Genomic DNA, 144,179 nt, shown 5'->3' with positions numbered 1-144,179 from the left:
AAAGCCCAGCGAATGGAAATGGTCCAGGAATAGTGTTCTTCTCACTTGTTGGGGTGCTTGAATTTTCCACTGTGTGTGTCTTAGGGGTAGACCCTTTGGAGCTTTCAGTTTAGTTATTATGTTAAGTGTGGGGTGGGTTTTGAGGATAGCCTTTAAAAAACCTTTTTAAGTTTATTTATTTACTTTGAGAGAGAGAGAGAGCACAGGCTAGGGAGGGACAGAGAGAAGGAGAGACAGAATCCCAAGCAGGCCCTGCGCCATGAGTGCAAACTGTGAGATCATGACCGGATCCGAGATCAGGAATTGGACGCTTACCCAACTGGTCCACCCAGGTGCCCGCTGACAGTAGACTTTTAATGCCTGTCCTAAAAGAGTTTGTCAACTCAACTGGTCTGTTGCTTGATTGCAGAGTTAAGTTGCTAGTCATCAAAGAACTGTGCATAGAAGCTGTGGGATATTTATTTTATTTTTATCGCCAGATTAGCGACATTATTAAAAAAAAGTCAGCAATGGCAAGGACGTGATAAAATGGACACCCTGGGTCATATGCTCATAGTAAGAATGTGTGCAGGGTAGCTGCATGGATCAGTGGCTTCAAATGAATTCACTTTAATTTTGTATTCTGTCTTTGGGAATCTATTCTGAAGGAAAATTCTGAAGTTCAAAAAAGGTTTTAAGTATAAAATAGGGTATTTTAAAATTTTACTTGTTTGTTTAAAATTTATTTGAGAGAGAGAGAGGGAGAGAGAATGCGAGCAGGCGAGGGGCAGAGAGAGAGAATCCCAAGCAGACTCCACACTGTCAGTGCAGAGCCAGACACGGGGTTTGATCACACAGTCTGTGAGATCATGCCCAGAGTCAGATGCTTAACCGACTGAGCCACCCAGGTGCCTCTAAATTGGGTATTAAAACCTGTAAAAAACCCAAAAAACACCTAACTGTCCAACAAAGGAAAATGGTTAAATTATGGAGTATCCACCCAATTAGTATGTCTACTCCATGGTATGAATACATATAGTATTCATATAGCCACTTAAAGCGATGTTTCTGCACGGATCTTCAGAAGAAGCAGGATCTTCTTAGAATATACCATTTTTATTTTTTAGTCCAGGAGGTTAGCAAACTGTGGCCCATGGGCCACGTCCAGGCCGTGGCTGATTTTTTGAAAGTTTTATGGGACCACAGCCATGATCATTAATTTACCTACTGTTTATGGCTGCCTTTGTATAGCATTTAAGCAGTTGTGATCAAGACCATATGGTCTGCAAAGCCTACCTGGCCCTTTATAGAAAATGTTTGCTGACCTCTTTTAGAGGTCTCTCCCCTCTAAATTTGGGACCACCAGCTTCTGATGTGACTCTTCATGGGAGGTCCTGCCCTTGAGAGCACCCACACCTGGGATGTCCTTGTGCCCAGCTTCTCCCAGAAGTTTCTCCTGCTGTAAAATTGGAGTGAGAGCATTATTCTCCTTGGAGCTCTGTACGGTGGGGCTCAGGGCAGATCCGGTGGGGCTCAGGGCAGGTCCGGTGGGCAGTCCAGCGGGAGCTTAACCCTTGTCAGTTGCCTAATTTTGGTCCCCCTCAGAAGGGGCTGCTCATTGTCCCCACTTTGCTGGCAGCCCTGTGTGGCCTTTCTCAGCTTAATCATCTGACACTCCAGGCTTCCTGCTATTCGAGGCCCTCTCATGGACAGGTCAGGGCTATCCACTGTGGGAGCATTCTCTGGCCCTGGATCTAATTACAGAGTGTCTGCTTACTCCTGGCTACAGAGGCGTCATTAGCCCCACTCAGGGAGGGAATCCTCGCTGCTGAGAATTCTGATAGTTCCTTTTATGCACAATCCCAAGTGGCCCTGATGCATTTACGTGAGGAAGTGCACGGGTGATGGTGTCTCGCTTTGCCTCAGTCCCTTTCCTCACCCTCTAGAATGGAGTATGAATCAGGGATGGTCCTGGGACATTCCTGAGGGTGCGGAAAGCTGTACATCAGGAGCCAATCTAGGCTGCCTTCTGCAGTGAATGAATGAGTGAGTGAGGCAGAGAAGTAATTTTCTGTGTAGACATGGGGGAGATGATGGATCCTACCACATAAACGCACACTCCCACGTGGCCCCGTCTGTAACTCCTAACGGTCGAATCCCCTGTGAATAAGCAGCCATCGCTCGTATTTGCCAGTTGGCTGACTTTGGACACCTCACCTTATATGGATCTTGTCTTTCTCGTTAAAATGGAGATGGGAATATAGCATCCATACCATTGGGTTGTTATGATTAAATGAGCATTTACATATGTAAAATGTTAGAAATACGATAAATGCAACGGAAGTGTCTGCTATTATTGTTGTTTGTAACAGCAGTAGTATTAACACTGGCTCCTCCTCCTGTTACTAGATTCAGTTCCTAGACACTCAGCCCTGAGAAAGTCATGCTGCTCAGGATACTTGGGGCCTGTTGGCCCTGGGTTCAAATCCTGGCTCTAGAGGTCGTTGAGGCACTGGAATGAACTAGCCCTAACAGATGGCCCGTCCAGATGCCCTCCCCGCCGCAGCTCTGGCCCCCTTGCTGAGAACTGTCATTGCCAAATGAGCTGTCCCTGTCTGACCACCTCCTCTCCTCCATGCGTCTCCAGGAACCTCTGGCAGGAGGTGACCAGATACCTGCGGCTGGGGGACATTGATGCTGCCACTGAGCAGAAGCGGCTCCTGGAGGAGAAGCAGCGGGTAGAGGAGCGGAAGCGGGAGAACCTGCACACACCATGGCGGCCCAAGTATTTTATCCAGGAGGTAACTCGGCCACCTGTCTTTGGGGACTTGTCCCAGGTGAGGGGCGGATGGGTCGGTCTTGCTGATGCAGCAGTTTGTATGAATGAGGATGGTCCTGGGAAGGTTTGGGGCAGCTTGGCTCTGGCTTTGGGCCAGGCTGTCCTGTGACACTTCCCTCTGACATCTTCCATCAGAATAGCCTGTCAGCCCGACAGGGGGGCAAGGAATGAATGGGATTGCAGATCTGGATGCTGTCCTATTAAAAAAAACAGAAACAAAAAACACAGCCCCTGCTACTTTATCATCAGTGACAAATTAGCCGTGAAGCATCTCACAGCCTGTCTGCACAGCTGGGGGACTGGAACCTTCATGACTGAGAACAAGCGCCCTCTCGGAGCCCTGCCTCCCGTGGGCCAAGTGGGACGGGTGTGCTCAGAAAGGCTGGTGTGAACCGCCACTGTCACCCGGAGAAGTGACACCGCAAGGCAGTCATCTCCACCAGTCTGCCCACCCAGTGGGCAAGAGGGCAAGGCACCATGTGCCCGGTTGAGGCTCTTATGCTTTTAAAGTTGTTTGTGGAGCAGTTGAGGAGCATTCTGAGAACAGAGTTGCAAACGATGGAAATGTAAGGAGCCACAGCTTTTAACGCAGGCCCTCCGGAGCCTGGCAGCATCGTTGAGGGACACCCCCGTGAGGACTGGCGCAGACACAAGAGTCTGTGAAGGGCCCGGATACCATTTAACCTCCAGGTGGTCATCGATGGTCTAATTCTTCACAGGAAGCCACAAATGTGAATTTTTATGACAAATCTGATATTCACATGATATCAAGGCATCTTCAGTTTAAACACAGAGCCAGTAGAGATATGTCTAAGCTTTCTTTGGCCCCAGGACTGCTACTGTCCGACTTGTGCTGCAAGGAAGGGTTATCCTGTGTAGCAGGAGGGCTGATGGGGGTGTTCATGACTTTGAGGTGCCCTTACGCTCAGGAGCAGAAGCAGCTGCTGCTCTCCCCCAGGCAGCAACTGGGGCTGTGGGTGAACAGAGACTTCGAGGTTGGCTTCCGATTCAGACAGGAAGCCTGCTTGAGCAGACTGCCTTTATGAGACTCTGAGTGGGAACCACGTCTGGAAGCCTTGCCTCGGTGAGGTGACTCTGTTCTCCAGAGAAACAACAGAGCTGAATGAAGACCCTGGGAAAGCCAGTGGGTATAGTTCAGTCCCAGCCCAAAGGCCTGGGAACCCAGGAGGGGAGCCAGTGGTGTAAATGCGGGTGCAAAGGCAGAAGAGATGAGCAATCCCAACTAAAGAAGGGAGGCAGAACAGAAAGAGGAGGGTCAGTCCCTCCTGCCTCTACCTTGTTTGTTTTCAGGCCCTCAAAGGCTTGCATAATGCTTATCCACTGTAGGGAGGGAAATCAACTTTACTGAGTGCTTATCTCGTCTGGAAACCTTCATGGACACACTCAGAATGTTTCATCTGGGCACCACGGTGAATCAGGTTAACACATAAAATTAACCATTACAAAATCCTTCAAGGACCCTTCTGTGTGGTGGATCTAGTTTGCCTGGCTTCTGTGAAAAGTTGGCCATAAAACAAAAACAAAAACACACACAAAAAAACCCTAAAAGGCAACAACAACAAAAGCACAGTTCTTCTTCCTGGGTTTAAGGAAAACCAGTATGTTGGTAACAGAAAACTTGAGGATATGTAAAGAATAAAAATCATCCCAATACCAGAATTGTTACTATTTGGCACATTCCCTTCTAGTCAAGCCCCAGATTGTGTACAACATTTTGACTCTCGCCTTTTTCTGATGGTTGGCGTCATTACTCACGTGTGCGGATTCCTGGCCACCTCCTGCTGCAGGGAGCCGTGGTTGGGCACTTCCCTCCAGGCCGGTGGGCTGTACATCACTGATCAGGAAAAATTCCTCAGAGGCAGGCCTTGCCTTTCCTCTCGTGTCCGTTCATTGGACCACCCTCTTTTTCTTTCTTGTCCCACTGTTTCAAAGGTGTTTTTTTTGGCCAACTAATCTTATATGATGTAACCCGACAAAGCCCCCCTTCTTTGGTTAATTTTAGTTATTTTTTGGGTTTTCCTCCTGACATGCCAAAATGTGAAACTCTTGTCTCACAAAGCAGCCGGGCTGAGGAGGGGTGGCGAGACCACCGGCATGGTGTGGTGGTGAGCTCCCAGAACAAGACGCACACACGTTTTAGTGGCAGTCCCGAACAGATGCTAATGAGCACTGCTCTGTGTGGGACTTGGCTTGTAACATAGCAGAGGCTGCAAGCTACCTCTGATTCTCCCCTTGCCCAGCAGAGAGGTCTTCATAAAATGTCTCCTTCTTTCTCTTACAGGGTGACGGCTGGGTATACTTCAATCCTCTTTGGAAGGCACACTGATGGGGTGGAGGTGCAGCTTTCAGAAATAGCCCTGTTTTTTGTAGGAATTAAAGTGGTTCAGTACCAAGGTTCTGCTGGTATTCACGGAGACCTCTTGTTATCATTCAAGAAATGGTACCTGAGAGAGAACTTACATACTGTGAAAAATGCACCACCAAACTACTAGTGGATTGGATTTATTCGAGAGCCATTTGGGGCATGTGTGTATACACAGTTTGTGTGTGAGCTCCCAGTACACTGTAGGTTCACATACACACATGCACTATATGCACATGTCTGCTGGGTATCGTTACACATGTAAATACTGCACTTAACCAAGATTTAAGTGGGTAATTATGAGCTCCTTTTTATCAACGAGGTTTGAAGTTTTCTATTTTTCACTTTGCCAAAAATGTTTTGCACTCACAAAAATACTCTCGGGTAGTCAACTCCTGTCAAAACAAAGGTGAGTTGGCATGGCCCAGTTGATGTCCATATGGTAGAAGGTGGCTCATTCCTGGTGGAAGTGTAGGTGGCTGTCACTTCACAATTCTTGTTGTGATTCCCACCTCCCTGTCCACTTCAGCATTTCGTTTGTCCTTAAGAAAGAAAAACTGCTATTTCCTGTTGAATGGTGAGTGGGCAAGAAGCTGTTAAAGGTTTATGCCAGAGCCTTCCAAGATGGAGCACCTTTGGGAGGACCGAGCCCACCTTGGAATATTCCTCCTACCTACTTGCCCCAAAATCTGACAATTTCTCATGCTCAAAGTATTAAGTTACACATTTTCCAGAAGCTGCTTCTTTTACAGTAGAAACCAAGTCATACAGAGACTTCACTACTTTTGTGATGAAAAAGGGCTTTAGAAGTTAAATACACGCATCCATATCCAGAACTGCACAACCACAGCCTCAATTTTGTATTTAGTTTGGGGAAAGAGAAAAGAATGTCCTGTGGATTTTTTAAGTGCTCCTCTCTTGTTTGACCCAAACTCTGCAGGAAAACCACTGTGATTAAATAACACACACAGAAAGACTATGTAAGTGTTCCATGGTTTCAGCTGAATTTCAGTCCTCTGCCTTTACAAATGAGGTCAAGACATGACGAGAATATACAGCAAGGAAAATGAAGTATTTGATTATTGCTCAGTGCTTAATTTATTTTTTACTGTGCCACTCAGAATATTTATAAAACCCAGTAGCATGAATGCTTCTCTGTAGTAATACTAATTTTGTGCCTTTTTGTCTGCTTTCTTAAGACCAATTGTTCACTTTGTAGATATTAGACAAATATATTTCGATTAAGTACTGTACCTGCCTGTGTGTGTGTATCTTATTTTTAGGGATCCAAAATGTCAGTTGGAATTGGTGGCTCCGACTGAGCTCAAATTTTATTCGTTGGATATTGCCAATTTGGTGTGAACAGCAATCGTATTTCTATCAAAACAGTGTTTTAAATACATTTTTAAAATCTACCAGATAAACATTATTTATGGAAATGTTCTGAAAGTTCATAAGAACATTTAACTCCTATCTAGTGAATGTTATATTTTGTGAGCAGTTAGTACCAGCCGAAGTCCTAATGACAGGCCTGTTCAGGTTCAGAGTCTTAAATCTGGAACCACTTTATTTGTGAGAAGGAAAGCAGAATAGATGGTATTTTAAGGGGAAAAAAATCCTCAATGAGAAGACTGAAAAATAATCACTGTGGTGTGTTTTAGATTTTTCCAGTCTTCCATTACACCAAAGTATAAACCATCTGGGAAGTAAATATGGACAAAGTTCACTTTTCTGGTTTTGGTTGGAGAGGGTTCAGTTTGCAGGGGTTTTTTTGTTAGTTTTTAATTTTTTTTGAAGTTCATTTATTTTGAGAGAGACAGACACAGTGCAAGTTGGGGAGGCACAGAAAGAGCAAGAGAATACCAAGCAGTTCCCATGCTGCAAGCACAGAGCCTGATGCAGGGCTTGAACTCACAAAACTGCAAGATCGTGACCTGATCTGGAACTAAGAATTGGACGCTTAACCAACTGAGTGACCCAGATGCCCCTCGGTTTGCAGTTTTTAAAAATTTTGAAATATAGGGGCACCTGGGTCACTCAGTCGGTTAAGTATCTTTCTTTGACTCAGGTCATGATCTCACAACCTGTGAGTTTGACCCCTGCATTGGTCTCTGTGCTAACAGTGCAGAGCCTAGAGCCTGCTTTGTATTCTGTGGCTCCCTCTTTCTCTTCGCCTTCCCCACTCACACTCTCTCTATCTCAAAAATAAATAAACATTAAAAAAATTTTAAATAAAAATATAAAATATTGTGAGATATATACAGAAGATTTATATAAAGTGTGTTAGAGTTCCAAGAGTAAACACTCATATACCTACTGCTTACCTTAAATGACACATTTCGTGTCCCTAAAAAATTGTATCCCCCTCCTTGACCATAGAGGCAATAGCACTGTCCTGATTCTTGGAGTAATTGTGGTTTTTATTATTATTATTATTATTATCATCGATATGTTTGTGCATTTTTTAAACCACCACACATTCTATGTGTAGTTATAAAGAGCACGCTTGGTTTTGTCTATTTGCGCTAACGTTTCGTTTATGGGCCAATCTATGTTACGAGTTGCTCTATTTGTTCACTTTCCTATTCTTTTTTTGCTGAATTTACACTTTATATTAATTCTTTTATTGTGGTAAATATATATGTAACAAAATTTACCATTTTAGTAGTTTTTAAGTATGCAGTTCGATGGCATTAAATACATTCACATTATTGTGTAACTAGCACGGCCATCTATCTCCAGTTTCCATCTTCCCAAGTTGAAACTCTGTATGTCTTAAACAATGACTCTGCACTCCTACCCTCCATCTCTGCAACCCCTAGCAACCAACCATTCTATTTTGTTTTTATGAATTTGACTACTCTAAGCACCTCATATGAGTGGAATCATTATATACATGTCCTCGTGTCTAGCTTATTTTACTTGGCATAATGTGTTCCAAGTTCATCAGAATTTCCTTTCTTTTTAAGGCTGAACAATATTCCATTGTATGTATATATAGCATACTTTGTTAATCTGTTTACCTATCCATGAACATTTGGGCTGTTTACATCTTTTGGCTGTTGTGAATAATGCTACTATGAACATGGGGGTGCAGGTATCTGAGAACCTGCTTTTCTTTTGGGGATATACACACCCAGAAGTAGAAGTACTGTATCCTATGAAAATTCCATGTTTAATTTTTGAGTACCTGCCATACTGCTTGCCACAGTGACTGCACCGTTTTGGAATCCTACCAGCAATGCGTAAGGGTTTGAATTTCCCCACATCCTCCCCAACACTTTTTTTCTGTTTTATAATCATCATCATAATGGGTGTAAAGTGCCATCTCCTTGTGGTTTTGATTTGCAGTTCCCTAATGATTAGTGATGTTTTTGAGCATCTTCCCGTGTATATCGGCCATTTGTGTATCTTCTTTGGAGAAATGTCTTTTCAAGTCCTTTGCCCATTTTCTAATTGGGTTTTATGTGTTGAGTTGTAGGAGTTTCTTAATATATTCTGGATATTATCAGATATATGCTCCTTCCATTCTGTAGGTTGCCTTTTCACCCTGTCAGCAGAGTCCATGATGTATAAAAGTACTTAATTTTGATGAAGTCAATTTATCTTTTTCTTTTGTAGCTTGTACTTTTATTGTCCTATGCAAGAAATCATTGACAACTCTATTCATAGAGCTTTTCCTCTAAGCTTTCTTTCCCCTAACAATTTTATAGTTTTAGCTGTTCTGTTTAGGGTTTTGATCCATTTTAAGTTAATTTTTGTATACAGTGTTAAGTAAGGGTCCACCTTCATTATTTAGCATATGGATATCCTATTTTTCTAGGACCATTCATTAGAAAGACTCTCCTTTTTCCATCGAGTGGTATTGGTACCCTTTTTTTATTTTAAATTTACACCCAAGTTAGTTAGCATACAGTGCAATAATGATTTCAGGAATAGAATCCAGTGATTGATTCATCCCCTACATGTAACACCCAGTGCTCATCCCAACAAGTGTCCCCCCCCCCCCAGTGTCCCTTGCCTATTTAGCCCATCCCCCTTCCACAACCTCTCCAGCAACCCTCAGTTCTCTATATTTAAGAGTCTCTCATGTTTTATCCTCCTGCCTATTTTTATATTATTTTTGCTTCCCTTCTCTTCTGTTCATTTGTTTTGTATCTTAAATTCCACATGAGTGAAGTCACATACTTGTCTTCCTCTTACTAATTTCACTTAGCATAATACACTCTAGTTCCATCCATGTTATTGCAAATGGCAGGATTTCATTCTTTTTGACCGCCCAGTAATACTCCATTGTATGTATATACCACATCTTCTTTATCCATTCATCTGTCGATGAACATTTGGGCTCTTTCCATACTTTGGATATTGTCAATAAACATTGGGGTTCATGTGCCCATTTGAAACAACACACCTGTATCCTTTGGAAAAATACCTAGTAGGGCAATTGCCGAATTGTAGGGTAGTTCTGTTTTTGTTTGAGGAAACTCCACACTGTTTTCCAGAGTGGCTGCACCAGTTTGCATTCCCACCAGCAGTGCAAAAGGGTTCCTCTTTCTCCACATCTTCGCCAGCCTCTGTTGCTGCCTGAGTTGTTAATTATAGCCGTCCTGACAGGTGTGAGGTGGTATCTCATTGTGGTTTTGATTTCTATTTCTCTGATGATGAGTGATATTGAGGATTTTTTCATGTGTCAGTCATCTGGGTGTCTTCGTTAGAAAAGTGTCTATTCATATCTTTTGGCCATTTCTTCATTGGATTATTTGTCTTTTGGGTGTAGAGTTCGGTAACTTCTTTATAGATTTGGGATACTAGCCCTTTATCTGATACATCATTTGCAAATATCTTCTCCCATTCCATCAGTTGCCTTTAGTTTTGCTGAATGTCCCTCTGCTGTGCAGAAGCTTTTTATTTTGATGAGATCCCAACAGTTCATTTTTGCTTTTGTTTCCCTTAACTCTGGAGATATGTTGAGTAAAAAGTTGCTGCAGCCGAGGTCAAAGAGGTTTTTGTCTGCTTTCTCCTTGATGATTTTGATGGCTTACTGTCTTACATTTAGGTCGTTCATCCATTTTGAGTTTATGGCATAAGAAAGTGATCCAGGTTCATTCTTCTGCATATTGGTGTCCAGTTTTCCCAACACCATTTGCTGAAGACACTTTATTCCATTGGACATTCTTTCCTGCTTTGTCAAAGATTAGTTGGCCATATGTTTGTGGGTCCATTTCTGTTCTATTGATCTAAGTGTCTGTTTTTGTGCCAGTACCATACTGTCTTCATAATTACAGCTTTGTAGTACATCTTGAAGTACGGAATTGTGATGCCTCCAGCTTTGGTTTTCTTTTTCAGGATTGCTTTGGCTATTTGCGGTCTTTTCTGGTTTTAGGATTGTTTGTTCTAGCTCTGTGAAGAATGCTGGTGTTATTTTGATAGGAATTGCATTGAATATATAGATTGCTTTGGGTAGTATCAACATTTTAACAATATTCCAATCCATAAGCATGAAATATTTTCCCATTTTTTTGTGTCTTCAGTTTCTTTCATAAGCTTTCTATAGTTTTCAGTGTGAAAGTTTTTTACCTCCTTGGTTAGGTATATTCCTAGGTATTTATGGGCTTTGGTGCAATTGTAAATGGGGTTGATTCCTTGATTTCTCTTCCTGCTGCTTCATTATTGGTATATAGAAATGCAACCAATTTCTGGGCATTGATTTTATATCCTGGGACTTTGCTGAATTCATGAATCAGTTCTAGCAGTTTTTTGATGGAATCTTTTGGATTTTCCATATAGAGTATCCTGTCGTCTGTGAAGAGTGAAAGTTTTACTTCCTTCTGGCCGATCTGGATGCCTTTTCTTTGTGTTGTCTGATTTCTGAGGCTAGGACTTCTAGTACTATGTTGAATAACCGTGGGGAGAGTAGTGTCCTGTTCCTGACCTTAGGGTGAAAGCTCTCAGTTTTCTCCCACTGAGGATGGTACTAGCGGTGGGTCTTCCATATACATTCGAAACATTAAGAACATTTCCTCCTAAAGCAGAATACGCATTCTTCTCGAGTACACATGCAACATTCTCTAGAACAGATCACATACTGGGTCACAAATTAGCCCTCAACAAGTTCAAAAAGAACTTGTTTTATGATCTTGAGGTATGATCTTTCTATCCCTACTTTCTTGAGGGTTTTATCAAGAAACGATACTGTATTTTGTCAAATGCTTTCTCTGTGTCTGAGAAGATCATATGGTTCTTGTCCTTTATTAATGTGATGTATCACACTAATTTACAAATATTGAACTAGCCCTGCATCCTAGGTATAAATCCCACTTGGTCATGGTAATTCTTTTAATGCACTGTTGGATCCTGTTGGCTAGTATCTTGTTGAGAATTTTTGCTTCCATGTTTATCAGGGATATTGGTCTATAGTTCTTTTTTAGTGGGGTCTTTGGTTTTGGGATCAAGGTAATGCTGGCCTCACAGAATGAGATTGGAAGTTTTCATTTCTATTTTTTGAACAGCTTCAAAAGAATAGGAGTTAACTCTTTAAATGCTTGGTAGAATTCCCTCGGAAAGCCATCCAGCCATGGACTCTTGTTTTTTGGGAGGCTTTAGATTATTGATTCTATTTCTTTTTTTTTTTTTTAATTTTTTTTTTTTAACGTTTATTTATTTTTGAGACAGAGAGAGACAGAGCATGAACGGGGGAGGGGCAGAGAGAGAGGGAGACACAGAATCGGAAGCAGGCTCCAGGCTCTGAGCCATCAGCCCAGAGCCCGACACGGGGCTCGAACTCACGGACCGTGAGATCGTGACCTGAGCTGAAGTCGGACGCTTAACCGACTGAGCCACCCAGGCGCCCCTATTGATCCTATTTCTTTACTGGTTACGGGTCTGTCCAAATTCTCTATTTCTTCCTGTTTCAGTTTTGAGCTCTTCATTCTGTTACCTTAGTCTACATCTGCATTTATGCCAGTATCACACCGTTTTGAAGTAGTGTATCTTTCTGGTATCTTTGTACTATCTTTGTAGTAAATTTGGAAGGAAGTAAATTTTGCAAACAGGAAGTGAGACTTTCAATATTTTTCTTTTTCTAGATTATTTTGGCTACTTGGGGTCCCTTGAGATTCCATAGGAAGTTTCCTATATACGTTAATTTATAGATTAACAGCTATATATGTTAACTTATAGATGGAATTTCCTATATTTGTTAAAAGCATCACTGGAATTTTGATAGGCATTGCATTGACTCTGTAGATTACTTTGCATAGTATTGACAAATTTCGTTTTTCAATCCATTTAACCCTGTTGATCTATTTACTTATTTCATCTTCCATTTCTTTCAGAGATATTTTGTAGTTTTCAGTTTTTATTTTATTGCATTTAGCTTTATTGTGCTTTACAGATACAGTATTTTTTTATAGCTGAAGGTTTATGGCAGACTTGCTTAAGGTAGGGTTTTCAGCACCAGTTTTCCAATAGCATTTGCTCACTTTGTGTCTCTGTATCACATTTTGGTAATTCTTGGCAATGTTTTAATTTTTCATTATTATACTTATGATCTGTAATCAAAGATCTTTGATCTTACTATTGTAACTGTTTGGGGGCACCATGAACTGCACCCAGTAAGGTGACAATCTTAATGGATAAATGTTGGGTGTGTTTTGATTGCTACACCAACCATCTGTGTCCCCACCTCCCATCTCCTTCTCTCTCGTTGGACCTCCTTATTCTGAGACAGAACAATGTTGAAATTAATAACCTCACAATGGCCTCTGAGCGTTCAAGTGGAAGGAAGAGTCACACATCTCTCACTTTAAGTCAGAAGCTAGAAACGATTAAGCTTAGTGAGGAAGGCATATTGAAAACCAAGATAGGCCAAAAAGCTCGGCCTTTTGTGCCAGTTAGCCAAATTACGAATGCAAAGGAATGTTCTTGAAGGAAATTAACAGTGCTACTCCAGAGAAAAATGATAATAAATCCTTGTTGCTGATGTGGAGAAAGTGTTAGTGGTCTGGGCAGAAGATCAAATCAGCCACAATGTCCCTTAAGCCTAATCCAGAGAAAGACCCTAACTCTCCTCAATTCTAGGAAGGCTGAGAGAGGTGAGGAAGCTATAGAAGAAAAGCTTGAAGCTAGCAAAGAGTGGTTCATGAGGTTAAAAGAAAGAAACCAAGGCCACAATGTAAAAGTGCAAGGTGAAGCAGCAAGTGCTGATGTAGAAGCTGCAGCAAATTATCCAGAAGACTAAGACAATGAAGGTGCCTACATTAAACAAAAGATTTCAATGTAGATGAAACAGACTTCTCTATTGGAAGAAGATGCCATCTAGGACTTTGAAAGCTAGAGGAGAGAAGTCAGTGCCTGGCTTCAAAGCTTCAAAGGATAGGATGAAACCCTTGCTAGGGGCTAATGTAGCTGGTGACCTAAGTTGATGTTAATGCTTATTTACCATTCTAAAAATCCTAGGGCCATTAAGAATTATGCTAAATCTACTCTGCCTGTTCTCTAGAAATGGAACAACAAAGCCTAGATGACAACACATCTGTTTACAGTATGGTTTACTGAATATTTGAAACCCATTATTGAGAACTGCTCAAAAAAAAGATTCCTTCCAAAATATTACTGCTCATTGACAATACACCTAGTTATCCAAGAGCTCTGATGGAGATGTACAAGATGTTTTCATGCCTACTAACAAAACATCTGTTCTGCAGCCCATAGATCAAGAGTAATGTTAATTTTGAAGTCTTATTATTTGAGAAATACATTTTGTAAGGCTATAGCTGCTACAGATAGCAATTCCTCTGATGGATCTGGGCAAAGTACATTGAAAACCTTCTTGAAAAGGATTCACCATTCTAGACGTCATTAAGAACATCCATGATTCATAGGAAGAGGTCAAAATATCAACACCAACAGCAGTTTGAAAGTTGATTCCAATCCTAATGGATGATATTGAGGGGTTCAAGACTTCACTAGAAGTAACTCCAGATGTGGTGAAATAGCAAGAGAACTAGAATTAGAAGTGAGGCCTGAATATGTGACTGGATTGCTGCAATCTCATGAAAAAAATTTAATGGATGAAAAGCTGCTTCTTACAGATGAGCAAACAATTGTGTGGATGGTTTCATGAGGTAGAATCTACTTCTAGTGCAGACGCTGTGAAAATTGTTGAAATGACAAAGGATTTAGAATATCGCATAAACTTAGATGATAAAGCAATGGAAAGGTTTAAGAAGATTGACTCCCAATTTTGAAGTGTTCTATGGGTAAAATCAAACAGCAGTAAATGCTACAGAGAAATTGTTCGTGAACGAATCAATGCAGCCAACTTCACTGTCTTAAATTGCCACAGCCACTCCAATCTTCAAGACCTTCTGCCAGCAAAATAAATTAGTACTTTCTGAAAGCTCAGATGGTTAGCATTTCCTTAGCAAGAAGTATTTTTTAGTTAAGGTATGTAGCTTGTTTTTTAGACACAACGCTATTTTACACTTGGTAAAACTACAGCATAGTGTAACTTTCATCTGTACTGAGAAACCAGGATGTTCATTTGATTTGCTTTATTGAGCTATTTGCTTTGTTGCGGTGGTCTGGAGCTAAAACTGTAGCATCTCTGAAGTATGCCTAGACAAGACTTTAATGTGTTGATTTTGCATCCTGCAGTTTTGCTCTATTTATTCTAACAATTTTGTGCAGAACCTATTTAGAGTTTTCCAGATATAAAATATTTTTTTTTGTGAACAATTTTACTACTTCCTTTCCAGTTTGGATGACCTTTATTTTTTCTTGCCTAATAGCTCTGGACAGAACTCCCAATACATAAATGGAAGTGGCAAAGCTGGTATCCTGATATTTAAGAGGAAAATTTTCCAATCTTTCATTGTAATGTTTGCTGTGGTTTCATATATGGCCTTTACTATGTTGAGATAGCTTCCTTCTATTCCTAGTTGAGCGTTTTTATCATGAAAGGTTTGTTGAATTTTGTCAAATGGTCTTTCTGCGTCTTACTGAGATGTGTTTTCCCCCTTTGTTCTGTTAATGTGTGGTTTATTATATTGACTTCATATTTTGAACCATCCTTGCATTCTAAGGATCCCACCACTTTGTCATGATATGTAGTCTTTTTAATATGTTACTGAATTTGCAATTACTGAGGATTTTTTTGCATCAATATTCATAAGGGACATTCTATAACTTTTTTGTTGTAGTACCCTTTTCTAGCTTAGGTATCAGGATGCTAGCCTCCTATAATGAGTTAGAAAGTGTTCCCTCTTCAGTTTTCTGGAAGAGTTTGAGGATTGGTGCTAATTCTTTAAATGTTTGGTAGAATTCACCAGTGAAGTCATATGGTCCTGGGCTTTTCACAAGAGGTTTTTAATTTCTGATCCAGTCTCTCTCTGGACATAGGTCGCCTTCATATTTTGTTTCTTTGTGATTCAGTCTTGGGTAGGTAATGTTTCTAGGAATTTGTCCAATTTATTGATGTATAATTCATCTAGGTTAGACCATTTATTGATGTACAGTTGCTCATAGTATTCTCTTATAATCCTTTTACTTCTACAAAATTGGTTGTAATGGCCCCACTTTCATTTGATTTTTTTCTTAGTCTTGTTAATGGTTCTTCAATTTTGTTGATCTTCTCAAAGAACCAATTTTTTATTTCATTTTTCTGTTCTTATTTTTGCTCTAATCTTTTAATACTTCCTGCTAATTGTGGATTTAGTAGTTTTATTATTTTGTTAGTTCCTTAAGTCTCAAAGTTGGATTGTTGGTATTTGATCTTTACAAATGTGTGTACAGTTTATATATTTCCTTTTAGCACTGTTTTCACAGCATCCCATTTTGCTGTTTTTATTTCCATGTCTTGAGACATGAAATTTCTAATTTCTCTTGTGATTTCTTCTTTGACCCACTATTTAAGAGTTACCCAGTTTTCCTTCTGATTTCTAGTTTCATTGCATTGTGACTGGGAAAGATACTTTGTATGGCTCATCTTAAAATTTATTGACTTGTTTTATGAGCTTGCACATGGTCTGTCTTGGAGAATGTGCCATGCACATTTGAGAAGAATGAATTTTCTGCTCTTATTGTGTAGAATGATCTGTATGCTAGGTCCAGTTGGCCTAACAGTGTTGCTCAAGACTTTTATTCCTTTACTGATCTGGCATAGTTGTTTTATTAATAGTGGGGTACTGAAGTCTCTTACTGTAGGACTATTTCTACCTTCCAACACTGTAAATGTTTGCTTCGTATATTTTGGAACTCTCATATTTGGTGCTTGCATGTTTTGTAAGTTATATCTTATTAGCAAATTAATTTTATCAATTTTTGATATCCTTGTGTCTTGCAAATTTTTGACTTAGTTTGTCAGATATTATAGCCAATCCTGTTGTTTGCATGAACTGTTTTTCCCATCCTTTCATGCTGAATGCATATGTCCATAGATCTAAAGTGAGTCTCCTGCAGACAGCATATAGTTGGATCCTGTTTTAAAAATTCATTCTGCCAGCGTTTGCCTTTGATTGGGAATGTCATCTATTTAAAGTAATCATAGATAAGGACTTACTTTGCCATTTTGTTATGTTTTCTGTATCTTAACAGCTTCACTGTTTCTCATTTATCTTCCTTTGTATTTAATTTTTTGTACTGCTACATTTTTCTTCTCATTTTCTTTTATTTTTGTTCCCTAGTTTTCTTTGTTATAATTTTAAGATGTTCTCTGTAATCTCTCTGGTAACCACAATCTATTTTAAATTAGTACCAACTTAACTTCTGTCACATAAAAAATTCTATTTTACAGTTTTACCCTTCTGTTACTAATTTCACAAATTACATATTATATGTATATCCATTAACATGGATTTATAATTATGCATTTTAAATCCTTTAGAAGAGAACCAAAATTGTAATACTGGTTTTCATATTGTGTTTACCTGTGTGTTTTGGTATATGTTTGAGTTATTAAAGCCTTTTGTTTCTACTTAAAAGACTTCATTTCTTGGAGGGCAAATGTAGTGGTAATGGAGTCCATCAGCTTTTGTTATGTGGAAATCTTGTAATTTCTTCATTTTTGAAGGACAGTGTTGACAATGTTTCTTGGTTTACTTTCATTCAGCACTACTGCTTCTGACCTCCTAAACTTCTGCTAAAAATCCACTGATAATCCAGTCGCTTTTATGTTACAAATCACTGTTCTCTTGCTACTTTCAAAATGCTCTTTTTGCTTTCAACAGTTTGATTATAATGTGTCTTTTGGTGTGGTCTGTGGGTTCCTTTGGGTTAACATACTTGGGGAGTTCACTGAGCTGCTTGAATTTGTACCTTCATCTCTCTCCTCAAATTTGGGACGTTTTCTGCCACTATTTCTTAAATCTTGGTGCAGCTCTCTTTTGCTTCTGGGGCTCCCACGAGGGAAGCTTCATCCTTCTAATGGCGGCCCATACGCGCTTTTCAGATTTCCAAAATTTTTTGTTCTCCTGAGACCAAATAACTTGAGTTGACTGGTTTTCCTGATTCTTCTCTTGAAGTATTGTTAAGCCCGAGGCAACTTTTCATTTTTCAGCCACAGAATTTGATTTTTTCTAAAAAGATAATTCCTTAGTTGATACTAATTTTGTTCATGTTTTCAGTTTAGTATTTTAGCATATTGATGACAGTTTGAAGTGTTTAATACGTCTAATGCCCGTTTGTTAAATAAAGGAGGTTTCTTGCCACATTATTTTCTTCCTTTGAATAGGTAGGCCATGTTTTTCTGTTTCTTTATATGCTTTGTGATCTTTTTCTGAAAATGAGGCATCTGGAAAAATAACCATCTCTTCCAGCCTTTCCATGCTGGCCCTGTGCCAGGGAGACCTTCACTAACTTGCAGTGTCCCAGCTCTCAAGTCTTCTCTGGGCATGTCTCCCCCGTGGCTGTGTACTGTTTTTTATCCCCACTTCAGACGCGACTTTTATATGTCTTAGTTTTCTAGTTTTCTCCCTGCTTCTCAGGACCTTACATGTTCTCATTCCTGTATCCATAATTTCTTGCCCCATCATCATCGGGTCTGTGGCATCCCTGCAGCTTTTATGAGCAGTGCCTTCCTCTTTCTGCAGCTTTCCCCAGCCTTTGATCTACATTATACCACTTTTCCCTGAGCCAAGTTAGAAGAAAAGGAGACCAGTTCTTTAGGCAGCTGTAGACACATTGGAATGTTGCAAATAAGCTCTGCCCCGTTCCCTATTTGAGAAGGATCACTGGGAGCTGGAAGCTTTCTCCTCACCATGCCACACTGTGGAGGGGTTCGAGAAAGGGTGAATAAAAACATCAGGAAACTTTGCAAGTGACCTTGTCTTGACTGGGCATTTGTTCAGTTGCTGTACCAGTGCCTATTTTCTGGAAGCCCTATCAAGTTTTTTGTTTCCATGTAGGAATGAGGGCCTGGAGCTTCCTAGTCTGCAACCTTGTTCTCATTTTCTTTGTACATGGTATGTAACACAATCACCATGCAAAAATCAAATGTATGGTGTAATGAGTTATTTTAAAGCAGTCAGGCTTAACAATCCAATGCAAGAAACAGAACATGATCATCACTCCAGAACCACTCTACTTACCCATCTGTAATCAAAGCACCCATATTGTCCCCCACCACTTCCACAAAGGTGACCATTCCAACTTTGTGGGTAATCACATCCTGCATTGCCTTTGAGCTTTAACACTATACGTTCCTAAATACTATGTATTAGTTTTAACTGTGTATAAATGAAATATTATGTAATCCTTTTAAAGAATAAAGTCTTCTGGGGTGCCTGGGTGGCTAAGTAGGTTGTATCTGACTTCAGCTAAGGTCATGATCTCACGGTTCACCCACATCGAGCTTTGCACTCACAGTGCAGAGTTGCTTCAGGTTCTTTGGTCTCTCAATCTCTGCCCCTCCCCTGCTCACATGCTCTCTTGAACATTAAAAAAATTTCAAGACTAAAGTCTTTTAAAATCATTGTTTTTAAGATACTACTCTTTATAAATGTAGTTCACTCTTTTCCGTTGTATACTATTCCATTACATGAACATACCACTATTGATTTAAACTGTTTTTGACAGAGTTAGGAGTAGAATTACTGGGACTTGGGGAATGTGTATCTTCAGAGTGGTTTTTAACAGTTTTAAGCTCCTACCAGCACATAGGACACTGTTTTTATACATCCTAACACTGATTTTACACATTTTAGCTAACCTGATAGTACATTCCTTTTCATATATTGCCATTTGGATTTCTTCTAGTCTTGAGAATTAGTCAAATTCTTTTGTTACTTACATATTCTAGCTATGTCCACTGCAGGTTAGGTGATGAAACATAACTCATTTGCCCAAAATACCCAGTATGTTCTTGTGGTCCCAGGGTAAATAAATAAAGCCCACTGAAGTGTAGGACTCACATTACCTGATTTCAAGACTTACTGAAAAGTTACTCAAGACAGTGTGGTACTGCTGTGAGGCTAAACACAAATCAACAGGACAGAATAAAGAATTCAGAAGTAGACTGACACATTTTTGGTCAGTTTTCTACAAAAGTGCCAAATAACTGGGAGAAATAAGTCTTTTGTAAAACAAATGGTGTAGACTCAAGTGAATAAAAAAAAGAACTCCTACCTCAGGTCATATGCAAAATGTAACAGATGACAGACCTAAAAGTTAATTCTATCTAGCTGAAAGATAAGAAATGGAAGGTAGGCTTGCCTTCTATAATGTTTGCTAGTGTAGTTATTTTGTCAATAGGGCCATAAGAACATCTTAAAAATATGCATTTCCTTCAGTAGGATACAGACCTGAGCTCTGACCCATGTTAATCTAATTCTGTCAAAGAACAGATGATGTTTTATCTGTCTAGCTTGTTTGAATGATTAAGATAGTGTGCTGAGGTTATAAGAGAATGCACTGTTATCATAGTCACTCTGGTTCCAATTGATCTCCAGCTTTCACTGAAGCCAATTTCAAAGAAGCAGACACTTGATACTCTAATCAACATTCCTCCAGGTTCTTCTTAAGATTTAAAAATAGTGTTCCAAGAAAATTCCCTAATTTTCTAAGTAAATAAAATATTTCTGCTTGTCACAGTGGTGGATTAGAAGTTTGAGCCAATTCCCTGGGTAAGGTCAAGTAGAAAAACTACACAAGAAATAACACCTACTTTAAGACTTCATAGAACCAAGATGGTATCATCAGCTCTAGAAGATGGAAATCCTGAGCGAGAATCTTGGTATTTAGGGCATTTTCACCCGGAAATTGGGAGACCAAACAGCAATTTCAGTAAGTTTGTAGAACTAGGAGGATAAATGTGGATATTGAATCTGCATGGGTGGAATCCTTGAAGAGTTTCAGTCTAGGAATAATGAGCTGGCCCCACCCAGGGGTAGCAGGCTAGCTTTGTGTATCCTCCCTTAAATTGGATCAAGGTGATTCTGGCTTGCTAGTTTCCTAGGCAGCTAGAAGAAACAAAATCCTCTACAGAAAGGAAAAGTTCCTATGCCTGAACTTCCTCATACAATTTCTTACATATGTCTAGAACACATAACCCCTGCACATTAGGAAATTAAGATCACATGAACAACTGGCAGGGAAAAAAAATCCCACACACAAGAGAAACAAGACCCACAGAGCTCATAGACAGTGGATTTATTAGTGACAGCTGAAAAGAACTATGGCACTACAGGAGTTTGAAAATGTCAATGGGTCAGCTGTAAACCATAAAAAGAAATATAACAGATGGGATAAATTCTAGAATTGAAAAATTAAGTGAAATGAAATCAATGAACGAGTTTAGCATCAGATTATAGCCATAAGTGAGGAGAGAATGTAAGGAGAAAATACACAGAATGGAGAAGCAAGAGGAGAGTGTGAGCCACATAAAGAGGGTTTGAGTCTCAGAAGGTGAATAAAGAGAATGGAGGAGAAGCAATATTTAAAGAGGTGACTGAGAACTTAAAAAATATTTTTGAGAGAGAGAGAGACGGCACATAAGTGGGGGAGGGGCAGACAGAGATGGAGACAGAATCTGAAGCAGGCTCCAGGCTCTGAGCTGCCAGAGGGGCTCGAACTCTCAAGCTGTGAGCTCATGACCTGAGCTGAAGTCAGAGGCTCAACTGACTGGGCCAGTCAAGCACCCCACAGAACTTTAAAAGTAGCTGCTGAAAACCAACAAGGTCAGCCAATCCAAACTAGGATACATTAGGATGAAAAAGACACATGATGCAAACATCTTAAGAAAGCTGATACAACACTATTATTAATCAGACAAAATAGGCTTTTAACAAGAAGTGTTACTGGAAATGTGATCTTTGCAAAAAACTGAAGGTTCAATATACCAGTAAAAGTTCCAGCTGTATTTAACATCTAGTAATATGGGTTCAAAACAAAAAATTGACAGTTCGATGACTATTAAGCAAATCTGTTAGGAGCCTACAATTTAAAAAAATGTTTTCACTTATTTAAGGGTGGGGGGGGCAGGGCAGAGAGAGAGGGAGACAGAATCCCAAGCAGGATCTGCACTGTTGGGGCAGAGCTCAATGTGGGGCTTGAACCCATGGACTGTGAGATCATGACCTGAGCTGAAACCAAGGAGTCGGACGCTTAGCCAACTGAGCCACCCAGGCGCCCCAAAAGCCTACAATTTTAACACGTCATCCTCAGCAAATAAGTTTCAGATATATGTATACACACACACACACACACACACACACACACACACACACACACGTTGACCATATGTTGGACTACAGAGCAAATTTCAACCACTTTCAAAGGGTTAAAGTCAGAGTATCTAACTACAATGTAATTAAGGTAGAAACTGATAATAAAAGGATAATAGCAAATTACATTTGAACATCAAGAAATGTATATCTAACCCATCGTTCAAAGAAAGTGCAACGGAAATTATACATTAAACTGAATGACAGTTCAAATCAAAACTTGTGAGAATGGAACTTGAGCTATATTTGGAGTAAATGTATCCCTATATTAGGAATTAAATTTCTATATTAGGAAAAGAAATCAACACATTAAAAGAACACCTCCTGTCCAAGGAAAGAGAAAAAAAAATGACACAAATTAATGAAACAAACATACTGTAGAAAATGTCAGCAAAGCCATAAATCAGTCTCTTTGAAAGGGAAAAAAAAAAAAAAGCTAACAAAATTGACTGAAAACTGAAGAAAATGAGCAAGGTAATGAGGGAGAGAAGAGACAGACACCCATTAAGGATACAAGACAAAAAAAGAAAATCAATGTTAGGAACATTAAAAAAAAAGTGATATGAGCAACAGTTTTACATTAATCTATTTGAAAATTTAGATGAAATGGGCAAATTCCTTGTGAACCACAACTGAACAAAACGGACTTAAGGAAGTATAACACCAAATATTGCTAGGTCCGTAAAATGAATCCGTAATTAAAAACCTTTGCACAAAGCAAAGTCTAGGCCCAAACGGTTTTACCAGCAAATTCCATCCAACACTGTTATTTCAAGCATGTAAATTTAGTTGAACACTGAGCAAAAAGTCTCTAATTCACTATATTAAAAGAATAAAGGAGAAAAATCAGAATCATCACAGTAAATGAAGAAAAAAAAATCCACTTGATAAAATTCATTCATGGTAAAAACTCAGCAAGCATGTGGAGAGGAGTATCAATAACTTCCCATGGGAGACTGGGGGAGAGACACCAATGGTACCTTTTCTATGCAGTACTGTACTGGATATCCTAACCAGTGCAGAATAAGAAAATATGTAACCACCAGAAAGGGAGAGAGAAAACTGCCATTATTCCTCAACTATGACAGCACATTTATAATAAACAATACATTTAACAGGTTGTTGAGTGTAGTTTCAACATAAAAAAACCAAATTTTTTATATGCTGACAACTGAAAAAGTTTTCTGACATCAAAAATATACATTGTAATAAACTTACAAAATATACAAGGCCTATTTAAAAACTTATGTAAAACAGAAATTAAAGATGACCCAGACCTAAATAAATAGCCCATGTTCATAGAACAATGCAGTATTTTAAAGGTGTCTATTTTCTCCAAATTATTCTACAGTTTCAATGCCCAATCAAAAGCCTGACAAGGTTTCTTTTTCTTTCCTTTCCTTCCTTCCTTCCCTTCCCCTCCCTCCCTCCCTTCCTTCATTTATTTTTTGTTTTTGGTGTTACTTAACAACCTGGTTCCAAAATTTATATAAAAAAGCAAAAGGCCATAAACAGCTAAGAGAAGATTAAAGAACAAGGTTGAGAAGGGAGGGGGACTTGCTTTACTGTATCTTAATGATCTTAAGGCTACATTAAGACAACAAACAAAGGTTAAGAACTCTAATATAACGTAGAGTCCGGAAACAGACTCAAATGGACACCTGACTTACTGCACAGGAGTACTGCAGAGGTGTAGGAAAAGGATGTTTTTCCCCAATAAATGGTAGAAAACTAGGTGTACGTATGCAAAACAAAAAGCATCTCAAAACAATCCTCACTGTACGTGACAAATGAATTCCAGACAGACTACAAAGTTAAATATAAAACAAACTTTCTGGAAAAGAACACAAGAGACTATCTCAGAAGATTTTTTAAACAGGGCATAGAAAGCTACAGGCACCCAAAACACTGAAAAATAAGACTACGTTAAAATAATGAATTCCTAGGTGGTCTGCAACACAAATGAAGGGTCTATATACAAGATATATAAAGAACTACTACTGATACTACATGAGAAGAAACACCAAGAGAAAAATGGACTAGAACCAAAACCTACATAAAAAGATTTCCAAATGGCCAACCTCCTCCTACAAAGGCAAATTAAACAAAATGAGAAACCGTTATTCATCCACCAGAAAGGGATAATTAAAAAGACTGACGGATTAGGATGTAAGAATTACAAGAATTTTCGTATCCTCTTTAGCAATTCTACTTCATTAGGTAAAATACTCACCAAATATATATGTATGGAAGGTCTAAGAAAGATGTAAAAGGATATTCCTATAGCATTATTTGTAATCTCCTTAAATTGGAAACAACATAAATACCCACCAATAAGATGTGAGGTGGTGTGAAGGTAAAGGCACGGACACACACACACAATACTATTTTGTCAATGAAAGCAATGCAGTTGCATGCATGCAACATTCTGGATAAATTTCATACCAACTGAGGAAAAGACGAATATTAAAAAAAAATGATTCCATCTACATTGTTCAAACTGTAGGTGCGGTTTGAGAAATACTTAAGTATTAGAACCCGAAATCAGTAATTACCGTGAAAGCTAGGAGAGTGTTTACCTTTTGGAGGCTAAGTGGGACAGGCCAGTGTCTGGCTAAGGGCATGAGGAAACTTCTGCTCTGGAGTTCTGGCATCGTTCTGTTCTCTTAACCTGGGTTGTAGTTACACAGTTGCTTGTTCTGTGGTAATTCACTAAAGGATACAGTTTCGTGTTCTTCTCTGTTACATTTCACCATTACCAAAAAATTTACTTTACAAGAAACTTTGACGATTTCTTTAGGGACGCTCTGTCTCCGTTTCCTACCATGTCAATTGCAGGCTACTGTTGAGCTCTCCATTTATCCACTACTCCACCTACCTTAATTGAGGATTACACGCCGCAAGGTGGATGTCTGACAAAACCCACATCAAGAAGCAGCAGTTCCAGCAAGATGAAGACAATTCTGGAGAGTGGTTGCACAACAATGTACTCAAAGTACTGAACTGTACATTTAAAAATGTACAGATGTAAGATGGTAAATTTAGTTAAGTTTTTTTTTTGCCACAAATAAACAAAAAAAGGCATCTTTCATCTTATGGTCCTGTAAGATGAGAAAGCACTAATGCTCTGGAAGATGCTTTTATACTCTCTGGTCCTCTGGCCTCTGGCTCATGGCTTAGGGACTCAAATGAAGTAAAACTACAAATGCACACTTGGGTAGGTAATAATGTTATGTCTGAAAACTGAATTATCTTTGGATTTGCTGCCCCACTGCCTTATTTATAACCGAAAGCACTCAGCTTTGTTCGATTCTAAAATGTGGAACAAACACTGTTTTATGGCCTAAAACTTCAAGGCTATGATCTTTAATACCTCCCTCTGTGATATCTGGTGTTAGTGATCACACATGAATTCAGAGATCTAAAGACTGTTTTGAGCCAATTATCGAATATTCCAATGTATTTAAACTACTATAATTTCACTTAGTGCTGTAATAAAACCACAAATGGGGTTACAGTATGGTGTTTTACTGAACCACTAAGCCAAAATGGTGTTCCCTAAAAGTGAGACGGGTAGAAGATCATCATTCTTGCTCTTACTGAGAAAATTCTACAACGAAGACTGTGTAAGTAAGATCTAGACTCCTTTAAATGGAGATGAAGTTCCTACTTGGCTAGGTATGTTCCCCCCTTCACTCGTAAAAAGTCAAAATCTGATTTGAATTCTGAAGCAGAAAGAAGGAAAAATATAATAGTAGGTCTAGACCCAACTAATCTAGGACTTTTTTTTCTACAACGCCCTCCCCCCGCCATCTGTGGGGGAATACGTTCCAAGACCCCCCAGTGAATGCCTAACCATGCGGACAGTACCCGACCCTCTAGAATTGTTTTCTCCTACACATACATACCTATAATGAAGTTTCGTTTATAAATTAGGCACAGCGACTATCAATAAAATTATAAATTACGTAATAAAAATTTATGTGAATGTGGTCTCTCTCTCTCTCTCTCCCCCTCTCAAAACATCTTATTGTACCGTACTCACCCTTCTTGTGCTGATGTGAGAGAATAAAATACTTATGTGAGATGAAGTGAGGTGAATGACGCAGGTATTGTGAGGCATGTTAGGCTACTAGTGACCTTCTGAAGACGCATCATAAGGAGGATCATCTGCTTCTGGATCACAGTTGGCCTCGGGAAACAAACTGAGGAAAGCAAAACCACAAACAAGGAGGGAGGACTACTGTACGCATATTCTCTGAAACCTTTGTAAAAGTGAACAAGGAAGGAATTATATGTTCGGAACTCTGTAACTCCTTTCAAAAAGAAAATTTTTGTAAAAGACAACACTTAACACAAAATTTGAATTAACTTTATTTCCCCTACAGTCAACAACTTCTCTGCATTGAATTTTAAAGCAACAAAGTAAAATAAAATCCCCCAAATGACAAGGTATCAGAAATCCAGATTTAGTTACACTTTGTGAAAATGTTCAGCCATTTTATTGGTCTGTAAAAGAACCATCATCTGGGTCAAAAATGAATTCTATAAATCAAAGTATATTCTACACTTTGGAAAAGAAAATCAGCAGTAACATTCTCACTGGATATTGTAAATTACACTTTTCTTCATAAAAGGTACATACTATTCTGCACTTTTCCACCAAAAGCAGTGGTAAGTTATGCTTGTTTATATAAAAAAAAGTTATATCCTGTGGCAGGAAAAACCCTTTCTCTTTCACTTTTACTAAACAACTGGAGAAAATTTTCAAGTCTATATAAAGTTGCCTATAAGCTGGAAAATGAACATATTCAATCTCCATTTATACTTTAGTGCATTTTTTGACAATTGTCACATTTTTAATAAAAGTAAGAAAATGCATACAGCATTAAAGAGTGTTTCATCAAATGCTTCAGGAATTAAAAAAAAAAAAAGAAAACATGGAGCAGAAGATAAAATCATTGTGAAAGGTGAAACTATTAGAAAATAAGAGAAATCCAGGCAAAGTTTACAAATCCTTTGTCATTTTGAAGAGTCACAGAAAAGGAACTCTGGATACCTGTCCACTTTAAGGGTTTTTTCCCCCTTAATCTTTTGCATGTAAACATAGTGCTCATCTCAGTGATACCAAACCCGATCCCGGTAGGAAACCTCCTGTGCGGTTGCCATGCCTTCCGAAGGATATAAATCTAGCCCTTGAATGAACAATGCATGAGATCTGTTCTGTAAGTACCTGGTGAAAACAACTGCTAACAGCAGCAATAATGTGTCAACATAAAAAACTATTTGCATCAATTAGTTACTCAGAGGTCCATCTTTGAAACAGCAGCTTCTTAGAGCAAATAGTAAGCAACAGAAAATGTACATTTGATGAAACATTCTTTGCACTGGAGAAACATGAAAATAAATATAGCTCAAGGAAGTATAATTACTTTTCTAATACCTCTTTCTCAGACCTGTACTAGTTTACTGGTTCAAGAGAATCACATCACATTTTGTCATTTGTATTTTACATATTGCTATTTGGGTAATTCAGAGAAAATGTAGGTCTCGTAAAAAATAAAAACATTGACAAGTATGCATGTGCCAGGGACCAAATTAGAGGGTTCTTTGGTGCAATTAGTCCAAATTCTCAGATTTGAAGGATAATATGTACCAATAAAAAAAACCTGCTGTTAGACATTTACAGCAGTGCTCTGTCTTGCTTCACATTACAAATAGAAAATAGCTGTTCTCAATAAGCCAATTTTAGTTTTTAAATCAGGCATCGCCAGAAAATTTTGTACATTAATCTGGACCAGTGATGGTTCTGTACCCTCTGTTGTGAAACATGACATGAGCTAAAGGCAAAGACCGGTTCTCACAAGGACAACTGCTTCAAGTTAGGAACCCGAACAGTGCATTTAAACAGTCTTCTTAGATAGTTTCTTGCCTTTCTTAAAAACTAGTTTATTTTTAATGTAGCCACGCTTCCTTTTCGTAGTCTAAAAAAGAAAACAGAACATGTGGTATTAGTGCAGGTTTCTCCCAGAATAATATATACACACATGCTTGACAGCACTGTGACAAAGACTGTCTTAATAAGCCCTTAAGAGTTCTTCTCTTGGCTGCCTCCTTGAACAATCGATGAACACTAATAACAGTTCTATGCTAAGGATGCAGAGAGATCCAAGATAAGTTGGACTAGGTTCCTAGCTTTCAGATGAAAGCACCACCCAGAACATTCCTCAAATGCACAGCATACATTCCTCACCACCAGGTAAATGAGCCCCTCCCTCTCCTCTCAACACACCAAATGCCTAGCTGTAAGAATTACTCACATTTCCAGGCATGACAGAATATAACACTAGACTAAGGCATCAGGAAATGTTAATGCTACTCCTGGTGTAGCCTCCAAGAATTAGCTGTGTGTCAGAAATCAAATTAACTTAGTTTTGGTATGTGTAAAATGAGAGTGATTGTACCCATCTACAAAGATGAAAGAGAAATAGAATTACTTGGCACATCCTCCCAATTCAGGCGGAAAAATAATTTAAAAAGTGAAAACCAAACACCAAGGGGAAAAAAAAGCTCTAACACTCCTTGAGTTTCACAGATCTTTAAAAAATAACGTTTTTCTAAACACCTCAGGATCCCACTAAAATACTTTCAGCAGATGTTTTCTGGTGTAAGAAACAAATCGCTACACAAATGTGGTGGTAGAACTTATTGCAAAAAATTTAGAAGATAAATCATGAAGACACATGGGTCTCCACTCTGACATATCCACTGATACTGAAAAAAAGTGCTAATTTTTTCAAACAGGTAATTTAAAGCACTGGGTTAGAAGAGGCTGGAGACTTAAGAGAGGAAAGCAAATATTCCTCTAGCGCAGTATAAAACAGAACATAAAGCCATGGCAACCCAAAATTCAAAATCCATGTTGTTGGCTACTAGAATATATGTTTTGGGCACACAAGGCAGACAATTTTTATTGATCCATTCATTTGCTGATTTGGGGGAAATGATGGGAAGAGAAGGAAGGTCAGATTCAGAAAACCCACCATCATCAGCTACACAGCAATTTCAGTGGCCTTGTTTCTCAGAAAGGGTAGGCCTTAACTGGGCTTAGAGGTCTCGGGAGTAACTGCCTTGAGACGAGCACCATTTGCTTTGACTTCTGCACTGATGTGACTCACCAGTTTCTCCTGCCACATGACTATAAAAAACCAGATCATTTGTCATGTGATGTACAAAAAGACTGTTGAGTGAATGTGGTATGACTAACACATTGCATGTCAGCTCCACATTTAAATATATCAGTCTAGATATAGTTATCTATATCTGACAGAAAGTACTAATTTAAAAAGCTCTTATTTATATATCATACAGCTAATATTCAGCACTTTCATAGCACACACTGAAATAATCGACTCTGAATACATTTTAAGTAATGCAAAGGGAAAGACAACTGTTTTAATGATTTAAAAAAAAATTCTGAACAATGTAAACTGAACCTAAGCATCTTTCAAGACTTACGACTGAAATGGGTCCAATAATTACTATTATAAGCGTAGTCCCTTAAAATGCAACCTTAATATTTTACTTGACCGGCTCATTATTTCCCATCTCCCATAGAGAGCAACCTATGTAAATAATCATTTTTAGTGCCTTTTAGAGCTAAGATTAGATCTATTTGGCTTAAGTGAGCAATAATGACCTTCAATAAAATACTTCATATATTACTAAATATTGCTTACAAAGGGACTATAATAGTCTCATCATCGTAATTCCAGTCTACAATTTTGTCATGATCATTACATTTAAAAATAATTATCTTAAGAGAAATGATTTTTTCAAAAATTCAGCACTTGACCAATTCAAACTTAGTTTTTAGTCAATGAACAACAACGTATGAAGAATGGAACATGAAAATGCAATATAAATTAGCTTTGACCAAAAGATAAACCAATTGCAACGGTACTTGGGTATTTGGCATTTTTACTTTCATAAAAGCTTAGAAAGTGATGGCCACAGACCTATCTTACTTTCAAATAAGTCTTACTAACTGGAATCACCCAAACTAAAAGCCAGAATGCCTCTGGAAAACCTCACCTCAGTTTACTAATAACCACTATGCTATCCAAAAGAGGCTGCTGCTTGAGATATCTCAAGTGCTCAGTTTGAAAGGAATGGCCTTAGGAGGCTAGCTTGATACTTGATACTTACTTTGTAGATAAGCCATAGTCTACAGAGATCTAGCAAATTAAACTTTCCCAGGAATTTTTAGTAATTGTTTTTCAGTAATGACTTCCCTCGGCACCCACCTTCTTTGACAAATACTTCTGTTTTGGGAAAATGTTGGTGACTCGAGGTTTGTGGTCTAGTGTCTCCCTGTTATCAGGTGCTTTCACTTTATATATCCTCACAAGCCAGTGTTCTGATGTAAAGGCTTCCTCCAAATGTTTGAATTTAATGTCCTTGTTTCCAATCTCAGCATTACGTGTTCGATCAAAACCTGGGGGTGTACGAAAATCCAGCTGCAAAAGTGACATTAGTATGGGATGTTAACCATATTAGAAAACATTCAGATGTAAATGTTCTAATGAGTGAAACTCTCTCCCTTTAAACTAGGAAACCAGAATCAGAGTAGTATCTTGTAACATTTCTCATATGTTGCTAACTAGATAGGAAGAACTCAGGAAGAGAGAAATTAAGTACAGCAGAATTAGAATTGCACTGCACCCTTAGAGTAGATGAGCAGCCTGCGGGCATTAAAAAACCCAAAACAGCCAAATGAGATCCGTCAAAGCCCTTTTTATAGGTTTACAGAGAAACACACAGAAGGGACTTCTTTTGTTTCAGGGCCTTGCACGAGTCGATTCTCTCAGCCTGCAAGTTCTTCATTCAGCTCTTCCGCTAGGCTGATTCCTTTCTATCATTTGGTCTCAGCCCAACACCATCTATTCAGGGAAATATTTTCTTGAAATTGGTGGTTGAGAAGTCTCCTCCATTATTTCCTTATCTTTTACTCTACTAGCATTCACTGCTAAAATGTTTGATTTATTTTTAAAGTTACCTGTATCCTCCACCAGGATGTAAGCTGCATGATGACTTTATCTTATTCAGAGGGTGGCTTTATCTCCCCAGTGTTATTTGTTAAATAAATGCACAAGTAAGCAGCGATACTACATCCAGAAAGTGGGAACTATAAAGGAAGTTAGAAAAGCCAAACCACGGGAGGATTTATGAGGAATGAAAAGAGGAAAAAATGGGGGGAGGGGAGAAGATTTTAAGAAATTCTCAGACTAAGTTTATGTTCACACAGAGCATGCGCAAATTCAACTTTAAAACAAAACAAACTCTAATAAGGGAATAACTTGTTCTTGCAGATCTACACGATAGAAAAGTTATCCTCCTATCTTAAGCACTTACTCTTCTTGACTATGGAACGCATCAGAACGAGCACATGGTAGAAACATGGCTTAAAACTGCTAATAATTTAAAGGATAGCCCCCAAAAACGAAAGAAAAGTCCTTTAGTGCTATCCTTAATGACCAGAGAAACTAATCTTTGACCCATTTTCTAAAGGAGCCAGTTATCATGACTTAAGTGGTTCGTTCTTATGTGAGTGTAGAGACCAAGCAGTTGCCTTCAATAAAAAAAAATCAAAACATAAACAAAGCCCTAAATCCAGTAGTAAAACTGTCTGTTTTCTCAAAGCCACCTACAGAATATAGAGAATATCCTCACTGGTGCTGTGTAATAGCCCTGTATGCAGACGGCAGCTATACCTGGTGGGTGTAACAACTAAACTCGTGGAATCACTACGTTGTACCCCTGAAACGAACGTAACACTGTGTTGCCAACTGTACTTCAAAAAACAAAAAAACAACCAGGAGAATGGAAAAACAAAAGCCACCTATAGAATAATTCTAATAATTCTAATAATTATCTTGACTCCTGGTATTTGGATAAAGTTCGACAAGCAATTTTTCCTCTGCCTTCTAGCATCAGCTTATCAGAAAGCAATATGAAATTGGGCAGTATTCACTGAAATCTCAGTATGAAGATGTAACTTGGCATTGCAGTCATGCAATCTAAGAGCTATAAAAGACCTCAGAAATCAAGTCATCAGTCCAACTCCCATTATACAGACGAGGAAAAAAAATGAGTCCAGGGAATGTGACTTGTCCAGCCAGAGTGGAATCTGAAACTGAGGTACTATGGCAGGAGGTCCAGTGTTTTCTTTTTGCCACCATGTTTCTTTGCACATTCACTCATTTTATGGACCCTTAAGCCTTTGTACCCACATCATTCTAATATCCTAGGAAACTCTCACCCAGATAGTCCTAACTAGCTATGATAACAGAACAGGGATAGAACTAGTATCTGAAGTGACTATGTAACTAAACTCTTTAATTTCAGGCTATTCCCCACCCAGCAGCAAAGTAACCTACTCAAGATCACACTGTTTCCTACCTAGAAGACTTCTCTGTAGAACAACGTCTTCCAAAGGCACGAGGTCAAAAGGTGAGATGGCAAGCAAAGGTGGGATCTGAGCCTAGTGTTAATATGTTGGAAAGAAATCTTTGTTCTAAAAAATTCTCTCCCTAACTTTTCATAGTTTCAGAAATCTAAATTTAAGGGGTGGGGAGATGGAATCTATAGATAAGCACATTTTTCTTCACAGCACAATTGTAACATTCATTATCCTGTTTTCTAGAGACAAACAAGACTACTTTAAAACTATTCCTTTGAAGAAGATTATGTAAGAACTGATATAACCAACCTGCATTTCTCCAAATCTGTAGTACGACATTTTATACATAAGACAATTCAACAGCGTGGGGGATCCTGCTTTGTCTACACGGAATTCTCCTTGTGGGGTAAAATAGTCACTTTCCTAGAAGAAAGAAATTAAATTTCTGTCAGTTCAGTATAACAGATTCAAAGCTACCAGTTTCCCCCTTTATTTCCCCTTATAGAGGCAGCTTTTGAAATATCTTCAAAAAGCTGTATTTAGTTACATCTGAAAAAAACATGGTATTAGAAGATTAATTTATAAATTTAACATAACCTGGAAAAAACCTAAATGTCCACCAGTAGGGAAAAGGTTAAAGGAATCATGGTGCGCACACACAACAAAGCACACTGTGCAAATATGCAATAAAGGAATAGAGAAGGCTCTCCATATTCTAATATGGGAAGATCTCCAAGATACACTACGAAGTGAAAAAAGCAAAACCAAGATATGTATTTTGGTACTGCTTACCTGCTTGAATAAGAATCATAAGAAAATAATAAGTGATTACCATGGACTTTTGCTTTTCTTGGAGGAGGGGTTAAGTTTTTACTGTGTATCTCTTTATATTTTATTTTTTGAACAATGTGAATGTATTAACTATTCTCAAATTTCAAAAACACTAAATTTAAAAAGCATGGAAACTGGAGCTATCATATGTCACAATTTTAACACTGTTAAAAAGCAAATCCACATGTGAAAATCATGTACCGGGAAAATTAAGATTAATACAATGAAGTAATGTTTTAAAATCATATTGAAGGGAAAACATCATAGCATTTACATTTGAACAGAAAATCGAGCACTTTACTTTGTCCCTGTCATTTGACACACATACATACATTTTCCCGAAAGGTTCTTTTATTCTGGGTCACTGGTGAATCTTACTCTCATCTTTTGTCCCTTCATCATGTAAACCACAATGATGGGTGCCAATCCTCTATGAGCTCACAACTGAGAGGGAGATATAGCTTAAACCTACTAAAAGAACAGGCTGCATGTGATTTGATGATGAATAAATACCCAGATGCACCAGAGAAGGGCTTCTGGAAAGTGGACACAAATGTGGTGGGGAAAGTATTCAAGAAAGAGAAGAGTATGTAAGTACAGGTATAACATAAGTCAAAGAAAGAAACCACAAGGCAAATTTCATGAGCTAGAGTAGATTGAGAGATGGAAAAAAGTCGGCAGAGGGATAAGAGGCCAGCACAGGAAACTGAAGTATTAAGGGGTTTACATTCCCAGCTAAGGAGTTTGGATCTTATACCACTGCTTCATTACAGAGATTATTTCATACCAACCACTAGGCTGAGCTTCATCCACGTTACCACAAAATTTTCTTAAGGGCACCACAAATTAACTATTCCCGGTCTCCCCATCAGTGATAATCTTAGGCTACCTTAATCAGCATTATAACACCAGAACCGAGAATGAGACCTAGCGCTTCAAGCATGTAATGCTGACTGGCCAAAAACAAGCTGTCCATAGCACCAAGCTGACAGTGCAGGGTTTTCGTTGCAACTCATGTCTCTCTGATTTCAAGGCCCTTAATCTACTGAAGGCTTTTAAGCTGGAAAGTGACATGATCAATGTCATGTTAGATAGGGAGACGAAGCAAGATTAAGGCAAAGACAGCAATTTCAAGGTTACCATCCTATTTCAGGTTTACAATCATAAGGGTTAGTATCAGAGTGGAAGCAATGGAAGTGGAAAAAAGGGGCAGAAGTGAGAGGCTGTGACAGAGTAAAAAGCAAGAGTTTTAAGAAAGGACTGTTTTGTAGGGGAGAACAGAAGTACCAGGGGTGAATTTCAAAAGTTTTAAACCTGGAAAAATGCTCATAGTACATTTTTAATAAATAGTAAAGTAAGAGTGAGGGACGAATTTGGGGCATAAGATGACAAAAACAAATATTATACAATTAGCATGATAAGAAAATTACTTGGGACACTGGAAGCTGTCTTTCACACATAGGCAATGATCTAGTTTCTTACCCGAATGTCTTTTGGATGTTCCCCTTCAGCTATCCTAACCATCCAGAGAAACTTGTTGATGTCATCACCAGAATAGCCAATAACTCCTCCAAAAATAACCAAAACATAATCTACATCCAGACTCCTCATGATTTTGTAGGCTGCTGTTTCGTTTGAAGACATAGCTTTTCCTACCTATAGAATAAAAAATGAGAATGTATATATTTAGTCCCACAATACACTTAAAAATAAAAATGTACATTGGATGGAATGTACATTGATTTACATGGAATTCTTTTTAAAGAAATGATCTGCTATGAATTCAACAAATTTACCAAGATTTATAAGCACCTCACTTAACCAATTACAGCAGTAATGTCAAAATCTGAATACATGTTCTAATAGTTAAGTTTCATGAAATTAATATTTTAATATAAAAGCAGGCAAGCTTAATAGAAATACAGTTTCTCAGAAGTGCGAGGCCAGGGAGGACCGGCGATCTAGCTGGTACAAATATATCCTTCTCAGTCTACCGGATGTCCAATGATTAGCTACAATGCTAATACAAATAGAACTCATTTGGTTAACATCCATTATCTATTTAAAATCTTTAGAGAACCGAGAGGGGATTACCTTAATTTATGCAAATCACCTATTTGAATGGACATAACTTACATGCCCATAAAATGCAGTACCTTTGGCTTTACATCCTTGCAAATAATTCAGCCTACAATTCTGAATGAAACTTAGATAAATAACATTTCGTTTTCATTTTTTAAAAAATTTTTAAGTAGGCTCCATGCCCAACGTGGGGCTTGACCTCATGACCCTGAGATCAAGAGTCGCTTGCTCTATAGACTGAGGCAGCCAGGCACCCCAAGTAAATACCATTCTTAAAAACAAAATATATAAGCATACCTGGAATTCGCTTTGTTCAATAAATGTGTGAAGAGTTATTTTGAGAATTCAGGAAAGAATACTTTTACCCACATTCTCCACTTAATCACAAGTGAAGCCTGACTGCTAAGGATTTGGAATTTTTGATCTTTTATCAAATTCTTACCAGTGCTATGTGGCTGTTATTCCAGGTGTTGTTATCCACCAAAGTAGTTCTATTAGCCATTCCAGCTATCTGATAGCCATAATCCCACCAAGACATCACTCGGGCATGTTCATCTGTATTTTGCCTTAGCCAAAAATAAGCTTCTCTAAAATCATCTAAGATATTCCTCGTGCTGAAAAGAATCACAATATTCTTGTAAATAAGATCTTAAATGCGAAGAGGGTAATCTAAAATCTTGAGGCGCTGAACCATTAAACAATCTCATATTTTAAAAGCCTCAACAAGAGGACGGGAAATGGCCATGAAGAGCTAGATATGCACACAAATCACCTGGCTATCTTAAAAAAAAAGAGCAGATTCTGGTTTAGTAGGGGCCTGGTACTCTGTAAGTCTAAGTACCCAAGTGAAGCAGAAGCTGGGGTGGAAGGGTGTACGGGGCTGCAGGGGGGGCGGGGGTGGGGTTTGAAAGAAAAACGTGGTAGATTCAAATGCAGAGCCTCACAAACATCATTCTATCTTTTGAGACAGAAAAAAAAAAAAAAAAAAAAGAGTAGGTGTAAAATCCTTTTGTAGCCAAGTTACTTTCTTACCCATCATGATTATAAGAGGCAAGGACCACACTGGGACTGGAGTAGGCATTGCTTGTGACCCAAGTACAGTGGACTGCAAACATCATCAATAGCATCAGCATCAACATGGTGACAATGCTTTTTATATTAGGACCTAATCCCTCTTCAGTTTTTTCTTGTTCAGTTACATGTTTCCTCACTTTACCTGCCTGAAGATAGAAGATACTGGTTAGACTAGTTCATCATTTGCCTTGCTTCATTAAAACACTCAGGGAAAATGTTGGGAGAATGTTAAACCAATTTAATTCTTTGAGAACGAAAATGTACAATCCTCAGGTATTCTTGTGTGGGTGATGCAAGGTTTTCTAAAAATTATCAAGGTAAATTCTAAAGTTAAATGTGAATGAGAAGGCTACCCATTCCTGGAGCTGATTACAGGGCAAAATATCTCCAGTAAGAAGCTTTCAAATCCAGGTGCCCTTCTGTTTTACTTAAATACAAATGAAACGAAACGAAACGAAACGAAACAAAACAAAAAACAAAGGAGATAACCAAAAGGCCTCATTCTGGCAACCTTTTCTTAGAAAATGTGAATTTCTTGCCCTGAAAATGACAATGTCCACTTACAATTCAGATCTACAGGACTTCAGTATAAGACAAGCCTGCATTATCAGAATCCATCTTCTAATTACCAAAACCCCAAAATAACAGACTTATGAAGATTACATTTTTGAAAACAACCAAAAAATCCCACCCAAAACTGAAAGAACAGACTCATACGTTCTCAATTGCAAGGCTAGTTAAAAAAACACAAAACCACCACCACAAAAGAATGTGCTTTATTAACACAAATCTGTATGAGTTATAATTGGACTTATAATAATGAAAAGAAGACTTTTAAAGTTAATATTTACACGAGGAAGTTTCACTGGTTATTGGTATTTAAAAACCTAGTTAATATTCAAACAGTAAAGTTTAATATGTCATCCAAGTGCTTGCTTCGGCAGCACATGTACTAAAACTGGAACAACACGGAGAAGATTAGGATAACTCCTGTGCGAATGACACGCATATTCCTGAAGCATTCCGTATTTTTTCATGAAAGGTTCTTTCCCCCCACCCTCGTGAAAATAAGTAACAACTTGGGATAAAAACCAAAAAAACCAAAAAAACCAAAAACAGTCATCCAAAGCAAGTGCTCTAATTCTTACAAGTCTTTTCTATTCCTGAATCAAATATACTCCTGCTGTTATGTGAGAGGTTAAAAGTGAATTACACCATATTGGCCAACCGCTTGTTGCTAACAAACTAGAGGCTTTCTTCCCTTCATTTTACTTTTCAATCAACCAAATATTTAAAAAGTTTACACTGAATAAGGATCTGAAGGAGAAGCACTTGTGCACATACTTTCAGAAATGCAAAATTTTATGTAACTAAATAGAGCACAAGGTTTTTCCTCTTAAAAGTGGAGGAGTTTTAGAGAAAACCTGACAATAAGAAATGAGAATTCCTTCTGTGATTGCATCATATATTCTTCAAGCTAAAAGACCAAACAGGATTCAAATTCTGAGGCAAACAGTCAAGACCAACTAGAAATGTCACAGGCCGTCTAAATCCTTTTTCTTAATGTGTATAGTTTTTACCATGGTAGAAAATACAAAATACTTAAAAATTTTAAAGGCCTTACTTAGATTCCCACCTTATCATACAAATTTCCTGGGTTTCTTTTATCATCCTCATCACTGCTGTCTTCCACAGGTGGGTTTTCCCTTTTCATGTCATCCCCCAAATAGTGCTCAAAAACATTTGAGAAGGCAATTGCAGATAGCATACAGACGACCGGAGTCAAAGTCAACATCAGCCGCACCATCACTCCAGCAAAATAGACAGCACTGATTGCATACAGAGCAACTGCAAAGACAAGTTCTCTTATGACACTTCAGAAGATGCTCACAGGAAACTCAACTCAATATTTAATGCTACCAAAGCTAAAAATAAGCCAAAGTTAAAAAGAGACAAACATCTCATAAAAGAGCTAATTGTTTTTAAACTGATTAATACTGACTGACTGTTTCAATAGTCATATTTAGAAATTGTAAATCAAATGGACTAAACATTACATATCAGCAGTTTTAGGCAAATGTATCATGATTTAAATTTAATTATGGGAAAGAAGACAATTCATTATTCGTCAATAGCATCACATATTAGGAAATCCACAGCTGACAGATGAAAACATATTGGGTGAATTATATTATTAGGCTCAATAAGTTTACAGAAGCAAATAGTCAATGAAAAGCCAGTACAAGTATCTGGTATACAGCCTGCTTTAAAGTAAGAATAGGATGAGGGGCCTGGGTGGCTCAGTTGGTTAAGCATCTGACTTCAGCCCAGGTCATGATCCTGTTGTGATCTCAAGCCCTGCTTCAGGTGAGCTCTGCTTCTCTCTCTTTCTCTCTCTCTCTCCCCCTCATGGGATCTCTTTGCCCCTCTCATTTTTGGCCTCTCACACACACACACACACACACACACACACACAAAAAAAAAAAAAGAATGGGATGAGAAGAATATAACTTATTAACCAAAGGAGGAACTTGTAAAGTTACTGTCAAGAGATTTAAGAACTCGTATCTCATTTGAAACTAATTTTTTGACTAAAAAATAGATTCATTATACCATATCCTTAAATGTATAGCTCAATGAATTTTTACATACCCACACATCTATGTAATTACCACCAATACCAAAATATAGGACTCCTGTATATATCTCCCTCAGAAGGAACCCTCATGCCTCTTCCCACTTCATAGCTGCTATCGCACCTCCCCCCCACCCCAAATAGGGTAATCACTATTTGGATTTGGACTTCTAAAACATCAATTCAGATTTTATTCTTAAAAACTTCTTAAAAATGAAATTATATAAAAAAAGTTCTCTTCTGTATTGTTTATTTACCCACGCTATTCTTTTGTTTTTGTTTTGAGAGAAAGAGAGTGCGCACGAAGGTGGGGGGATGGAAGGGGGGAGAGGGAGAGAAAGAGAGGAAAAGAGAGAGAGAGAATGAACTGAATGAATCTTAAGCAGGCTCTACGCCCAGCGCAAAGCCCAATGGGGGACTGGATCCCATGACCTTGGGATCATGACCTGAGCCGAAATCAAGAGTTGGTTGTTCAACTGATTGAACTGCCCATCAGGTGTCTCTACCCATGCTATTCTTTGATTAATTGCGTGTTATACTACATTGTACAAACAAGTAAGAATTTATTAATCTATTCTACTGCTGATAATCTTTGGAATGTTTCTAATTAGGGGCTACTATGGACAAAGTTGCTATGTACATTCTTAAACATGTCCTTTGTTGGCCATAGCACTCACTCCTCTTGGGTATGTATATACCTGGGATTGGGATTGCTGAGTAATGAGGTGGGCAAATGTTTAAGCTAAATCCTTCTTAATGACGGGATATTAATACGGCCTTATCCAGAGTCCACTGATCTATATAAACAGGGCAAGAAGGAATACCATCCTTCGTTATATAACTTGCACAAGTGCTATTTTTCTCTCCTGACTTTACTCTGGAAGAGTAACTTGAGTGTCACTCATGGTTCATGTATCATACTTGTACAGGTTCAAGTCCTGGTACTACAAATTATTTGCTTGTGTGACCCTGTGCATGTTAAAAACCTTTTTAAAGTTTCACGTTTTAACATGTGCAAAACAGCCACAATATACTTCTTGCGATGACTGAATCCTGTAAAGGTCTCTGGTATCTGCTTATTTTGCCTACTTATATTTCAAATGTCATTAAAATAGTTTGTATTACTGTCTTTTTTAGTTGGAAATATATACAAATCTATCAGTGAAGAGGCTATTTACTTAAAGATGAAATTTTACATCTTTTTACACTGAAATTCGAGCAATGGATGCCCCTGCAAACTTCTTCCTATGTAATCAGATCTAATATAGAAAATAAAGACTATATTGTCAACAAAGTTATAATTTCCAATTCTCAGCCATGGTCTATAAATAACATTACTCTCTCAGAAAACATCATCAATTGAATGAAAAATTTATATACTAGTTCTCAATTAACACAGTTAATGAGTATATACATAATGCAAATTCACAGAATTTTTCTTGGCTAAACACTTACACAAGATAAGAGAAGAAATTTATCTAGAATATGCATAGCCCCAGCAAAGAGAAATAAAACTTTAAAGTGATAATCTCAATAAAGAAAAGAAACAATTGTTCCAAATCAAAGTATTGATTAAAAATCTCTTACCAAATACTCTTTCATCGTTGATATTTTTAATGCAGAACCATAGGCCTGCTGGGAAGGTACACACAAGAATATGTAGATCAAAGAAGAAAGACACCCAAGTCGTAGGTTGATGTTCAGACACTGATGCAATAATTGGAATGTGTATTTTTGCATACCTGGTATTTAAAAAGTTAATATTGTTTAAAATTAAAATAGGAAGGAGTTCCTTTTAGATGAAGAAATTTCCTTTGACTGTAAATATGGTTCCTATTCCCCACCTGTTCTTGCTTAAAAGTATGTTCCAATGTAACCTGCTAACTGGAAATAAATCTAGTCTACATGGGTAAAACTAAAAACCAATATGCCACCCCTAATACTGGAAGAGTTCTCTAAAACCAGTTATAAAAGTGTTGGTTTTGACTTTTAATACAAAAATCTTTGCTCAAATAGGAATTTCCTGCAGTTTTGCCTACCATCTCCTACGTTTGTACCAGCAAGTTTCATTCTTTTGGACTTATTACTAGCAGAAATACCTTATCCATTAAGGTACCATATTGCCATAATATGTTTCCTAACAAAATGATGCAAATGTAGGTGAGGGAAACGAAGAGGACAAATTACTCCTGAAATACCCTGAGATCCCAAAATAGTCAAATAAATTACTTACAAAAATTTGACCTTGTAATTTGACCTATTCAGAGTAACTGTCTACAACCAGGGATTTCCCCCAAACTTTCTGGTGATCCACGATCTCTTGAAATATGTGTCTAAATGTCAGCTTCAGTCATTTATAAGTAATTTGCTTACACTTTTAATTAGACCTGGGCATGAACCCTTTTGGTATCACATCAAAGGGCAGGCCCAGTCAATAAATTTTTTATTAATAGATTTATTAGGCCACATAGGGAATAACAAAGAAGACAGAAAAGTGGAAAGAGGAAACAAAGATAAATTACCATCAGCAGCGTATACTCTTATCCTTAGGAAAACATTTGAGAGACAGGTTTTATTGAACTAGATGTCTAACTTAAAACCAAAATTTTTATTAATTCATTTTATAATAGCACTCTTCAAAAATGCAAAAAGTATCCTCAAGTGTATTCGATAGATTAAAACTATCAAGGAATTTAGGATAACGTGGTATTAGGAGAAACTTAAATTCTTCCTTTGTATCTATGGCATATGGGCTTATAACACAGCACCTTAAGAGTTAAAAATTAAATATTATTAGAAGATGGAAACAATATAATGGTTAAAAACAAAAATCAATCATTAAAAGGGCACAAATGTTACCCTAAATGTTCTGACAAACAAAACTAAAATAAGGAGTTGACTCTGTAGAAAAGAAATGCATGACTTACATGTATCATACTAAAGGTGTATTCTAAACAGGAATTTCAAACAAAGATAAATTACGAGGGAGTCAACATTTACTGAACTAGTATATGTTAGGTACACTTAAGAAACGCTGCCCAAGTACTGACATGTAACAGAGGAAAAAAGGTATTTTAAAGTAGTATGAGGGCAAATAACTTATCTGCACTTACCCAGTGTCCCATAATGAGTAAAACCTGCCACTCCATGGTGCAATGTAACCTTGGAAGGAAAAAATGTAGAGGAAATCAATCTGCCTTTTAATTGTTTATGTTTATTGATTGCTATGGGTTAAATTAATATTAAAAGAATTTCAGTTTTCTTTTATAGGTGACAACATATTTCATACAGCTGGCAGTCAGGCAAAATAAGGTTAGTAATCACATAAAAACAAATATCCATGGCGATCACATTTCCAGAGATATACAAAAAGTCAACAGATAAAACTGTATAATGTTTTCCCATTCTCCTTTAAACTTCTAGTTGACTAGTAAATAAAGCTAAGACATTAAGATAGCATTTGATAACTTAAAAAGGGGGAAGATGTCTAAATTATTTAATGCAGTGTGCCAAATTTAGATAAAGTTCAAAGATGATTTTAAACATTCTTGCCTTTACTCTTGTCAATTAATCCTTCTTGGTTTTGAGCTATGCCAGGAACAGATGGAAACTGATTTGGTTGAGTGTTTAAAAGTTGGAAAGAGACAGAAAGAGTATAATACACACAAGAAAGGGCAAGTTTGCAGTAAGTAACACTGGAAACTTTGAATTTTATACAGTTTGGGCCTGTTCATCTATCAAGAGAAGGGTGTTTGGAAGCATATTTATCAGAGCCTGAAGCACCAAAATTAGGTACAGTTAAAAAAAACACAAAATTTATAGTGCTATTCAGATTTTAGAACCTTTGACTATTATTTTCATATTGTTTGTAAATACAACCACAGTATTTGAATTACTAGGATAAATGAAAAGTGCACAAAATTTGTAGAAGAATTACCTTTTCGAATAATCTAGAGACAAGATTTGCAGTCTATAGGTTATGACACCTACCTGTATAAGTCAAATAGATGACGCTAAGGAACACAGCACCTGCAGCTAGTGATACACCCAAAAAGAAAAGGGTCTGGAACTCTTGTTTTGTTAATCGGTCTCTCAGATACTGCAAGAAAGCATAAGCTTGCAGCAATGCAAAGACACCTGATTAAAGAAAAGGGTGATATAAATAATCAACAAAGCACTTTCCCAAAGGTATTTTAAGATGTTAATTTGATGAGCTTCTTAGAATACCCTGTACTTTACATATCAAAGACTAGTCATTTCATCTAACCAACATTTCCTTTGTCAAAAGACAGTTAACCAATTAAAAAAAATTATATATATATATTTTTTTTACATGATCAGACTCCCCATACACAAACCAGGTAAGAAAAATCTCACTTCAATAACTAGAGCCTATTTATCACATTAAACTCCTCTCTTGTCCCATATTTTAGTGACATGTTTTCTAGGGAGAAAAAAATAGAGAATTGCCATTAAAAAATAGCTCTAAGATTTACTGAAGGATACAAACGACTTGGATCAGAAGAATCCTAATAGTCACTGCTTATAGCTGAGTGACAGGACGTGACCTCAATTACACACTTATGTAAGATTCTAAATTACTAAACATAAGGGCGAGTGCTAAGATAAAACTAAAGTAGGAATAGCAAAAAGTATTTCATTGTCAAAATGGACAAAACATAATACAAAAGCACTAGGTGTAAAACTAAAAGACACAAAAACTCTAAAAATCCAACATGGCATATTGATTTTTCTTCTAAAAAATTTAGTAATGAAAGTTATTTCTCACAATTTTAACCATTTTAGAATGGTTAGGTAAGGTATAATCAAAGACTCAGATTTTAGGAAATAATAACCCAAATACATAAAAAGTAAGATAACTGCTATAAATGATATATACTCAAAACTGGATATGCATTTCTCTATCAAACTAGTTGGTAATTTCCTAATATCAAATTAGAAATGTAAGTAGGGTGCCTAGGTGGCTCAGCTGGCTAATCGTCCAACTCTTGATTCTGGCTCAGGTCATGATCTCATGGTTCATAGGTTCAAGCCCAGCGACAGGCTCTGTGCTGACAGAGCGGATCCTGCTTGGGATTCTAACTCTCTGCCCCTTACCCCACTCGCTCCCTCTCAAAAATAAATAAATATATTTTAAAAATTAGAAATGTAAGTAAAAGTATTCATAAAGTGCTATGTAACAGTAAGGTGTGGGTTCTTAACCTATTTGGAGGGGATGGGTTTCAAGATTCTAACTTAGAATCTGATAAAAGCTATGGAACATCCCCTCAGAGAGTTAAACATTCTGATACTTATAAAATGTTGCAAATAAAATAACTACCCACAGACTTCCTATGGGTGTCATGGACCTTGTGTTGAGAATCTGTTGAAGTTTTATTCAAAGACCTCCCATTATCTTGTTAATTGTAACCTAGATTAATAATGGCAAAGTAGTCTGTTTATATGGAGGAATATTGTATTAAAGCCATTAATTTCAGTTAGTGGATAAAATATTTTAGGGAGATGTAAGGGACATAAACATTTATACCATGTTCTTTCTAAATGTGCTAAAATGCAAACCCAGTGGTACAGTAAACTCGGTGTACAGATATGCTACTTAATATCTGTTTAAACAAAACATATGTTATTTAGCGTCTGCAAATAACATGGATTATGCAAAAAGGGATAGTCTCCCTTTTCAAAACAACAGTAGTTAGGAAAATAGACACATTTGGGAACATAGTATCAGAATAGTCTCAAGAACAGACATTCACATTTTATAGTGGCAATGTTTCAGAACCAGTATGATGAAAATTAAAAACAACAAACACCAAAAAAACTTCATTCCCTTGAAGACTGGTCAGTCATGCATTCATGTATTCAGAAAAGGGAAAATAAATATTTTTGCATACCAGCAGCGGCCATGTGTTCACTTGTCCTGATTGGCTGGAATCCCACAAAGGGTATCTGCATGGATAATATTAAACCCACAATGTAGAAAGTGCTATATGCTATAAAGACAAAATAGGAAATAAGGATAATTTACTACTACCATTAAGTACTTCAAACATAACTCATATATTTTTAACAAACTTTAACTTTATTTTAAGAACAGAATCTTGAAATGACTGCTCTATTCGATAGATATTTGATGGTTAATCACATAAATCATGAGAATTCTTTCTGCCAATCTTTAAAAAAATGTTAAGTACTTAATTTTGCAAAATATCATTTAGAACAGTTTAGGAGACTGGTGCTGCTTTCCTTTTCCATTTTAAAATGGAATCAAGTTTTCAATATATCATTAATAACTGACATGACCCAGAAGCTAAGTAATACATAAATAAGTAAACACTATTCCTACTGGCATTACTCTGAAGCATGACCTAAAGATAAAGAATACTTATCCTCATCATACATGAATAGCTGCTATTGTCTCAAAAGCTCTCAAGTATTCCACATCCTTTTTATAGTCTAACATTCTAACAGTACATCTAAGAAACCAAAAACAAAAACCCTGTCCACGAAGTTTTCTGTCATAAAAGAAAAGGACTAAGTATACAGAAGTTAAGCCATAAAATAGACTAGTTAATGAATTTTTTAGGGTCTAATAAAGGAAAATTATTTGCTTTTGGCACTGAGTACATTATAGTATTCTTGGCTTACATATCAACATAAATGTATAGGGAAATGGGGGAGGGGTTAGAATTTGTGTAACAGACTTGTTTTGCATTTAGATGTTCACAGGTCATTATTAAATTAAGTTCATTACAGAGAAAGTTAGAATTTAGAATCACTGTAATTGAAAATTATTTAGAAATGAAGATAAACCCATCTGAAATAAGTTAATACGAAAACTTCCGTTTATAAAGCTTATTCACAACATTTTATGAAGCATAGTCAACAGTTGTTGGCAAATAAAGTATTTGATTAGGAAAAGACTGGGGTGTATTTAGGAAGGGAACTGTTAGAAGTATATATATCCATATTCTACACTGTATGTAGCATAGCATTCAGCAGCATACATTTCTCTTCCCCCACATTTAGTTGAGTTTATTTGCCTTCAAAGGAAACCCATCCGTAGAAGGTAAATCATGGGCTAATGGTTCAAACGTTAAGTTGTCTCTCAAGCTGCATTAGAGATGACTACAGTGTTAGGAAAAGGATAAGAAGCTCAAGTAAATTTAATAGGAAGGACCAGTGTATGTGAATAAAGTTTCCAATATCCTCAAGCTAATGGAGAACTGGTTGTCTAGATGAGACTACAGAAGTAATTCACCTAATAATATACCTTCCAGACATATTAATGTTGGAATGGAATTATCCTCAGTGAGGTACTTGAACACAAATGCAATAAAAGCTAAGGAAATAGAATTTCTATATTATGGGACTTAAACTGTGGCTCAGTTTATTGGATGAGATTTCTAGTTATGTCAGTATATTTCTATCAGTCTTGTGTAGATCACCTGGCACAGAGTCATAAAGGAAGAATCAGAAAAAAAAATGGGAATGAGTGATCTTGATTTTGAACTACCTAATAAAAAATTCAGTTTCCTCACTACAGAATGAGGGGTTTGGCCAAAAAGATTTGTAGATTAACCGCCCCCCCCCCCCGCCCTGAACAATAACCTAAGATTCTTTTATTAGGCACCTAGAGCTGCAAAATCAAACCCTAGACAGTAACTGAACAGAGAGAGGCATATCTAGAAAGGCCAGGCATGGGAAAACCTTGTATTTTAATTATAGTTAAGTCTACTTATGTCCAAACAGCACCATCACCTCTTAGGCTAAGTTTTCTCTTTCTTATAAATACTAATGAACACTGAATGTTATAACACTGTCACAGAATTTGGATTAAGTATGATAAATGGCACATGCTGAACAAAAAAGTAAAGTCTTTAAAAAAAAAAACAACCTGAAGTGAAATTTATATATAATCATTTAAAAGTGAACAATTTAGAGGCATGTAGTACATTCACAATGTTAAGCAACTACCACCACTCTAGCCCCAAAACAGTTTCATCACCCCAAAAGAAAACTCCATATTCAGTAAGTAGCTGCTCCCTATTCCCCCCATTCCAGAAGGTAAATACAAATCTTCATCTGTCTCTATGGATTACTAGTTTGTTCTAAATGTAAAAGTAACAACAAACAAAAAGTAAAAAGTAAAAGTCTCTAGCCCATTTACTTCCCTAAGTCATTTAATAATTACTTTTCCAGAATTAATCACTAAAAGATATGGTGAGCACACATAAGCACATTCATATGCATATTCTCTCTCTTCAAATGGGACTATACTATGCTTGGCGATATAAAAACTTTAGCAATCACTTGCTTGGGAACTACTGAAGTTTCCTCCCAGGGATTTGCTCAAGTTCATTTCCAGACTTATTCAAAAAGAAAAATAAACCTTCTAATATTCTCAATTCAGTGTTTTTATGCAACTTCATAGAGGCACTACCATTAGTAAAGAAAAAGACTCTATACAGAAGCAGATGCACTAGTAATGAGTGATGGAGAGGAATTCAAGAAAAAGAACCTCAATCTCAGATAACATAAAACACCAGGTGGGATGTTAATTTGTATTATTTTGTAAACAGAGGTTAAGGTCAAATTAAACTGAATTAATAGAAATAAGTTCAACAATATTTTACCTTTGAATACTCCTATACATATTAGATTTGCACCAGTGATACAAAGCTGATAAGTGTGATATACGCAATAATCCAAAGATCACCATTTTCTTTTAATAGAACTGGATTCATGTTTCCCTATATTTCCTATTTTTTGGATCACTGATCTTGAAATGTTTACATAGGGGAACAGATGTTCCTTCTCATAGCACTTTTTACTACATAGACAGTACTTCCATTAAATTAAAGTCAGGACTGCTTGCCAGCTAATATAAAATATCACAAACTCATCTTACTTAATACTGTCCTCCTCCTTGAATCTGTAAAATTAGATACACATCTCTGTACCTCAGTTTAAATCCCATTTACAAAACCCATGTTTAAAATACAGAAAATAAGAATTAGACATACTTGAGTAGAAAGAAATAGTGAAATAACGCTCAATTCTTAAAAGTAAACACCATCTTCACTACAAAGTGAACTCCACGCTTTGTACAACAGCATCTAACAGTGTGTTTAAAAATTACCTAATTAATTCATTCAAATATTAACTTTATGTAATTATGGTCCAGGCATTCTAAGGATACAAAAACCCTATTAAGATCAATCCTATCCTCTAAGCGTTAGACATCTATTTGGGAAAAGCAGAGATGTACACAAATAACCATAATACAATGAAACAAATACATGTCACAAAGGTTAAAAAACAAAACAAAACCCTAGCTCTATAAAAACTTCAAGGAGTGAGAGATCTCTTCTTGACATGAGCACTGAAGAGACAGTGGACAACATCTGTACCATTCTCTAATGTTCTAAGAAGACCTCAACAACACAAACCCATAGATAGCAACCATTCGCCCACTAATTGTTCCTATGAACTCTCTAGGAAACTTGACCAAATTACTACCTACGACTATCACAACTTTCAATCCATCCATGTTAGCCTACTTTTCTTACCCTTTTAACCAGAAGAACAAAGCTTTCCATCAGAGTAATGAACTCTAAGAAAATGCACGATACCAGTAGTGTTGTAAATCATTTATTACATCATGAAAATGTGACCACACTGCCATCCTGTGGAAGCACAGTTACTGGCATTCACTACTGCATATGATACTCCCAATGTGCTCGAAGAATTCCAGAAAAAATGGCCATTCTCTATTATTGTTTATTTGCCACCAAAGAAAATCCCTTTGACTTGACTCAAATAGTAATCTTCTAAACAGAGCTTAAATATCTTTCACTGTTAAAATATTTATTTTTTTATCCAAGGGTATGGGGTAGGGCCAGATTCATACAGAAAACTACCATCCTTGACTTAACATGCACGAATAAGTTGTTATATACAATTAATTAGAAGGCACTGAAACTTCTGATTCAAGCTCCATTAAAATTTTAAGTTTTCAAGAAGTTCCTGTTGTTCCCCAACTAACCTTTAAGGACCTCCTCCCTGACAAAGCAAAGACTTATGTTGATGGTACTCTTTACACTTATAAAATACTACTGTACTTCCTTTTATTTAAAGTTGGAAAATATTTTGTGAATATTGTATTTCCATTAACTTTGATCCACTATTAAATCACCTTAGCATTTTTTTAATGTTCATTCATCTTTAAGAGAGAGCGAGAGAGAGAGAGAGAGAGAGAGAGAGACAGAGAGAGAGACAGCATGCGTGGGAGTGGGGGTGGGGGCAGAGAGAGAGAGACACAGAATCTCAAACAGGCTCCAGTATCTGAGCTGTCGGCACAGAGCCTGACTCAGGGCCTGAACTCAGGAACCGTGAGATCATGACCTGAGCCAAAGTCGGGACGCCTAACCAACTGAGCCACCCAGGCGCCCCATACCACCTTAGCATTTCTGAGCTGCTTCATCTCCTGGTTGGTATTTAATGGGAAGGGCTAACAAAATATTCCTTTGCTTTCCCAATTCTCTCTAAACCAAAGCAATATTAACCAAAAGAAACACAGTGGGGAAGTATTTTATAATCCAACCAATCTTGTTTCATTATTAACAAATATGATTAAAGAACCGTAAGACTGTTGAAGCTTTTGATTTATAAAGATACTTTACTACTTGATTACTGTGAATCCTGGGTAAATAAGCAGGATGAAGAATGGTAAGAAACACGAATTAAAGCTTAAAAATGAAACAAAACATAAAAAACATTAATTCTTCTTTACCAGCAGAGAAATATAATTTTTAACAAATACAGTAAAAAAAATAATTTTTCTTTTCCAAAAATGCTGCTCATCATTCATTTTGGAGAGAATGAATCTTTGAAACAGATGTTTTACAAGTTCGATTTGTAAAAAGCAGCAATGACTTGTTCAAAACACTTGAGAGACACTTAATCCTAACTTTTAAAAACAGCATATATATTTCATACTGATACGTAAGATGAAATCAAGAATACAGCAGAAAGTAAATAAACATCCGGGTTTTGGTTTTATCTGTATCATGTGAAAGAATTATGCACTTATTTTCTGGCAATGGTTGATGAGTTACAGAAGTGTATTAAAATATAAACTAAGTTGTGTGTGTTTAAAGACTATATGAAGAACTCAAGAAATATGTATAATTTTTACATAACATAAAAGTATTAATGATCCTAATTAACACCTTTAGAGCTAAGTTTAGTTACTAAACTTAATATGCCAAGAAACAGTAATAGACAAATATCAGCAACCTCAATTCACTCATAAACAAAACAAAGTAAATATTTTAAACCATGCAGAATCACAAGTCATGTCATCACTAAAAACCTAAAAACACTTTTTTAAAATCTTCTTAAGCTATCTTTTTCTTAATGTCAACTATTGTGGTTAAGTGGCTTCTAAATTCATTTAACTAATACCACTAAGACTCTGTTAATTGATACTACACAAAAGCAAACCTTTGGACTTCGGAATATAAAATTCTCAGTAAAACAGACCCTTAAAGGAAATCTCAGATCTGTTCTTCTAGATAAGAATACCAAATGATTTATTGCTTCTCTTTAGTTTGGAGAACATGAATATTCCTTGTTTCTATTCACTGAAAAAGTTTTTCTGATTAAGCTAATGATTACTGCTACATCATAGGTAAGACTGGTTCTAAATATCCTGGGTCTTAAAGTAAGAAGATAGAAGACTAATCCTGTGCAAACTAAATAATGAGTTATATTAACAATACTGATGGCAGCAGAAGCAACAGCATCTTCGAGTGTGCCCCTGAAGTAAATTTTCCCCTAAAGTAACCACTGAGAAAGTTTTATTATAAACCAGTTTAAAGAAAATTTCCCTATCCACTTCCTCCAATAATTAGTTTCAATTACCTATTGTAAGATAGACATCTGGAAAACTCACTTTATGGAACTAATATTGCAAATTCTAGTGAAATTTTTAATGAAAACTTGGTACAAAAATGGGGGGGGGGCAATTTTGATAGTCCCTGTTTGTCTGCTCTTGGCTCATGTTCCCTTGAAGATACAAAAAAGAAAGGCAAATCAATTAAGTCAAAATAAGACATCAGTAACAAATTGTAAACATTCTATGCAGCATGGGAAAACCATGTCTTAATGGTATATGGACATATTCAATCCTTATAAAAATCTAATTCATCTATAGGCTATAAACGTAATCTTTTATTGTGGTAAGAATTTATCTGCCACAAATACAAAACTGTATAACCCTTTATTACTTTCAATATCTGAGATCTAAACTATCAAAATGATTTTAGTTTATTTACATTCTGAAGCCCTTCTAAGAGTTATTTTATAATTTAAAAAAGTTGCTAATTAATAGGTTTTAAAGATGTTTTATTACCTATAACTATGTATTAGCAGAAATGGCAGACACCTCTTTGATATTTAGCATTTCTAGCTTGTAAAATGTTACTGGCAATTAAACAAAATACATTTCTGTAGTAAGAAACATAATTCTTATGTTGCTTTTTGAATTCTTAGCTGACTTAGAGAAGTCATTTGAGAAAAAACTAATTCTATTCTATTTAGTTGTAATTTTTTCCTTCCTGAGTTTTTATTTATTGTAAAATGCAGCAAACCTTAATTTCTTGGGAAAATTGCCCTCTAAGGCAGTACAAGTTATGTGCAAGACCAAATATGTTACTTCTATTCTGATTACCCCATGCCTCCACCTAAGTATATGCTATTGCCCTATAGTCTGTTATTTCACAATACTCCTAACTCTTCTTTCCAGGAGGCTTCCCAAGGCCTTAGAATGGGATATATTAAGGTATTAGTATAGACAGTAAAGAGTCAATGTCATAAATATTTTATCTCTTAAACTTCATGTGAACAAATGGGAGCTGTTTCTGATCTCAAGCTCATAAAATTAAATCCCTTCATGGTGTTTTTCAAGGGACACTACCAAAACAAAGAATTCTAGATATTTCAAAAAATAAAATTGGTAGTTTTCCCTATTTAAACAGATATCAGACTTTATTTTTCAAAAGAATGCACTTAGGGGTGCTTGGATGGCTCAGTCAGTTGAGCGTCTGACTCCTGATTTTGGCTCAGGGCACAATCCCAGAGTCATGAGATTGAGCTCTATGTAGGGTTCCACACTCATGGAACCTGCTTACATGTGTGTATGTGTGCGCGCGCATGCGCACGCGCGCGCACACACACACACACACACACACACACACACACACACAATGCACTTAGGAGCAGAGACAGAAAAGTGTATTTGTGTGTAAGTAGAAATTTGATGGATGGCAGCTAAATCTCAAAAGGGTAGAAATAATAAGATGGTTAACAGCATCTAAAATTGGAAAACAAAAATCAAGAAATAGGAGTTTCAGGGCGCCTGGGTGACTCAGTTGGTTAAGCAACTGACTTCGGGCTCAGGTCATAATCTCATGGTTCGTGAGTTCGAGCCCTGCATCAGGCTCTGTGCTGACAGCTCAGAGCCTGGAGGCTCTTCGGATTCTATGTCTCCCTCTCTCTCTGCCCCTCCCCTGCTCACGTTCTGTGTCTCCCTCTCTCAAAAATACACCTTCATAATTTTTTTTTTTTTTTTAAGAAACAGGAATTTCATTTTGTGCTACTATGATTTATAATAAGAAACATACATTTGGTCTTCATCCACTGTTCTGGCAGAGAGCTCCCAAAACCCTTGGAACTTCCTAAGTGAGGAGAATGATTAAGGTTCTTTTATTGTATTACTGAGGTGACTTTTGCACCTCACCTAAGATGAAGGCTGGTTGCCAGAGGGAACCAACCACATGATCGGAAGGCTGGAATTTCAGCCCCACGCCCCTGACCTCCAGGGATGGGAGACGGGCTCAAGATTGAATTCAATCACCAACGGCCAATGGTTTGATCAACCATGACTATGTAATGAAGCCTCCATAAAACCTCCAAAGGACAGGGTTCCAAGAGCTTCAGGTTGAGAAAGTGGAGATTTGGGGAAAGTGGAGTGCCTGGCAAGAGAAGGGAAGCTCAATGCTCTTTCCCCATACCTGGCCCAATACATCTCTTCCATCTGCATGTTCCTGAATTACATACACCCTTTTATAATAAAGCTGTAATCTTGTACTCTAGCAAATTAATCAAACCTATGGATTTGGAAGAGGTCATGGGAACCTCGGATTTACAGTCATATGGTCAGAAGTACAGGTGACAACCCGGACTTGTGACTGGCATAAAAGCAGAGGCCAGTCTTATGGGACTGAACCCTTAACCTGTGGCATCTGATGGTACCTAAGGGTAGACGATACCACAACTGAGTTGAATGTTAGGACACTTAGCTGGTGTCAGGGAACAGTTTGGTGGTGTGGCAAACCTCCCACACATGTTGGAATTGGTGGTTTAAAAAGTACATTCGTGGTAAAAACCAAAAGAAACAACTGAAATAACTGTAAGTAGTTGTTTCACGATAAGAATTTAAGGACGAAGCCAATTAAGGAAAAGGCGGAGAAAAGAACTGCTGATTTTGCTTTTAAGCTTTGTAGTAATATTTGACTTTCTCAATTATATACATTATCTTAAAATTTTAAACTGTATATAATAATAAGCACACCACTCTATTATTGTGTTTTAGCTGCTCTGTGATGCTCTATGTAACACACCAGTGTCATTTCTCTGCTATATTTTTCATAATCAAAATAGCTGTGGTGAAAGTTTATCTACATTTAAAACAAAAAATCTTTAGTCATCCTCAGTCTTTACAATCACCTCTTGGCCTCTGGCATTCTTTCTTCTTTTTTAAAAAAATTATTTATTGGGGCGCCTGGGTGGCTCAGTTGGTTAAGCGTCCGACTTCGGCTCAGGTCATGATCTCACGGTCCATGAGTTCGAGCCCCGCGTCGGGCTCTGTGCTTGACAGCTCAGAGCCCGGAGCCTGGTTCAGATTCTGTGTCTCCCTCTCTCTCTGCCCCTCCCCCGTTCATGCTCTGTCTCTCTCTGTCTCAAAAATAAATAAACATTAAAAAAAAAAATTATTTATTTTGAGAAGAGCACAAGCAGGGGAGGGGCAGAGAAAGAGAGAGCGAATCCTAAGCAGGCCCCGCGATGTCAGTGCAGAGCCTGACATGGGTCTCAAGCTCACACACTGTGAGATCACGACCTGAGCCTAAATCAAGAGTTAGACGCTTAAGTGTCTAAGCCACGCAGGCGCCCCCAGAACTTTTTCTTCTTACCTGGCTATTCCTTCATAATTTTAACATTAACAACAGAGGCCAACACTTAAATAACACTTTGTGTTAGTCCTTTTATAAGCACTTTTCATTATCCTTAAATTCTACAAGGTGGGAATTATTATTATCTCCGTTTGACTCATGCATGAGGACATTAATTAAGGCATAAAGAAATTAAGTAATCTGCCCAAAATTGCTAGTAAGTGACTAGTGGTAAAGTGACCACTAGTAAGGGACTAGACCAGGAAATTGAATCCTGTTAATTTGGTTCTGCAGTACATGCTCTTTTTAAAGAGTTTTTTTTTCTTTTTAAAATTTATTTATTTTTAGAGAGAGGGAGAGCAAAAGTGGGGAAGGAGCAGAGAGAATCCCAAGCAGGCTCCCGTTATCAGCACAGAGCCTGATATGGGACTCAATCCCATGAACCGAGAGATCATGACCTGAATGGAGATCAAGAGTGGGACACTCAATCAATTGAACCACCCAGGTGCCCCTGTAGTGCATACTCTTTACCCTGTTACGGCACTTCTCATTTATGGTTACATCATCACAAACCCTCTGTAAGTCTATTTCTATACTATTTTCTCCTCTCAAGATCATGATTTATCTCCAAAACTTTCAGAAGGACAGTCAGTTGGAAAGCCCAACAAGACCTTCCTGAAACTTAAAAGTCAAAACTGATCTTCACAAACTCCTTCTCATTTCCATTTTGTTCATATGCTATGGTTACAATGTATTAACGGATACCAATTACATTGATGGCCCTAGAAAAGGGCCATCTTTTGATCATCTATGCATCCTAATGGCTAGCACAAAACTAAGTATTAAACATTTAATCCTCTACTGAACTGATTTACTCCTCAAAAAAAAAAAAAAAAAAAAAAAAAAAGGAAAGGTAAAATTAGGCAAACTAAATTCTAGTGCTTCCAAGCTTTTTACATGCTTGTAGAATTTTTACATGCAATTTTTACGTCTATTGTTGTGTAGCATTAGATATGTTTTGTTTATGTATGGCAAGTATAAACATGATGCCTAAAATTTATTGGTTTTACTTAAAAAAATATTTTTTTAAATTAAGAAAGTTTTTAAAATAAGCTCTGTGCCCAATATGGGGCTTGAACTCATGACCCCAAGATCAAGAGTCACATGTTCTTCAACGTTTTTGTTTTTTTTTTTTTTATTTATTTTTGGGACAGAGAGAGACAGAGCATGAACGGGGGAGGGGCAGAGAGAGAGGGAGACACAGAATCGGAAACAGGCTCCAGGCTCCGAGCCATCAGCCCAGAGCCTGACGCGGGGCTCGAACTCACGGACCGCGAGATCGTGACCTGGCTGAAGCCGGACGCTTAACCGACTGCGCCACCCAGGCGCCCCAAGAGTCACATGTTCTACGGACTGACACAGCCAGGGACCCCTCTGGTTTTCTTTTTAATTCATTCAATAGCAGGATTGTCTTTTCTTCACTCACAAACTCTACAATCCTAGAACAATTTGTACAGAACTAAAGTATGTGGTATATGTCTATAATACTTTGCTCTTTATATGATGGTTCCACCAGCAAATATTACCATAAAAATGTAGTTTAGATATAATATAAAAAGTGATTCTGTTACTCTCTTCTTACTCAAATGACCTCAACGAAAGAACACACACAATAAGCAAATTCTTCAGTGACATTTAAAAATCACTTATCAATACTAGAAACTAGTTTCTTCCTGCTCTTTAAGTTATTCTAATTTAAAATTTTAATTGTAATAAACCATGAGATAAAATTCACATTTCTATAAATTAAAAAGTCTCATTTATTATGAATTTAGTACATGCTCATTGTAGAAAATCTGGAAAGCAGAGAAAAATATGAAGAAAAAGTATCACTAGTAATCCTTGCTGTCTGCTTTTTATTAACTTTTTCCTAACTCACCAAATACCAAAAAAGATTACATTTAATGATGCCATAATATTTCATGATTTGGCAACACTAAAATTTAAGTGTAACTTAAAAATTAAAATTTCTCTATTGGACATTTAAACTATTTTCAATTATAAGTAACACCATAATGAACACTGCTAAACATGTCTTCATATCTTCAATAATTTCTTTATTATGTAAAGTGTGATTAAACATTTCTAAAGGTTAAATGATTTTACACCCATTAGTGTTACGGGATACCTGTAAACCACTCTCTCTATAAATGCAAATTACGATATGGGTGTTCTTTCTTCTTATTAAAACATCGGAATCCTATTTGTGACATAACTGTGTGTAATTCACTTCCCAACATGGTGAATACACCAAGTACAAAATATATCTTCACAAAATAATTTAACTTTCTTCCCACATGAATTTCAAGGGGCTTTTCTTTTCCCTTGCCCCTCCAACCCCCCACTCCTGTGCCACACATACCCTATACATCCACATTATCTTCCATGTGCCCCTCTTGCCACATGTGAACCAACTTTTGAGTTTTCCCTGGCTTACCAACGGATTCTAAAGACACGTGCAAAAAATCTACTGAAAGGGAAAACCATTTTTCATAATTATTTCAAATGATTCATTTTTACTTCATTTAATTTGATACTAAGAACCCAATCAAATATTTGGTTTAAAGGATTATGAGTTTGCCATTTATCAATCATTATTTTCTTTATCTAAATGTTTCTGCTCATGAGGAGAGAGAACTACAGACAAAGGATGTTACGTGATAAAATCAGAGGGCAAACCTCTATATGTAGCTTTATAATGCCTTCAAATTTTCCAGGACCATTAAGTTAGGTTAAATTGAACTTAAATCTTGATACATTTAGGATAAAGTAGAGAATAGCTGATTTTTCTATACCATCATTTCCCATCCATTTAAAAGTAAACTATGAAAGAGTATACAAATCACGTAAAATACCCTTAATCATATGAATGGAATAAGCTATAAAACAAGGAAGGTGGGGGTAGAGAATCTTAACACTACAAAATTATCTGAGGTGTTTACTAATCTAACTTCACACATATATATAATATCCCTGAACTACTTTAGTTTTCTTCCCTTTTAAAAGAAGAAAAATTTTCAAGAGCCAACCAAAGCAGTATTAATTGCGTACTTTTTGTAAAGTTACTATAGAAATCCTATTCGCCAAATACAAGGTCTTTCCTGAATTCTCACCCTACTAGATCTTAGTACTAACACTCAAGGGAAGTTGGACACTGTTCATGCTTTCAACTTTTATGTAGAAAATCCTTTCATTTGACCTCTTTAACAATGTATGTATCTAGCTCCTTCTATTTTGGCTCTTCTTCCTCTTCCTGATTCAGGGACGTTTCACAAGTCCATTCCTCAATCTGCTCCCCACTCTATTCCCCTGACCATTAAATTTTCAAGACCCAGAAGTTTTTAAATTAAAAAAATTTTTAGTTCCTCCCCTATTACATTTAACTTAAAAAATTTCTCTACTTACATATCTCTAAAACAAAAAGTTGAGACTTGAAGTTTAATCTATCATTCTCCTTTCTGGATCCTAAAGACGGTTTACAGTGTTTTCAGGGTAGAGATATATCACAGGCTAATGTATTTCAACAGTAAGGTATTTATTTACATGGTAGGCATACAGTTTTAATAGAAATAGTAATTTGTAGCATCATGGGCTATGGAGCCAAAACTTCTAAGTTCAGGCCCAAATCACATGGTCTTGAGCAAATTATGTCCTTTTTTGCTTCCTCATCCTGTAAAATAAGGACAGTAACAGTACCTACACTACCCTCTCACAATGTGGTTATGAAAATTAAATGAGTTAAATACATGTAAACAACTTAGTCTGTGGTATCAAATAAGCACTTGATAATATATTATTTCAGTGGTGACTGTTATAAAGTATGCTGAAATGACTATATATGAACTTTTTAAATTGATATGGTATACACCCTATATAATTCACCTTTTTAAATATGCCATAGAGTGCTTTTTCTTATTATAGTCACAAAGTTGTGTATTTATTACCACTATCTAATTCCAGAACACTTCCTCATCCCCAAAGAAACCTCATTCCCATTAGCAGTCACTCTTCCATTCCCCAAACCTCCGGCAACCACTAAACCTATTTACTTTCTGTCTCTAAGGATTAGTCTATTCTGAACATTTCATACAAAAAGAATCCTACAATTATACATGGGCTTAAGTGTCTGGCTTATTTTACTTAGCATAATGTTTTCAAGCCTCACAACGTATCGGTACTTCATTCCTTCTTACGGCTAAATAATATTCTACTATATGAATACACACACTTTATTTATCCATCAGTTGGTGGACATCTGGGGTGTCTTCACTTTTTGGCTATTAGGGATAATAAATATTGCAATGTACATCAGTGTACATGTTTCTGTGTGAATAGTTACTGTCAATTCTCTTGGGGGTATACCTGGGAGTGAATTACTGGGTCATAGGGTAACTCTCCAATTAAGTTTTTGAGGAATTGCCAGACTAATGGGTTTATTTTGTTGTTTTTTTAAATTTTTTTTAATGTTTTTTTAAATTTATTTTTGAGACAGAGAGAGACAGAGCATGACCAGGGGAGGGGCAGAGAGAGAGGGAGACACAGAATATGAGGCAGGCTCCAGGCTCTTGAGCTGTCAGCACAGAGCCTGACGCAGGGCTCGAACTCATGGACTGTGAGATCATGACCTGAGCCGAAGTCGGACGCTTAACCGACTGAGCCACCCAGGCGCCCCTTTGTTGTTTGATGTTGTTTTTTTAGGTAAGTAAATAAGCTTTATCTTTCTGTTACTGCTTTCCAACAACATTATCATACTGGAATTGTATTATTTTACTAAGACATTGGGTTCAAACCACAACTTCTCTCTTATTAATTCAACCTATAAAGGTTCTGTCTCTATCATGGATAATGAGCTCTACGATTTGAGACTTCTATCACTAAGCATCTTATTCAAAAGATATGTTTTAAAACCTAGAGAAAAAAAATAAAGATTTCATAGAAAACAGGTTCGTCTGAATGTTCACCTTCCCAAAAGTCGCAAGTTTAAAACCTAATGGCCAATGTATCAGTATTATGAGGTGGCATTCGGGAGGTAGTAAGGTGGTAGTAAGGGCTTTGGGGATTAGTAACCTTTTAAAAGAGGTCCAGAGAACTAGTTCCTCCCTTCTACAATGTAAGGACAAAGCAAAAAGGTACCGCTATGAACTAGGAAGGGAGCCCTTACAAAAACGTGACCATTCTGTTACCTTAATCTGGGACTTTGCAGCCTCCAGAACTGTGAGAAATTTCAGTTGTTTACATGCTATCTAGCCTGTGGTGTTTTGTTTTAGCAGCCCAAATGGACGAAGGTACTCTGTCGTATACTATACAGAAAAGGTTTTCAAAAGTTTATTAAACTGTTTACTCTTACAGTGACTGTGCTGAATTTGAATATGCATATGTGAATGATTTTCTTTTCCTTTTTTAGTTTTTCTTTTTCTAACGTTTATTTATTATTGAGAGACAGAGACACACAGAGCGTGAGCAGGGGAGGGGTAGAGAGAGGGGGAGACACAGAATCTGAAGTAGGCTCCAGGCTCCGAGCTGCCAGCACAGAGCCCGATGTGGGGCTCGAACTCACAAACTGCGAGATCATGACTTGAGCCGAAGTCGGACGCTTAACCAACTGAGCCACCCAGGTGCCCCATATGTGAATGATTTTCAAGACAGAATACCCATTCCCCCAAATTAAGGAAAAAACTGGGCTGACAAATATTAAATCTAGTATCTGCAGACTAATTTTTACAACAGCAAAAACTCATCAAGAAGTTGGTAACAATGTATATACGTAAAAGTGCCTGACCCACCTTATTGATACAAAAAAACAAAAAAATATATATGAAATTATTTTCACCTTCTTATGAGTAACACGGCCAAACAGAAATGGCTGTTCAATGAAAATGTATGGCTGTTCAATGAAACATCTCTTAGAGGTGAGATTTCAAACGTCAAATCACTCACCTATGTAGACTCTTTTGCTGTATCTCTGCATCAGTAACAGCACAAATACATGCAGTGGAATAAGGTTGATGATAAACACATAACCACCCCAAGCAGAGACCTACGGATTAAGAAATGCAAAGTTAAATAATTTAAATGTCTGCTTTTAAAAATAGATTCAGTTTTATTTGTCATGACAATCTAAACATATAATGAACAAATATAAACAAACACTAGGATTTTTGGCAAGTGTGACAGATGCTTAAAATTGATTTATGAAGCCTACATATAACCTATTTCTATGTATTATTAAAATAATAATCCCATAAATCCAACATGCTTTTCTATATTCACTGGAGAAATGGTCAGATTAAACTTAATAACACTGAGAACATTATAATTTTGAATTGGTAGTAAAAAGTCTGTCATAAAGGTGAGGATTCTTAAGATACAGATCATAAATTTTTAAAAGGGAAAAGAAAGGCTTTTACTTCCCTCACTTTTGATAACTACATTGCAAGAAGCTTCACTGAGAATAAGAACAATGAATGTTTAGCACCAGCCAACAACTGAACTATAAGGAAATCTCGGATAATCTGGATATGCTTCAAGATACTCAAAATAAAAGGTACTACCTTAAGTATAAATTATTTCATACTAATGGATCACAAATCAAGATTCCATTTTAATGCTTAGCATGTATCATAAAGTTAGACTGTTCTATCAGAATAACGGAGTATATTCTGGTCTAATTTTTTTTTGTATGGTTCTTTAAATTTTTTTTTTTTTTTTTTTTTTTTTTTTTTAAGTAAGCTATATGCCCAATGTGGGACTTGAACTCACAACCCTGAGATCAAGAGTCACATGCTCTACCAGCTGGCTCTGTTTCGGTAAAGATAATGTTTATTTTTGACCAATAGTATTACCTTTTTGAGTATATTCAATAGGCAATAAGCTCTTGTCAAGAACAAAGTTGTGGGTGTACATTAATAATCAAAAGCTTGAAAGAACCATTTGACCAATAGACACATTAAGACACTAGATGTTAATATATACATTCTAACAATGCTGCCCATATCTAAAATATTTCAGAACCACTTGTAATGAACTGCCTTCGGTATACAATAAAGAACATGTTTATTGCTTCACTGACATGCTATTTTACACCAAAAACAATGTTACCCTGATTGAGCAGGGGTTCTAAGTGAAGGACTTTGAATTACCTCCAAAATTTAAATGTAAACTTCAAAGAGAATGAGTTTTCTATTACTTGGGTACAAGCGCACAGAATGTGCCTGGCCTTAACCACTTTAAAAGGGGCATGGATAATTTGGATGCACAAATTCCATGCTATGTGTTCAAAAACAAACAAACAAAACCTTACCTAAAATTATCACTAGTTTTCAGCACAAGACTACTAGATGATAGTCTGTGGTGTGGGAAAAAAGGCAGGAGAATGAAGAGGTAATTCTGAACCCCAATCTAAGTAATCTGTTGAAAAAAGTACGTAGGTAGTTTACCTAGAGGATAGCACCATTATTTAGGTAAAGTTGTACATCTGAAAAGAAAAATTGTTTCACTTGCTGCAAATATTATATTTGAGGGATTGGCATTTATTAGCCCTCCCCACTAAAGCAAAGTCCATACACACTCCAGAGATGGGGGTAGGGAAGAGTATAGCAGTAATGAAGGGGACTATATTAAACAAAATTAAAATCCAAAGATTTCAGGAAAAAAGGAAATGGAGAACTAGTCTGGATGAGAAGAAAATGATGAAGACGAGGAATTGGTCTAACTGTGAAAGACTTGCCAGACCTTGTATAATTTCAATAATGAATTCTTACCATATAGAAATATGATAAGCAGCAGCACATCGTCCAAAAAACTGACCCAGTTTTTACAGATTTTACCTAAAAAACAAGCAAATGTTTATCAATGTTCCTGATGGAAAAAAAAAAAGTTAAATATTTAGTAAGCTTGTACTACAAAAAGCCAAAGTTATTAAAAAAGTACAGAGGTTTTATTCAGATATTCAGATCCACTTAAGATATGCATTTAGAACACCAGGCAACAGTCAGACATTTTATAAATAGCCTTGATTTTTCTGTTGTTGTTATGCAGTTTTCAGTAAAAACAATCATCTTAAAAAAAAATTATATTTTCCTATATATGCTTTATTTTCTATTTTAAAATGATTAACATCAACAAATTAAGATTTTAACTAATTTGTTCAGCAGAACTACATTTTTACATAGTTGGTCTTCTTAATCTGTAATTTTTCATTGGAATATATACATCTTGTATAGAATTCTAATTATAAGCATCCATTTTTGAAAACCTATCATCTAGAAATTTTCAGATACCATAACCAATATCAACAATAATTAATAAAAATTGGGGTGTCTGGGTGGCTCAGCTGGTTAAGCATCCGACTCTTGATTTCATTTCAGGTCATGATCTCACTGTTGTGAGATCAAGCCCCATGTAGGGCTCCACCATGAATGTGGAGCCTTCTTGGATCTTCTCCCTCTCTCTGTCCTTCCCCCTCTCACATACACACTCTCTCTCAAAATAAATAAACATTAAAAAAACCCAATAATCAATAAATAATTATCTATATCTTCAAGATATTGATATTCCTAAAGAAATTTCTAGGATATGTCAGTAAAATTCTCAATCACTCTGAACCAGAAAGACAACCTGCAATCAACGAAAGTTTCAAAAAAATAACATCTCTACTGTCTAAAACAAAACAAAAACAAAAAACAACAAAAAACTAACCAAAGAAATAATTCCCAGATAAATTTGTATGTTCGTCTGAAAATAACAGTTTGGTTCAGAAAACTAAATTAAAAAAATTTTTTTGAGTTTATTTTGAGAGAGAGAGAGAGCACATGCAACACATACACAAGTGGGGGTGGGACAGAAAAAAGGAAAGACAGAATCCCAAGCAGGCTCTGTGCCATCAGTGCAGAGCCCAATACATGGCTCGAACTCATGAACTGTGAGATATGACTTGAGCTGAGATTAAGAGTTGGACATTTAACTGATTGCACGCCCAGGTGCCCCAGAAAACTGAATTTTAAGTTTCAAAAACACAAGTTCTAAATAGTTATTTATGCCAAGGGTAAAGAGTCATCTTTAAAAAACAAATCGAATATTCTAAAGACATGATAAGCCTAAGTCCCATTACAAGCAATTCTGATTAAAAGAGTTATCTCCATGTTCTGATAGGAAGTTCAAATAGTTAATACTATATTCTACATACCTAATTTCAAGGAATTTACTTTTAAAACGAGCCTCTACTAATATATTAAAACAAACTATAGGTGACATGTAATCTTTGGGGGAATTGTAAAGCACACACACACACACACAATGAAAGGAGGGAAAGAAGAAGGAAATGTTCCTGGTTTACAGCACTTAAAGATATTATCAGACTAACTTCTGTTACATAGAGAAAGACTGCTTTGAATTCAACATCATAGTGTATGTGTGTGACAAAACACCCCCCCCACCACTGCCAAAACCAGCTTGACCTATGCCAAAATGTGAATAAGGAAGGCAGCATATTAAAATTTTGACAATTTTAAAAATAAAAAAATTCCCAGGGCAGATTAGAAATGATTCCTATAATATCCGATCTCCAGAGAGATTGGAGAAGTGAGTTGGAACCAAGTGCTAATGAGAAAATCACATAGAGACCAAAAGACAAATTAGAGAGACCAAAGATGATTTTTAGAAAGGAAAGCAGCTACCAGGGAAATGGGAAAGAAAAGAATATTCAGAAAGCCTACTTCTAAGTGGGGAGACTAGAAGAAACAGTGTTGTTAGAGGAGGAGATGAGCCAGAAACAAAAAGGAATCCCAAGGAATGGAGCACAGAAAACTATGGTAGGTAGATCAATAAACAAGGAAAAAAAAAAAAAAGATTCTACATAGAGACTGAAAATTAAAAGGACAGGTCATCCAGTAAACTGGAGGTAGAGATGACGAATGTTGAGGTTAAACCTGCAAACGACCATTCAGTCTTTTACATTTGTGTGTCAGTTATCATTTTATTGCCTCTTAGCTCCAAATGCACCCTTCAATATATGTTCTAACAACAGAGTATCTTCTAACTATTTCTCCTGTGAAGTGAGTATGATGTTAAGTTTTCTCAGCAGAGGGTGCTGAGGGAACGTTGCACAAGAGGCTCTCCAATGATTTCAGGTGCAGGCTGGAGTTGGTGGGGTGGCTGTGAGAACATCTGGTGGTGCTGACCCCAGCCATGGGCCCAGAGCACAGTCCTTCTGTGACTTTGCAACATTAGTCTAGAAATAACTTTCCTGCAGTCCTCTTGATATGGTAACCAAAAGCCTCATACACATTCTAGAAGCTTCCTGCCACTGCACACCATACTACAAGTCACTAGCTCCCCATTCCTGAATTCCTATACTCCAGAGGGTGGTCAATTGCTTGTCAGGCAGCTCCAAGCCAGCTCTAGCTTGGCCTAACCATGAAACTTCTCTGGGGCTGGTAGGCTGAACCAGACCCTCTTCGAATGAAATCTGAATCCTTTCCAAGTTTGTCCTTCCTTGGGTACTTTCCCTCAGCCCTAGCAAATCATATACAGTTTCCTTCTATATTAGTTACTCTTCTATAGCAGTTAATAATTCTCTATATAAAATTCCCCTTATTTAATCTACTGGGATTGATGGGGCCCAGTCCTGTATAATCTACTACCAAAAAACCAAAATATATTTACAACTACTAAATATAGTCCATACCCTGAAATTTCCTCAAACTCTAAAACCAACTGTATAGGTTGAAAGAGAATGAGAAAATGATACATACTATGAATCAAACATATTCCACTGTATTAATAATATACAGAAAAGTCTGCTATGTTGGACACACTGTAAAACTGTAAGTCAGTCATGCCCCAACTGGAGAGAAGACGCAAAAGCAAGAACTACAGCCAAAGCCCAGTATGACAGAGACCATGTGATGAGTACAGACACTGAGTGGCAAAAGGTACTTATAGATCCTGAATGTCATTGGTAACAGAAATGCAAGTCAGGAGGCTAATATATGACTGAGTATTGAGATCCAAATTTACAGTGGTAGGAATGTAGACATAAAGGAGAGGCTATGTTCAAGGGCCAAATCAACATTTTTGGTGAACTAGAATTAGAGTAGTGCAGAAAAAGAAGTTGAGAACTCCTAGTTTCCTACCTTGAGGTACTACCCATCAGTGAGGAGGAGGAAGGCCAACAGATGGTAGATATGAATGGGTGGTTTTTTAAGTCAGTCTTTCACATGTTAATATTAAAACTCCTGAATTAGAATTCTTCAACAATGGAAATATAAATCAAGAGAAAAAATGCCTGGAAAATTCCCCAATATTAGGAAATTAAACAACATGCCTCTAAAGAGTCTAAAGGTCAAAGGAGAAATTGAGAATTAGAAAAAAATTTTAACTACATGACAATAAGAATACAACATATTGAAATATACAGAGTATAGTTAAAGCAATGATTAAAGTATAATTTAAATTTCATATTAGAAAAATAGAAACAGCTAGAATAACTTAAGCATTAACCTCAACTAGCTAGAAAGGAGCAAACCAAATACAAAGTAGAATAATAAAAGTCAAGAATTCAGTGAAATAGAAAACAAATACAGAGAAAAATAAATGAAACCAAAAGTTGGATAAAATTTAACTAGACTGATAAGAAAAGAGAGAAGATACAAATGACCATTACTAAGAATAAGAGAGGTAATACCACTGCAGACTGTACAGAAATTCAAGAATTATAAAAGAATATGATGTAGTATTTGTGCCAGGAAATCAGACCATTTATGTGATATGAAAATTTTCAAAAAAAGAGATCTTTTAAAGAAACAAAATCAGAACAGAACTGTGTCAATAAAAATTGAATTAGTAATTAAACAATCTTCCCAGGTTCAGATGGCTTCACTGGTGAAAAGTATCAACAGTTAAGGAAGGCACAATACCAATCCTATAAAAATTCTTTCAGAGAATAGACAGGGAAACACTCCCCTAACTTATTTTAGAAGCTCAGAATAACCTTGATATCAAAGCCAGACAAAGATATCACAAGAAAAGAAAACATATTAATATCCCTCATGGAAACAGAGAAAAAATTCTTAACAAAATAAAATCAACACAAAACAATATAAAAAAAGATTATGCGCCATAAACAAGTCCAATTTCTTCCATGAATTCAAAGTTGTTTTAACATTGGAAAAAAAAATTAATGCAGTGGTTCCCAACTGGGGAATAGGGACTGAATACTCCTGGCATCTAGCGTGTAGAGGGAAGGGATGCTGCTAAACATTCTACAACACACAAGACAAGAAATAACTGCCTGGCCCCAAATGTCAATAGTGTTGAAGGAGAGAAACCCTGAATTAATGTAATTAAGTACAAAATCATACAAATCCTCAATAGACACAAAAAAGCTACTGACAAAATCTAATACCCATTTATGGTAAAAATTCTCAAACTGAAAATATATAAAAACTTCCTCAAGCTATGATCAAGGACATCTGTAAAAAAACAACTAACATTATACTTAATGGTGAAAGCCTGAATGCTTTCCTCTTAAAATCAGGAAAGAAAGGATGTGCAGTCTCACTGCTTCTATTGAACACGCTGCTTCTACTATACTGGTTCTAACCAGTACAATCAGGCAAGGTAAAAAAATTTAATTTATGCTCTCAGAAAGACATTGTTAAAAATATAAAAAAGACAAGCTACTGACTGAGAGCAAATGTTTGCAAAACATATATCTGATAGAGAATGTATTTCCAAAATATATAAAGAGCTCTTACAACTCAATAAGAAAACAACCCAACCAAAACATAGGCAAAAGGTTTGAAGAGACATTTCACCAAAGAAGAATCAGAATGGGAAATAAGCACATGAAAAGATGCTCAATTATTAGTCATTGGAGTAAAGCAAATTAAAACCACGAGACACCACAACATACTTACTAGAATGGCTAAAATTTAAAAATCTGAACATACCATGTGCTGGTAAAAAAGTAAAAGCAATGCCTCATATTGTGATGGAGGGAATGAAAAATAACAAAGCCACTCCGGAAAACTTTTTGGGAGCTGTTTATACAATTAAACTTGTACTTATAAACCAGCAACCCCACACCTAGGCACTTATTCAAGAGGAATACAAATACATGCCCATGTGCAACACTGTATGCAACTATTTATAGCCACTTTATTATCACCCAAAATTGGAAAACAAAATAAGCTACGGTACATTCATATCGTACAGCCATACATACTACTCAGCAATAAAAAACAGCAAACTACAAAATCATGCAACAATGGATGACTTATGCTAAGTCAAGCTAAGCAAGACATAAAGGGCCACCCTTTACTGTACTGTTTCTACAACACACCTTATGGAAACCAAACTCCCAAAGATATGTAGACAGAAATCAGACCTGTGGTTTCAAGGAATTTGGGTTAAGGAGAGGAATGATTACAAAGGCACAGGGGAAAAACCTTTAAAAAAAATTCTATAGGATGCAATGAAATATATGTATGCACTGTTCCTTGTACTATTTTATCTGTATCAGCCTTGTTGTTGGTGAATAGTAACAACAGAAGTAAAAATAAGCATGTACTCATCAATTTCTGTGTTCCTATAATGTTCTATACATTTACATGCATTAACTTACTTAAACTATGTAATGTAAGAACGATTATTACTTCTATTTTATAGCTGATGTAACAGACATGCGGTTAGTTTCAACTTTCAATGAACATAGAAAAAGAAAAAGAAAAAACAAACAAAAAAACCCAACTCTCAGTGACAATAGCTAATATTCAGAGAAGAAATATCCAGACCATGGTGGTTTGGCTTCAAAGACGGTATTCTTCACAACTTGATCTTGATTTAAAAAAATAAACTAAACAAACAAACAAGGTTAAGGGTGCCTGAGGGGCTCAGTTGGTTAAGGGCCTGACTCTTGATAAGGGCTAAGGTCATGATCTTACAGTCTGGTTCCTGAGTTGGAGCCCTGCATTGGCTAGGGCTTTGCACTGACAGTGCAGAGCCTGTTTGGGATTTGCTCTCCTCTCTCTCTCTCTGCCTCTCCTCTGCTCACGTGTGTGTGTGTGTGTGTGTGTGTGTGTGTGTGTTCTCTCTTTCTCAAGAGAGAGAGAAAAAAAAGGTTAGAATCTATAGAACACGAATCTAAAAGCATATTAAAAATTGTCTGTGGGGGTGCCTGGGTGGCTCAGTTGGTTAAGTGTCAGACTTCTGCTCAGGTCATGATCTCGAGGTTTGTGAGTTCGAGCCCCGCATCGGTCTCTGTGCTGACAGCTTGGAGCCTGGAGTCTGCTTCAGATTCTGTGTCTCCCTCTCTCTCTGTCCTTCCCCCACTTGCACTCATGCTCTCTCTCTCTCTCTCAAAAATAAACATTAAAAAATTTTTTTTCTTAAATGTCTGTCATCAGTGCTTTGAAAACAGAGTACTGTATCTTAACAATTTTAAAGATGTAACTTGTAAAAAAAAGGTTCAGCAGTTGGTTTAAAAGTAAACACACCAGATGAGGAATCAGTAGACAACTTACATTTACATTTTAGCGATTACATATAAAATGTTTTTATCTTCATAATGTCATTTGGCTACAAACAAGTTTTCAGAGTAGTCAGAGCTGTTAGTACTTTATTTTCAATTGGTAATGATCAGATATTAAATAAACGTAATTATCTATTGCAACTCTGTAGCCAAAACATTTTTATTTCATTTATAAGGAAAGTGAATGAGATTAAAGTGTCAAATACCTTGCCACAAGTCAGAAAACAGCTTTCTATGCCAGAACTCCAAACCAACTCATTTCAAATACTGAAGCTGTTTCCACTTTAAACCCAATTTATTTTAAGTATGTTAGTTTAAAAAATAGAACAAAAAAACTCACTACATAATCTTTTAGTCCTTAGGATGCTTTTCATCATTTTGTCACTCCATCATTCTTAAAAGCAATATGATAACTCAAAATGCTCAACATCACTCATCATCAGGGAAATACAGTTCAAAATCACAATGAGATACCCCCTCACACCTGTCAGAATGGCTAACATTAACAACTCAGGCAACAACAGATGTTGGCAAGGATGCAGAGAAAGAGGATCTCTTTTGCATTGCTGTTGGGAATGCAAACTGGTGCAGCCACTCTGGAAAACAGTATGGAGGTTCCTCAAAAAATTAAAAGTAGAACTATCCTACGACCCAGCAGTTGCACTACTAGGTATTTACCCAAGGGATACAGGTGTGCTGTTTCAGAGGGGCACCCGCACCCCAATGTTTATAGCAGCACTATCAACAATAGCCAAAGTATGGAAAGAGCCCAATGTCCATCGATGGATGAATGCACAAAGAAGATGTGGTATATATACATATATATATACATACGTACACAATGGAGTATTACTCGGCAATCAAAAAGAATGAAATCTTGCCATTTGCATCTATGTGGATGGAACTGGAAGGTATTATGCTAAGTGAAATTAGTCAGAGAAAGACAAAAATCATATGACTTCACTCACATGAGGACTTGAAGAGACAAAACAGATGAACATAAAGGAAGGGAAACAAAAATAATATAAAAACAGAGAGGGACAAAACAGAAGAGACTCATAAATGTGGAGAACAAACTGAGGGTTACTGGAGGGGTTTTGGGAGGGGGGATGGGCTAAATGGGTAAGAGGCACTAAGGAATCTACTCCTGAAATCACTGTTGCACTATATGCTAACTAATTTGGATGTAAATTTAAAAAAATAAAAAAGTAAAATTAAAAAAAAAAAAAAAAGCAATATGATAACTCACAATTTCCCCTACCAGGTCACCAACTTCATTTAACTCTAAATAATCAACATATATAAAAGCACCAGTTCCACACTGTGTTCTATAAAAGCATCTGTTGAATTAATTAAAAAAAAAAATTAAGCCGCTTAAAAAAAGAATGTCGTAATGGAGAACTCAGAAATAAAATTCATATGGAAATACAAAGGACCCTAAATGGCCTAACAAAAATTATTAGTGTATACAAGTATTTTTTTTTTAATGCTTATTTATTTTGAGAAAGAGCAAACAGGGAAGGGGCAGACAGAGAGGGAGAGAGAATGTCTGAAGCAGGGCTCAGAGACTGACACAGGGCTCAAACTCATGAACCATGAGATCATGACCCAAGCCAAAATCAAGAGTTGGACACTTAACTGACTGGGCCACTTAGGCACCCCAAGAGCTAGTATTATTTTAACTTTGATTTGTAACTCCAAATTTAGTCTTCTACATACTTTAAGAAACTAATACAAAGAATTATTAGTTTATGTTTTTGCACACACAATGTATAAAAATCTAATTTTGTGACATTGCCAATCAAAAGGGGGTAGGAACAGAGTTGTGAGAAGATTTTTATATATTATTAAAGATGAGCTAGTATAAACTGAAATAAGAGTAGTATAGTATTAGATTGCTAAATGTAACCCCCACGATAACCACAAAGAAAACAGCAAGAACATATACACAAAAGGAAATGAGAAATGCATTTAAACATTTCACTACAAAAAAACTAAAGACAAAAGACAATAATAAAGGAAATGAGAGACAGAAAAACTACTAGGCATATGAAAATAAGTAGCAAAATGACAGAAATAAGGTCCTTCTTATCAATAATTACTTTAGATTAAATTACACTCTCCAATCAAGACAAAGACTGGTGGAATAGATAACAACACATGGTACAACTATATTCTGCCTCCCAGACACTCACTTTAGATCTAAAGACACAAATATACTGAAACTTAAAAGGATGGAAAAAGATATTCCACGCAAACAGTAATGAACTGTTACTATACAGAGAATGGGTGACTATACTAATGTCAGACACAACAAACTTTAAATCAAAAAAGGTTTCAAGACAAAAAGGACAATATATATTAACAAAACTTGCAATGCTGTAAGTATAACAATTACAACATTTAGACACTTCATGACAGACCATCAAAATATATGAAGCAAAAACTGACAGAAATTAAGTGAGAAACAGTTCTATAATAGTTGGGGATTTCAATACACCACTAGATAACTGGTAGAATCAGAAAGAAGAAACCGAGGACTTCACATAATACACCAAATAGACCCAATAAGAAAAAGGACACACATACCACTCAAGTACACATGGGACATATTCTAGGATAGACCATATCTTAGGCAACAGATTAATTCTACAGAGATAGATACAGCAGAATACATATTCTCTGACCACAACTGGGTAAAATTAGAAACCAATAACAGAAGTGAAATGAGAAAATTCACAATTTTGTGGAAATTAAACAAAATGCCCTTAACAACCAATGGATGAAAGAAGAAATAACAGGGAAATTTAAAAATACTTACAGAGGAAAGAAACTGAAAACACAATACACCAAAACTCATGGGAGGTTGCAAAGTAGTGCTACGAGAAAAAATACCTATAAACACATCATTAAAAAACAAAACAAACAAAAAAACCAGATTTCAAATTAACAACCTAACTGTAAAACTTAAGAAACTAGACAAAGAACAAACTAAACCCAAAACTACTAAAGAAAGAACATAATAAAAATTAGAAGCAAAATAAAGAATAAAAAAAATAATAAAATCAATGAACCAAAAAGGAGTCCTTTGAAAACATCAACAGAATTGACAAATCTTTAGCTAGGTACACTAAGAAAAAAAAAAGAAAGTCAAATCACCACATCAGAAATGAAAACGTAAACATTACTACTAATTCTGTAGAAATTAAAAGGATCATAAGAAAGTGCTATGAATAACTGTACTCTAACAAACTGGATAACTGAGATGAAACAGGACAAATTCCTATACATATAAAATCTACTAATACTAAATCACATAGAAACAGAAAATCTGAATAGACTTATAACTAATAAAGAGATTGGACCAGTAATCAAAAATCTCTCAACAAAGGGGCACTTGGGTGGCTCAGTCAGTTGAGTGTCCAACTTCAGCTCAGGTCATGATCTTGCAGTCTGTGAGTTTGAGCCCCATGCCGGGCTCTGTGCTGACAGCTCAGAGCCTGGAGCCTGCTTCGGATTCTGTGTCTCCCTCTCTCTCTGCCCCAAAAATAAATTTTTTTTAATAAGAAAATAAAATTCTCAACAAAGAAAAGCCCAGGACCTGATGGCTTCATTGGTAAATTTTACAAAACTTTAAAAGAACTAATATTGATACTTCTCAAAATTTTCTAAAACATTGAAGAGGATGAAGCGTTCCCAATTCATTCCATCAAACCAACATTATACCCTGATACCAAAGCCAGACAGAAACACCACAAGAAAACCTACTGACCAATTATCACCCATGAACACTGATGCAAAAACCCTCAACAGAATACTAAAAACCAAATTTAGCAAGTATGAATTCCCAGAGAGATTGAATACCAGCAGTATTCAGCCAAGAGAAAGAAAAAGGGTCATAAAGAAATATAGAAGACAGAAAATCCAAGAAAAACAGTGAAATAAACTGATATTTAAGATTTCAAAGACAACCTCTCAGAAATAGTTATCAATCTACATGTTGAAAGAGAGCACCGTTACCAGAAAGGTCAATTCTGGGACACATCTAGAAAATTTATTATTTTAATGATATTGAAAAAAAAATTACTTCAGGAAAAAAAAAGACCACTTTTCTTATGAAACAATGAAATTAGGTTCTTGACAGTAGGAAGCAAAATAAAATGCAGGTGGTACGATTTTAATAAATTCAAGCAAAGAATGTATGACCTAGAATTTTATATCCAGCTCAACTCTCAAGCTATCGAAAAACAGGTTTAAACCTGCAAGGACTTGAGGAATGAATACTGTTCTTATGAGACTCTCCTAAGGAGTCCTCTAGAGGAATATCTCAGTCCAACTGAGAAATATGTATAAAAAATATTTTAAAATATGAATATACAAAGTATCATGTACTAATATATAACATATATTACATATTTAATAACAGTGTATGTTAATATACCATATATAATAAAGGTCATATATGAAAAACCCACAGCAAACATACTAAATAGTGAAAGACTGAAGCTTTTCCTGTAAGATCAGGAACAAGACAAGGCCCACTTTCACAACCCCCCCCCCCCCCCACTTTCACAACTTCTTTGCAACATACTACAGTTGACCACTGAACAACGCAGGGATTAGGGGCACTGACATTCACACAATCGCAAATCTGCATATACCTTTTAACTCCTCCAAACTTTACTAATAGCCTACTGTTGACTGGAAGCCTTACCCCTAACATAATCAGTTAATCGACACATATTTTGTATGTTGCATGTATTTTATAATGTACTCTTACAATAAAGTAAGCAAAATATTTTACTTTAATGTTTATTTATTTTAGGAGAGAGAGAGTGTAAGCGGGCATAGAGAGAGGAAGAGAGAGAATCCCAAGCAGGTTCCATGCTCAGAGCAGAGCCTGATGTGGGCCTTGATCCTACAACCATGAGATCATGACCTGACCCAAAATCAAGAGTCAGTCACTTAACCAATTGAGCCACCCAGGTGCCCCATGGAAAATATTTAAAAAATCATAAGAAAAGAAAAACACATTTATATACTGAACTGTATTTATCCAAAAAAACCCCATATAAGTGGATTGGTGTTGTTCAAGGGTCACTTGTACTTGAAGTTCTAACCAGAGCTATTAGGCAAGAAAAAGAAAAGGTATCCAAATTAGAAATAAGTAAAATGATTGTTTGCAAATTGTATGATCTTCTATGCAGAAAATTCCAGATTACACACACACACACACACACACACACACACACTGTTAGATCTAATAAATGAATTCAGCTAAATAGTGGGATACACAAAACCAATACATAAACATCAGCTGTATTTCTATATATTGACAATGAACAATCTGAAAAGGAAATTACTGAAAAAAAAATCCAATTTCAATAGTATCAAAATGAATAAAATAATACATATGAATTAACTAATGAGGTAAAAGACTTATACAACTCTAAAACATCATTATAATAAAGGCATAAATAAATGGAAATGTACCATGCTCTTTTATGAACTGGAAGACAATAATAAGATGATAGTATTCAAAGTAATCTATGAAGGTTAATGTATTCTGATTCAAAATCCCAATGATGTTTTTTTGCAAAAGTAAAAACCCCATTCTAAAATTCATATAGCATCTCAAAACAACTCTAATAACCAAAGTATCTTGAAAAAGAACAAAGCCAGACAAAATACACTTCCTGATTTTAAAACTTACTAAAAAGCTACAGTAATCAAAATAGTCTGGTGCTGGCTTTATAAAGACCTACAGACAGACAAGCAGAGCAGAATAAAGAACCCAGAAATAAATCTCTGCATATATGGTCAAATGATACTCAACAAGAGTCCCAAGATCATTAAATGGGGGAAAGGATAATCTTCAACAAATGGTGCTGAGAAAGGTGGACATCTGTGCAAAAATAATGATGTTGAACCCTTACCTAACACCATATACAAAATTCACTCAGAGATAAATCTAAGACCAAAAACTCTTAGAAGAAAACACATGGCAAAAGCTTCATGACATTAAATTTGGCAGTCATTTCTCAGATAGGACACCAAAGGCACAGCAACAAAAGAAAAGATAAACAAATTGAACTTCAAGGAAAATTAAAACTTGTGCATCAAAAGACAATGTCAACAGAGTAAAAAAGGCAACCCACAGAATGGGAGAAAATATTCAAAAGTCATGCATTTTAGAAAGGATTGATATCAAGAATATATAGAGAACTTCTAAAACTGATCAACAACAACAAAACCTGATTCAAAAAACAGGCAAAGGATATGAATAAACATTTCTCCACATATACAAATGGTGCAATTTTTGAAAAACCTATGGCCTTTTTATGTAAAGTTTACTTATTATTTTGAGAGAGAGGGAGAAAGAACGAATGGGGGAGGGGCAGAGAGTGAAGAGAGAGCAAGAAACCCAAGCAGGCTCTGCATCGCCAGGACAGAGCTCAGAGCCCAATGTGGGGCTCAAACTCAGGAACCATGAGATCATGACCTGAGCTGAAGTCAGATACTTAAATGACTACGCCACCCATGTGCCACTACCAATGGCCTTTTAACCACAAGCAAAGATGCTCAACATCATTAGATACCAGGGAAATGCAAATAAAAACTACAATGAGATACCACAGGTTTTGGCAAGGATGTGGCAAAACTGGAATCCTGTGTACTGTTGATGGGAATGTAAACTGGTACTACAGTGGCTACAGAAAACAGAATGGTTAATTCTTCAACAAACTGAAAACAGAACTGTCACATGACCTGGCAATTTCATTTCTGGGCAAATACCCCAAAGAATTGAGAGCAGGATCTCACAAATACCCATACACCTATGTTCATAGCAACATTATTCACAATAGGTAAAATACAAAAGCAACCTAAGTATCCATCAACAGATGAATGGATAAACAACATGTGGTATATAAACATAATGGAATGTTATCCAGCCTTAAAAAAGAAGGAAATTCTGTTTTGTGCTACAACATGTATGGACCTTGAGGACATTATATTATGCTAAGTGAAATAAGCCAGTGACAAAAAGACAAAATTGTATCATTCCACTTGTATGAGATACTCAAGGTAATCAAAAATCACAGAGACTGAGTAGAATGGTGGTTGTCAGGGGATGGGGGGAGCGAAGAATGGGGAATTATTGTTTAATGGATGTAGTTTCAGGTTTTGCAAGGTGAAAAGCTATGGAGATGGATAGCAGTGATGGTGAATGTATTTAACATTACTGAATTCTACACTTATAAATGGTTAAATTTTTTTTTTTAATTTTTTTTTTTTAACGTTTATTTATTTTTGAGACAGAGAGAGACAGAGCATGAACAGGGGAGGGTCACAGAGAGAGGGAGACACAGAATCTGAAACAGGCTCCAGGCTCTGAGCTGTCAGCACAGAGCCCGACGCGGGGCTCGAACCCACCGACCGCGAGATCGTGACCTGAGCCGAAGTCGGACGCTTAACTGACCAAGCCACCCAGGCGCCCAATGGTTAAATTTTTTTAATGTTTATTTTGAGAGGGGGAGCATGAGCAGGGCAGGGGCAGAGAGAGAGGGAGAGAAAGAATCCCAAGCAGGCTCTGTGCTGTTAGTACAGAACCTGACGTGGGGCTCAATCCCACAAACCGTGAGATCATGACCTGAGCTGAAATCAAGAGTCAGACACTTAACCGACTGAGCCATCTAGGCACCTCTAAATGGTTAAATTTCATGTTATGTGTATTTTACTATAATAAAAAGAAACCATATGAGATACCACTTCATGCCAATAGGTGATATCTTAAAACGCACACACGCACACACACACACACACACACACAGAAAACATTAAGTATTGGCAAAGACTTAGAGACATTAAAACTTTCCTACGTTGTTGGTAGGAATGTAAAATGGTGCGACCACTGTGGGAAACAGTCTCGAGGTTTCTCAAAAAGCCAACCAGAGTTACCATGTGAACCAACAATTTTACTCTTAGATATATACTAAAGAGAAATGAAAACATACATCCCCCAAAAAACTTGGTACACAAAAGTTAGCAGCATTATTCATTATAATCAATATGTGAGAAAAACTCAATGTCCCATCAACTGATGATAGTTAAAAAAAAATTGCAGTATATCCATATAATGAATTATTTATCCATTAAAAGAAATGAAGTATTGATACATGTCAGTAACATGAATGATTACGCTAAGTGAATGGGAGCCAAACATAAAAGCGCATACGTTTAAAAAAAATGTTTGTTTATTCACTTTGGAAGGTGGGGGCAGAAAGAGAGGGAGAAAGAATCCCAAGCAGGCTCCGTGCTATTAGTGCAGAGCCCGACACAGGGCCCGAACCCAGGAACTGCGGTATCATAACCAAGGCCTAGTTCAAGAATCCAAAGTGCAACCGACTGAGTCACCCAGGAGCCCCCACCCCATCCAACTTCTAAATGAGAATACCTATTTGCTTGTTGATTTTATTAACATTTTTTTGCTCACATAGCAAACTCCTTCAAAGTCCTTCCTCAAAATCACCCCTACTGCATGAAGTTGGTGCATATGATGGATATATGCTACATTTTTATACTTTCATTATAAATAGGTATAAACAACATATGGTATAATTTGTACTGTTTAAAATTTAAATAAGGATATTATACTGTACATATCCTACCTCAACTTATTTTTCCACTCGGCAGTATACTGTCAAGATCTATCAACGTTCGTACATACTTTTATAATTTAAAAAATTGCATGCCATTTGAAAGGCCTTAAACAGATGTTCCAAAACATTTTTTTTTTTCTCAGCTGCACAAAATAAACTAAAAAAGTTTGTTTTTAAACATTTTTGGGTGAATACAGCAGCATTAGCAGCATCCTACTGCTTGTCAGCATCTTCATCTTCACAGGTGTTTTCTTCTGAAACTCAGTATCAAGTAACCATCTGACTGATCTGTTCTTCTCTGGAATTCCTTGCCAAAGTGAAAATATGCAAGAGCTCAGTAATTTTAAAAGATGAAATTTATTCAAGAGAAAAATAATGCTTCCACTCACCTAGCTACCTAAAAATATACTCAACGTATAAAAAATATATTCACATGTAATAATTTTGGCAGTTTTCAACATGAAAGAGTATGAGCATAGGCTACAGGTAAATTAACAGACAAACAAACAATTAAATACATGCAAGCTTTAAGCTGAAGCCAGTACTAAGTAACATCCTTTTACATGTTAAAAAGAACATTAAGTTTATAGAACTTGGCAACATACTTCTGGTTTCTAGTTTCAGAAGTACAGAATCATTCCATTCTAACAAAAAGTAAAAAGCTGAACAGACTAAAAAATCAACAACTCTTGGATCTGTAAGTGAGGAAATGACAGAGGACAAACTGGAGTAGCCAACCAGCCCTATCTACTTACGGAAGGCAGGTGGGGGGCGGGGGGGACACTGGTCAAGTTTACAGTCCAGCTTACTAAAAGACAGCTAATCCTAGAACTACAAAATGTTTTCTCTCTCCACACACCTTACATCCACTTTACTAAAGGCTTATTTACCATAATTCCTTTTACCTAGCAGATCATGTCTGGCTATGAGAAAAATATTGCAAAGTATACCAAAAGGCAAAAAACACAAGTTGAAGAGACAGAGCAAGCATCAGAACCACATACGACAAACATATTGGAATTATGAGATCAGAAATGTAAAACAATTACATTAATTACATTAATTGATTAATATGCTAGGGGCACTAATGCATAAAGTAGACAGCATGCAGGAATAGATGGGTGATGTAAGTAGAGAGACAAATCTTAGGAAAGAACCAAAAAGCAATGTTAGAGATAAAAAATACTGTAACAAAAATGAAGAATGCCCTTGATGGGCTTATTAATGGACTGAACATAGCTGAGGAAAGAATCTCTGAACTAGAGGGTATCAACAGCAACCTCCAAAACTGAAAAGAAAAGAGAACAAAGACTGGAACAAAACAGAACAGAAAATCCAAGGGCTGTGGAACAACAACAAAATGTGTGATATACATGTGTGGAAATACCAGAAAAAAGAAAGAAAGGAATAAATATTTGAAACAATGACAGAAAATTTCTCCAAATCGATGTCAGACACCAAACCACAGATCAAGCACTAATGAATAAATGCCAAAAAGAATCCAACTACCCTGTACCAGGCACATCTTATCAAACTAGAGAAAACTAAAAGTAAAGAAAAAATGCTGAACGAAGAAACAGTAAAGACACCTTACCCAAAGTAGAACAAAGATAAGAATTACAGGACTTCTAGCCAGAAGAAGCCTGCTTCAGATTGTCTGTTCCCCTATCTCTCTGCCCCTGCTCCTGCACCACTTGTGCGTGTATGCTCTCTCTCTCAAAAAACAAATAAAACATTAAAATACACCCCCAAAACAGTAAGTCTCTAGCCAGACTAAGAAAAAAAAAGAACACATAAATTACTACTTTTAGAAATGAATGAAGTGATGTCACTACAGTTCCCATGGGCATTTATTAAAAAAAAAAATAAAGGAATACTATGAACAACCTTATGCCCACAATTTTGAGAACCTAAATTAAACGGACCAATTCCCTGAAAGACAAAAATCTGCCAAAACTCACACAAGAAGGAGACAGTCTAAAGAAATCTGTATCCTTTAAAGAAATTGAACCCATAATTAATAACCTTCTAAAACAGAAAGCAAAAGGCCAAGGTGGGTACACTGATGAATTCTACCAAAATTTAAGGAAGAAATTATACCAATTCTCTACAATCTTTCAGAAAATAGAAGTAAGGGGAATACCTCCTCATTCCATGAGACTAGTATGATCCTAATATCAAAACCAGGCAAAGACATTAAAAGAACACTACAGAGCCATATGTATTATGAACACAGATGTAAAAATCCTCAACAAAGTATTAGCAAATCAAATCCAGCAATGTACTGTAAGAATTATATACTATCATCAAGTGAGATTTATCCCTGGTATGAAAAGCTGGTTCAACATTTGAAAATTAATTAAAGGGTGCCTGGGTGGCTCAATCTTTAGGTGTCTGATTTCAGCTCAGGTCATAATCTCACGGGTTCATGAGTTTAAGCCCCACATCGGGCTCTCTAATATTAGCTCATGCTTCAGATCCTCTGTCCCCATCTCTCTGCCCCTCTCCACTTCACTCGTTCTCTCTTTTGCTCTCTTAAAATAAATGAACTTAAAAAAATTAATTTATCACATCAAAAAACTCAAGAAAAAAAGATCATGTAACTTTTATCAATACAGAAAAAACATTTGAAAAAATCTATCCATTCATGATAAAATCTCTCAGCAAATTAATAATAGAGTGGAACCTCCTCAACTTGATAATATCTACCAAAAATCTATAGCTAACATCACACTTAATGTTGAGAAGTTCAAAGCTTTCCCACTAAGATCAGGAAGAAGTTAACAATGTCCCCTCTCACCACTCCTTTTGAACATCATATTGGAAGTACTAGCTAATGCAATAAGACAAGAAAGGGAAATATAGGGTATATAAATTGGTAAGAAATAACTTGGTAAAGGCAAAGTAATGCTAGTTTTGCAACAGAATTCAAAATCCCAAGTCACTAAATCATATTTCAACTTATCTTAAGTATTTTTGACCCCTCTCTCCACCCAAAAAGAAACAAAATCAATAGATGCTTTCTGTCATCCTCTTTTTTGGAGCTATGACATATAAAGGATATTATCATCATCTGTTAAAACAGGCATAGCAAGATTCTTGTAAAAAATCTTATATGCACACAGGGGTGGGAGGGGAAGAGGAAGGGAGAATGCACACATGAGCAGTACCTGACATTTTAAAATGTTATGGCATTATTAAGTTGATTATGAATAGAAATAGATCCCTATATGGAACTATAATTGATGAAGGACAAATGTATACAACCTACAGCATTTCCACAGAGTTCATGAGTATTAAATGGTAGCAAAACATTAAGTGTTACTTACCCATAAGTAGTATGTGAACTGAAGTGCAAAAATAGCAATGCCTTCATTATCAAAGGAGCCAGCTACTGAGCGAGAAATGTAACCTGGCACAATAGCAATAAAACAAGCAGCTAAAAGTCCTGCTCCTTGGTTCCAAAGTTCTCTGGTAAGCAGGAAAGTAGATATAGATGTAAGGCCGCTAAAAGTCGGTGCAAGGAACACACAGACGTCTCTTATATGAACTGTTATGTTCAATGTATTTAAAATCCAATGGATGAGGCCAGCTGTTATCATCAACCCTGGGTAAACCTAGGAAGACAAAAATGGAAAATTTAACTGCATATAAAATAAGGGAATTAAAAAGACTAACATAAGTTCTTTTCTTTATTATTACATATTGTTTATAGTAAGTTTGAGAATAAGATCTCAAAACAGTTTGCCTTCTTCACTGAACTTCTACACTACAAAACTAAATGTTCTTTTGTATTGGATACAAAGGAAAAGCTTATAAATGGAGCAATACATATTTAAATAAACGATCAGATAGACTGATTAAAACTGAAAATGTTTAGAAATAGAAAACTGTCGGCAACTTTCTTATAGATTCTACTATTTTTTCACTATAAAACAGGGTCTTCGTCTAACTAACTTACTCTTTTAAAAAAAATTTTTTTTTTTTACATTTACTTTTGAGAAACAGAGTGAGACAAAGTGTGAACGGGGGAGGGGTAGAGAGAAAAGGAGACACAGAATCTGAAGCAGGCTCCAGGCTCTGAGCAAGGGGTCAGCACAGAGCCTGATGTGGGGCTCGAAGCCACAAACTGTGAGATCATGACCTGAGCCGAAGTCGGACGCTCAATCGACTGAGCCACCCAGGTGCCCCCTAACTTACTCTTAAGTTTAGGGTTTTAACAGGCTCCAACGTTGCCCACACTTTTGTGTATGTAAGGGGAGTGAGAAAAAAAGAGAAGAAAAGTTATGTGCCATATTATTTAAGTGTCTTCCTGCCTTCCAAAGCCAAGATTTGGAATGTAAACAACTCTAAATAGGGAAACAAAACAAAACAAAAAATACAACTAGTCAATTGGTGAATTCAAAGATAATTATTTTGGGATCCTGAAAGGTTGAACATTTTTACACCACTTAGTATTTAAGGCTGGAAGAGAATAACAAGAAACTACAAGAGGCCAATTAAACCTTACCCTAAAAGAGGAACATGATAACATTAGGAGAATTCAGAGAAAAATAAGTAGGATATTATTTTTGAGCTATTCATAGGTGATTAAATGTGTATTTACATTTCCATCCTTATCTAACACCTGAAAGATTCTTTCCTTTCTTTTATCACAGAAACTACAAAAAAAAAAGTTACGTTTCTTTTCCTAGCTATACTGATTAAAAGTGCAAACCCTCTATGGTCTTTAACTCCTTCCCTTGCTTCTTCTCCTTAGCACTTACCACCATTTAACATACTTTTCGTTACTTTATTTATTATCAATTAAACTCAACACCCTTAAAAGAATATAAACTCTGGAAGAGCAGGAAAAGTTTCCCCAGCACCCAGAACAACAATTAGCATAAAATAGATGCACAATACCTATTCAGTGCACGGAAGGAGAATGTGATTAAAGAAGGGGGTAAAGTGTGGCAATCATCACAATTCTTAAAAACTAAAATTTTGTGCTTTTTCACATAGAATACCAGGTCCCAACGCACAATTTTGACAGCCATATTAAAAAACAAAATGAAAATGAATCTGAAAGTACCTCTTAAGGTAGTCAATACATCCAAGATAATATGGCAGACTAAGCTGATACACAAAATATAGCCAAAATACATACAAGTAGAGGAGCAAAGGACCTTAAAAACCAACCAAACAAAAACACCCACCCAACAACAACAAAAACATATTTAAGCTCACAAGAAAGGGAAGCTTCTAGATGCCAAAAACATAGAAGGAATTTAAAGTAGGTTCTGATGCCAAGGGAGCCCCAATGAGAAAAGAAAAACACTCCAGGCTGGACACACATCTTTGAGACTGGAGGCTAGCAGGGCGGCTCCAGACAGGGATCAGAGAAAATACCTAATTCCCAGAACAAACCCAGGGTCTGTTTATGGAACTAGACTGGACAAATTATACCCACCCATCAAGGGAAGCAGTAAGGAATTTTTTTGCCTTACTTCCAAAGCTTTGAATAGAAACAAAATGAGAAACTCATTCAATACATGTGTAAATGTGAGTTCCACATTTACAACAACTTCAGATGTAAGAAGCCTCAAGCTGAGAAATAACCTCTAAAAACTGTCCTAAAACCAGTAAAACCCCTATTAGCTAGGGTGAAAGCAAATGAGAAAAAAGTATTACAAAAATGGTCCCAAATACCAGGACACTTGGAGAAGAAAACAAGCCCTCCAGTGACGACGAATTCAAAATAAAAAGTTATACACATGCCAGGAAACAAACTGTACTCATCAAATACTGCACTAAGGTATGTAACAGGATATATCTTCCTTATCTGCCCTGGAGACCATCAAGACTCCTCTCCTTGTTTCTGTATCTCTGTTTACATCAAGGATAAGAAGAGGGGCGCCTGGGTGGCGCGGTCGGTTAAGCGTCCGACTTCAGCCAGGTCACGATCTCGCAGTCTGTGAGTTCGAGCCCTGCGTCGGGCTCTGGGCTGATGGCTCGGAGCCTGGAGCCTGTTTCCGATTCTGTGTCTCCCTCTCTCTCTGCCCCTCCCCCGTTCATGCTCTGTCTCTCTCTGTCCCAAAAATAAATAAAAAACGTTGAAAAAAAAAATTAAAAAAAAAAAAGGATAAGAAGATGCCCCAGATTAGAAAAACATCTCACTATCATGGAGAACGTATTCTTCTGACACAGAGGGAACATTTATAAAATGTGGCTATATGCCAGGCCACAAATCAAGTCTCAAAAATTTCAAAGGACTGAAATTTCTGTTTGTTCTCTAACCATAATAGAAGCATAAAGTAAAAAAAGATAACTAGGAAATCCTCTTATGTTTAAAACTCAAATTCTAAATAATCCGTGTACCAGTGGGAATTATAACGGAAATTAAATTTCAACTTGAATGAAAATAAAAATACTATGTATCAAACCTTATACATTATAAATGTAGCTAAAACAGTGATTATTGGGAAATTTATAGTTTTAAAATAAATACATCAGGAGTGCCTAGGTGGTCAGTTGAGCATTGGACTGTTGGTTTCAGCTTGGGTCATGATCCCAGAGTTGTGGGATCAAGACCTGCGTACAGCTCTGCACTCAGAGTGGAGCCTGCAGAAGATTCTTTCTCTTTCCCTCTGCACCTCTCCCCCATTTGTGTGCGCTCTCTCTCTAAAATAATAAATGAAATGAAATGAAATGAGATGAAAACAAAGAAAGGTTATTGAGTAAAGTATCAAGAAGTCAGAAAAACATTAAAATAATCTCAAGAGAATGTGGGGAAGGAAATAAATTGAAATTAACATAACAAAAGACAAATATATAATGCAGATAATCAACAACGTCAAAGTTTCTTTGGGTTAAGAAATCTAACAAAAGTGATAAACTTCTAACAACAAGTAAGGCTAAATATATGTTCCCCATACATGTCTACCTATCATTTTCTTTTTAACATTCTTCCTACATTCCAGATCCCATACATATTTTCCCTTATGTCACATTCTGAATATAACAGCTTCCCATGAGCTATGATCAATACTCAATTACCTGAAGTAATTTAGGGCAGCTTTAGGACCTAAAAATTGAAACTGATTCTTCTAAATTTCGATTTCCTTCCAAAAAATATGATTTCAACAAAGTTGTTACAGAATAAAATAAAACCGCAAATAACCTGAACTTAAGATGTACTATGACAAGAAATCTCCCCTCCCAGTCTCCCCTTGTTAGAAATAGTGGCTAGTATGAGATAACACAAACATGTGCAGGGAAGGGGTGGGGAGGGAGTGTCAAGAAGAGATTTAGTAAATAAAAAAATACTGGATAATCAGCTACAGAAAACTGTATTAGTTAACTATACAAAGGTTTCAAGGATCTCCATCACCTTAGTAACTAATGATTTACTGAAATAACTATAAAACTTTGTGATTAACATAAATAACTGCAGAGATACTTACAGTACCACCTACTATTCTTCCTAGTGGATACCATGCTCTTTCATCAAACCAGTTTAAAAATTCATAGAACCCATGAGATGCAAGATGATGTGTTGATCTATAGTTAAACCTAGAAAAAACAGGAAAAAAGGAAATGTTATAGAAGTTTGCTTACTAGAAACAAGTAGCTCTATCTTTTTAATATTATAAAAACAAATATCTTTATATTTAACTCTATAGCTACATAAAAATTTCTTTCATAGAAACTGAGTAACATTATTCTCCAAGGAATAGGCTTATAATACTACTAATATAACTAAAAACAAAGGCCCATTCCCCCCCCCCCCCAACCCCCAACCCATGCCTACAAAACGAGTAATGCTCAAAATAACATTTGGTCATTGCTTAGGATGCAGGCAGTACATGGCTATGGATTTAAACAAAATAAGGTGAGGGTACATGGAATTCACCACACAGTCCAAGTCAATGACTCTCAAAAGATTAATAACTACTGACAGAAGACAGCATCAGAATAACTTGACATGGTCGCCTTCAGTCCTACAACCCTAAAAATTACAGGAATAAGCAATAAATTATAATAGCACTAAAACCATAAGAAAATAAAGTGTAAGAGCACTCACTGTAAAACAAGAACGACCTTAAGGAATGAGAAATTTAATCAATGAAAGACAAAAGATAAATGAGAAGAAATGCACTGGACCATTTTTAGACAAATTTCATCAAATACAAAAACGAACACACCCAAATATCAAATATTTGAGAAAAGTAAGCAACATGAAAGCATCAAAAACAAATGGAAGAATACCATAGGAAGCAGAAATAAGACTACCTACAGAAACTACCTAAGACAGGCCTTGGCAGCCTGATAGGATATAACAATTATAAATATATACACACTCAACATCAGAGCACCTAAATATAGTAAGCAAATAGTAACAGATCCAAATGCAGAAATAGAGAACAATGCAATAATATTAGAGGAATTTCAATGCCCTACTTTCAATACTGGACAGAACATACAGAGAGAATATCAGTAAGTTGATACCGGATTTGAACTACACTTCAAACCAAATGGATCTAACAGATTAATACAGAACATTCCATATAACGGTGGCAGAACACATATTATTCTCAGGCACACACAGAATATTCTCCAGGATATAAATGTTAGGTCACAAAACAAGTCTTAACAAATTTAAGAAGACTAAAACTATATTAAGTATCTTTTCCAACCACAATGGTATGACTCTAGAAATCAAGAAGAAAACTGGAAAATTCATAAACATGTGGAAGTTAAAAACAGTTGTGAAAAACCAATAGGTCAAAGGAGAAGTAAAAAGGACAATAAAAAATATCTCGAGACAAACACAAATGGAAACACAGTAAAACATACAGAATGCAGCAAAAGCAGATTTAAGAGGGAAGTTTACAGCAACAAATATCTACATTAAATAAATAATAAAAAAAAGATCTCCAACAACCTGACTTCACACCTCAAGGAACTAGAAAAAGAATAAACTGTACCCAAAGTTAGCAGAAGAAAGGAAATAACAAAGATTAGAGCAGACATCAATGAAATAGAGACTAGAAAAACAAAAGATCAACTAAACTAAGAACTGGTGTTTTTGAAAAGATAAACAAAATTGACAACCTTTTAGCTAGACTAAGAAAAGAGAGAAGACTCAGATAAATAAAATCAGAAATGAAAGGGGAAATATTATAACCTAAACCACAAAGATACAAAGGATTGTTAAGAGACAACTATGAACAAACGCACACCAACAAACTGGACAACCTAGAAGAAATGAACTAATAATAAAAACATATAACCTACATCAACACTGAACCAGGAAGAAATAAAGTCAAAACAGAACAATAATAAGGAAATTGAATCAGTAACCAAAAACCTCCCAAGAAAGAAAAGATGGCCTCAATGGCAAATTCCTCCAAACACTTAAAGAATAATTAATGCCAATCCTTAAACTCTTCCAAAAAACTGAAGAAGTGAGAACATGTCTAAACTCAATTTATGAGACAAGACTTACCCTGATAACTGAAGCCAGATGAAGGTACTACAAGGTGAAAAACAAAAAAAACAAAACAAGCTATAGGTCAACATCCCTGATGAACATATATGCAAAAATCAAGAAAATACTAGCAAACCAACAGCACATTCTTTAACACACCATGATCATAGAGCACAACCAACAGGTTATCCCTGGAAGTCAAGGATGGTTCAACATATGGAAATCAATAAATGTGATAACACCAGATTAATAAAAATGAAGAATAAAAATCATGATCATGTCAACAGATATAGAAAAGGCATTGGACAAAATTCAACATCCTTTCACGACAAAAACTTTCAACAGATTGGGTATAGAAGGAAGGTAATCTGAACATAATAAAGGTCATATATGACAAGCCCACAGCTAACATCAAACTCGATGGTAAAAGGTTGAAAGATTTTCCTCTAAGATCAAGAACAAGACAAAGGTGCCCACTCTCACCACTTCTATTCAACACAAAACTAAAGTCCTATCCAGAGCAATTAGGCAAGAAAAAGAAAAGGAATCCAAGTTGGGAAAGAAGTAAAATTGTTTGCAGAAGACACAATCTTATCTACAGAAAAACCTAAAGACTCCACTAAATAACTGTAGAATAAAAAGGATTCAGTAAAGGTGCAGGTTACAAAATCATCATTCAAAACTCCGTTGCATTTCTACACACCGTGAAATATCTGAAAGAGAAATTAAGAAAACAAACCCACCATTTACAATAGTGTTAAAGTCAATAAAGTACTTAGGAATACATTTAACAAAGGTGTAAGGCCTGACCAGCACACTGAAAATGGTGACAATGCAAGAGGCAAGCAAATGGAAAGATATCTCATATTCTTGAATTGAACCATTAACATTTAAGTGTCCACGTTACCCAATGCATTCTACAGATTCTATGCAATCCCTATAAAAATTCAATGGCATTTTTCACAGAAAAAGAAAATCTAAAAATGTGTGTGGAACCACAAAAGGCTTTGAATAGAGAAAGCAATCTTAACAAAGGATGTGGTATCACAAAGGTGGAGGGATCATACTTCCTGACTTCAAACTCTATTTAAAGCTATAGTATTCAAAACAGTATGGAACTGGCACAAACAAAGAAATAGACCACTGGAACAGAATACAGAGCCAAGAAATAAACCCACACATACATAATCTTTGACAAGTGTGCCAAGAACAAACAATGGGGAAAGGATAGTCTTTTTATTTAATGGTGTTGGGAAAGGTGGATATTACATGCAAAAGCATAAAATTGGACCTTTCTCTTACACCATACACACAAATTAACCTAAAATGTATTCTAGAGCGGGGCTCCTAGGTGGCTCAATCAGTTAAGCATCCAACTTTGGCTCAGGTCATGATCTCATGGTTCATGGGTTTGAGCCCCATATCGAGTTCTGTGCCGACAGCTTGGAGCCTGGAGCCTGCTTCGGATTCTGTGTCTCCCTCTCCCTCTGCTCTCCCCTCCCCCCAGCCAGAATTCTGTCTCTCTCTCTCAAAGATAAATAAATGTTAAATGTATTTTTAATGTATTTTAATGTATTCTAGAGCTCTTTTGCTCAGGCCTGTGGCGCAGGCAGGATGGGCGAGTTCAAGATCTTCATACTTCCAGGATGCTCCATGGCCACCGACAAGATCAGAAGTGGCATGATAAACAGTACAAGAAAGCCCATTTAATGGTCACAGCCCTGAACGCCAACCCTTTAGGTGGTGTTTCTCATGCAAAATGAACTGTGCTGGAAAAAGTTGGGGTTGAAGCCAAACAGCCAAATTCTCCCATCAGGAAGTGTGTCAGGGTCCAGTTGATCAAGAATGGCAAGAAATAAAAATAAAAATAAAAAAATCACAGCCTTTGTACCCAATGATGGTTGTTTGGATTTTGTTAAGGAAAATGATGAGGTTCTGACTGCTGGATTTGATCACAAAGGTCATGATGTCAGTGACATTCCTGAAATTCACTTTAACGTTGCCAAACAGCCAATGTCTCTCTTTTGCCTTTATTACAAACCAAGAAGGAAAGCCCAAGATCATAAATTTTGATGGTGAAAACATGACAATAAAATAAATCAAGTATTATAGACTCAAACGTGAGACCTGAAACCACAAAATTCTAGGAAAAAAGACACAGAAAATGTTCCTTGGCATTGCCCTTGGCAATTATTATTATTTTTTTTTTTTTTCCAGGAGGGGACACCAAAACCAAAAGCAAAAGTAAAGAGACTATATCAAACCAAAAAGTTAGAATAAGGAAACGACGATATGAAAAGGCAACCTATGGAATGAGAGAAAATATGTGCAAAACATATTGAATAAGCAGTCAGTATCTAAAATAAATAAGGAACCATAGCACTCAGTAAGAACAACAAAAACCTCCTCCAAACAAACAAATCCGATTTTTAAAATGTTTTAATTTTGTGAAAGAAAGAGCGTACGTGTGGGGGAAGGGCAGAGAGCAAGGGAGACAGAGGATCTGAAGCAGTCTCTGTGTTGTCAGTACAGAGTCCCAGATGGGGCTCTAACTCAGGAACCTGTGAGATCATGACCTGAGTCGAAGTCGACGCTTAACCAATCAGGCGCTGCCAAATCTGATTTTTCTTTTAATTTTTTAATATTTATTTATTTTTGAGAGACAGAGAGAGAGACAAACAGAGCACGAGTGGGGGAGGGGTGGGGACAGAGGGAGACACAGAATCCGAAGCAGGCTCCAGGCTCTGAGCTGTCAGCACAGAGCCCGATGTGGGACTCGAACCGACAAACCGTGAGATCATGACCCGTGCCGGAGTCATCAACGGAGCCGCCCAGGAGCCCTGCCAAATCGGATTTTTAAATGGAGTTGAATTATCCCTAAGATAACATATGGTCAAAAGATACATGAAAACATGCTCAACATCACTAGCCACCAGGGAAATGCAAATCAAAAATACAATGAGATATACCTCACACCTATCAGGATGGCTATCTATCATCAATAAGAGGTAACAAATGTTGTCAAGGGTGTTGAAAAAAAAATCTCAAACAGAGATGGTGGGAATATAAACTGTTATAGCTATTATGGAAAATGGTATGGAGGCTTTAAAATGGAACCACAATACAATCCAGCAATCCTATTTCTGGGTATATATCCTAAGGAATGAAATCAGTATCTGGAAGAGGTATCTGCACTCCCATGTTCATTGCAGCACTTTCATAACAGCAAAGATATGGAAATAATTTACGTGTCTTTCAATGGATGAATGGAAAAAGAAAACGTAAATATATATAATGGAATATTACTCAGCCACAACACAAAAGGAAATCTTTCTATTTGATTTGTAACAACATGGATGAAACTGGAGGGTATTCTGCTATGAGGAAACAAGCTACAGAAGGAAAAATACTGTGTACCACTTATAAGTGGACTCTTAAAAAAAAGTTTAACTCAGAGTAGGATCGTGGTTGCCAGGGGATGTGGAAATGGGAAGAGGATGGTCAAAGGGTATAAACTGTCAGTCATAACATGAATAAATTATAAGGATTTAATGTACATCATGGTGACTATAGTTAATAATACTATATTGCATACTTGAAATTTGTTGAGTAGATCTTAAGGGCCCTCATCAAAACAAAAGTAACTACCTGAGGCAATGCATGTGTTAAATTGTGTGCTAATCATTTCCCAATTTATGTCTATCAAATCATCAAGCAATATACTTTAAATATATACAACTTTGTCAATTATATGTCAATAGAACTGGAAAGAAGTATTATGAAAAAAATTAAGAAATCTAAAGATAAATCCAGAAGTTTTCATGTTTATCTTAACTGGAGGAAAAAAAAAGCCTCATACACAATCTCGATAAATTTCAAAATGTTAAGGATAACTACAAGTCTCCTAATTTTACCTCCTATCTCTAGTCCTCTTCCTGCTTTCTGTACAGGCAGCCTTGCCTACCCAAGATCCTTTCGTTAATTCATTCTAACTCTCCCCAAAAGATGCTGGTCACAACTGGGTCTCTTCAACAAGTATTACCAGCATGCTCAACAACTTACCAATATTATCTCCCTGCCTACGTAGGTTTTTTAAAATTTGGGTTTAGTTTTACCTTGAATGTCCCAAAGGCATTTCAAACTCAACATCCAATTAAACTCATGATCAGACTCTTCCTACCTACCTCCAAACGAATATATACACTATGTCTGCTTTTAGGGTGTTCTGCCATCTAAATTAAAGCAAAAAATTTAGATGTAATCATTGATGATTCCTTCTCTTTCACATCCTATACACAAATCACAAGTTGTCATACTACTTCTTATTAAAGATCTCTAAAATTTGTCTACTGTAACTGATATCACAAAAACACAAAGGATCATAAAAGACTGCTATGAAGAATTATACATCAACAAATTGGACAATTTGTCTACTCTTTTCCTACTGCAGTACTAGCACTCTAATCCAAGCTATCGCCTTAGGCTACAGCAGTAGTCTCCCAATTCATCCCCCTAGATCCATTTTTGCTCATCTCCTAATTCCCCAATCTATAGGTCTTAAGAACATCTTTTCAAAATGCAAATGTGATCATATTGCAACCCGCTGCTAAACTATTCAAAGGCTTCCTCTTCCAAAAAATTTTTAATAAATTTTAAGAAATTAAAGGGAAAGAAGCTCCACTTCTTAACATGATCAAAGCCACACACAGTAGCCCCCCTTATCTGTGGGGAACACGTTCTAAGACCCCCCCCAGTGGATGTCTGAAACTGCAGATAGCAACGAACCCTAAATACATTTTTTCATATACATACCTATGATGATAATGTTTAATTTATAAATTAGGCACAGAGATTAACAATAACTAATGATAAAACAGAATTATAATATACTGTAATAAAAGTTATGTGAACATGGTCTCTCTCTCAAAATATCTTATTGTACCATATTCATCCTCCCATGCTGATGTGAGATGATAAACTGCCTACGTGATGAGATGAAGTGAGATGAATGATGTAGGCACTGTGATGTAGTCACTGTTGACCTTCTGATGACAGAATCATCTGCTTCAAGACTGCAGTTGGCCACAGTTAACGGAAACCACGGAAAGCAAAACCACAGATTTGGGAGGAGGGGGTTTCACTACTGAATCTATCCTTCAGTTCTCCAGACTCATTTTGCTCCTTCCCAGGATCTTCAGACTACTACTAATTCCCTTTCCTTGGATGACTAATATCTCCCCTCTCTTGGCGTAAATAACTTATCCTCAAACCTTAGCACATTTCTAGGATACTGTTCTGAAAATGTTCCATGTACTTTTCTTCCTAATACTTGCCACAGATGTAATTTCACATTAGCTCACCTGATTAATATTTACCTCACTAAATACTCCCAATTAGGATGCTACTGTGTCTCCAACATCTAGAACAGCATGTAGTAGACAGTAGCCCTCATGTATTTGTTGAATGAATAACTGATTTCATAAATATGTTTTCCAGTGGGTGTGAGATCACGACAGCTTCCCAGATAGCTACCTAATGCCAATTTTAAATGGCATCCCCAAATTAAAGACTAAGACTGATTTAATTGTATTTCCTGAGATGGAAACCTGAAGGCATAATCAAAAAGTTAAACAAGAGAGCTCACTAAAATTCTACTGGAAATCTAGTCAAGGTACCTAAAAACTAAACATAAACAGAAGTAGAATGTTTAGTCCCATTTTATCCCCAGGATCAAGTTACTCCTGGTATGTAAGACTCCCAGAACTCCCTTATGGATTCTCACATACCCATTCTCTTTGATTTTTCAGTTTACTTTCCTCCTGCCTGAATTGTCATTTATTTTTTACCCATTTTCTGGCTTAGTTTCCAACCCACCGTCATGAAGTTTCTTCTGAATGTCCTATGGCTTTCATCTCTTACCCCCTGGAAGTGAAACAACAGGACTACAAAAGGCAGTACATTTTTTTTTACAGTTTATTTATTTTGAGAGAGAGAGAGAAAGAGAGAGAGAGAGAGAGAGAGAGAGAGAGAGAGGGCGCACACAGGGAGGGGCAGAGAGAAAAGGAGAGAGAGAGAATCCCAAGCAGGCTCCTTGCTGACGGCACGGAGCGTGATGTACGGCTGGAACTTACAAGCCGTGAGATCACGACCTGAGCCGAAACCAAGAGCTGGATGCTTAACCAACTGAACCACCCAGGAGCCCCAAGGCAATACACTCTCATTTTACAGGGCACTTTCAATGTTAGCGCAGTCACTATTTTTTTTTTTTTCAGACCCGTAACACAGTACCACATTCTCACTCCTCCCCCAGATGACACAGCACTCAACTAAACAACCCTGTGTGGCAGCAAAATTAACTATGACTATAGAAATAATAAGTAAATAAAAAGTGGACATTCTCTCCAAGAGTTCTTGTTGCTTGGTAATATTACCAACACAGGATTATCAAACATGATTTCTGCCAACAATGATAACTATGTGTTGACATTTCCATGATGACTCCGGAGGTTGAATACTTTTCATATATTTATTAGCCATTAAAAATTTCCTCTTGGGTAAAATGTGAGGTGCTTTAGACATTTTTTTTCTAGGTGATTTAAATAAGTTCCTTAAACATTTTTTAATGTTTATTTTTGAGAGAGACAGAGCCTAAGCAGGGGAGGAGCAGACAGAAAGAGGGAGACACAGAATCTGAAGCAGGCTCCAGGCTCTGAGCTGTCAGCACAGAGCCCAACATGGGGCTCCAACTCACAAGCCATAAGATCATGACATGAGCCGAAGTTGGCCGCTCAACTGACTGAGCCACCCTGGTGCCCCTAAGTAAGTTCTTTATAAGCTATAAACTTCTTTTATTACGTGGCTTCTCTTTTCACTCACAATGGTATTTAAAAGAATAGAAATTCTTGACATAAACCTAATTTGCCAACCTTCTGCTATAGGGTTAGTGCTTTTCTCCTGGTTAAACAAGTCCTTCCCTACCCCAAAGTCATAAGGATATTGTTTTATTTTCTTCTTCATGACCATTTACAATTTCAACTTACTCATTTAAGTCCTTAATACACTTGGAATGGATTATTACACATGGTAAGAAATAGGGATCCAATTTTATTTTTACTTCCTCCTTACAAATGATCATTCTCCCATCATTTATTAAAACAATGATCTTTTCTCCATTGTTCTACAGTTCCACGTCCATTATATTTTAAGCGTTTGTTAATGTGCAGATCTGTTTTTGGATTCTATTTTGTTCAAGTGGCCTTTATGTCTTGCATCAGTAATATGCAACCTTGGGGCGCCTGGGTGGCTCAGTCAGTTAAGCATTCATCTTTGGCTCAGGTCATGATCTCACGGTTGGTGAGTTTGAGCCCCATGTCAGGCCCTGTGCAGACAGCTCAGAGCCGAGAGCATGCCTTGGATTCTGTCTTCCTCTCTCTCTGCACACCCCCCACCTCAAAAATAAACATTAAAAACTGTTTTTAAAAAATAACATGCAACCTTTATTACTGGAGCTTCAAATTATATCTTGATATCTGGTACAACTTTTTTACACTGTGTTTTTTATTTTGTCCTTTTACATTTCTACATAAATTTTAAAATAAGCTTGTCAATTCCATCAAAAAAAAAAAAAAAAAACCCAAACAAACAAAAAAAACCCAAACACGTGGCGTTTTAATTGGAAGTCCATAACTCCATATATCAATTTGGGAAGAATTAACATCTTTACAATACTGACTCATCAAATCCATAAATGTAGTTTATCTCCTTCATTTAAATCTTCTTTAATGTCTCTCCAGAAAATGTATAATTTCACCTTAGAGGTCTTGGAACATCTTTGCTTAGATTTATTCCCATCTTTAATGGTATCTTCAATTATTTTTTAAAACTTGTTTGACACTGACAGGAAATCTGATATTTTTACATCAACTTTATAACCAGAAACCTTGCAAATGCTTATTCTAAACTGACAATCTTTTCAGTCAGCAGAAAAATAGAATCATATTAATTACAAAGTAAACAAACTTAATTGAAATAGTTAAGATACACAATATGAAATTCCAAAATGGAATAATCTACTACATTTCAAACTATAAGGGCATGGAAACTTTATTCAAATTAAATCTTCACGAAAAATAAAAGACGAAAGTGTATTTTTCAATAGAAATGAAAACAAAGTTCTTGAGGCTACATATAGTTGCAGTGATGTTAACCAGTGAGGTTAACTATTTCATCTAATTTATTTCAGTATTTTGTTTTGGCTCACAAGATTGATACCTATGTATATTAGTCAAAATTTTTATAAACAGTAATCATCTTTTAAAAGTTTTCCTTGTTGTGGGGCACCTGGGTGGCTCAGTTGGTTAAGCATCTGACTTCAGCTCAGGTCATGATCTCACGGTGCATGAGTTCGAGCCCTGCATTGGGCTCTATGCTGACAGCTCAGAGCCTGAAGCCTGCTTCGAATTCTGTGTCTCCGTCTCTCTCTGCCCCTCCCCTACTTGTGCTCTGTCTCTGTCTCTTGCAAAAATAAACAAAAATTAAAAAAAAAAAGTTTTCCTTGTTGTTAAAAATATTGTTTAATTAAATGATGCAGAAGTTTGTTTGGAGCCTAACAGGAAATTCTGATTCAAAACTGAACAACCACATAATTGTACTCCTCACTGTGTGTGTCTGTACTTACACACATACATATAAATTATATTTATAAAAATTAAACCAGAAGCATGCAAATCTAACTTTATAAAATATCATGACCCTATGTTGCAGATTCAGTTGTTAATACAAGTATAGTCTGATTATTTTCTTTTATGTGAATTCCCAGAATCCCTCCGTTGGGAATATTAAAAACTCAATCCAAACTAAATAGACATTTTTCCAAAGACATACGAATGACAACGGGTACATGAAAAGGTGCTCATCACCGCACATCAAAACCACAATGAGATATCACCTCACCTGTCAGAATGGCTATTTTTAAAAAGACAAGAAATAAAACAAGTATTGGCGAGGATGTGAAGAAAAGGGCACCCTGGTGCACGCTGTTAGTAGCAATGGTGCAGCCATTATGGCAAACTGTATGGAGGTTACTCAAAACACCAAAAGTAGAACTGCCACATAGGATCTGGCAATTCCACTTTTGGGTATTTATCTGAAGGAAACAAAATCACCATCTCAAAAAGATATCTGCACCCCATGTTCACTGCAGCACAGCCAAGACATGGAGACAAACTAAGATTCCATCAATTAATGGATAAAGAAAATGCGGTGTGTACACACACACACACAGAAATATTATTGTTCAGTCACTACAAAGAAGGAAATCCTGCCATTTGTGACAACAAGGATAGACCCTGAGGGGATCTGCTAGGTAAAATAAGATAAAGACAATACTGCATGATTTCACTTACGTACGTAAGAAATCTAAAATAAACCCCTCATAATTGCAGAACAAACTGATGGTTGCCAGAACTGGGGGACAAGAGGTGGGTGAAATGGGTGAAGGTGGTCAAAAGGTACAAGCTTCCAGTTATATGTTACGTCCTAGGATGTAATGCACAGCATGATAACTATAGTTAACAATACTGTACTGTGAATCTGAAAGTTGCTATTAGAATAGATCTTAAAACTCATCACAAGGAAAAAAAATCTATAGGTGTGGTGATGGATGTTAAAACTAAATTTCCTGTAGTAATCATTTTGCGGTATATACATATATCAAATCATTATGTTGTACACCTAAAACTAATCTACTGTTCTATGTTAATTAATCTCAATTTCTTACAAAAAGAACCTAGGGGGAAAAAGTTAATAAATTAGGAGGACAAACCAACAACCCAATCCAAACAAATATAAAAAGCATCTGGACCAACAACACAACTACTCTGGATTCTATTATAGTAAATAGCTGAAAAATGAATTTATCAGCTTTTAGTTTCACCTTCTTGAGTAATTTTAGCATGGTCCTTCCGAGGTCTTTGTTCCATCTACATAGAAACCCACCGCAAGCATACATTTTACTCTCTCTTCCTCATGCAATCCTCTCAAACCTGAAATTCACTCCTGAAGAAGCTTCTGTAATATTCTATCCTCCCTTTTCCAGTCCATTTTCACTTGTGCTTTGAAAACGTCACGTTGGAACCTCTACTCTAGTTCACCTAAGATATTTTTCCTTAGTGATTTTTGTATACTTGGAGGTATCCCAGTCCATGGCACTTCACTCACGAGACTCAACTGATGTTTTACTTAATTCTTTTTGCACACCAGTCATTGGAACACAGACTTAAATTTTTGTCTTCTATTCCCTTCTTCATTAAACCCAAGCAACTGTGTGCACAAAAGCAGTCTTCAATCTCAGCATGTCCAATTTACATATTTAAAAAATGTTTAAGTAACTGGAGTGGGGTGATAGAGACAAAACGAGAGGACCATAAAGTGGTAACTGTTGAAGCTGGGCTGTATGTACTCAAGATTCATTATAGTATTAGCTCTACCTTTTTCTTTTTATTAGAGAGAGACAGAGAGACGGCGGGGGGGGGGGGGGGGGAGTTGGGGAAGGAGGGAGAATCCCAAGCAGGCTCCACACTCAGAAAGGAGCCTGAGGCAGAGCTTGATCCAAGAACCCGGGGATCAGGACCTGAGCCGAAATCAAGAGTTGAACGCTCAACTGACTAAGCCACCCAGGTTCCCCAGCTCTAACTTCTGTGTATGTTTCAAATTTCCCATGAATGTGTATGTGTATATGTATGTACGTGTATAGTTTATATATACGCTGTCTTTGAATAGCCACACAATACATATATATGTAAACTTTATTATGGAAAATATCACACACAAACTTACTCTCATATACAAATTATAGCTTCCCCCAAGTAAAACTAGGTAAACTGACTGAGAAATGAACATATTAAAGGTCAGGAGTCACCAAAATAAAATGGAAATAAAAGAAACACAAGTGGTAAAATAACCTCTATCTTAAAATAGTCTGAGAACACTAATCAGATTTTAAATATATCCCATCTTTTACTAATATTGTCAAACAACTTTCAGTATTTTAACTTCAATAATTTATTTTGAAACAAGTGTGACAAAAGATGGCAATTATTAAATACAGATGATAGCTACATGAAGATCATTATGGGTCTACTTTTGGTTTATGTAACATTTTCATGAAAGTTTTTTAAAAATAATGAATGCTTCCCCCAAATACTCTCAACCCAATCTCTAGAGCCACTCTGCAATTCCAGTGTGTGGAAAAATGACTTTATTAAGACAGACAAAATAATTCTCACATGGACATGTTTAATTTCTGAAAGAAGCATATCAGTCATTCCACTACTTGCCAGTAACAAGCAAACTGATAGTTTAAAAATGTAAGAAAAAAATGGGGATGAAAGAGTACATGTGATTTTTAAATTTGATAAAGAAACAGCAATAGCCATATTACAAATTAAAAGAGGTCTTAAGAGGGGTGCCTGGGTGGCTCAGTCAGTTAAGTGTCTGACTCTCGATTCTGGTTCAGGTCTTGCTCTCATAGTGAGATCAAGCCCTATGTTGGGCCCTGTCCTGACAGCATGGAGCCTACTTGAGATTCTCTCTCTGCCCCTCCCCTACACACACACTCTTTCTGTCTCTAAATAAAAACATTAAACAACAATAACAAAAAAATAAAAGAGGGCTTACAAGACCCACCTTTACATAGAAGCTAAGATATGTTAATTTTGTTTTCTTCTGCAATGTTTATTAGGTAAGACCTAAAGTGTCTTTTGGCTTTCTAAGACACTGCATTCTATAACTGCTTTTCCCTGTATCTACAGGAAACAATGGAAAGTAAGAAAATAGGAATAAAGAACTTGATTCTGAAAGCCACACACCTGTTTTGGGTTTTTTTTTTAAATCCTTGCAAATCCTATAGTTTATAATTGCTTCATCACAACATACCTTTCAAAAATTAAGCAAAGCTTATGTCCTTGATTTAGGGAGAAGAGACTACCCCTTAAAGTAGCAGCATGAGATTAAATGATGGAATCCTATTTATGGAAAAAAGGTTCTATCTCTTGGGTTCTAGTAGAGATAGTACAATTCTGTATTCAAAACATTACAGCTTAAGTAGAAATTTACAAGCTGGATGAAGGCTTATCCAGCATATACGGTATTGTTTCTTTATGAAAACAAACACTAAATTCCACCCCATTTGCAACCTAGGACTACCTTTATGAACAAGGAGAAAAGGACACTAGCAGCTGCCTCTATGAATTCCTTCTATGAATTTGGTTGGAGATGTAACCACTTGTACATTTGGTTTTGGATTTACTTCATCTAATATAAAATACCTAATGTACACTCAAAACAATAACAACAACAAAATCTCGTGATTATGTGCTGAAGCAAAATATCACAATATACCCTCAATCTTAAAGGTTAAATAAAAAATTATGCCTCAACCTTAAAATTAACCTATGGCTTTTCTACCTTCAAAAAGAAACCTCTGAGGTGGGAAAGGCTTTTATGTGTCTAATTAACTTTCCAGTTCTCTGCAAAAATATGGCAGTGTGTCAGGTAAAAAAAAAATAACATAATTGGAAAATGCCTAAGAATGAATTAAGTAGAAGAATAGTATATAGTTATCCTTAATGCTATAACTAACCTAAAGGCACCTAATACTTCTGGGACTAGCTTTTGAAACATAATATATGGCCCATGTAGAATTTGAACTGGAAAAGGTAAGAAATAAAAGTTTCACTTAATTCATAGCAGGAAGTAAAGGACAGACAAACTTCTCGCCCAAAGACAAGAGCTAAAGTAAAGGTGACACTGAAAGTAAAACACAAGTTTCCCAAGGGCCAGTTCTGTCATTCTTTTCCCTAAACTAGGTTACATCTCTAAAACTATCTACCAAATGCATACAAATAATTAAATCTTTCATTGAAGTTTGCTATTTGACATTTCTGAAGAAGAGAGGAAGGGAGGTGAGGGCAGGTGATGTTAATCCTTCATAACGCTGACATTAAGCTGATGGTCTCAAATAAGTGCCCGCTATATCCTTTTCTTACACAGATACAAGATTAATACAGTGTTAGATAAACACAGTAAAAATGCTAGCAATTTAGAAATCAGGATTTATAGAATAGATTCAAACTAGAAGCAACCAGTGGTGCCTGGGTGTCTCAGTCGGCAAAGCGTCCAACTTTGACGTCACGATCTCGTAGTTCGTGGGTTTGAGCCCTGCGTCAGGCTCTATGCTGACAGCTCAGGGCCTGGAGCCTGCTTCCGATTCTGTGTCTCCCTCTCTCTCTGCCCCTCCCCCACTCACCCTCTATCTCTCTCAAAAATAAATAAACATTAAAAAAAATTTTACAAACCAGAAGTAACCAGTATAAATACAGAGGCAAAGAGTGACAAACATGTTCCACATTCCAAAATCATTCAGTCCACAAATACAATTTTCTTAAGACAATGCAAGCCTAGTTTAGCTTAGCCTTTGCAAATAAAATCTAAGAGACAAAAGAATCAGAAAGGAGGGAAGAAACAAAGGAGAGGCAAGCAGCTTTGATCAACGATGGTGCTGAAGAACAAATACAAGCAGCAATGAGGGGAGGAGAGGAGGGAGGTAGAGCAAAAAGAAAGGGAAGTCGTGGAGCACTACGCCAAGTGATCGACCACATCTCAACACAGCCCCCTTAAGACCTGAGGCACCCTAGTGTTTTAACATGCCTTGAGATGAGAAACCAGATTAAACTTACGTTTCTATCAAAAATAAGGATACATGGACTCTAAGTGAGCGCTCAGAGTTGTCCTCTATGGATAGATAGCATGTCTTTCAAAAAACTTCCCCCTAGGGGCGCCTGGGTGGCGCGGTCGGTTAAGCGTCCGACTTCAGCTCAGGTCACGATCTCGCGGTCCGTGAGTTCGAGCCCCGCGTCGGGCTCCGTGCTGACGGCTCGGAGCCTGGAGCCTGCTTCCGATTCTGTGTCTCCCTCTCTCTCTGCCCCTCCCCCGTTCATGCTCTGTCTCTCTCTGTCCCAAAAATAAATTAAAAAATAAAATAAAATAAAATAAAAAAAAACAAAAAACGTTGAAGAAAAAAAAAAAAAACTTCCCCCAAACTCTCACCTGTCAAAATATTAGAATAGTATGCGCCTCTAAGGGTGAATAGTACAGTTTCCATTTTTGAAAGATACAAACCTTATTATTATTTTTTTAATTCTTGAGCAACAAGTATGCACCAGGTTTCTGTCAGGCGCTAGGAACAGAGCATTGAAAAGGACAGGCAAAGTCACGGCTCTCCTGAAGTTTAAGTGCAATAAACACAAACCAAGTAATTATAGACTGAAACAAGAGCTTTGGAAGAAATTAACGGAATGAAATAAAAGAGTGAAATGGGAAGAAGGGAAGGAAGGGGGAAGGGGAAAGACTGCTTTAAGAAAGGTGTAAATGGAGTCTTACAATATTTCTGAGACCTTTAAGAATGGGAGTAACCAATCATTCTAAAAGGGGAAAGAGCTGTCCCTACATAGAGGAAGTAGCAAGGGCAAAGACCTCAAGGTGGGAGCTTTTAGCATGTTTAAAAAGAAAGGTGTTCAAGAAGGGGAGTGGCCCTATTTATCGATCATCATTTTTAAAAACTGTTAACAACTGCTAGGTACTATAGAAGAATCGCTTTCATTTAATCCCCACACACAAAAATAAAATCTCTGAGGTAGAATACAACACTATGTCCAATTTAAAGATGATGAGAGACTAAGGTACAAAGATGTCAAATAACTTATCCAAAGTCATACAGCCATTAGTGGTCAAACTGGGATTTGAACTAGGCAGCTTTGACTCTGGTGGGCATAGTGAATCTTATTAGCGAATTTCAAACAGTTCCCTGTGCTTCAGGGATTCCAAAGAGCCCCCTCTGGAACTACATTTCTGATATGAGTCAGGTATAAACGTTGAAGGGAGTAGGATACACGCTTATGAAGAGAAAAGATCACTATCCTATTTAATATACATTTACCTGTTTATATATTAGATTCTTGTGTAAACCTGCATTTGAAGAAAGGGTTCAAGAGCTAAAACACGTGTTTGAAAACCACTGGTGTATGTTTAAAATTATCGAAGCAAAAAAACCCATCAGCACAGTTCTTTTTTTCTTTTAAAGAAAAAATTTTTTTAACATTTATTCATTTTTGAGAGACAGAGCACAAGAAAGGGAGGGGAAGAGAGGGAGACAGAATTTGAAGCAGGCTCCAGGCTCTAAGCTGTCAGCACACAGCCTGACGTGGGGCTCGAACTCATGAGCTACGAGATCATGACCTCAGCTGAAGTCAGACACTTAACTGACTAAGCCACCCAGGTGCTCAAGCACAGTTCTCTTAAGATGTGTTAAGATGTAACTTTGAACCCTGAAGTTTATGGCCTTTCCTGAGTTACTCTGGAAACAGAAGGACAGAGAAGTCCAATATTATCACTGATTATATCATTTTAGACCAAAACTCTTTGGTACATATTACCTTTTAAACAATCACAGCCAGAATACCCACTACCTTCATTGTTACAATCATTCTGCCAGAGAGAGAACTTTGGAAGACGGAACACAACAAGTTCTCAGCTGGGAAGAAATACATGATCACTTACACTCTTTTTTCATTGACCAGTTCTTCTCACTTCCAGTTCATGGCCCCACACCTGTGCTCAGAAGAGAGGGGGGAAACTGGCTATTGCTGAATTGCACTGATGACTACCATATATGTTGTGCTGTTTTGTAAATGAAGCAAAATTAATTACTGATGTATGATAGATATGATCTTCTTTATGCCACACATAACTTAAAGGTTATGTGTGCATGTATATGTACACAAACATTTCAAAGACTGTATATTCTTCAAAGAAATCCTAGGAGACTACATAACAAGTTGTCAATAGATTGTGCCTCATTCTTTGACTATTTTTTTTAGTGCTTACTTTTGAAAGAGAGCACGTGTACAAGCAGGGAAGGGACAGAGGGAGACAGAGAATCTAATGCAGGCTCCATGCTGTCAGTGCAAAGCCCGACGTGGGGCTTGAACCCACAAACCATGACATCATGACCTGAGCTGAAGTCAGATGCTCAACCAACTAAGCCACCCAGCAGCCCCCCCACCGACTTTGACTTTTTTTTTAAAAAAATGAGAAATTATAAAAAAAAAAAAAAAAAAAAAAAAGCCTAGACAAAAAAAAAAAAATCGTAGCCAGGAAACTTTATTAAGTACTGCTTGACCAATAAATAACCATCACCACCACCTTATTAGCATCACACACAATGCTTTTACCAAGGCTTTCAACAAATATTACTTTCACAAAGGAGATACAATGCAAGAGGTCCCCATCTTTGCCTCAAGGTTCTCCCCTTCTTGGCACCTTTCTTATGCTTCATATATTAAACCAGTTCAACCACTGTGTGTCTCCAGATAACCACACTTTTCTCGGTAAATTATAATTTCTAATCTTTACTCCCTCAAGGTTTATTTCCCATCTTATAAAGGCATATGTAAGCATGGGTAACACATAATTTTCCAAAAGACTTGCAATCCCTCCTTCCTCTTCCTTCCACTATCAACACAGGCTTTATTTTCCCCAATCTTTCCTCCCTTATACACCAGCTTGCCACACAAATGTAAAACAACTACTCTGAGACAATATCTAATGATAACATGAAAATAATGTCTGCTAAAATCTGCATATTCAATGTATCAAAAAAATGAGAAAAGATGGGAAAATATTTCTTCTCACAGCTTTTTCCTTCATGGTTTTAAAAAAAATTTTTTTTTTAACGTTTATTCATTTTTGAGAGACAGAGAGAGCATGAGTGGGGAAAGGGCAGAGGGAGGGAGACACAGAATCTGAAGCAGGCTCCAGGCTCTGAGCTGTCAGCACAGAGCCCGACATGGGGCTTGAACTCACCAACTGTGAGATCATGACCTGAGCCGAAGTCAGACGCTCAACCGACAGAGCCACCCAGGCGCCCCTTCCTTCATGGTTTTTAAAATGTTTACAAGGTATAAAACAGAAACTTTGGAATTTCTATTTGATCTAAAACAGCTAATTTACTTTTATAATATACACACTGTATAATAAATTAAAAACTTATAAGATACCTCATAAGCTCTCATTAGAAAGAAAGAATGCAAGACAAACATGCTAATAAGTTAATTCTATTGTTTCTATTGCCCATTACTGCAACATCTCTCATGACATATACAACTTCATTATAACCATAATCATCTATCAGTATTTTGACTTGAACTACTAATGAGATTTAAAGTTTAGCAATTTGTTTTGAATTTCTTCCTCTTTCCCCTGTTATCAAGTATTTTCTAATTTCACAGGAATTTCAAGTACAGTTGTTTCTCATCCTTTATTGAATTAAAAAAAATCACACTTTACTCTTGTTACTAACAAGTGAGAAAATTATTCATTTACTCATTTCAGAAATGAAGTCTATATAAGACTTATTTTGGCCATCTTAAGAAGCCATTCTCCCTAGGGGCGCCTGGGTGGCTCAGTCGGTTAAGCGTCCGACTTCAGCTCAGGTCACGATCTCGCGGTATGTGGGTTCGAGCCCCGCGTCGGGCTCTGTGCTGACTGCTCAGAGCCTGGAGCCTGTTTCAGATTCTGTGTCTCCCTCTCTCTCTGACCCTCCCCCGTTCATGCTCCGTCTCTCTCTGTCTCGAAAATAAATAAATGTTAAAAAATAAATAAATAAAAATTAAAAAAAAGAAGCCATTCTCCCTCTTTCTGAAGGAAAAAAAAGTGCCAAAAATCTGTAAAAGTGGCTAATTTGTAGCTCCTTTTGGCTTTCACTCTTAGTGTAATACAGTATTTGAATAATTTTCTACCCTAAGTGAAGCAATGGAAACTCACCTTCTCCATTATGTACTTTTAAGACTTAACTATTTCAATGTGTCTCTTTTCTTCCTAGCATTAGCCTAGGTGTTCCATAAGAGAAACACTTTTCCTATTTCTTCAACCACTATAGCAAAAACTGCAATATGAAAACAAGAAGAAAAAGCACTCTTTTAAAGGTTACTGTTTTTATGGAAAAGACCAATTTTTCTAACTTTAGAATGCTACACTGCTTCCTAAAGAATGCTGTTTAACCACTATCAGCTCTATTAAAATAATAAAATCTGTGCTAACTATGTAAAGGGTTGGCTCTGTCCTAAGGGTGACCATCTGAATATGAAAATTCCAAATGAGACATAATTCACCAAAGCATCACAAGGTTTTTATTATAATTTCTATCCCTGAAACTGACCTCTGTTCATTTTTCTGATTTAATAGTAACTTTTCTACTCTACGTCACGCTTTAGAATTAGTAAGATAGTCTTTATAATTTTTTCAACTTGCCCTCACAAATAACTCAGGATATATATTAGTCATTAAAGATAAATTAGCTATGTTTGATTTCTATAGATTATGATCCAGCCAATAAACTTCTAAGAACTAAAACTGTCCGAAAGAATCATGGAGTTGTCTCAGTAACACGTATCTTACTTGTTCTCTTAGAGAAAGCACAGTATTCCCACACCAACATTGTGAACTGTACCTTCATTTTGGAACCCTAGATTTTCACACCTCAGGGCAACATACAGGACAAGTGAGTGATATATCTTTCTTTTGTAAATTGGAAATGGTTGACTGTACAATAAGATATGGGGGTGGGGAAATCAGTGTGATGCTTAAACCTCAGTTTTAAGTAAAGAAGCTGAGAATCTGAAAATTCCCTTGCAAGTATCACATGCCTCTAAATCCCTTGGATGAAAAAAAAATCAAGTACCATACAAAGACATTTTCTTAGTTACAACGCTCCAAATATTGATGTCAAAGCTTGGTCTACACTGTTCTCTTTTCAACATTACCTCTTCTCTTTTTCTTGTCTATTTCCTGAACTTTGACTACGATGTAGGATTCCCAAGTACACAATTCCTTTTTCTAAATTCTAAATCCATACATTGAACAGCCTACTTGAGTATCTACTTAGAAATCTGTCTCCACAGATACGATACTCAACATACCTACAACTGAACTCATTATTTACTCTACCCTCTACTCTTAAAGTAGCTCTCTATCTTAGTTAAAATGTTACCATTATCACTGGTATCTGGGAATCATAAAATCCTCATTCCCTATCCTTAGCTCTTAAATTCCCCTAATTAAAGCCCTCTTCATATTTTATCTGGATCATTTCACCTGCCTCCTGACTTCCTAGCTTCCTGTATTTCCTTCCAATGGGAAATCCATTCTCCACACAACAGAAAAGTTTCTCTCTAAAATGATTATACCAATCCTTCAACTGTTTCCCCAAGTCTACAGGATGAAGTCCTAATGTTTTTAAGACTCCCTTCCCTATCCTTACCCTGAAATGGCTCTTCCTACTTCTTTCTCACCTTACATACCTCAACTTCTGGTTCTATGCTAAACCATACTGTTTGTGATTTTTCATACTTCCATACCTTTGCACAAGATGTTCTTGTCACCTGAAGAGCAAATCCTCCTTTAGTATCCTCCCACACCTATCTTTCAAGACCTAACTCAAAAGACATCTCCTCCTAAGCCTTAACTATCCTTTTCAGATAAGGGTTGGCACTTCCTCCCTTTATACGTTTATATTGCACTTTTTATTTTACCTTTTTCAACACAACATGCTAAACAGCATTAATTTACTTAGTAGGTTCCATTGTAAATAATAATATCAAAACACAAACAGTGAACATTTTAATGAGTGATTATGAATTATATACTGTCCTATATACCTTTATGTGTATTAGTTTATTTAACCTTCATGACAACTTATTGATATGGGTATTATTGTCATACCTAATTCACAGATGAGAAGACAAATGCAGAGGTTAGGTAATTTGTTCAAGATCATTCAACTAATAAATAGCAAAGTCCACAGTCTTTCTCACTTGATTTGGTGTCTAGCCAAAGATAAATGAATTGATCTTCCTACCTCAGCACCAAGCACAGTGCCTGGCATATAGTAAGTTCAATAAATGTTTGTTAAAGTGTCTGAGCATTTTATATATGATCCAATTTAAAAAATTTTTCCACAAATGTCCCAAGTAAAGTGATTTAGTGCCAGTATGAGGTTGAGCTGTATAAAATGTTTTAACTCTCACTCTAAGGTAAACTATTCTTTCCATAAAAATACAATATTCAGGTAGAAGGTAATAAAAATGGTGTGACTGACTTAATTAAATTTTCATGTGTTAACAGTTCCGTATAGCTCAGTCAATGCATTTGGGTCCGTTTTTCTGTTCTGGTCTCTATATCAATCCTCTAGATCACTCACAAAACTATCCAGTACTGTATACAGAAATGAAAAACATCTGCTGCAGCCAGCCAAAAGAATTTGTTCCACTTACTCTTTTTTAACTTCCATAATTACCAATCTCAGTCCTATTCTAACAACTCTCCGCATCATGTTTTTCATTATACCCTAGCCATGGGGGCCTTATTTTTGCCCCTTCAACATGCCAAATTGTTCCTGCTTGGAGGAATGCTCTTAATTTAGATCTTCACAGAGCTACGTAACTCCTCGTCATTTTGATCTTAGCATAAATATCACCTCAAAAAGGCCCCTTCACTTCCAGATGTATAGTGGTAGATCTATAGATACATCCCAGAACTAGCTACCATATTATTTTTTTCATAGCCTTTATCACGACTGAAATTATCTAGATCTTTGTTTATACATTCACCTGCCAGAAAATAGGTTCCATTACAACAGAGACCCCTGTATACATTCCTAACCCTTGACACTTTGACCGGCACAGTTCTCACACAATAAATATTTGTTAAAATGACTTGAATACTGAACATACCATTAGTACTAAAAGCCTATGCAACCAAAGCCTATTAAAAAACTTAGTTTTAAAATCCTATGATCTGTAAGATGCCTTAATTTAACTTCTTATTCCACAAAAACAATAAAGATAATATAGTATGATAAAGGACAAAAGAAGTATAGACATAAAAATTCAAGAGTAGATAAAAACACACCAAAATGTACATCATAAGGGCCTATACATTTAAAAACTAAATCTAACTTCATTTCCCAACAATGAAAGCCAAATAGAAGCACCTGGCTGGCTCGGTTGGTGGCACACACAACTCTTGATCTTGGGGTTATAAATATGAGCCCCACGCTGGGTGTAGAAATTCCTTAAAAATAAAATCTTAAAAAAAAAAAAAAGCCAAATCAGAGAGATATGAGTGACACAGGTCTCAACAGAAAGGATAAAAATGTCATTTCCTCAATCAGATTATATTTTGACTGAAAGTATAATATGACAGTATTTTTAAACTAAAATAAGGGTGGCTGGCTGGCTTGTATGGTTGGTAGAGCACACAGTTCTTGATCTCATAGTTGTGAGTTCAGCTCACACTGAACACAGAGCAGAGCTTACTTAAAAAAAAAAAAAAACAAAACCCATGGTCTTTAGCTATGATACTAAATTCTGTTAAAAACTAAAATAGAATACAGATATCAAAACACAGTGACTCTAACATGAAGTTTAATTTAAAAAAAATTTTTTTTAACATTTATTTATTTTTGAGAGAAAGAGAGCACGAGGGGGATAAGGACAGAGAGAGAGGGAGACACAGAATCCGAAGCAGGCTCCAGGCTCCGAGCTGTCAGCACAGAGCCCAACGCGGGGCTCAAACTCACAAACCGTGAGATCATGACCTGAGCAAAGTCAGACGCTCAACCAACTGAGCCATCCAGGTGCCCCTAAAGTTTAATTTTGCAATCAAGCTATTTTTAACTCTTTACAGGTTTTTAAGGCTAGGTACCACCTCAAGAATAAGAGCAACAAGATTAGAAATAGGAGAGGCAGGACACAGTAAGTTAACAGGTGACAAATAAAGAGATATTTGCAGCCACAGAGTTTCAGATTTTGACATTCCTAAACATCTTGCCAAATTTACATTTCCCCAACAAAACTGGTATTATAAGTGAGAAAAAGCATTTCTGATGCTTTTTCCACTAAAAAAAAAAAAAAAAAAAAAAAAAAAATCAGATTTACTGAAGCAAGTATTTCTTCATCATCATTCTTATAACCATGTCTGGGATGGTTTGGAACACAGAAGCAAAGAGGGCAGTTATTATGATTTAGTTCTGCAACCAAAAATTTCAAAAACAGCAATGAAGAAATGAAGAGAACCAACAGACATATCAAACACAGTTTCGGAGTGTTCATTACAGGTAAGCACTCAATATGAAGTAATTAGCTGCTGACTTTACAGTTGGGTCATTTCTGAAAAGCTAGCAAAACCACAGACTGGCCTTGGAAAAAAACCTCATAGAAAACAGAGGGGAGGCAGGTATTTAAATCTTTCTGGGTGAGGGACTCTGAGAATCTGATGAAAATATGGAATCTCTCACCAGAAGAACGTGCATAAAAATTCTGCAGAATTTTTAATTAATTTTTAGAGGACCCCCAACATATAAATCTTTTAGAAAGGCATTTCTTTCCAGCACTGAAAAATCTGCTGAGTTACCTTCTTGAATAGTTCAGAAAAAAACTATACCTGTGATCTACCAAGTCAGTTGTGGGAAATCAAGACCATACTTATTTTTCAGCCATTAAATCATTTAAAATTTAATATTTCATCAGGAAAAAAAAAATCACCATAAGGCACAGCACTAGTTAGACAAAGTGCGATCTAACCACACAGTTCTCTTTCAAATTACTGTGGTGCTTAAGGGCTTTTTGTATCAAAAATGTAAAATAATAGGTTATCCTTTTTTTGTCCAATCTCAAAAAACTAAAAGGAAAGATGACAAAAAGATTCAGGAGAAAATAGGCATATTTAATTTTCATTTGTTTTAGAGCAACAAAATAAACTTCACATTTATAAAAAAGATTAGATTTTTTAAATTTTGGTATATAAATATAGCACTGAGCTATCTCAAACTGTGGTTGGCAAAGCCATAATTGGAGCAAGATTACTCTACCAACACTTAAACAGATGTCTTTTGTGCATCCTACAGCAGAAAAAGCTAGAAGCTACATAAAGAAAAACACTGAATATAAGATTCTGTAATAATGCAAATATTTTTCCTGAAATGCAACCATAATGTATAGATACCAATTATGAAGAAATTCTAGTTCACAAATAACTTTTCCCTAAGAGCCAGTAAGCCTGGGCATTATGCACACAAGTTCACAATTCTAAGAACCAAAGGCAAACTTGGTTTGTGACCTCATAAAGCTGACAATCTTTGCCAATCTTGCAGAAGGGACAGGCAAGGACCAAGTATAATCAAGCAATCAAGCAGAGAAGGGAACATATGGGCTACTAAAGGACACCTAACATTTCTCTGAAGAATAATTTATATTAACCATTAAAATATACCGATCTTACACGTTTGATTCAATGACTTTTGACAATTTTATACATACCATCAACAGTAACTATCACCTGAAACCATCACCCACAAAGTTCCCACGTGCACTTTTCCAGTCTCTTCCCTCTCCTCAAAAGTTTGAATTCTTTCACCAGAGATTCATTTTGTTCTTGGATTTCACATAAAGAGATCATAAATTCCACTTTCTGTAAGTGTCTGGTTTTTTTCATTCAGCATGTTTTCGAGATTTATTCATGTGGCAGCAGTTTGTTTCCTTTTTATTGCTGAGTAGTATTCTGCTTTCTGAATACAATTAATTCCCTCTCTCTCTCTCTCTCTCTTTTTTTTTTTTTGGGAGTGCGTACAAGCAGAGGAGAGGGGTGCAGGGACTCCCAAGGAGAGTCCGTGCTGAGAGTGTAGCCCAATGTAGGGCTTGATTCCATGACCCTGGGATCATGACCTGACCCAAAACCAAGAGCTGGATACTCAACCAACTGAGCCACCCAGGTGCCCCTCCTCTGTCTTTTTTTAAGGATGTGTGTTTTAATTTCTTTGGATAAATATTTAGCAATTCCACTCCTAGGTTACAGAGTATTCATATATTTAAAAATACTAAACAGTTCTCCAAAGTAGTTGTACCATAATACTCCACCCATAATGCATACTCCATATTAAGCTCATTTTTCTTTTTTTAAATGGGCTCACCTGCACTGTGCTAGATACTGGAGAAACAGAATAGACCTGTCCTCACAAAGCTCTCTCGTGGAAGGCTTCTACAAGTGACATCTAATTTAAACCTGGATGGATTATTGAGCAAAAAAGGGAGGAAAGAATAGAAGCATTCTAGAAAGAAGAAAGAGCATATAAGCAAGGGCTAAAAAAAAAAAAACAACACCACAGAAGTTATTTTCATAATACTAATAGGAAATAAAGCTAGATCAAGTTTTATGATGTGAAGATTATGCTAAAAAATGAGAAAACAACCTAGGATGAGTAAGTTTTAAAAAGATCAATTAAGTCTTAAACAGATATTTGTATTTATTAGATGCACTCATGGCATCATGTACCTTCACAGTATTTGTCATTCTTAATTGTTTCCAGTCTCTCTCTCCCCCAGACTAGATTCATGTCTTTTTGGACTCACAACCATTGTATCCACAGCACCTGGCAAATAGGCAATATTCAGAGATGTGAAAGGTTTATCAAGGATATTTGATTTAATTTTTCTTTTTTTAAATTTTCTATTGCTGCATAACAAATTACAACAAAATCACTGGCTTAGAACAACACACATTATCTCAGGGTTTCATAGTCAGGGGTCCAAGCTTAACCAGATCCCCTGCTTAGGGTCTCAAGGTGAAATCAAGGCATTAAAAGGGTTGCGCTTTCATCTGGAGACTCATTTAGGGAAAGAATGAACTTCCAAGCTCACTTAGGTTGCTGGCAGAATGCATTTCCTTGAGGCTGTAGGACTGAGGGTCTCTTAAGATGCTACCCGCAGTTCCTTGTGCATGGACTTCTCCAACAAGGCTGCTGACTTCATAAACCAGCAAGAAGTCTCAGGTACAAGTCCACTAGTAATACAGTCTTACATAACGTAACATAATCATGAAGCTGCATTCCCACCACCCTATACTCTGTCCACTCTTCAAAGGCTATCAACAGACTGTGTTGAAATAATACATTCTGTGAAAAGATTTATATGAAGTCAATTATAGCTCTGAGTTTGTTTGCAAAGTGTAGCATAAGATTTTACAAAATAGTTCACACGTATTTACCTAGTAAACGAGAAAGCACCCAGTTCTACCAACAGAAATGACCAATCATGGATGCCAATAGAAATGTAAGAGAATCAAGAAATAAAGGAAAGGAATAGACCTCCACCAAGAAAAAATAACAACAAGTGAAAAGCAAAGTATTAGAACACCAATGATTACATCCAGGATTAAAGGTTTTCTATTCCTTCTCCTTTATCCTGTCACTGGGCACTCTCAGGCTACAAAGTACCAGATCTACCTAAATCCCACTAGTTGAGAGACTTCATATATACTCCAAATTTAGCACTAATGGGAATAGAGAACTAAGATAAGTACAAAGCAGCTGAGGCCACCAGCTCAAGTTGACATTTCAACCTACTATTTATTATTCCTGCCATCTAGTGGTAGGATCAAAAACAAAAACAAAAACATGCCAGGCAGACATGTTAAACAGGTACACATGGGAGAAAAAAACACCAGTTTGTGAGGACTACTAAGTAAGCAACAGTCTAGGGGCACTCGGGTGGCTCAGTCAGTTAAGCGCCTGACTCTGACTCAGGTCATGATCTCATGGTTCATGAGCTCGAGCCCCGCGTCAGGCTCTGTGCTGACAGCTCAGGGCCTGGAGCCTGCTTCAGATTCTCTGTCTCCCTCTTTCTCTGCCCCTCCCCCACTCACACTCTGTGTCTCTCTCTAAAAATTAAAAAAAATTTTTTTTAAAACAGTCTAAACCCAATCCTACCACATCTACACACAAGCACCATCCAGAGAATGTACTAAGCATATAGCCAATTTTATGAATTAACCTACGGAAATTTATATGTGAGGATATATTCAAGCCTAGTAGGAGAACAGATTCATCAGTGTTTAACAGCAAAAAATGAAAATTTCAAAGAATTACTAATGATACAAAATAGTCTTTTTTTTTTTTTTTTTTTTTTTTACTCTTTTACTTTTGGTAGGTCAATTCTGAAGTTTGTAAAGACCCATAAACACACAGACTGACCACTATCCCAGCACCAATCACCACCACTCATATAAAAGCAGTTGCAACTGGGTCTTAAGACTACTCTCAGTAAACTCTGTGCTCTTAAAACTGACAGATGGGTCATAATGATTCAAAATTTTCCCTAAGCAGAGATCATGCTGTATCTATAGAGCTGCATTACAAATTAAAAAGGTATCAGAACTCATAAGAACAGAGCAAAACTTCTTCCAAATACATTAACTGAAAGCAAGATCCATGTTACAATCCTATCTTTTAAGTTATCTCTTAACTTCTGCCTTTACTGACAGCTATCAATCGTCCTAAGTACTCATTTGAAAAAGGAGACTGTTCTGCTTTATAAAGGGCACTTAATAAACTAATTGGAAAAAGGAAAGGACAATGAAAAGCTGGGACTAAAAACTTACATCAACATAACAGGCTGGTGGGGGTAGGGGGAGGTTAGGTGGCTCAGTCAGTTAGATCCTGATTTCGGCTCAGGTCATGCTCTCAGGGTTCCTAAATTCAAGCCCTGCATTGGGCCCTGTGCTGACAATGCAGAGCGTGCTTGGGATTCTCTCTCCCCCCCTCAAAAAAAAAAAAAAAAAAAAAAAAAAAAGTCTAAAAATGTATTTTAATGCCATTCAAAAAAAAAATCTGAAATAATTCTAGGATCACATATAAAACTGTGTATTTGATAAATTAAAACTAACCAATGATATTTTTTTGCTCAGTTATTAAATCCAATATAGACTGAAATCTAAAAATCCTGGGCTAGGGGCGCCTGGGTGGCTCAAGTCGGTTAAGTGTCTGATTGGCTCAGGTCATGATCTCACAGCTCATGAGTTCAAGCCCCACATTGGGCTCTGTGCTGACAGCTCAGAGACTGGAGCCTGTTTCAGATTCGTCTCCTCTCTCTCTGCCCCTCCCCTGTTTGCACTCTGCTTCTCTCTCTCTGAAAAATAAAATTAAAAAAATTAAAAATATAATAATAAAATAAAAATAAAAATAAAAAACCTGGGCAAAAGCCAAAGAGATGCACACGCCTGTATGTATTCTCTTCCTCTCCACACAGCACACATACACATGTGTAATACATATTTAAGTCAGACATCCATTCATATATTATAGAAAAAAGATCAAATATATATGATATAAACATATCATATTTACATTTACTTATTAGATACCTGACTTACTGACATTCTAGAATTATTATATATCATACTATATAAACAAGATTTCCAAATAAACAATAATTATATAAATATCTATTATATTACATATATTTAAGTTAGAATATATATTCACAGTCTGTAGAAATAGGATTTTGAACTAACAAGCATTAAGTATGCATTGCATGGAACATTTTTTTAAAAAAAATCCTACAGTAATTCCTAAATTAAATATGGTAAACACTAGGTTAAATTAAACTAATAATGTATTCAAGAACATCTCAGTCTTTAACATGCTAATGTGTAGTATAAATAAGTGGATGGGATATGCAGTTTTTCCAAATTTAAGTTATCAGAGGTTATTTTGTTTTGAACTACAATTCTTGGGATATGTATTCTGCAGAACACGTTTTGGCAAACACACTAACAATTTCTGTTCTCTTCTAGGTATGAAGTTCATTCCATATTACAGAGAAACCAAAAGTGATTTACCCACTTTTAATCAGGAACTTTTCAAACAGACAGTATCAGCAAACATAACTCAAGAAGGAGCTAAGAAAGAATAAACAAAACGTGAATCAGTTCTCTCCTCCCATCTGAAAGGGGCTGAAGTAGACAGACAGGAAATACTGAACTATATGAAAACTTTAGTATCCTTTACATATCTAAAGTAATTTTAGCAATTTCTATGAAATAACAACATGTATTAAATCCTCAGAGACCAGCATGTTTGGGGTATACTCTATTTTAAAATGTGTTTATTCTGAGAATTACAAATGTTGCAAATGCATTTACTGAATTTTAAATAGACTTAAACACACCTTCCCCCCCTCCCCCGTTTTTTTGTTTTGTTTTGTTTTTACAAATAGTGTTTACACTATGGTCAACCTGGTGAAATCTGGATTTTGCACTTTTTGCCAAATTACTGCACTTGACACCTTTACTTCACATGGTAACATCAGATCAATATTACGGTAAATACATTATACTTTACTTCTTGAGGAAGGTAACTAATTCTAATGCATGACCAAGTGACAGAATCTGGGGCAGGAAAGAACAAAAATGACTAAGAGCCTTGGTCATACAACAGCTGGTATCGCTGGTGGAAAATGTTCCTGAGTCCAAGTCCAGAGATGCTCTGTATTCCACTACATGTCAAAGAATCCGTCCAATAAGCAGAAGTATTATTAGGACTTTCATTTCTGCCATTGAATCTTAGATCCAAGAAATATGAAGGAACATGAAAATAAGTCATGCTCCCTGAAGCATTGCTTTTATACTGGAGAGCTATACTGAAGCGTCTGTATGCAACATACAGAATTGTTATGATGGGAAACTATACTTTTACACAGAACATTCTTCCTAATCTGAGAGCTGGGAAGTGCCTACAAGTTTATTTCTGTGTATTTTATATTTGTTCAGACATGACAGAAAGTTGTCTCATTTTATTTAAAGTCTTGTGTTGTGAAATTCAGAATTGCTCTGTAGTATTTTCAGTTTTAAAGCAATCCAGCTGCATTCAATGCCTAAAATGTGCTTTTTAAAGTACAGAAGGCAAATATTTGAATATTGGTTGTGAATCTCTGAGTTCCATTATTTTGAAAAAAGTATTTTCACCATAACACTTAAGAAACTTAATTTCCATGATAAAGTTTGGAGGTGAGATCAGTCAAGAAAAATCTCAAATATATGCCAATTCCTTACCACTGTCTTCTGAGAACTCCAGCATATGCTCAAAGTGGGAGAACTAATAGCGGAACTAGTCTGGCTTTCAAAAACAAGTTTTGAAATGTGTTGGCAGATAGTGACCGACTGATCCAACTGAATAATTTAGAGGGGAAAAAACTGAAGTATGGGTATGGGCAAGGCAGGTAAGACTAGAAAGAACTTGTCGATGAATGGCCAGGTCACGTAGCACTTTACCTAGAATATTATAATAGACCGTAAGTGAATAAAAAATGCTTGTAAATTTTTCCAAGCCTCAGTCTTTTGGAAGGGGAGGAGTATAATAAGTAGACTGATGGAAACATCATGTTCCCATACATGAAATGTGTACAATTATGAAAGAGAATACAATTGTACGCATTTGCACATGCTGTTTTTACCAAAATATCACCCGAGGCTTCTGACTTCACTGGTATTCTCTTAACATGCTAAGCAGTACTTCCTTTTCTCCATGAAATGGGGGTAATATCTATCTTATAGGATTTAAGGAGTAATAAGCCACAAAATGCATTAAAATTTGCAACAAATTTAACAGACTTAGAATCCCTCCCCTCACCAATACAAAATTAAAAAAAAAAAGTTTAAAAAAAAGTTTAAAAACTTTAAGTTTAAAAAAGTTTTAAAAAGTTTAAAAAAAAAATACGCTGACCAAAGACACAAACAGGTAATTTACAGAATAAGAAACAAAAATAATACACTGTGATAACAAGTCTCCAAAGATGGAACTAAATCATTCTGTCCCTACCAGTATGACTAATAGGCCTGTGTCTATTCTCAACAGTAAAATATAGTGGAAGTGACAATGATCAGTAGATGCCTAACCCTTAATTGGACAAGCAGCTTTCTCATTCTTGAAATGCTCTTAGAATCCAGCTGCCATGCTGTGAGGCAGCCTAAGCAGCCACACGAAGAAGCTAAAAGCCACAGGTGAGCTCCCAATCAAGACTCCAGATGCTTCTAAGCTATACAGCATCCCAGTCCTTCTAGCCCCAGCTGACTGCAGCCTGTTGAGCCTCCAGATGACTGTAATCATCCAAGAACCACAGTTGACATCACAAAGCAGAAAACTCCCATTCCACTCACAGAATTGTGAAATAATGAAATGCTTTTTTGTCACCAAGTTTTGGAGTGGTGTATTATATTTTTATGTATAACTGAAATAAAAATTACCACAGAATACTCAGGTATATACCCTAGCAACCATCCACACATATAAACCAGAAAGTATAGTTTTTACTGTTCATAGTAGCATTATTCATAAAAGCAAAAAGTTGTAAACCCAAATATTCATCAACTAGCAAATGTATAAATACAAGTCAAAGATCATATAAAGAATAATACCATTTTTAAAGCTCCAAACAAAGCAAAACTTAGCAATATATTAGAGATGCAAACATATATATATATATTTTTTTTTTTTTTTAATATGGCAAAGGAAATGTTAAAACTGAGATAATGGCTTCTAATTGCTAAAAGGAAAACCAGGAGGACAGCTTAGAGAAGAAATATGGATAGATGTGAAACTGGTGATGTTCTAGTTCTCTAGTTGGGTAGGGGTTTCACACAGATACTTATCATTTTGTTCGTAATTACGTACATGGTATATACATTATATATTATTTGCATTTTAAATATAGTTTGACTTTTAAAAATGTTACTTTTTATAATAAGTTATAAGTTATATAGTTTATAATAAGTTATAAAGTTATAATAACTTTATATTATGCTGCAATTCATATCCAACAATTGTAACAAGTACTAATGACAAACTTTTCAAAAGTCTAGAAATATTTTTACTTCAAAAGGAAAATGTTTTGCTTTAACTGCTGTTTACATTACTATAAGCCCGGTAAATTATTTTAACAACAAAAATAAAGTATGCTAAAAACAAAAAAGATCTCCCTTCTAATGAAGTGACTGACTCATTTTAACAACCATCAAAAAATTATTTTAAAGTATTTTAGTTGTTTCTCAAGCTCATTTTTCTTTAGTGTATTTGTTTTGAGAGAGAGAGAGAGAGAGAGAGAGAGAGAGGTCGGGGGAGAGACAGAACCCAAAGCAGGCTCTGTGCTGTGAGCTGGGCCCAGGACAGGTTTCAATCCCATGAACCATGAGACCATGACCTAGGTGTCAGAGGCTCAACTGACTGAGCCACCCAGGCTCCCCGTTTACAGTTTTTAGATTTATTTCACCTACCACATGTTTTTTCATTATCCTGTTCCTTCTAATGCCAGAAAGCTTGGCCTATTAAAGTTTTCTTTAGATATGGCATACAGTAAAAATGATTTTAGGATTAAAATTAAAATTCTATGAAGTTTATTAAATTAAAAAAAATTAAGAACATATGCAATGTTTTAATTGTCAATATAACAGATTAAAGGCACACTGATGGATAAAGGTGTAAAAAAAAAGTACACAAAAACATCTGGTAAGATCATCACAACATCAGTTTAAGGACTCACAGGAATGTTGCTATTATATAGTATAAGGAGCTGACCAGTCATTTTGTTAGTTCAATCCAGAGTTTAAAAAAAAAAAAAGTAAAGACTTTATATTTTGGCCTCTCAAGATCTACAATATTCAATGATCCTCCTAGTAATCAGATGCAGACAAAGCTATTTCTATTATTGCAGAGACACTTTAATGGAGACAAGCAATTTATTCCATCCCTAATGAGTAATTTTATTTAGTATCCTTTAACCTCTTGTGGCAAAGTTCACATGAAATCAGTGGGAGCTGTGATGGCTCTTAAAGTGTCGTGGAATTTCCATATTAACTGCCAATACAGGTATCCCCTGCTTTTCGAAAAGCTCACCCTAGGCCACTTCGCCACCTTCTTTAAGACAGGCCTACGTTAATATAACCAAAAGAATAAAAGAGAAAGGGAAAAGGGAAAACAGCGTTCAGTGTTTGTTTTGCAGCACGCCACTATGGAGGCAGCATGAACCTGAGCAGCGGAAGTGACACCATCAAGCTACGTCCCCAAGGTACAACACTCATCATCATCAAGCCACCATACTCATCATCAAGCCACCATGGCTTAGAACTGCATCTTGTGATCATCTGTTCCTTATCTCTATTTATTTTGTGCGTCCCTTTAGCCTAAGCCTCTTGCGCATCAGAAAAGCGTAGGGTTATTTTTTGGGTCTGGGAACACTAAAAAAAATTCCATATAAATTAATGGTTCTTTGCTGTATGCATTTTCGACTTATACAAGTTTTCATAGGAATGCTCTACTTTTGCATGGGGAGATGCTGGAACCACAAAGTCAAGAGCCGAGAAACAAAATGGATCATTAATCCAAACCCACCCAAACTCATCATTTGCCTGAATTCAAGGCATATATACACAATGATCACTTCTATTCTTACTATTCCTCCACATCAAGATACACTTCTCAAATTCGCATAAAATGCCACCGTGTAAACTTTACTTCTTATTGCTGCCATGTCTTTTTTCATGTATCATCTCAAATGTTAACAGCATTAACTGGTCTGTCTTTTCTTATTCAATATTCCTTAACTAGTGAGTTAAAACTCGAGATAGAACTAAGAGTTACCTGTACTTGGAAGAAATACTCAAACTAAAATTTCCTTCCCTTGAAGTTCTTCCTAAGGTATCCAGCCAAGTCAGTCATTTCCCAACTGCTGATGGCAATCACTGATGCTCACATACTTTTTCGATAAGGATTATCAACCTTTTTTCTTTTCTTTTTTATCACCAGGAAAGAGTTTTCCTTCTTCTATAACATTAAAATGACACCTTTATTAAGGGTGAGATTATGATGTTCACTACTAAGAGGTTCACTAACAATACCAAAAGGGGGGGGCGGGGAAGTGAATTTCCACACCAGCAAGCAATTCTACACCACCAGCTGGGTATCCTACAGTCCACCTTAATTCTAACACTAAAACAGTGTCAGATCCCACAAGGGCATAAGACTGACCCCCCTGGACCCTCAATCCCCAACTTTACACACCAATCAAAAGTCCAAGTTGTCCCCAGTGCTTCTAACCAACTGGCTACAGATCAGAAGTTCCAGTGACCCCCTCCTTAGGTTCAATTAATTTGGTAGAGTTGCTCGCAGAACTGACAAAACATTTAACTTACTACATCACTGTTTCTTATAAAGGGACAAAACTCAGGAACAACTAGAGATTCACAGGGCAAGATGTGTGGGAAGGAGTGCGGGGCTTCTGTGCCCTCTCCAAGTACACCACCCTCCCCAAATCTCCACATAGTCACAAACCTGGAAACGCTCCAAACTCCGTCCTTTGGGGTTTGTATGAAGACTCCATTTCGTGGGCATGATTGATTAAATTATTGGCAGCTGGTGATTCAACCTCCAGTCCTTCTCCTTTTCCCAGAGGTCAGGAGGTGGGACTGATAGTTCAACCCTCTAATCACAGGGCAGGTTCTAGTTAGTGGCAACCAGCCCCCATACTTAGATTACCTAAGGGCTTTCCAAAGTCACTGTATTAACAGAACAAAAGATACTTAGAAAATTACAAGGGTTTTTAGGAGCTCTGTGCCAGAAAGAAGCAAGGACGAAGACCAATTATCCCTCTTCTGAATCACAATATCACCACACATGATTCTACTGATATCACAATCAAATCCAAGGTTTATCAAGGTATTATACAAGCGACTTCCTGTACTATCACCACCAGAACATAAAATGTGGTTACCATTAAGGATAAAGGATCCATATTAATATAAACTGAACACCCACTATGTTCCTAATATAGTGTAGGATATTCTAGGATGATTGGAAATGATGTTTGTACCCTAAACAATCTTGTCTCTCTACAGGAACAGTAAGTTATTAACATTATTCATTAAAGAGGGAAATAAGCATATCACCATAACTGTATTTTACCAATTTAGGCAAAGAACAAATAGCTTAAATCTCCTTGAGTGTTTTTACATTACAGGTGTTAAAATTTTCAAAATGGCCCTAGCCTATTTAGTTAAATGAATAGTCCTGAACAAAATTTAGCCAAAGTAAGTTTGCTCTATACTGGGATCAATAAAACCTGTACCTATACCTCTCACACAAGGCAGATAAACAATATTAGATTGTTATTTCTGAAAGAAGTATGCCTGGCGTGTTTCCTAACAGTTAATACATTTCAAAAAATTAGCCCTACTTCCCTGGGGATTTCAAACAAGAGGAATACTAGGGGTGTTAAAGAAGCTTAAATCATAAGGTTGGACCATTATCCAAATACAGCCTAATTCAAAGTCATTTGTACTTCTCCCCGGCATATATTACAAGGGATTTAAGGGAGAAGAAATAATAAATATGTGCATACCTTCCTCATAATACTTGATTTAAATTTTAAGTTTGAATTCTGGAGAAATACTAGCTGGCTAAACTGGGAGTTTCAAGAAAGGAAGTCCTAGATTTAAATTCTTCAACTAACAATGCCTTAACTATGATAACAATCCTTTATTTGTTTACAAAGGAAATCAACTATTATCCATTCAAGTAGCATGGGTTATATACGAATGGGGAGTGGAAAAATACCACTGGATTTAATCAAAATCATTCGGACCAATAAAGAGACATGCATTAGAGAGCATTCATGTTTATGGTTTCACTTAAGAACAGCTCTCTAATTAAAAGAAAAGCTTACAAGCTAGAATCCCATTTCCAATATCCTTAATCATTTACTAACACACAATGCCAAATTTCCACACCCCAGTAGATTTCAAGTTCCTACACAAAGAATCATGATCTTCCTTTATTATATTCTTTTTTTTTATTGAAGTATAATTGACACACAATGCTGTATTAGTTTCAGGTATGCAACACAGGATTGACAATTGTATACATTACTCAATGCCTGACCTTTACTTCTCTTGGAATAAAACCTTTTATCCCCTGAAGACAGTTTCTGAAAGGATCCTACTACTATGAAACCTCTCCTATTCTTCCTGAAGACCAAGGCAGCTACTAAATCAATAAAGGAAATAAAGATATGGGAAAGAAAAACAGTGGTAGCCATGGAAGACTGGAAGAATAGAGAGAAATGTAAGCTATTCAAGATCCCAGGACATTTACGCAAACAAAATCACACACAACCCAGCATCAACAATCCGCTACAAAGATACCACTATATTAAATAGTCCATTCTTAGGGTTCTCCTAAACTCCTTCAGCTCAGATCCCTTTTCAACATTCTCTTCTTTCAAGAATTAACTGCTACTCCAATCCTTACATAAATTTTAATATATATGCTTTAAAGTGAAAAATAGTTGGCAGAAGCCATAGTTTAAAAACTAGTAATTTTGCATTTCTCTCTCCCTTGAAAGACAGTGATGTCTCCTCCCTCACTCTCTCTACCTTGTAGTCTCAGTGTCTGCTGAAAGATCAAATTTCTCTGGCCAGTTAGTACTTTGTGAAAAATTGTCAAGGTTACAAGGTTATCTGGAGACAAGGTTGATTCCAGCTCAAGAGTTCCATCTTGAGATAATTTTTTATCTCAAGGGAAGAGAAGGATGCTTTCCCTTTCCTACAGGTACTTCCTGCTGCAAAAGAGGAAGAAACCTCCTCAGGTCAGTAAGAAGACTGGTTAATCAAATTATTGCTAAACCTTATTACCACATATTCTCAACAATCCTTTGATCAATGAAGATGGATCTTAAATGCAGTGAACAAAAAAAAAAAAAAAAAATGAGACACACAGTTACAAGTGCATTTATCTCAAGTTTTAAATTAGACAAAACTAAATTATGTTATTTAAGAATGCACACAGAATTATACCACCTATGATGAAAACCATGGATGTAATTATTATACAAGTGAGGAGAAGGGGAGGCAAACACACACCAAGGCTTCTGAGGTGGTGGCACTGTTCTATTTCTTGATCTGGGTGATGATCATATGGCTGTTTACCTTACAATTAGTAGTCATTACACTGTCCATTAGGTTTATACACTTTTCAGAATGTGTTATATTTCACCATTAAAGAAAAAATTTTTAAAGACTAATACCACTTTCTCACCAATAAAAGCCCTTGCAGAATATTTTTCTCATGCTTATGTAAACATTTAAGACATTTATTTGCAAAGAATATCTCAAAAACTTCAAGAGTGCTGCCTTCCCAGTAATTCTGTATTCCATTATTTTTCCTGTGGATTATACAAGACTGTTTAACAATGTACCTCGATAATGAAACCTACTTAGAGTTTATTCTACATTATAGGAGTTACTGGTGTTTGAAGAATAGGCTTGAACTGCGAAGAGAGTAGATCTTAAAAGTTCCTGTCACAAGAAAAAAAAATTTTTTTATAAGGTGACAAATGTTAAAATTTTATTATCATTTTGAAATGTGAACAAATATCAAATCATTATTCCGTACAGATGAAACTAACATAAACAGGCATGAAAATAAACATATTGGTTGTGAGTTTCCCAGTCATTCTTTTCACCAACTCCACCCCAACCATTTGGCCAGCAACAAACAATAATTTAAGCTGTGCAGACACTAGAACTTTATAAATTAATTATGAATTACTATATTTTAATTTTAAATTAGCACAGAAAACAGTATATGCTGGAATATTATCTATCCATCTATGTATGGAGAGAGAGACACCCAATAATTTAAGCTTAAAAACCAAATTCATTTGGTTGGAGAGACTGCTAGATATCACTAAAGAAAAGAACACTGTACTGTGAAGAAAAACCTTTACTGGAGAATAGCTGATAAACCTGTAAGGCATGAAAAAAGAAATTAAAAGAAAACCTCAAAAGAAACATTATCAATTTAGCTATCACCTCAGCATGTATACTTTACTAATAGACACATAAATTTTCTTTATGTCTTTATGAGTAGTCTTTCCCTTTATACAGGAATGAAGAAAAAAGTCAAAAAATTTTGAAACTTAAAGCATGAACACTATTAACTTATGGAAATTACAGGTAACTGAAGCACACAATTTTTTAGAACACCAAACTTCACATAAAAGCTGTTTCACAGTTGAACTTGCCAACATTTCTAATATTGTCAACTTAAAGTGAGTGGTAGGGGCGCCTGGGTAACTCAGTTTAAGCGTCAGTCTGACTCAATTTCAGCTCAGGTTCATGATCTCATGTGTGGCCCTGTGCTCACTCCCACTTCTCTGCTCTCTCTCTCTCCCTCTCTCCCTCTGTCTCTCCCCAGTTCCCTCTCCCTCTCAAAAAAAATAAATAAACTTAAAAATAATAATAATTGAGGGGGCTCCTGGATGGCTTTTTCGGTTGAACGTCCAACTCTTGATTTTGGCTCAGGTCATGATCTCCTTTGTGGGTTCAAGCCCCACATCCAGCTCTGCACAGAGCCTTCTTGGGATATATTCTCTCATTCTCTCTCTCTCTCTCCCCCCCCCCCCCGCCTTTTCTCTCTGCCCCTCCCCCCCCTCCCTAAAAATAAACTTTAAAAAAATAGACAAGTAAAGTGGTAGAAATTTATTTCCCCTCATCTTCTAAAGTAACAATTTTCAAGTAACTTCTCAAAAAACGCCCTCTACTACAAACACAGGTGCAAAGAAAACAGAAAGGAATCTAGCCAAGCTACAACTATACCACCTTCACCCTTTGGTGTTCAGCTTCTTTGCCCTGAAAACAAGCCAAGCCAACATATACTTTGGAAATCCTGTAGCTAAAGAATTCTGGGATTAGTCTAATCTTCCACCCCATAGCTCCCTTAACTGGAATGGGTTAATATCTCCAACCTTACTACAATGACCTTTTTACAGACAAAATAAAACTAAATGAAAACAACATTCACTTGGATTCAATCATCTTTTCTTTTCATTTAGCTATTCCCTTAAAAGCTGCATCTCTGTAAACTCCCTAGTCATTCAGGATTAAAAACCTCAAGTCATCATCAACTCTTCTCTCTTCCCTACATCAAAACAAAGTAATTAGGGGTGCCTGGGGGCTCAGTCAGTTAAGCATTCGACTTTTGACTTCAGCTCAGGTCATGATCTCACAGTTCACGGAGTTGAGCCCCAAGTCGAGCTCTGTGCTGACAATGCGGAGACTGCTTGGGATTCTCTCTCCCTCTCTCTCTGTCCCTCCCCTGCTTGTATGTGCACGCTCTCTTTGTCTCTCTCTCAAAATAAATTAAATAAATAAAATAAACTTAAAAACAAGTATAAAAACAAAGTAATTCGCTATCACCCAACTAGTGAGTTTAGTTAGCTAGGCATGGATTGTGCCCAGGCGTTTTGATAGGCCAATATGTTAAGACTTAAATCAGGGCAGCTGATTAAAAGACATAAATTAAACGGAGGACACTTTCATTTAAGACTGCCTTGAAGGCAGAGGATGCAGTAAAAAGGACATAGTTTTTGGAGACAAGTAGACCTGTATTATTCAATTCTTAGGGGAATGCTGAACTGAAATATCTTTTATCTACAGAAATAAAAGATGTTACCTTATCTCCTCAGTTCTAAGACATAAAATCAAGTTGTAAGACACTATAAAAACTAAGCACTTACCACTTAGAACATATATTAAAGTTATCCTGCAACACTAAGTTCCACCAGAAGAAAAAAAATTGGTTACAGATGATATGGTCAATTTGTTTAGTGTAGCAGTCACAATTCTTTAGAAATGCGTATTTCTGAAAGTAGCATAAACTTGACCAACATAAAGGCATTCACCAACTTATTATGTACAGGATATATTCCAAGGTATGTTTAGACGCCTTACATTTGAAACCCTGAAGGTATTTTTACAAAAAAATATAATTCCAAGTAGTGGTTAGGTTTCCTGGCAGGTCTACAAATGCCAGTTTACCTACATTTACCTAAAATATGAGAGGCTCTGGCAGTCGCTCCTACCTCTTCCAACCCTTACCTACACCTAACACATTAAAAAAAAAAAAAAAAATCCTATGGTATTGACCCCTTCTATCAATTTCTAAATCCCTGGAAATTATTTGTGTCAGAAGTAGGTCAAGCAAAGAAACAGAAACCTTCCCAGAAAAGAGTGATTTAAAAACAAAAATATCCACCAGAATGAGGTAAAGCAAATAAAGGAGTGAAGACGGGGGTAGGATGTTAACCATTTACATTTTTTTCCCCTTTCAACAGCATTAATTTGGCCCATACATTATATTTGTAGATCCTATGTTATTTGAAAATACGTTTCCATTTTTTCCTACTTATTGTAGGGACTGACAGAAGTCACTTTTGCAATTATACATAAATTAAGCATTATATCCAGGCAAAACATGGCAAAAAAAAAAAAAAAAAAAGCGTAGATTCAGAGTAAGCAACAGGCTGACCAATAAGAGGCTTCTAATAACACAAAAAGAATTTAGGTGTTCTACATAAATTAAGTCTAATAAAACCAACATCAATACCCTTCTAACAACTGTAGTTTCTTCTGCGATATAAGCTTTGGCAAAGTCAAATCATTTAACAGACATGCGTTGACTTACGATGTACTCTCATTAAGTTAATAACCAAACCTGAAAAGATTAAATCTGATTCTAACCGGCAGTCCAACTGAGCACAATACAGAAACAGTATTTATACTCATTATGTTCAAGTATTATAGAAAACAAATGTCCAGAAATAAGATTCTCTTCATCATGCAGATGGGGAACAAAAATAACATTCTTCATATTATAACAAAGGATGTACTATCAGCGTCTACAAGCAGGATCTAAAAGCAGCATCAGAAAAATATGTCAGCACAGCGCCTGACATGGGCTTGATCTCAGGAATTGTGAGCTCATGACCTGAACTGAAATCAAGAGTCAAGATGCCTAACCATCTGAGCCACCCACGTGCCCCACCAGTGTTGTCTGTTGAGCTGGTTGAGCATCCGAGTTAGAATCCCACATCAGGCTCACTGCTATCAGCTCAGAACCTGCTTTAGATCCTGTCCCCCTCACTCTGCCCCTCCTCAGCTCACACGCTCTCTCTCAAAAATAAATAAACTTAAAAAAAAAAAAAGATATGATAAAGCAAATAAAGTAAAACACTAACTGTAGAATCTAGGTATTGAGCTTGAGTGTTCACTATAAAACTCTTTTAGCTTTTCTGTATGCTTAGAAATTTTTGTAAAGTAACAATTTAGCAATATACAAATCTGTTGAATAGTAGGATGCTTTACAATTTGGGTTAACAGCAATATTGTCTCTAACAGCATTAAGTTTTCAAAGTAAACAAGTAAAAAATATGATTCATCACTCCAGAATATTAATCATTTTTTCATTATTTCTGAGAGCATGTATGTACTGATAAATACGAACATATCACAATGAAAAGAACTTTTAACATTTTCTCATATCCCAAAATACTCATAACTTACAGGGAGCATAAAAATCAGAAGTAGATTAAGAACAGGCTAGTAAATTTCCTCATGTTGTTAACAGCTGGGTCAGAACCTATAATGAGTTTCTAATATTTAGTCTACAACCAGTGTCTTTTAAGTTTATTTATTTTGAGAGAAGAGTGTGTGTGTGCGCACATATCATACATGAGGGAGGGGCAGCCACAGAGGGAGAGGGAGAATCCCAAGCAGGCTCCGCACTGTCAGCACAGAGCCTGACACCGGCTTGACCTCAGGAACTGTGGGATCATGACCTGAACTGAAATCAAGCGTCAAGAGGCCTAACCATCTGAGCCGCCCAGGCGCCCCACCAGTTTGCCTGTATGCAAACTACTCACGGCAGTGAGAGTGGTCTTACTCAAGTGAGCCCTCAAGATATGAAAATCCCTAACAGAAAGTTCTAAAGACTTTGCTGGCAGATCGTAACCACTTCAGGACCTATTACATGCCTCAAGAAACCCATGATTCCTACTAAGTGTAGGAACCACCACAATTTACCCCAAATGGGAGCAGGTCCAATCCCACTCTCCCATGCAGCGGTTCATGACGCTCCCTGAACTCCTCCCTCCGTGTTCCTGTAACTTAGAACGATCTTCGGCTCAAGACCAGAAAAACTGTCATGGTTTGACAATGACTCCAGTGACCGTATACCTGTTCTGAAGTGCAGCTGGACTGCGGTTGCTAATGATTCCACAAAGTAACTTTTTAAGATTTGGGGATGTTTGTGTTCTAAAACTGGTTTTGTCACCCATTTTGTCTTCTTCAGAACTGAGGTCAATACCCTCTTTCTTCATCTGCAAAGTGAAGAAAAACATGGAGACCTCAAAGTATAGGAACTAGTCCCCAACTTACAAACAGCTTATGTTCTAAAGGTTTATCAATCCTTTGAAAACATGTTTGCGCTAATTAATCTACTTACACCTTAGTTTCTCTGAAAAACTGAATTCCGGGTTTCAATTCTAAACTGCAGCCTTCTGCCCAGCAAGACGTCTGCTGCCCTTTTACAGCTAACTGGAGCCAAAGCTCAGAGAGGCTCAGAGAATTCTCCCTCTAGAGCTCCAAGGAGAACCTACTGCAACTTGGGCAGGCAGGGAAAAGGGCAAGTCTCCTGACGCAGGGAGGTTTTACACCAACTCTGTGGCAAAAGCTACCACAATTTAAGAAGATAACGGTTATGGAAAAGGTACTTGGTTAATATCACGTCAAAGTATTAGTAGCTGTCACAAAAGTAAGTAGAAACTACATTTTGCTCCAGATAAAAAAGAAGATAAAATTAGCCGCTGTTAAACTAGTTGCTCAACCAAATGTTTGGCAAGTACAGACAACATATTCTCAAACTGCTTCCTCATGTCTGATCAACTCAACTGATAAGGGGAGGAAATTACTAAAGCGAAGTGGTGAGGAGATCGTACCAAAAATGTTGCTAAGTTCTAGAAAAGTGCAGTGTACTTTAAAATTCAGTAAATATATAATATTCAACATTATATACCACCCCTCATAACTGTAAGATTTATAAAATTAACTGAGTGACAAATTTAAAAAACAAGTATAACTTTGTGACAATGAGTCACCTCTGGCAGCTAACTGGAGTCTTACGCAATTTAAGAACTACTGTAAATTAGAAATAACTCACAATCAAACAGAAAAAGTAAACTTTTCACTGAAAACACTTCAGAAATGAAGCCAGTAACAGAGACATGAAAAAAAAGGAATAGAGAAGACCAGAAAAAATTGGTTTGTTGATAGAGAACCTGAAAGAAACATTTAAATATAAAGGTTCATGTCATTGCTGTATGTTAAAATAGTAACCTGAGAGACTCCCAGGCTAGTATAACACCACAGTGTTAGATTAAAGATCAAAGTGTTGGCACTATTAGCAGCTTTGAAGGAAAACTGCTTTAAAAATCCAATGTAATAATGACAGGCAATCTACACCCAACCCCTTTTCAAAAATTTTCAATAAGAATGGATTATAAGAATGAAATACCTAACTACTTGAGATCTTCAAAAGAAAAGAAAAACAAAAGCAAACGAAATTTTTTTGGCCTGAAACCTAATTTTCCCATTAAGTCAACCCAAATTATCTCTGACATTAAATTTATATTGGCAAATCTCTGTTCACAAGAAGGGATAGGGGCAATTCCTTTATTGTAGAAACTGTTTACCACTAATGACAATTATCTAATATTATGAACAGAAGCACAGGAATACAATAAAATGTAGTATTAAGACTATCAGTAAACAGAACACCTAAATTAAGTAGATCTTTAGAAATGAAGAGGTGTAGATTCCTTTAGTGAATATGAATTAAAGTTCAAATTTCATACATTTAGTGTTTCAGAAATGTTTCTATGCACAGAAAAATAGAAATAAAACAAATTTTCATGTGGATAAAAAAGGGTTATGTTTCCCCAAGCATATTCTTGAAACAAGAGAAAAGACCAACTTTTAATTTTTTGCCATACTTTAAAAAAAGAAAAAAAGAGTATTATCTGTGAAGCAATGTGATTTAAGACTTTTCATGATTACATACTCAATTTCAGTAGTACTCTTTGGCTGACTTGATGAAGATTTCTAATCTTCCTTCAAAATAAAGAAAAACAACAAAATCATCTCATCACTCAGTCGTGAATTTTTCTGCCATCCTTAATTTCAGCCTCAAAGTTACTACTAAACAGTACCCAGCCTTTGTAAAAAGGATACTCTGTGGAAATACTATTCACGATTTCTGTTGCCCGTAATGTTTTGTCGCCATGCACTTCTGCTGTGTAATCTAAAAAGACATAACTTTCTCTTTTCACACTGTTCAGTAAAATATTAGCAGTTTTCGCCTTCCGGTTCCAATTTCATTTTTATCTAATTTGCTTAAGTGTTTCAAAGCTAAGCCTAAGAATACTGTACCTAGTTTCTAAGGTTTCACAACATTTTCTTCTGATTTGAAATAAAAGTTATTTTTTAGAAAGTGTCAGAAAAAAATCAAAACCTCCAAAATGGGATTAAAACGTTTCACCAAGACTGTCACAGTAATTAACTGTTTACCGAAACTGAGTTCTCCATGAGTGGGCTCCCGTCCTGTTCAATAGATGATGCACTACCAACCTTCCTATCCACAACAGAACTTCAATCCGGTATTTTAATACACGGGTAATTCACTTCCCAAAATACTTATGACCCATATATTTAGTAACTCTCAACGAGATTCTCTCACTATATTTCAGAGGACAAAACAAATATCCTAAAAGTTTAGTTAGGTCTGATTATAAAGAGGTAAGATTAACTCAAGGTTGACAAGTCGGTCAACATGTTTTAAGTTCGTTTAAAAGGCATAGATAGGCTCGGGTAAAAAACAAAAACAAAAACAAAAGCCAACTCAGGCTGGGAAAGCTGGAAAAAAAGAAAAATTAAAGCAATCTTCCTACCTACTTAATTCACAGACAAGTGTGGTGCCTAAATTAGCTAGTGCTCTTCACAGGGTAACTTCCTAAGACATTCAGGTCAGTCCGGATACCACGGGCAACTTTTGATTGTAACCCAAGGCTCCCCATCACCGTGGGAGTCTCTGGTCTTGTTCGCAAACCCTCCGGAAGGGACCAAGAAAGGAACCAATGCCCTGCCTTCGGACGACTGGGCTCGGAGAGTAATCATGTCCTCGCCACCCAAGATAACTGTGGCACAGCCAGGTGCGGAGTGCCCTCGGGGGCCCTGAAAACGGCCACTCCTAAAAATATCTAATGGTAAAGAAATAAGAGTCCCTAGCTTCCAGGATCACTTTCCGGGGTATTATTTCCTTTCCTCCAACACCCCACTCACTCTCTTTTCCCCTCCTTGTAAAAGGAGAGCAAAAAGGAGGAACAGTAAAAGCGTCAAACGGCGAGGCTGAGTAGACAGGGCTCCTGCCCATCTGGACTCCCCCCCCCCCCCCAATCAACGGCAACGAGGCAACCCCGGGGCGATCCCATCCCAACGAGCAAAACCGCGCCGGCGAAAACGAGAGAACGCGACACGCCACGGGCAGGGAGGCGGGGAGTCCGCCACGAGTCGGCCGGAGGGAGACCTGCCGGCTCGCGGCGTGGCCGCTCCGGGCTGGACACCCCGAGACGCCTGCGAGGGGGGCTTCGGCCGCCCTCGCACCAGGCGTCACACTTACCCGGCCCGGGGCCAAGGTCCCACTCGGGGACCCCGACGCCCCGCCTCGGGCTGCGCGGGGGAAACTTCGCCCACGGGCAGGGGGCGCGCCCGCGGCTCCGGGACCCGCGCTCGCCTCGGCCCGGGCGCGAGCGGGGCTCGGCGGCGGCGCGGGGCCAAGTCCGGGACGAGCCGCGGCGGGGTCCCCGCGGGCCGCGGGCGGGGGGAGGGGCGGCGGGGCACTCACCACGGGTCGAACTCGTGAATGATGCTTTCGAAGCGAATGACCGCGAAGAGGCGCGAGCTGAAGCCGGCAAGCCAGGCCAGGAAGAGGATGGTGAAGGAGAGCAGCGACTGCCAGCCGGCCGGCTGCGACAGCCCCCCGGACAGCCCCGCGGGGGCCGGCTTCGGCGGCGCCACGCCGCCCGCCGCCTTGTGCGCGCACTGGGCCCCGGGCCCGTGGTGGCCGTGCCGGCTGTTCCCCAGGGCCATGAGGCCGCTCCACGGGGACGAGTTGAGGGACGACTTGTGCTTGCTCTCCGGGGCCGAGGGCTCCGCCATGTTGTGCCCCGGCGGCGGGTCTCGCTCCTCGCCGCCGCCGCCGCCGCCGCCTGGTGCGAGGGGTGCTGGGCGGGAACCTGGAGGAGGAGGAGGACGAGGAGGAGGACGAGGAGGAGGAAGAAAAAGGAGGAGGAGGGAAGAGCGCCGCGCGCTCCCGCCCTCAGCGCCGCGAGGCCGGGGGACAGGGGGTGGAGGCGGCGGCAGGGAGTCTCCGCCTCAGCAGCGGCTGCGACCGCCGCGCTCTCAACTCGGATGGCCCTTGCGCCCCACTAGCCATCCGTATCCCCCTTGCAGCTGCGGCAGCGGCGAAAGCCGACGGGACGAGGGCGCCAGAGAAGAAGCAGCAGACGGAGGCGGCACCACAGCTCGGAGCAGCAATGACATTCCCCCTCACACCCGCCGCCCGCCCCGCGATGAAGAGCAGGAGGAGGAGCCCCCTGGAGTCCGGGCGGAGCTCAGGCTACCTCTGACTCCGCCCCCGACCCAACAGGAACTAGCCCTTCCACCTGTCACAATGCGACAGGTCCGTTAGGGGGTGGGCCCAGAACTGCGGTGCCCACCAATAGGAGCGCGAGCTGGGGCGGGGCTTAGCCCAACCGCTCTCCCCCACCCCCCCTCCCGCCTCGCGCCCGTTCGCCCGGAGCGGCCGTGCAGCCGCGCTACGGCTTCATTGTCAGTTGAAAGACGCGGTTTCGCGCGTCGGTGTTGTCTGCAAGGAAGGGTGCTAGGCGGCTCCGCTCGTTGCATGGAGCTGAGCCGGGCCAGGGGTCCGGAGGTGACCGAGAACAGCGGAGCGGCCTCCGTCAGAATCGGCTTAAGGGAGGCGGACAGCGCCGCGCTGACCGACCGGGCACTCACGGGCTCGCGGCGGTCGTGACTTTTAACCCGCTTTGCGCCGAGCGCCCACCACGTGACGGAGCGCGCAGGCGCGTTCCACAAGTCCTGCGCGCGTGAAGCTGGCTGGCGGGGCTCGGCCGCCCGGGGCGCCCCGCGCAGCTTGCGCGGCCTGTGAGCTTGGGCGGCTGCGGCTGCACAGCCTCGATGCGCCCCCTCAGGCTGTGCCGGGTGTTCTGCTCCCAAGGTTGGGAGCGAGGACAACTTTGCCGGCGCTGAAAACTCTTCGGCGCCAGAAAGAGACCTAGGGGGCAGGCGAAGTGCGACTTGCTCTCGCTTTTCTCACTTGTATTTTCCTAGTTGCAAAAATCGTGTTTGTTCACTGGAAATAAGAGCAAATGCAGGACTGTGTTGTTAACGGGCTGCATACGTACCACCAAACGAGTGAAACTTTTCTGTCCGCTGCTGCTGAATTCTCTTTAGTAAGTAACGGACTGGAGATCCCTGTCCACGAAGTTTTGCACGTCTAGGTTGTATTTTTAGACCTCCCCCTTCTCCATGCTCCTCCCCGCCGAAAGGAAGTGCCACCAGGGAGACCTAGTTTAAGGCAAAATGCGTTGAAACATCGGTGGAGTAGTGGCGGGACTAGAATTACTTTGATACACGCCCCGTGAAGGGCGTGGAGCTCTGCTTCCGGAAATACTTGATTCGCTCTTCGTGTAAATGAATTGTCCATTTTATTTAAGTAAATAACGTGAACTCAAAAGCGTGTGTTCTCGTGATATCATAAAGGAACTCCATTATTAAGCCATTTAAAAGTTTAACACATTTAACAAATTTAAACATATTTAGAGATTGTGTTTAAACAGTGGATCTTTTCGAAATAGGAGACAAATGAAAGAGTGGGCTTAGTTTGAGGTTGATCTTTGCAACTAATGGATCCAGCTACTCATTTAACGTGGTGATTCGCTTTTCTCCGGTTTCCTTACAAAAATAAATAGTCTCATTAAGGAAAGGATGAAAAGGTTTCCAGAAATAGACTTTCCCACCAACAATTTAATAGCTGACAGTTATTAAACTTCTAAATTTTAATGAGAATTATGATAGAATATTAACTGAGCCCTGTTGTAGGAGAAGGGATGGCATGCTCTTTCTCAGAGCCCAAACTGTGTATGTTAAAATGCCAGCATTTTGAGTATTGGTGCCCTTTTCCAGAAACAAAGTTCAATCAGCCTGAAATAAAATTTAATTTCTTTAGATAGTTCTATTTTGCTGTCTTTTGTATAAATGCTCTCTATTAAATTCTATATTGTCTTGCTTCCTTTTGGATCACTTAATTACCAAAGTCCTGGTCTGGAAAGTGACAGGACTCAGTTCTAAGTGCCACATGGTTACTTACTGGCCATGTAGCATTGGCCAAGTCACTTGCGGTGGGTTACCCCTTCTCATAAAGTCAATTGTTAATATCACATGAGATAGCTTATCCGAAAATAGTTTGAAATACCATTAAGGATCATAAGCAAATGCAGCTTAGTGGTGAGGGTAAAAGCAACGGGGGAAAAAAAAAACCCTATCATTCTTGGTCTTTGTTCACTCGGTCATGCATTGAAGTATTTGTGGAGCTCCGCCTTTATGCCAAGCACAATGCAGGCACTGGGATGCACTATGGAACATGAGAAACATGGTTCCTACCCTCACAGAACTCACCCGACGACCCCAGGGAGATGGGCATTGAGTAAACCATCACATCGTTAAGTACCAAAATGCAACACAACAAACGCTATCAAAGACATATGGGGGATTCGATGGACACAAGAGGAGAATGTTACCCAGGGAAGCGGCACAAGGGATGAGGATGAATTCACCTGGGGAACAAGATAAAGAATTATCCAGACAAAGAAGCATATGCAAAGGCCTTGCTTTGGGGCCAGGGAGACAGGTACAAGGAACCCAGAAAAGGGCCAGACTTTGGCTGCAACACTGGAACCATGTGACATAGGAGTTGAATAAATGGCCAGAGAGTGTAGGTCATGTTTAGCAGTTTGGTTTTTTTTTACGTTTCTTTATTTATTTGTTGTGAGAGAGACAGGGACCTCACGAGTTGGGGAGGGGCAGAGAAAGAGGGAGGGAGAGAATTCCAAACAGGCTCCATACAGTCAGCATGGAGCCTGACAGGGGGCTCAAACTCATGAAATTGTGAGATCATGCCCTGAGCCAAAGCCAAGAGTCGGACGCTTAACTGACATCCACCCAGGCACCCCAAGAAATGTTTTTGTTTTGTTTTAACCTGAGACTAATGGGAAGCCATAAAGGGTTTTAAGCAGAATTTGCTGTGTATGAAAGTGAGAGAGGTCATTAGATGTGTGTTTTGAAAAGATACCAAGAGTGCAATGTGGAAAGCACATTGCAGAGGGGCCAGTACGAGATCTCAGTCTACCTGTGCCAACATCTGACATTACAAAGGCTACTTTTGTGAGGAATGCATTACAGAGGAACCACTAAAGAATCCATAAAAATAAATTGCAACATGATGAATTCTCAATTTCCAGGCCATCAGCATAGAAAAGTGCTTTTCAGTTTGTGCATGCGACTTGAATGTATTGTTTTGCCTCTCCTAGCTTGAGCTTCTTGATCCTGCTAGGTGTTCTGGATGCTGAAACTGGGACAGTAGGGCCCAGAGAGGAAAGGGCAAATAGGGGAGGTATCAAAAGGGTGGAATCCGGAAAGGAACATAAAGTGAGGCCAGCAGTGACACAGAGTGCAGAGAAGTGATAATTCGACACCACCGAAAAGTGTGCCTTGTACTGACAATCAGGGGTTTGCCAGTTACTTTAGCCAGGTCAATTTTAGTGAAGTCCTACCGAGCAGAAACCAGATGGCAGCAGGTGAGGAGGGATTGGAAGCAAAGGATGTGGAGGCAGGGAGTGTGAACCACCCTTTTGAGAAGTCTGGCTTTGAAAGCACACAGAGAACCAAGTCAGACAAAGAAAACACAAAATGATCCTCAGTTCCTGGCTTTTCCCAAGATGGTCAAGAAAAGATTTCACTGCAGATAATGTGTCTCAGGAATGGCACAGTTCTGAGAGAAGGTTCCATTCTTAGAGGAACACAAACAATGTAAGACATACTCTTGCACTGGGCACTGGGCAGAGTAGGGAGATGCCAGAGTCTGGCATATAATTGGCATTCATAAATATTTGGTGATTGAAGGACTTCCCTACTGTGAAGTCCAGAGAAAGGTAGTTGCTGGTATTGATTCCATTGCTCAAAAATCTCTTTGGGGTTTTCTGTCTTTCCACTCTGTGCTGGATTGTCAGTTGTCAACTCATCTTCACCCCCTTCTATGGTCTCCTCTGCATTGCTTAGAAGTTGGGAACTACGTTTCCCAGACCCTCTTCCCTGTATGGTTCCATGTTAGAGTTTGAGAGGAATTCAGTCAAGATTTGGAAGATAGAGAAGAAGGAAAGGTGGCTTCAGACAGAAGGAGAAGAATGAACAAATGCAAGATTCACAACATCTTTATGGCTGCTGTGACAACCACTTATGTCATTGTCATAGACTAAAACAGTAAGATAGAGTAAGGGAGCTTTTTCTTGGAAATGATTGAGAACTAGAGACCCTGAGGTTTAGGCAGCAACTTCACTGGTCTTAGTACCTCCTGGTCTTCCAACATTCATACAAGTAATCATTCCCGTATTAAACTCTTTATTCCTGAAATACCTAGAGTAGCTCTGTTTCACCAATCGAACCTAACAGCATTCAGTTCTCTTCGTGAGTTGGTTTTCCTTCTCTTGACTGTCGCCTGAAATTTTTCATTCCTTTTTACGACTTGATGATACTCCAAAGGATGGATGTACCATACTCATTTCAATAACTGACTGGTGGACGTTTGGGCTGTTTCGAATCTTGTGCAACTACAAACACGGATACAAGGGAAAGACTTATAAAGAAGTAACTGTTCCCAAGGGTAAAGGTGTGGGTTGGAGAGATTTCTGTAAGTGAAATTTGGTATCAGCATATCTGGAATTTCAATAAATAAATTGTCCTCCCTATAGGCTTGTATCAATCGCATTCCCACAATGTATGGGAGAGGCCCATTTCCCAGAGACTCACCAGCAGAGTGTGTTAAAGAAACTGTTGGCTTTTTGCCAACAAGCAAGGCGTGAATTGTTAGTTTTAATCTGCATTTCCCTTGCAAGTAAGGCCGAGGGTAGTTGATTTTACATTTAAGGCAATCTTTTCACATCCTCAATGAGGCAGAATTGGCACCACTGATCGTATATCTTTAAGTGTAATTATTGGAGTAGTATGCTCCAAGTTATGGAAACCATTAACATGTATAGTTTTATTTGCCTGTTGCTCATAAAATGAGGTCATCTATATTGAATTCATGCAAATCTGTTCTTAAAAAAAAAAAAAACAAAAACAACCAAGCTCTTCTGCTGTTTAATTTAGCATATCCCCTGGATTATCTATTCTAGATCATGCACTTCATAAAAGTACTTTTGAAGTAATGAAGGGATTTTTTATGCTGTATTCAGAAATTCAGGTAGAAATTTTCTAAAGATAAAGCCACTGTTAGTAAACGCCTCCCCTGATAGAAAGGTGGTTTTTCACCTATCCCTCTACATTTGGGGATATTTTTAATGTCAATCCAAGTAGTCACAATAACCACATTATCGGGGCGCCTGGGTGGCTCAGTCGGTTGAGCGTCCGACTTGGGCTCAGGTCATGATCTCTCGGTCTGTGAGTTCGAGCCCCGCGTCGGGCTCTGTGCTGACAGCTCGGAGCCTGGAGCCTGCTTCTGCTTCTGTGTCTCCCTCTCTCTCTGCCCCTAACTCACTCACATTCCGTCTCTGTCTCTGTCAAAAATAAATAAACATTAAAAAAAAATTTTTTAAATACAAAAAAATAACCGCATTATTATTTATAAGAGAATTTATTAGATCACACTCTTATGAAATGAGTCATAGTAAAGTTCAAAGAAGAAGTTTATAAAATATGAAGATACTATTATTTCACCCCCCAGGTGTCAGAAAAACGGGAAACTTGAACTAGGGGCTCTCTCTTGCTTAACAAGAGAATTTAACATATAATAAGCTTCAGAGTTTGTGTATACATTTAAAAAAAAATCTTCTCACTTCTTTCTATTGGGGGTTGTTGATTTCTCAAATGTTTATTTTAAACTTAGGTACAATAAATATTATGCTGAAGAAGTGTATTCCACTTAATAATTACAGAAAACAAACTCATTTACTAAGGAATTAGAAGACATTTTGTTGGTTATTAAATTAGTGACACAATGGAGAATGGAGGGCGCATTAGCTAGAAGTTATAAAATTGAAAACTACATTATAATTTTGATAATAAAAACACAATTAAAAGGAGCTAAAGGGACATATTAATTAAAAATATTCTAAACATCTAAAGCGTGTATAAATACATTTATGATTGGGATGTTAATTTTATTTCTGATAGTGTGGGGTTTCTTAGGCTCTTTCATTTTTCAATGAACCGAGATATACCAGGGTTACCGGCTAATGGAATTTATTGAAAGGATGCACAGAGGAGTAAGAGACACAGGAAGATGTCTCTGCAGCTGCACAGCTAGGCCTCACGGAAAACAAGAAGTTATTTTGGGACACAGCAATCCTGGTGGCTCAACAAACTCTGCTAGGCCAAAAGGATGACCTGTCTTCTTCCTTTGCACTCAGCATCTCCCTACACCGTGCCCTGTCCTATATGCTGACTCCACTGTTCTGTGTTGGTTCCCGTTGTGACTACCTTTCTTGTCTTTGCCTCTCACTCACTCACTATTCTTTCTTCTCAGAAAGTCTGTACTCACGCTTCCTTAGGACTCCTACAGCTTTGGGGCTTCTCTTTGGTTGTTCTCTGTCAAACAACTCTGCTTCTCATGAAGTCTGGGTACATCTGTCTTAGATCGATTTTCCCAGAAGCAGACCCTGAGATGAACTACTGTATACTTTATTAAGGTAGTGCCCTCAGGAGAAATTGGTAAGGGAGTGAGAAGGTCAAGGAAAGGGAAGAAGCCCATTAAGGATGCAGTCTCAGCAAAGTCCAAGGAGGGTCCCCCAGCATAATCCCAGTGGGGGAGCTTGGGAATTATAAGTTACGCCTCTGACCTCAAAACAAGAGACAAAGACCTGAGGCATTGCCACTCCCACACCTGTTGGTCAATGGTTAATAAGGGCAAGGAAATGCGTGAGCTTCTAGGCACTTCTGGCTCTCCGGTTATTTGAAGGGAAAGCCTGGGGCAGAAGCACGGGCACATGTTAGGGATCTGAAGGTCCTGGGCATGGGTGGAGCACTGCTCCAGCAACCCTCTCACATTCAAATATATCTCAAATTGGAGCTCCCTGAGACAGACAATCTGCTAGGTGTAGAAATTAGCCTCCCGTGCACAGGGCTCCTATTGGGTTGTTGTACCGGCTGACTCACTCCATAAGCTGTTGGAACCATCTAGACCAGTCACATTTCTCTGGGCTTGTCAGTTGCAGCCAAGTTAGTAGGGTCGCACTCTACAGTGCACGGTCACCTAGGTACATGGTCATCTCCAATAGTTGGCTGTGACTCTGACAGTTATGCTGATGCTCTTAAAAGAGAGCAGAGTAACTGGCCTGCATCTTGTACCTTGCATGGTCTGTTCCAATACAGACGAGTTCATTTTGTTTTAGTTTATTTGCACCTAGATGCAGACTTGTTACTTTAATTTTTCTGTTTTGGGTTTTGTTTTGTTTTGTGTTTTTTTTTTTTTTTTTTTGATCAAGCGTATCTTGAAAATAAGCCACTATCTCTTAATTCCAGATTTGATTTTTTGGATGAGTAGGAGTTCTAAATAGTAATTACTCTTCATGTACAGAAAAGGGAACAGGTGTTTGGTAGTTTCTCATTTGTTTCTGACAATAATATTTCTCAAAACAAGATCCCACAATACATATATCAGAACCACCTGGGGTGTTTGCTATAAATACAGATTCTTATACCCTGATACCCAGTATGCCTGGGACATGGCCTATGAGTCTGCATTTTCAATAAGCCTCCCAGGTAACTTGATTCACATTGAAGTCTGAGAACCACTGCTTTTCAGTATAGATATTATCCACATCATTTTACTTTTGAGGAAATTGAGGTTTTACAAGGCTAGGGATGCCTAGGTGGCTTAGTGATCCCAGGGTCCATGCCAAGTGGGAGGCTGCTTAAGATTCTCTGGCTCTCTCCCTCTGCTCCTCTCCCCCACTTGCTCTCCCTCTCTCTAAAACAAAACAAAACAAAACAAAACAAAACAAAACAAAGCAAAACAAAACAAAACAGGGGGCCTGGGTGGCTCAGTCGGTTAAGCATCCAACTTCGACTCAGGTCATTATCTCATGGTTTGTGAGTTCGAGCCCTGCATTGGGCTCTGTGCTGACAGCTCAGAGCCTGGAGCCTGTTTCGGATTTTGTGTCTCCCTCTCTCTCTGCCCCTCCCCCCACTTGTGCTCTGTCTCTCAAAAATAAATAAATGTAAAAAAATTTTTTTTAATAAAAAACAAAACACAACAAAAAGGCTAAGAAATTCACCTGAGGTTATATATAATTAACACAGAAAATGTCTCAAAAGTTCTTTTCCATAAAATGAAGTTTTCACTGATGCTATTTTTGCAATGTGAAAGTTTACTTGTTTGTTTGTAAAATGTTTACTATTAAAGCAAATCTCAAGGAGTATGTGACCGCATAGTGTCTATGTATATCATTTCACTTAAGCTAACTGTACCCTTCGAATTGTGGTGAGTACAAAATTATAATTTGGATACTTTTATATTTCTGCCAGGAAAAACAAACAAACAAACACCTGAATGCAAAGGCAGTAGTCAAGCGAACCTGCACAGCAAAAGTGAAAGAGTTAATCAAAGAACATCATCAAGAGATTGAAGAAGCAGTTTAGCAATTTTATTCCAAACACAGTGACAGCGTGTGTTTGGTGAAACACTGGGAAGATTCAGCACTTCACACCTGAGTTGTCCTTTATGTGGGATACCCTGAGCAGGTACATGGAATTTTGCAAAGTCCCTTTTGACCCAGGTAAGAATGCAGGAACTGGGCGGGGCCGAAGTTCTCTCCTATCTAAAACATAATGTAGACCTCGCAGGCTATGTACAGAAATGGCCACATTTCTTCATGAAGTGTGGTTTGAAACATTTGTTAAGGGGTACCTGGGTGGCTCAGTCAGTTGAGCATCTGCCTTTGGCTCAGGTCATGATGTCACGGTTTGTGAATTCAAGCAACGTAGTTGGGCTCTGCGCTGACAGCTCAGAGCCTGGAGCCTGCTTCGGATTCTGCGTGTCTCTGTCCCTCCTCTGCTCATAATCTCTGTCTCTCTCTCAAAATAAATAAATAAATATAAAAAAATAAATTTTTAAGAAACATTTGGCAAAGTAATACCAGTTTTCCACCTTCAAATCCAAAGAGTGGCTTGCATATAGAAAGATAGAGCATAGTCAGTAAAAATCTGATTTCCTTAGGTTTTATTGCCTATAAGACATTCTTCTAAGGAAACCAACTTGGAGATACCCTAGGGGTAGCAGGGTCTGATCCTACACTTTGAGTATTTGAAGCCAGAATCTGTGCTCTTTTTACTAAATTCTTCTTCCACTGGATGTGTTGTCATGGGCTGAAAGTGTCACCCACGCATTCACATGTTGAAGTCCTATCCCCAGTGTGACTGTATTTGGAGAGAGGGCCTTTAAGGAGGTCATTAAGATGAACTGAGGTCAAAAGGGTAGGTCTGGTGTCCTTATAACAAGAGGAGATGTTACAGATCTCTCTCTCACGTGCAGAGCAGAGGCCATGTGAGGACATAGTGAGAAAGCAGTCTTCTGCAATCCAAGGCAAGACATCTCACCAGAAACCAAACCTCTGGCACCATGATTTTAGACTTCCAGTCTCCGGAACTGTGGTGCAAATGAGCTGCTGTTGTTTTAGCAACCTAGTTTTTGGTATTCTGTTATGGTAGCCCGAGCTGACTGAGATGTATACCTAGCATGACCTAGGTGATCAATATATTTTTCTTTAGATGACTTTCTCTAGCATAGTCACAAACATTCTGGAAATTATAGAATTTTAAACTTAGAAGATTCTTGCTTATAAGAAACTTACTAACACACACCCAGTAGTTTCTCATTACCAGCAGGGGATACGTCCCAAGACTCCCAGTGGATGCCTAAGACGGAAGGTAGTACTGAACCCTATATATGCTCTGTGTTTTCCTCCACATAACATCCAAACCTATGATAAAGTTCAATTTCTAAATCAGGCAGAGTATAATTAGTTATAAAGTCGAACAATTATAAGAATATATTGTAATAAAATCTATGTGAATGTGGTCCTTTTCTCTCTGTCAAAATATCCTATTGTATGATTCTCACCTTCCTTCTTAGGAGGATGATCTGAGATGACACATGGCCTACGTGATGAAAAGAAGTGACATGAACGACGTAGGTATGTAACATAGCGTTGGGTTACTACTGACCTTCTGACCTTACATCAAAAGCAGTATCATCTGCTTTGGACCCCAGATGACTGTGAGCAACTGAAATGAACAGAAAGCAAAACCACAGATAAGAGAGGACTGTTGTATCTCATTTATGTAGGCAACTCGGGAACATTAAAAATATACAGAATTCCTATGATCTGAGTTCTCATTTTACGTACATTCTAAAAGCTACTAGCATATAAAATAAACATTACATATTATATATTTTATATGTTTATATGGATTATGAAATATTTTATCATATATGTATTCTATATTATAGATATTTTTAGGTAAATACTTTATATGAATTTAAAAACCACAACTGTAATATTTTTGGCTATAGGGAATCTACATAATCCTCATTTTATAGATAACTGAGAGATCCAGAAAAGCTAAGTGACTCGTTAAAGACACACAACTCATGAGTGGCCAAGCCAGGATTACAACCCAGGTGTAGTGGCTGCTAGTATATCATGAATGCCTTCCAATTCAATACAGTAAGTGCTATATTACACAGGTAATACATTTTGATTACAATATATTTTAGGTATGTTTTAGATTTATAAAATAACACGGATTATCAGATACAGAATACTTATCACCTTAACATTTGAAAGGGAAGTGCTATTTTGAACATTACATTTTAATAATATTTTCAGGTTGTATTAGTCTGCTAGTGATACAATAATACTGCATAACAAACAATTCCAAAATGTAGTGGCTTATGTCAAGTACTTATTTTCACTCATGGGCCTGTGATGCATCTGTGATTCTGTTGGGCTTAGCTGATGTCAGTTGAGCTTAGCATCAGGTGTGAGGAAGGAGGAGGTCTCCTCCATGTGTCTCTTCAGTTTCCTTGGACCCAGTTGCTCTTCAGATCTGTTCTCAGGGCAGATGCCAAAAGCTCAAGAACAAAGCCAAATTATGCAAACACATTGAAATCCACTGCATAATGTCTGCTGATATTTCTTTAACGAAAATAAGTCCTACAGCCAAGTCCAACATCAGCGAGGTGGGCCTGTATGTATGAACAGCTCTCCTGAGATCACTGCAAAGCCTCGACAGCAAAAAGCATGGGTGTATAATTATATTACGGGAGAAAGTTGAATTGAAAATAATAATCTCGTCTTTGAAAAGTATCACTTGTGGTTTCTGGTATTAGAATATAGCCCACAAAATGTACTTTATATAATTCTATGCAGCAAATTTGTGAGCCAAAAGTGAAAATAAATCTCAATGTGCTGTACATATTCTCTTCTTTAAGATAAGGAAACATAGTATTAATTATAAGTTCTATATTTCTTGAACAAAATATATGTCTCCTCCAAAGAATGTCTGCTTTACTTACATGAAAGAGTTTCTTTAAATGAGAAAAAAATAAATATATTCTGGCTGTAAACTTGTCATTTTGGAAAAATTTTAATTATATGAGTTTTAATGTTTAGGGTATGTAAACCTAAACTTTATTTACCTAATCACAGACATAACCATTAGATAAAGAAGAGTTCTGAATCCAAGATTATGGCATGTAGAGGCAATAAAATAAAGAGGCCAATACAGAATTCAGAAAGAATGACAGAGAAGAAACTCTGTAGAATGGGAAGGGACACCATACAAAGTCATGTTATCCAAATTTTAACCCCATTTAATCAGAATTGGGCAGTTTCCATTTGGCCTACCCAAATGTCACTTCTGAAAAAAATCTATTTGTTTCTTAATTTAAAAAGTATATATATATATATATATATATATATATATATATATTTATTTATTTATTTTGGGGAGAG

At 37.3% G+C, this 144,179-nt stretch overlaps 2 protein-coding genes, 1 non-coding gene and 1 pseudogene across 5 annotated transcripts in view; 3 read left to right on the top strand and 1 right to left on the bottom strand.

The window, feature by feature from the left end:
- The window catches only part of OSBPL10 (oxysterol binding protein like 10), a 256,126-nt gene extending 250,881 nt beyond the window's left edge, over positions 1-5,245 (top strand). Inside the window, exons 11-12 of one of the 2 annotated variants that reach the window (XM_049629891.1) lie at positions 2,627-2,780; positions 5,121-5,245. In XM_049629891.1, coding sequence (XP_049485848.1) covers positions 2,627-2,780; positions 5,121-5,165 — 199 coding nt within the window. In that variant the 3' untranslated portion in view covers positions 5,166-5,245. Of the gene's footprint in view, positions 1-2,626; positions 5,070-5,120 lie in introns of those variants that run through there. The other variant, XM_049629890.1, reaches the window with a different exon arrangement.
- Positions 5,246-26,272: 21,027 nt separating this feature from the next.
- STT3B (STT3 oligosaccharyltransferase complex catalytic subunit B) lies at positions 26,273-132,173 on the bottom strand. Of its 2 annotated transcripts, none has more exons than XM_049629887.1 (16): positions 131,711-132,173; positions 84,956-85,064; positions 80,840-81,127; positions 62,081-62,146; positions 60,258-60,357; positions 44,919-45,017; positions 42,997-43,143; positions 42,120-42,168; positions 40,594-40,748; positions 38,008-38,219; positions 36,330-36,517; positions 35,740-35,911; positions 34,698-34,871; positions 32,694-32,807; positions 30,229-30,441; positions 26,273-27,906 (listed from the first exon to the last, which is right to left on the bottom strand). In XM_049629887.1, exons 1-16 carry the CDS (start codon positions 132,022-132,024, stop codon positions 27,826-27,828), a joined length of 2,481 nt encoding a protein of 826 aa, XP_049485844.1. In that variant the 5' UTR covers positions 132,025-132,173; the 3' UTR covers positions 26,273-27,825. The 2 variants fall into 2 exon arrangements, with proteins under 2 accessions (XP_049485844.1, XP_049485845.1); XM_049629888.1 differs by lacking the exon at positions 131,711-132,173 and adding an exon at positions 131,486-131,607.
- Positions 37,300-37,404, top strand: LOC125922188 (U6 spliceosomal RNA). The gene has a single exon (XR_007457624.1). It is a non-coding gene; the product is annotated as a U6 spliceosomal RNA (small nuclear RNA).
- Positions 88,560-89,048, top strand: LOC125922046 (40S ribosomal protein S23-like; annotated as a pseudogene).
- Positions 132,174-144,179: the final 12,006 nt, after the last annotated feature.

This window comes from Panthera uncia, chromosome C2, assembly GCF_023721935.1.
Source record: "Panthera uncia isolate 11264 chromosome C2, Puncia_PCG_1.0, whole genome shotgun sequence".
Classification (NCBI taxonomy): Eukaryota; Metazoa; Chordata; class Mammalia; order Carnivora; family Felidae; genus Panthera; species Panthera uncia.
Note: the sequence above shows the minus strand (reverse complement) of the source record. Positions and strands in the feature narration are given on the sequence as shown.

What these genes read in the sequence shown, in the direction of transcription:
- STT3B (XM_049629887.1), bottom strand. Translation starts at nt 132,024, where the DNA reads ATGGCGGAGCCCTCGGCCCCGGAGAGCAAGCACAAGTCGTCCCTCAAC. An exon ending in CATCTATTTGACTTATACAG is followed by an intron (nt 42,169 to 42,996) that starts GTAGGTGTCATA and finishes TTTCCTTCCAAG; the next exon opens with GTTACATTGCACCATGGAGT. An exon ending in GCCTCTTATAATCATGATGG is followed by an intron (nt 35,912 to 36,329) that starts GTAAGAAAGTAA and finishes GATTCTTTTCAG; the next exon opens with CACGAGGAATATCTTAGATG.